This window comes from Ooceraea biroi, chromosome 3 (assembly GCF_003672135.1).
Source record: "Ooceraea biroi isolate clonal line C1 chromosome 3, Obir_v5.4, whole genome shotgun sequence".
NCBI classification, from domain to species: Eukaryota; Metazoa; Arthropoda; class Insecta; order Hymenoptera; family Formicidae; genus Ooceraea; species Ooceraea biroi.
In genome coordinates, this window is record NC_039508.1 from 4741230 (window position 1) to 4872719 (window position 131490).

The 131490-nt window shown below is 47.4% G+C and overlaps 4 protein-coding genes across 8 annotated transcripts; 3 read left to right on the plus strand and 1 right to left on the minus strand.

Moving 5' to 3' along the window:
* Positions 1-62013: 62013 nt before the first annotated feature.
* LOC105274676 (hemicentin-2) lies at positions 62014-87144 on the plus strand. Its single transcript, XM_011331029.3, has 7 exons — positions 62014-63260; positions 82074-83532; positions 84038-85266; positions 85754-85922; positions 86054-86232; positions 86388-86663; positions 86961-87144. The coding sequence occupies exons 1-7, from the start codon at positions 63185-63187 to the stop codon at positions 87113-87115; spliced, it is 3543 nt and encodes a 1180-aa protein (XP_011329331.1). The 5' UTR covers positions 62014-63184; the 3' UTR covers positions 87116-87144.
* Positions 87145-92278: 5134 nt separating this feature from the next.
* Positions 92279-103210, plus strand: LOC105274599 (formin-2). Of its 2 annotated transcripts, none has more exons than XM_020030676.2 (11): positions 92279-92847; positions 95024-95661; positions 95961-96384; positions 96683-96883; positions 98323-98381; positions 98460-99777; positions 99916-100037; positions 100143-100427; positions 100543-101080; positions 101400-101653; positions 101730-103210. In XM_020030676.2, the coding sequence occupies exons 2-11, from the start codon at positions 95257-95259 to the stop codon at positions 101889-101891; spliced, it is 3768 nt and encodes a 1255-aa protein (XP_019886235.2). In that variant the 5' UTR covers positions 92279-92847; positions 95024-95256; the 3' UTR covers positions 101892-103210. The 2 variants fall into 2 exon arrangements, with proteins under 2 accessions (XP_019886235.2, XP_011329209.2); XM_011330907.3 differs by lacking the exon at positions 92279-92847 and having other exon boundaries at positions 94099-95661; positions 101400-101531; positions 101583-101653.
* A 229-nt stretch (positions 103211-103439) lies between these two features.
* On the plus strand, positions 103440-109087 carry LOC105288189 (polyphosphoinositide phosphatase). Of its 4 annotated transcripts, XM_011354292.3 has the most exons (14): positions 103750-103833; positions 103918-104143; positions 104490-104654; positions 105407-105785; positions 105912-106158; positions 106231-106426; positions 106508-106706; positions 106818-107396; positions 107477-107589; positions 107667-107907; positions 107975-108190; positions 108281-108463; positions 108544-108712; positions 108782-109087. In XM_011354292.3, exons 1-14 carry the CDS (start codon positions 103750-103752, stop codon positions 108875-108877), a joined length of 3093 nt encoding a protein of 1030 aa, XP_011352594.1. In that variant the 3' UTR covers positions 108878-109087. The 4 variants fall into 4 exon arrangements, with proteins under 4 accessions (XP_011328957.1, XP_011328875.1, XP_011352594.1 ...); XM_011330573.3 differs by lacking the exon at positions 104490-104654 and having other exon boundaries at positions 103450-103833; XM_026968707.1 differs by lacking the exon at positions 103750-103833 and having other exon boundaries at positions 104033-104143; positions 104518-104654.
* A 2-nt stretch (positions 109088-109089) lies between these two features.
* LOC105274524 (ubiquitin-60S ribosomal protein L40) lies at positions 109090-110215 on the minus strand. The gene is made up of 3 exons (XM_011330786.2): positions 110107-110215; positions 109494-109693; positions 109090-109369 (listed from the first exon to the last, which is right to left on the minus strand). The coding sequence occupies exons 2-3, from the start codon at positions 109681-109683 to the stop codon at positions 109173-109175; spliced, it is 387 nt and encodes a 128-aa protein (XP_011329088.1). The 5' UTR covers positions 109684-109693; positions 110107-110215; the 3' UTR covers positions 109090-109172.
* Between the last annotated feature and the right edge of the window lie 21275 nt (positions 110216-131490).

Consider the following 131490-nt stretch of genomic DNA (forward strand, 5'->3'; position numbering starts at 1 on the left):
AATGCAGATTTGCAAGCATTATTGCACGAAAATCCAACAGAATCCACTTCAGAACTTGCCAGAGCATTAAATGTTGATCGTACAACAGTTACCAAACATTTACATGAAATGGGAAAAATTCAGAAAGAAGGGAAATGGGTTCGACATCAATTATCGGAAAGTGCCATTTGAACATTTGCATTTCGTTGATCGCCAGGCAAAAAAAGAAGAGTCTTTTGTCTCGGATTGTTACTGGGAATGAAAAGTGGATCTATTTTGATAATCCGAAACGCAGAAAATCATGGGTGGATCCAGGTGAACCATCAACATCCACTCCGAGACGCAATATTCACGGTTGAAAAGTAATGCTCTGTATTTGGTGGGATAGTGTACTATGAGCTGTTAAATCCGCATGAGACTGTCACGGCTGATCGTTATCGACACCAATTGTACAAGTTGAAGCAAGCATTGGACGAAAAACGAGCACCAATTGCGAGTAAACGACGGAAAGTGATTCTTCTTCGTGACAACGCTCGACCTCACGTTGCGTTATCAGTGAAACAAACACTATTAGAGCTTGAATGGCAAGTCTTACCGCACCCCGCGTATTCTCCGGACATTGCTCCATGCGATTATTATTTGTTCCGTTCGATGCAACACGCTTTTGAGGATACACACTTTCATAATTTTGAAGAAGTGCGAAAATTCGTCGACGAATGGATCAACTTAAAAGAAGAGTGATTTTATCGTGGTGGAATCCATCTCTTGCCAGAAAGATGGGAAAAAGTTATAGAAAACGAAGGAAAATATTTTGATTAAGGTATTCATTCATTATCATATTTAAATACATGCGTTTTTGAGCAAAAAAACCCTCAAAACTAAATCACACCCCTAATAATAAAACTATTTATACGCAGTTCTGTATGCAGCTGTGCACAAAATGCAAATTAAACAATAAACAGTAAACGCTGTACTTGCTTAGTATCTTGAAAATTATTTTAGAACCATTACGTGATTTCTGTGTTTCTTTATCTATCTTGTGATGCCGACACATCATGTTGAAGGATAGAATCGTAAGGTTGAACGAGTCGAAATAATGCGTGACGTAAGATTGGCGAACAGAAAACACGAAAATGATGTGCTCTTTTTTCTGCCGCGTGTATTCGTGCTGTAGGAAAGGTGCAAAGTTACTGTAGGGAGAGTCAGAATGCCGCAAACGGAAAGTTGCGCCTATCGCGAGACTCGCGAGCATGAAAGAAGCACATGAAAAATATGAGCAATCCCTCGAAAAATCGTTTACGACGTAGTCGATTTAAAATATTGCTCGCGTACTAGGTAATCGGGGTTAATGAAAAAACAAAGCGATTATCAAACACGCGAACCACTCGTTCGGATATTCTCGTTACATTCATAAAAGCCCTGCAAAAACATGCAGAAAGCACACATAGTACACACGTACGACATGCACACGACGTGCCACTTAAGTTGCAAATACCCGAGTAGAAGCTCATCGCTCGCTAAGCTCGAAAAATCGCGTTGTCAAAGGAGGAATCGTTAAACTGGCGAGACTCGTCGCGTCGAGTAGCAATTTGACAGCAATAAATCCGTATCGATTATCCCCCCAAGCAGTCGGCGGATTTCCGTCTCGTCGGCAATCGGTCTCATTACAGTCGCGTTGTGTTGCACAAACGTAACGCGCGCGAATAAATGCGCACACGCGCGCTCGCGAGAGGACTCGCGTTATATTTCGCCGGAACGGAGAAGATCGATCGTTAAAATGTGAGGCGGCTCGAGCACCCGACTAACACCCCTCTGTAATATTAATCGGGCGGTAACGTGACGTGAGTGTGGCCGCTTAGGTGCGCCGGATCCGAATGCAGCTTCCAAACAGGTGGAGAGCGGGAGCCGCATCGTTAAAATTCAATTCCGCCGTGAGCATTAGGCCGAGCGAGTTAAACGCGCGTTCACGTTCCGCGCGAGCCCTGAAGAACGTTGTTCCCGCGCGTGACTGCCAGGAAGGTCAGCGACTTTTGCTATGTATGAGAAGCTAGAGCGCGTACCCAGCATTTTCTACCCCCTTCTTCCTCCTATGCAATACGCATACGTGTATGTCGGCGATATACCTTGCGATGTACCTACGTTTCATGCGCATTGGTCTGTCCGTCTGCCTGCTTGCATGCGTGTCCGGCCGCGTGCACGCGTCTCTTTCTTCGTGCATCCGGTAAAGCGGAATGAGATCGGCGACGGGGCCGCTGTTTTGCCCGAAAATATCCATTTTGATGTTGAGAGATTTGATAATAACGGATAACGATAATTAATATCGCGGGACCGAGCGTATTTCGAAAATTCCGCCGAATGCAGCGGATCCCTGCTTGTCAAATAAGCGGATCTTGCCTTACCGAACAGATCCACTTCGAGAGAACGGAGCTGTCATTCTCGAAAATGAGAGAGATCTCGAAACAGTGTTCTCCCGCGTTAGATTTCCTTGAAAAAGGCCTTTCTCAGCCAAACTCGCGGATGAATTTGAATAAACGCGAAGGCATCGCGGGGGCGAATTCTGGGGTATACGAGATTCTGACGTACCGGCACGATCATCATTAGCGGACGATTATATTTTATGACGGATTATTCACATTCCTTTGAGCAAAGCGGGCGCATAAGCAGCGCGCGGTTTACAATTAATGGGTTTTCAGCGGCAAGATTGAAACCAGCGCGGAATTTCAAGGATTAACGCTCGGTTAAGCTTATGCACCGAGGTACGACTCGATACGAACAACGTAACCGCCGGTGATAGAGTAAACGTTCGGTGACGAATACCAATGAACCATATACGTCTCTATTTACGTCCGCGTGCTATGTACGCCCACATTGGGCGTGGAAGCCATTGCGTATACCGGTGCATACCGACGTACGTAGATACATACGTACTACGATACGGTACGTATATATCGGTCCGACGTGACGCTCAGGGACAACGAAGCGAGTCCGACCTCCCTCCGAACTGAAATGCCGGAGAACTTAAATATTTATTGGAATTTAAAAGTTCCGCTCCTCGGAGTATTTAAGAGTTTGCCGAAGCAATAACGAGGGCGGGTCTTGGGGTGAGCGCGCGAGACATATTCGCGCGCTCCGCTTCGTGAAACGGCGTCCTGTACCTGATCTCCCTCTTGGCTCTTCCTATTCTCCACGCGCGAAAACGATAGCGGCGAACGCCTATGGGGTGCCGGGAAAATAGACGATAGGGCCCTCGCGAGGCCCTTCATTCTCTCTGTCGACGTGTTGCTCTCTGAACGAGAGAGCGCCTCGGAGTTCTCGCCTGCCTCCTCTGGGTGCTCGGGAACAAAGAACGAGACCAAGTGCCGATTAAATAATGATGGAAGCATGTACGATGGTGAGCTTGATTGAAGACCTCGTAGAAAAGTCTGTTTATTGCTGCTTCGCTTATAAATTATACAGATAATCGGAACTCATTTTCACCGTAGAGAAAAGTTCCAACTTCCCCGCGATTTCCTAACACGCAGCCGTTCGTGAATGTCTTCGTAATTAATTCTCAAGTTGAGACTCTCTGCTAAAGTCCACCGGAACTCGGGCGGAGAGAGCACGGTTTTGTTATCTCCCCGCAGTCTTAAAACTCGCGAAAATACCCGAGTCTTTTTTAAATTCCCATAACTTATAAACGCGACGGTGCTTTCTAAGTAGCGGCAATAAAAGACGGGCGCGATGCAGCCGAGTAAACACCACCGAGCACACTATCTCCCTGCGACTTTTCATCCCTCTCGGCCGTTCACGTTGACGTCCGCGTATCATTATCCGAATAATCCGAGGCCACCACCGGAGACTCGTCGAAACTCTCTCCTTGCGAGATAAAAGTGCGCGTCTCGACTGGATGAATTTTAACGACGATCCGCGAAGCGACGCTAATCGCCGACGGCCAAGAAAGCCGCCCGATACCGGATGCGCCGGTATGGTCGCCCAGCGCGCTTCCGCCCCTCTGGGCGAGAAAGTGTGAACGATAGCGTCACGGATGAGCGGAAGCAGCCACCTCCTTGGAGCAAGCTCGTCACCCCGAACCTCCGTCGGGCTAATAATATCCTCGTCATCGAGGAGAACCTCGCCACGGACGCGACCAGCATCACCGATCGGATCGATAATTCGACTTATCGTTCCGGAGCGAGGCCGAGCATCTCGCCTCCGAGCAGCCGCGCGACGAAAGTCTCGTCTGACGGGCCTTCTGATTCTGCAAAAATCCCGATTTTATGGTATCATGGAAACCGCAGGCAGTCGTGCTGCTTCCGCTTCTGATGGATAACTACGGGAGCGGGAGCTCACGAGAGTAACGTTTTACACGCGGGTACTACCCGCTTCTCGCCGCTCGTCGTATTTCTTCAAAGCGGAAAGATCGCGGCGATCTCCTCTGCTGTAAAGGTAAACCAGTTTACACTCACGTATTCAAAGGTACGGATTTGTTTAATCGAATAATTCTCCCCCTGTCTCGCCACGGTCCTGCGTTGTGCGACACATTGATTTCCGAGGCGGCGTTGCCATTTGACGGCACCTGTGGTCTCATTTGCTCGGATACCGTCGACAGCTTTTCAAGTTGCGTTCGATACGTTTCATTATTTCTTTCGCCGGTTTAGGGGATGACTGTGTGCATGCACGAGATGAGTATTCCATCCGTGCGCGCGTTATTTAAACGATAACCCGCGGAACGTCCTTCGATATGCATCGTTCGTCTTCGGGAATACATTACGTTACTATGTTGGACGTTTTAATACCATTCGGACATTTTAATTATTCAACGACCGACAGGAAACGCGGGGTTATTTTCGAAGGAGCGTTTCATTGAGCGGTAAACCAAACGGAAGAACGCGATTTTACGTTGGCCGATCACAGAGACCGTTTCATCCTACCAATAGTCGCATAAAGGCATCCAGAAAGGAAGAAGAGAGCGCCGCGCTGAAAGAGACAGAGGAAGGGAGGGAGCATAGAGCAGAGAGCGAATGGTGTAGAAAAGGCTCGGCTTTGTAATGCAGAAAGTGCGCTCTCTCTCGCGTTCTGCATCATCTCTCTTACTTTCTTTCTTCCTCTCTGTCTCTCTTGCGATCGGGCGCGGCGCGGGGGTTTGTCGACTTCCGGCGAGCGGCAAGAGAAACGAATTGTCACGCGGGCGCGCGCTGTCGCTTTACCAAGATGAAACGCGAAGGTCGTAACCTTAACGAGACGGAAACCGTGCCGTGACGGGGACGGGCGGTAAATTTAATTAACCCTGGAGCTTCCCCGCTGGGGGCTGCCGTTGCCACATCGCATTCAACGTATGAATTGTAAAACCGCGCCACGCGAATAACTCGGAAGGATATTAAAAGTGTACGTCGGAAGCGCAAATGAAACGGCGCGCGCGAGCGTTATTGCGCCTCGCGAGGAACGACGCGCAAAACGGGGGGTGGTGCCGGGGGAAGCCGGCAGGAAGAGAAGCCCGCGGGTTCTTTGACGCTACCCGGCCGTGACTCGTCGATTTAACTCGTGCCAATTAACGTGTCTGCGAGTACGTGAAATTCGCATCGTAACTCGTTCGTGTCGCGATTGCCGGAGAAATGAAGACGTCGCGCTAGATCGCGTATTGGCTGGGCGTTATGGAGCGCATTCGCGACTTTTACGTTAATTACCCGGCGGTTTTGCATCGTGACACATCGCTCTGTCCGGACGTAATAAAGCGTCGCTGCTTCCCGCGTACAGGGTGCACCAAGAATCCCACGCCTTTCGCACAGCACCGCTAATGACGGTGGAAACCAAGCCGCGAAGGATACCACGGTGTTTCGATGTCGACGCGCTGGTAGACCTCAGTTTATAAATTATGGAAAATAACAAAATGTTCAGACAAGATAAGAAATGTATTACCTATAATTATTTTTATATTATATTATATATATATATATATATATTATAATAAATTATAAGAAATATATTGTAAGATCTGGAAAGATAGTCGAGACTGACAGGTCGTATAGAGGATCGGAATGAAAACAAGTTGATCACAACAGCAGGAGTATTGGCCGTACAGCCTAAGACCTAGGCGTGTGAACCAGGGATCCCGGAGAGTTCGAGTTCAAATCTAAGGCAGTCTCCTAGTTATTTTTCGCCTCTTACAATATAATGCAATAAAATAGTCGTCGATTAATTTCTCTTGATTTATGGCGGTATTTTACTTTGACAGAATTGCAGTATAAATTTTGCATGAAGCAGTTGTAGCAGTCAGTAGTTGAAGATTACGAGAATCGTACGGATCTGTGAAGGTGCCGCCCATTTTCATGGGAATGGCTGGAAAGAACGTGAGTTTTGATGCATCCTGTATACATCGCGGGGGATAACGCGACGCGCTATTTCGTCGGGGCGATTCTCCCCGATCCCTTTGCATTTCGTACAACCGTAATCAACGACAATAACCATCGATCTTCCAAAGCTGCTGCGCCTCCTCCGGCTCGCGGAAAGACGGCGAGCAAAAACGTTCTGTAATCTTGATCGGGCTGTTGGGTCGTAGAAAGCGGCGATAAATACTATCAACCGCGGTGGCTGACACGATGAGCTACGACGGGCGGTGAATCTCAGGTTTTACTGTGGCGGCGAACATACCCAGTCCCATTTATTGTCGAAGTTAATAGACGGCTAGAGAGAGATGGCTGCGTAATTACGTAAAAATAAAATAGTTAATCGCCGTACGTGGATTTCGACTCATCCGTATTTTATTCGTACACTCGAGCAAAAATCCGCGGTACTTGCTGAATAAACGGCAATATAAAAATTACGTACATAATGGCCGGTTAATATCCGGAACGTTTTATAACGTCGTGCGAATCACGCGTTTCATGTACCTACGCGAAATGCATAAATGCGCCCGGCGCCTCATAAAATTAATGCTTGAATAATTGCAATTGGAATGGTTGGTAATTTCATCATTCGTTAATTGCATGCGCGACGGACGATTTTTCCGGTTATTGAAATGGAACGACGAACTTGCTACAATGCAAAGTTTTGACAACGCTGCCGCCGCAGGCGGAGGAAGACGAGTATTAAATTAATGTCGAATACGAAAGAGCAGTGCGCGGTTTCCGGAGAAGGTGGTGATGGAGAAGAGGGATGGAGACGGGAGGCGGCGGCGGGAAAAAAGAAAAACCGCTGCGGGCAGCGGAATAATACGCGCGGATGGCAGTCGGAATGCAAATGGCCGATGCAGTCCATTCGTGAAACGACGCTGACATTATGGTGTCGTCATGTTGACGTCAAGGCGACATTCAAATCGCAGGGATCCAGACGTCAAATAGCTTTTTTGCCGGCGAAAAAATAGCGTATGCAAATCGCGCCGCTCGCCGGAAACGTTCGGCCGGATTTTCTTTCGTGAAATTCGCGCTGCGCGCGCCAGAATCCGCTGGAAATCTCTGTTACGCGTGTTTCAGGCTCGGGTTACTTTGCTTACTTTACCGCTGGCTGGCTGTCTGGCTGGATGGCTAGCTGGCTGGCTGGCCGGCTCGCCGGTGCGCGAAATATCATCGGGATCGCAGATATAGATATTCCCTATCAGAATTCGTAATTAAATTTTTCAAAGCTCTCGCCGCCGTGATTTCTCCCCATTTCTTCCCTACCGCCTCCTCGTACGCGCGCGTTCAAGCACAAGCGGGAAGCTCGGACCGACGTAGCGATATGAAACATGGATTAATCGCTTTATTATAAATTCCCTTCGATGTCATGAAGATCGCGCGGCAGCGCGAAAGCCGGATGCACGAACAATCGAACGGTATTAATACCGCATTCTTTATATCCGACTCTTTCTCCCTGTGTCTCTCTTGGGTAACGAGATGGTTTTCACGGCGCCATTCTCCCGCTGCACTGTTGACAATTACGATGACAGTCGCGATTACATTGTTGAGTAAATTAATTGTCGTCCAGACGCGTTAAATCTTTTTCTCTCGCACATAGACTGACTTTCTCGTCGCGCTTCCATTTATTTAGCGAGCTTTTATAGCTGCAGCTTATCGCATAGTGCGCCGTCCGTTCGCCGCTGGCTATTTATTTGCGCATTTAACAACTCTGATCGAAATAAAAAGGCGTTAATGCAGTTCGTTCGTCGTTAAACTCGATTTATTTCACGTCTTTTTGCGTCCTTTCTTTCTTCTCCTCTTCCTTCCTTCTCTTTTTCTCTTTCTTTCTCTCTCGTTCTTTGTTATTGGTTCTGTTTGAACGTATTCACTTCGTTTGATTACCGCAATCCAATCATACAACAATGTTCTCTTTCTCCGTGCGTCGCATCATTGTACGTGTTTAACGAGCTCTTGTCGAGCGTGCTAAATACCAATGAAAAATGATCGGCGCGTTGTCAGGAAATGACGTCGAGGCTCCATGAGTCGCCATGATAATCACGGTGAGATAGCGGCGCGCGCGAGCTCACGATTATTAATATTCATTAAAAGTGCAACGGCGAAACTTTTGTCTCGCGTCTGCGGAAACGGGAGCCCCGTTTAAGGAGAGATACCTGTCGGAGTGACGTCGCCGTATCGAGTTCGGATAAAACTCGTGATAAAGCGTAATCACCGTTATCGTAACGAGCTGGTATAAGTCGATCACATCGCTCGTCATTATGCGTTACGTTGATGTTTGTCGTCTTTTTTCCTCCGTGATATTACTCTCGCTCCGAGCTTTCCCCGCCATGGGAAAGCCGTCGGATATGGTTAACGAGTTCGCAGCTGCAGTCCGCGACTGAAAACTTTTGCATTGTACGATGGCAAGTCCGTCCTGCTCGTGCGTCTTTGGTGTGTGCACTCTTCTCCCTTTTTCTTCCTTTCATCTTCCTTCCGTAGTCTTCCGCTCGTTCTCGAAGTCCGTTGTAATTGCCGAAGGCTTTCGTGTACTTTTCTTATCCGTCACGTTCGTCAGCAGTGACACCGTGTTGGTTACAAAAATGCACAAACCATTGCAAAAATAAGTAAATTTATTCGTAACAAGATGATTGTATCTTTGGCGAATAACGTGCACCTTTCATTCGCTGGTGAATCTAGATGCATGGGTCGACCAGCAAATGGTCTTTCAGCAAACGATACTTTCACGCGAGGGTCCTGACGATTTTTCACGCTCGTCAAGTCGCACGTATACAAAATTAGCCATTGTTAGCCCACCATCTTCTCCTCTTAGATTCCGTCTGTGCCCCGAAACGCGCGATGACGTAAGACACTCGGGATAATTAGGCGGGACTCAGACGACAGTAAATACCGTTGAAAGTTCTAACGTCGTCGGTTAAAATCACAAGTAGATCCAGCGCGATACCTCTCTTAATCTCACCGAGTCTCCATTAATTTCGAGTAGCAGTAGATGCACGTTGCGAGAGGTAGCGGGAAGGAAAGAGAGAGAGAGAGAGAGAGAGATGCACGACTGGGCGTCGGCGTTAAGCGTTCTTCGGGACGCGTAACGGCGTCAACTTGTACGCCTTTCTAGGATGATAGAAACGCGGATTCTCTCGGAGCGTGGAGTTTCTATTATCCACCCCATCCGTCATGAAGGCTTTATCGTCTCATGCGGGCGTGTCGCCTTGCGTGCCCGACTAGTAAATCTCGCGAGGGGGATGACGGCTTTGTAAAATCTTGGGAGTTGTTGACTGTCAATCCCAAACTCCGGCCTGGATAAGCGAGACAATGTCTACCAGCACTGTCGTGACACCGGGATTGCCGACAATTGGTGTCGATTTTTGCCTTGAAAAAATGATGAAGGAAATAACCGGCAACCGTCGCTGAAGTGACGAGAAACGGTGACCCAATGACTCGTTATTAGCACGTTGCTGTAATGCAGATAAACGTCGCTCCTGCGCGCATGAACTGCAACGTAGGATTTGTTACTTACATTGGCGCATAGCAACGTAATCAATCACGATTCCACATACGTTAACCGTGTTTTGTTGTCGGTATTCATTGATCAAAGCGAACGGTGCATATGGACTGTATGCGCGTATTCGAAAGGCAGACTAACTATGGTGATTGCAGGCAACTCGAGCTAATTAACGCGAGTGCGTACGTATGCGGGATTATCCAACTAGAATTGCAAGCGCGTTCTACGTAAACAAGCACGTTTTTTAAGGATGTAATTATAGTGAGGTAACATTTTCATAGTCCAATGCGGTACGGTGACATTTTGCGAAGTCGAACAAGCTCGCGATCGACCTATTAAAAAATGAAAACGCCGATACCTGTCGATACCTGCGAACCACGTGCACGATGGATCTCACTTTTTCATCGCGACCGATGGAATTCTAAAAATATCTCATTATTACGCGACCTTGAATGACGCGTCGCAACGTTATGTAACGTGATGCAGTGGCTGTAAAGATGCCACGATGCTCGTTCACGCGACGCGGCGTGCCCTTTAAAACGCAAAGTACCCGCCCCAGATGGAGGGAAAGGTGCGTCGATAATGCTTTCAGTATCAGCGAGCACACGAAATACCGGAAATGTCAGAATGACTCGTCGCGAAGGAAGCTTTTCGTACGAACTTTGCTCACGAGAAGGAGATGTTAGCGTCGCGAAATCGATTTCACGAGCGCCAGGCATACCTCGGAAACTCTGAATTTTAACTTTGCCATTGTACCTGGTCGTATATGTATACGACGCGACCGGTAATCGAGTACGTAGTACGAGAACGTAATGTCCAAACGAGAAGAGACTTCGAAGCAGTGAGAGTAGTTGCGCGCTAACTGCAGCCTTCTGCGGCAAGTTCTAAACAACCGATAATGCTGATCTATTAATCATATGATATGCAGTCAACGTGCATCGATCGCGCCGTAATCCACGAATGTCCGTTCCAGTGACGTAAATGACCGGTGAAGTTTCGCCACGTTGTCGCGGCCAAAAAGTCTGATAAAAGTGGTGACGGGATTATCATTTGGAAAATGCTCGGATGCTACTTTTCCGCCTCTCGTTCGGATTGAAATAGATAATGCATGGAATAGAAATAATACCGCGAGAGACTGGCATAATAAATATCTTTGTTGCATTATAAATAACTTTTAATGGAAAGTTTCATTTAAATTTGGTTCGTCTACTCGTCTAGTTTATTTATGCAAAACCATTATTCATAGAAGTTTTATAAATAACTCCTTTTGTCGAGAGCGATGGATTGGAACTGCTTTGTGTGGGTTTTATATAAAGACGTACAATTGGAATCTTTATCTTAAGACATCGCCGGCAGAAATAGCTCACTTGACCTTTTTGTTAAACAGGACGGATTTCTTTTTTAAGTACATTGTACGCTAAGATTCTTGAGGTATCAACTAATTGTATCAGTAATATTTCAGAGAACAACATTTACCTGATTTATCTTTGATTACAGTTAAAAGCTACGTATTAGTAAATTACAAGCAAATCAATATCAATGTTATTGATATCGATACCGGATTCCCATCTCGCATCTCGGAATTAAAAGATAACGGGATTAATGGAAACGTGAAAGGAGACGCGATTTTTTCTGATTTAAAAAATTGGAATATCTGCCTGTGGCATTATAATCGTGAGCTATATAATTTTACAATAGAAATTGTATAATAAAAAAGATCATGTGCGCGATTCCGATCAGATTTCGCGTGACAAAATTTGTAAAACGAATATTTGTAAAAATAAATGTGTTTGTAGGAGAAATATTAAAAGCTTTAGTCAGTCGATTAAAGAGCTGTTATAACAGATATAAAAGTATTTCTAGATGAATACCTTTGTCTCTGATTCAATTTAACACAGTCTCATACAATTTGATAGAAGCGAATTATAACTGTCTTGAATTATGAATTATAAATGTTAAGACAGAAATATTAATCGTCACGAAAGCGCCTTTCTCGTCTCACGCAATTATATTGTACATCCCGAGAACATCTTCGAGATAAGATCGTTACGAGGCTAGAAAGGCAGAAAGAGCAATGGAGCGATGACGAAAGGACGAAGCAGTCTCCAAAAGCAGCTATAGTACATAACTCTACAAATCTCGCGATTCCATTGTTTCCGATAACACGAGAAACTAAGCACTCTCGCGTGCATGACCGTCCAGGCTCTCCCGCGATTGTTTCTCTCGTAACAATTGGATTGTTACCCCGACACATTATCCACGCATAGTGGATCGTGTACTACGGGCCGTTTCATGGGCCATTTTACCATTTTTACGTCCGACAGATCAACGTGAGAACGAAAATTCTCCCGACACGTTACGAGAACTTATAAATTGAATCATCTCATTGTCGCATCGAGAATTCAAGGATTCTGGCGGGATCCAGTGCACGCGGGTTGCGAGCCAATGATAAAATTTCACGTTTCGGTGGATTTTCGCGAAGGGATCCGCTTATCTAAAATCCGAAGTAATAATTAAATAAGTCCATAATTCTGTTGTGCGGCGGCGCGACACCGAAACAGCCGGCGCGCGGGATGTGCGAGGCGCGCTGTATACTGGATAGAACGTTCTTCGCGCAATAACGAACGAACTAACTGCATTATTCCTGTAACGTGATTTAATATCTAGGCGCAACTGTGCGTTGCCAGGAACGCAACGGCAATCCCATTACAATGCGGCTGGCAAGTTCCAGTTTCGTGTGTCAACGGCGAGACAATGGGACCGAGGATTTCGCGGGATCTTTATGCGGCACCAGCGGCGGCAAAATTCCCGTTGCATCTTCTCCGAAGAGAAGCGCGCTCCGGCAACTCCGGCAACTTCTTCGAGCACTGGACATTAAAAGCGCGCGGCCAACGTACGGGCCGCTAGGCTAAATTTATCCGCGAAATACTGAACATTCCCCGCCACGGGAAAACGTTGGTCCCGGGCACATACATGTGCCGTTCGTTTGCAGCGCTCGTTTATAGGGCTGGTCGGCATGTTATTATCGTGGCCGAGAATTACGAGCGTCGTCCGGTCGTGTGCCATTGTCGAGGTTCACCAGGCCCAGGCCTCGGCTTCGACCTGCGGCGGTTTCGTGTGGTTCTGCTTCGGAGATCCGGATCAAAAACTAATTCGCTGAGAATGCCAGAATTAGATTTGTCGGAAACGCGTGCGTGAATAAACAAGCGTGCGGTTACACAAAGTTACTATTGGCTGATATAATCGGAAAGATGACGAAAATTGGAAAATGCGGGATAATAAATGTTTTTATGTGGAAGTTTTATTTTTAGGGGAATTGACGCGGATAATTGCAAACTGGACATCTCTTATATATAATCTTGTATATGTCATTTTTTAAGCTTGAATAATTCAGAATAGGATTCAGGCTATGATTATCTAACATGTAGCGAGAATCGGTAGTTGTTAATATAAATAAAGAAAGTCAACGGTAAATTTTTTAGAGAAACAAGTAAAGTTTTTTTAAAAAATGGATTATTTATTCAGTATATCATCACTCTATTTTTTTCAAATAAAATATTGTATATTTTACTCACATTCAGTTGCTGTAAACAAATTCACCGATCTATCGCGTAGCTATCAGACGTCATTAAAACAGAAAACACGTTACTATATTTTTCGTGATATTTTTCTTCGTACGAGTTTTGATTTATTTTTTACATAGAATCACACTGTTTCGGGTTACTCTGTATAATAAGTCACATTGTATATCTTTATGCGATTATATTTTCTTTCCACGGCTGTCGATTGTATATTAATCCTCGTTTAAAACAGTTTATACTGTAGAAAAGAAAGTTTCGAATCATTATTCGCTATATATAAATAGAGGAAAACCTTCCTTTCGAGGAATCGAAATAGGTGCCTCGTAAAACCATCTCTCTGTCTGACCATCCCCCCGTGTATGGGAAAGCAATGCGTGTCGCGTTCCCAACTTTTCAGGATTCTCAAAAATGTCCTTTTTTAGGGCCCTTTTTTATTATATTAAACCGAATACCGAGGTTCCTCGCATTCCTCATATTGATCCCGGGTCGTCCTTGGCGGCGGCGCCTTTGAATCGAAGGTACCCGGTTTGCCGGTGATGGCTGCGAAGTCCCCGTAGATTGTTCGGGAAAGTTTATTCGGCCTCGGGATCTCCCTCTCGAAAAGCGTGGTGGCGCATCCTCCGGAGGACCAAACTTGACGCGCTTATCGCCGCTTTTCCGCCGCTTTTCTGACGAGGGCGGCCGATGGAATCATTCCGTCAGCGGGAGTTTTTCTTTCCGAGGAACGGAGTAGATGAGCTTCCGCGAGCGGGTCCACCTTCGTGGCGTGTCTCGGATCCGTTAAACGGACCGGAGAGATTGCCGGTGCGGATATACGCGTGGCTGCAAATATTTGCGGAGCGCTTTTGTGAAGTCGCTGCGCGCGAGGCAGTTTCTGCCTCTTCCCCTGTACGGGAGATCCGTTTGCCTTCGAGTAATCACCGTACCTCACCGGTCTCAACGATCGACCGAACGATCGATCGATCGGGACAGGAAGCTGTGCGGTTCGGTCAAGCGTCCACCGGCGAGTTTCCGCGCAGAAATGAGGAAAAGGCATCGCGTTAGCTGTATCATTAACATCGATCGTTAGTTAAACAACAGTTTCACGTCGCAATCGCGAATACCGTGACGATCCTCGGGTTTTGCGCAACGTAACGTTTTTACGTAGCATACGAAACATTTCACGCAAATTACGTAAGAGATGGACTTTGCTCTTTGGGAGGAAGGAATATTCTTTCAATCTACTCTTCATCGAAATTTGTCGGCACGATAGACGCGTGCACGTTCGGCACGTTCCGTACAATGAATGATGTACGGAGTATCAATTTTTTTTTCTCTGGATACTGCATGTTGCATGGGATCGAAGTTGCATCTCTCGAGGTCCACCGCGCTCTCGCTGGCTCCGGAGAGAGTGAGAAGAAAAAACGAACAGATACGCAACGAAGCGGCAAGGGGAATCATACGACACTCGGGAGAACCGTTTCTCCTGGCGGATACGAGGTATACGCATTAAAGGCATTTTGATATTATGCAAATGCGATTAAGCGCACGGAAGGTAACACGGCGGGCGAGCAGCTTTGTCGTTCCCTATGGTCTCCTACCGGGATACTTTCAGAAAAACGGTGCTGCTGCGCGCCGCGCACCATTATCGGCCGTATTCCATGATGAATGCCATGAGGATCCGACGCAGCAGCAGCGTGTAAAATCGTTTTGGAAGCCTGTGGAAACTCGCACGTAAAATCGTTGCTCCGATCCGCAAATAGCTTCTGCCGATAATCTGTCCGCTGGCTCGTAATAGACGAATTCGCCATTTAATTCTGAGCTTTCCGTCCCCTTGTTAGTCCTTTCACTCTGTTGCTTAAGAAAAGAAGATTTATATATCTTCGACTGGAATAAGGTTATTATTTGACGAGAAATTTTCTGACCGATGAATTCGATATACCAGTTCCAAATAGACGATTTTATTCGAGTTAAAAGAGTACTGGGTATACCCATTGATTGAAGATATTCTCGAGTGAATTATATTTAAAAATGCGATGATGTATGATATCAGATATCCGTTTCCGTTCTCGAGCTTTTGTCTATCGGAAATAGAACACCGCTATTTGAGAGCTCGTCTGTTCATCAACGAAAGGGTGTAACGATAATTGTAACTGGCAGCCTTTCAGTCAGCTGTATTGGCTAACAATTACTGACATGTAACGAGTTCTCAACAACCAACAAGTACCAGTCGACCCTTCGCTCGTAGACCTCCAGCAAGTTAGGAATCCAGTTTACAGCGGAATTCTTTGTTGTCCAACTTTGTTAGGAGTCAATGTAAATAGTGTCGAGTGAAACGTTGCTACGTGCGCCGGATGATCCATTAGTCGTACATCGTATAGAAGGTCCCGCCCGAAGGTCCATCTTCATATTACACCGTCCCCGTAATAACGGACTGCTGCCGGATGAAAATAGATTCTCAAAGCCACTCGGTCTTATTCGTCGCAACTTTCTGACACCGTCGGACTTTCCGCAACGTCGAAGCGCGCTCATCCCCGTCGCGTAATGTCGCGTTTGCCATTTTTTCCCGTAATCAGGGGATCGTCATGCAGCGCGCACAGCCACAGAAACGTAGCATCGAAAATGCGGTCCTCTGGCCTTTACATCTTCCACGGGCGCATTAATGAAGCCGCAACGAGCCGATGTTTGGAATAACGTGTCAGAATGCCGCGCAGCGGCTCGGTAAAGCGATAAAGCAGCTCGGGTGCGCAACGCGAATCCGCCAACGGGGAAAATATTATGCATATGTGCCGGAAGTGGTTCCTGTAAGCGACGTAATGCGTTCCTATCGATCAATGGTACGTTATGGGACGCGTAGGATATTAGAATACTTCGCATAACGTTGGGGTTTATACGGCACGCCCTGTACGCGTCTACACATGAAACGCCGGCATTCCATCGATGCCGAAATGTACCTATTACGATGACCACGAGGCCGCAGCCCGTGGCCGCAGCCGCGGGTCAGTCGAGTCACGGGTCGAACGTGACCTAACCAGAAGCTGACCTCGGGTCAAAACAGGCCTGAACGTCCGAACTGAAATAAACCCGATGCTTGGTGTGTGCGTTATCGAATTTACGGAAATCTAAACGCGATCGTTTGTAGCATAAAAATCGTGCGGGACAAAATTCAGCCGGAAGCGCCTTGCTGGAAGTTACGTCCTACACGAGTGCCTTTTAAGGGAGAGGCATCGACTTGCGTGTATGGATTTACCTTGCGACTTATGAATCTTTCACTTGATGCGAAAGAGAAGGGAAATTTACACACTAATTGCCGAAATAGTGATCACGCACCTGTGTGTATTTCCCATCGATGAGATGGAGCTTTTCGGCGATGCGGCGATGCGGCGATGCAATATCTGTTTTCTGCACGGATGATGACGTAGTTTGCGAGGATAAACGTAACAGTAATTGAACGCGAGCCGGCTAAACATGAGAACTTTATCATTAAATACAAATACAAATGTAGCACAGAATGCGAGAGGTATTAAATATAGAATTTAAAGCCTCGTTCGAATTTGTACCTCGATGCGTTCCGAGTGTGTTCCCGCTACCCAGTGAGTTTCGAGTATTCGTAAAAAGATGCGTAAAACGTGCGTTGGCTTAACGGGAAAGCTTGGATTGCGGTCGCACAGGCACCGGCGACCATTTACACGGAAATCAGTTACACGCTTCGTTGTAAACGCGCCGGCCGTTCGTCTTAAAATACCCCGCAATGCATTGGTGGACCGTTAGACCGTAACTTCACACGTGCGACGGGATCCGCGCGGACGGAAGCGGAAAATCGGACGCTGCGGTTGCGGGCACCGAATGTCGTTTTCTCGTTCGTTGCCTTCGCCATACGCCGCATCGCTCGTACAAGCGCGTATTTCCCGATAACGGCTGTGCGAATCGTCAACAAATTAATTAGCTACATGCACAAACAGCAGCTCGCGCAAACCAAATCGCGTGCTAAACGAGTGTTTCGCGAAATAACGCCGCAGAGCGGTGCAGAACGTCAGTTCCGCGTCATCGTTACGCGTTAAATAACGCGTTAGCGCGTTATTTTTTCTCTCTATTTTTTTTCGTTTCCTTTTATAATGCCAATCGTACCCGCGGATGCGCCTGATTGCCGCGCGAGTGCTTTTTCTATTTACATCATATGCATCGCCGACGCTCGTGGTAGTAGGTAAACGGATTGTAAAAGATATTCAGCCTGGTCCCGTGTGTGTTCCTCGCGATAGCACGCGTTTAACTTGGAGCGAGTTCCACGCTTCGAGCAAAGGTAAGTCGAGAGAACGCGCGGCGCGGCGCGGCGGCTGCAGGCAGCGAGGTTGCATAAAGTCGAGGCAATAAAAATAGTTGTAAAAGTCAGGCGTTACGGGCGCGTATCTCGGCTCAATTTATGCTAATAGAGTTGGCCCGGTCTGGTTGAAGATGCATTACGTTTATCGCGCCGTACATGCTCCGTAGAAACCGCGCGAAGTCGCCTAGATGAGACGCGCGCAGATGACCGCGCTCTTCTCTCTCTTTCTTTTTCATTCTTACCATCTTTCGTCAGCTGGATCGATTTACGTTGCATTTAAAAAATTCACTTTCGTATTGCTTTACTTCAGTTTCGCTACACAAATATGATTCAGCTACATTTTTTCTAACTCTTATTATGAAAATGTTACTTCACTTGTGATTATTTGCGATTGCAGATATTTGTTCTTGCATGAACTTTAGAAAAGATACGTTGTCTATATTGAGAATTTGCGTTAATTTGCAAATTCGTCGCTGCGTTAAATATTTTGTAATTTCGAAATGTACATTTAGGAACGTGAATATTACGAACGTGCATTATATCTCTCAAAAAATGCATGCTCGCGAACGTGAGCATCAACCGTAACTAGAGCTAACATGGTATTCATTAATGAACAAATACACCCGTATATTTCCTTATATTTTATTTATCTGGTCATTTTGCGCGATTTTCATATTTCAAACTCGTTAATCTCTACTCATCCTCCATGGGGATGATTATATCAAATTCATTGTACATTAGCACTCCTCATAATTATCCTAATTGCCGCTTAGTTAGTTCGTTGTCATTTTGTTATCATTGTGTATTTATTTCTGTCTCTATTAATCATTGCTTAATCAATGTACAATACTCAGTGTATCATGTCGTCCAATCAGACGTAATGTCCGGCAGCAGTGACTCCCAACAATTTTCCAATTTGCGTAATCACTTTCAACGCACAGGTTTCGTCACGAAGCACCGCGCACGCAAAAGCTTTTACGCTTTAGAGACAAACCGCATTACGCGTTAAAGTTAAAAAGCTTATCAGCTTAAATAGCCACCATGAAAATACCTTGAATATGAAACACCAAGGACTTGCGAGCCGCTGTCGGACGCTTTTGTCCTGCAGCATGTGTATTAACCGATATCTATGTCCGTATCAGTCTACTCTTCCACGTTACAGCAAACTGGAGCAAACTAGCTCGCTAGTTGCCGCGAACACTAACTGTTTCGAAGAAAACATCGCCGCATGTATAACAGAGCGTTCCATACCGAGAATTATCACCCAGGTAGACCAGTGTTAACGTAAAGAAACTAAAGTTTAGAAGCGATTGTCTCTCCTCGCGATTAGGCGACTCTGACCAGATAACACCGCGCGCGTATTGATGAAGAGACAAAGAAGATTTCAGACAGGGAAAGATTCACTTCGCGACTCGGAGTCTTGTTCGTCCGCGAAAAGTCGGAAAAACCCACCAGCATGCTGGTAACCCTGTGCAATCGTGTGCTAAGTACATTTTAGCCGGTTCGAAGCAACTCGAAAGTTAACTGCTAAGAAGTAGTCACGGGCTTCGCAACGAGCTATTATTTATTGATCCATTTCGGGAAGCGGCAAACGTTTCTTGTTTATCTCGGTCGAGTCAACAAGTTCATGAATCTATCAGCTGCTGCGTCGTTGCAGAAGTAACGGTGAATATTTATGCTGCACCTGGACCACGCGATATCACAACCGGTATCCCGTGATATCCTCTGCGTTCGAGTCTCCCGCTCTCTCTTCCACGTAGATGAAATTGAATGTCTGCGGATTAAGGCACGGCTCGATACGCCGAATTAAGGAGGGGCCCGAGAGGAGAGCCCGAGCAAACGTTTTTCGTCGCGATCTGTTTCCGCGCCGTGAGCGATTTTCGCAAGGAGGAGGATCCACGTCCGCGTGCGCTCACTCGCTCGGTGCGGTTCAGTGACCGTCGTTCAATCTCCAGGCAAATTGAATTTTTTCGGAGATCAAAGAACGCGGTTATATAACCGGCACGATGGCGGGATGGGAGGGAAATATCCGTCCTTTAGGCTTATGGGACGGACGGTCCTCCTTTATGGGACGCGACTCTCTCGATGGATGCACCGGAAGGAAGGACGTGAACGTTGCCGAAAACGTTTCACGTTGACGATCTTATCCGGATAGTACGGTCATCGCGGCGAACCCGCCGCCGGGTACGCGCGGGGTTGGCGCGGGTCTCTCGTAAACGTGGCACTCGACATTCCTGGTAAAATTGCGGTTAAAAGTTCTCGCGCAAATCGGCACGGCGAGCGTGGGCGCGTCATTTGTTACGGGAATTGTAAAACAATCGATATCACCTCAATCGCCGGCGCGGCAATCGGGTTGCGAGCGGGCTCGCAGCGTCGATTCGTGTCGCCAAGCCGATTTCGACGCAAAACAGGCTCCCATGTTTATTAAACACGGTACCCCCGGGTGCAACTCGAAATTTTTTGCAATTTTATTCCGCTCGAAACCGTCCGGAACACAGTCGCGCAGTTTTCATGTTGCTTTTAATAGTTATCGTTACACTTTGCGGTCATAGCAAGCAAATAACGCGGTCCCGCGCGCACCTCCCGCGTAATTTTATTCAAATATCGACGACTCGATTTACTGCTCGCTTGTATTTTTCACTTGAATTGACTTCTCACTTTCATAAAAATTCCGTGGGGGAGAAAAGTGAACAATAACGTCACGATTAAAATGTTCCGTTCACGCGGAAGCGCAAAGAGGAGTGCAGATTGATACCCGAACGATTTCCTATTTCTACCACACGAATGCGCGGTCCGATTTCCGTTACGCTATTTCTCATTACATGTTTCAACGAACTCTAGCCATATATATATATATACACGGGTATTCGCGTTCGCTATTCTGTAGCTTGAACCGAATAACGTTTGGTACCCGGTATCCCATTGAGAAGCGCACGGTGGTGCACCTTCTGATGTTGATACTGTTGCCACTATTGTGCGCATACCTGCTTGAATCCCGAAGATGCGGGAAAAGAGCACGGCCAGATATACGATCGGGTAAATTTACCGGAGCACGACGACGACGACGACGACGTGGAAAATCGCTGTAGCTCACAACAACGACGAGAAATCGAATCGCGTGACTGACAGAGTTACCGCGAAACTCGCGGAAAATTAACTCTTTAAAACCCTGGCGACTTTAATCTGCCATTTTTAGTCCCTGCCACCTTTAATCTGATCACTGTTCGAACAACGACTGCGACATCACTCGTCTCGTCATCTTGAAAGTTGACAATGGACTCGTTGAAGCTGTGATATTATCGAATGTGGTTTCTTGCCAAATAAAGTAAAGTATTCTCGCCTGGCAAAAAATTATTTAAAATTAATTCCGGAAACAAGCTGACGCAATCATGAAGGTGTTTCCGACGCGAGTTTGAATCTGGAAACGCCAAAAAAAGAGAAGAATGTGTGCTAATCGAGTAGCTGTGACGCGAGTCACCGGAATCGCCAAAATTGGATGTTATCAAAGTAGTTTAGCGACTTCGTCAGAGGAAGGTAGATAAAACCGACGATATTTCTCGAGGAGAGAACGAGATAGAGAGGGAAGAAGGAGAATTTCGAGTTTGACAGTGTGTCGGACTTGGCGTATCGTCCGCACGGATAAATCCATGGACTAACAGAACGCGCCAGAAACTTGTTCGCGATAAAAAGTTATCGGGCCGCCACGCCACGGTGCACAAGTAAGTTGTTGCCGAATTCGGCGGTTTCGTAGAATTTCCTATGCCGCGGCGCGGGCGGCTGCTTCCAAATCCCAAACCGAAGCCTCCCAGGGACGAGCGGAAGCTCGTCCAAGCACCAAGTGCAATTTATAAAAGTGCATCGGCGCGCGAGTCCATCGTCCAAATGAAAAGCAAGTGCTACGTGGGCGCGCGAGGCGCGCTGCGCCCTTATGCGCCGGCTTCCTTCCTCACCGTCTTCGTCTTTTACGCTGCTTGCCCGCGTACGAGTCGAGCTAATTAAGGAATACCTTTCACGTCGAAGCTAATATACTCTGAAGAGATCGAAGACGGCGAACTAAATGCGGCCGGGAGATGGAACGTCCGTGCAATTTGTTAAGTAACAACAGACGCGCTTAACGCGCCGTCCGCTTGTTTCATCTCTCTCTTTCTCTTTCTCTCGATTAGTTTGCTTGTGGAGAGAAATTTTCATTTGCTAAATATTCATTATGGAAATACGTGGCATGATGATATTAATGTCGTGCTTTGATGTCGAGATGTGGACAATACGCGCGGGTACAACTGTATCGGAGTGATTAGTTCAGCAACGCATGAACGTATTATTTATGTGAAATTACTTGAATATAATTTACATTGTAAAGTCAGAAACTAGGTCTTTGATATTGCGCGGATATATTTTTATAAATTTACGAAATATTTATTCGTTATGATATTTTTGCTGCAATAATTTAATTTGTACCAGTGAACTCTAACTATTGTAAATTTATTGCATTCATTTAAGAGAATGTATTGTGAAGAAAATGTAGACTGGTCAGTTGTATTATTTCGAATGTATTTTATTAAAACAAATTTAATTTAAATGGAAATATAAAAGTAGTAAATTGCATTGTAATTTAATTGATGTACTGCTATTAATATATCAATGTATTAATAATGATGTATTAATGATTAAAGAGAGTATACTCGATTAGATCATATGAAATCTGATATAGCCAAAGAAAACATTGGAAACAATTAATTACGAGTATATACGATTACATCGAAGACGTAAAACCAGGCTTTTGTGCAATTTACAAAAAAATAAATGCATAATTTTCTTCAGCCACACAAAGGCATAAAAGCCTTTTCTAAGTTTACGTTATGAGCGGTACTTTTAGAAACGGGAAAGGACAGGAACCTTGGAAACGTCTAAGCAAAAACACGAAAAAATGTCAAAATGAAAAGACATGTATTAAATCACAATTCATGTACACTTCATGCACAAACGAGAACGGACGCTCCAAGAAAGAGAAGCGGAAGGCTTGACAGAAAGGCTTGACCAATTTACTCTGCAAGAAGGCAATGAATGGCGCATCAGGACTCAGGATTGTCACAGCTCCGCTGCCGCGCCGGATAGTCATCATCTTTCCGCGATTTATAGGGTCGCTGAGGCAATTTCCAATTCGTCATTGTCGCGCAGGGTGCCAGGACGATGGCTCCAATCTTGACTCATCGCCTCTTAATGATCGGGTGCGATGCTATTGTTCCTCCGGTGACTCTCGATGCGGAGGATGCGATAACAAGTGCCGACCGCGGGAGGTGGATATAAAACGGGCAAGAGGCCCGAATAGAAAAAGGGAAAAAGAGAAAGAAAAAAGAGAAAAAAAGATACGGCAACGAGGCGACTTTGTAATCGCGCACTTCCTCCTACGATGCCATTAACCCAACCGCGCCGTTCTCACGGGCTGTTAATACCGCGACTCGGTATACGCGGAGCCGCGCTATTTAACATTGCGCGGAAGGAAGCTATTGCGGGGACGCGACGTACAAACGTTGACCTCTGCCCTCCGGAACGCTCTCTTGTTTGAGAGGGTAAGATGCTTTTCTCTGGTGGCTACGCGAAATTATATTGAACCAGCGAAAAGACTCGCGTTTCTTGCAGGAAGCTTCGTTTCTCCATGTACTGCGATATTTATTTATTTAAATATCGTAACATCAATAATTCTGAGCGACACTTGAGAAATACTCGCTCGTCTATAAAATGGAAGAAATTAAATTTGATTCTTTTCCGTTAGTTCTCACGTAATTAAGCATGATCAGCTTGCCGATGGAGAAAAAAAGCATAGATAGCGATGCGTCAAATTTCCTGTTCCTTGATCGAGAGATAATCGCGTGCGTGTGAAAACCTGTTTGCTGAAATATTATCGCAATAACTCGTGATATTAATCACCATCGTTCGAACCAGTGTACGCGAGTAGTAATTTCGCGAAAACTGGTCGCGAGAGAGTTTCATCCTTCCTCCGCGTCTACCTGCCGGACAGGTTTCGCGCGGCCAGCGAAATCGAGTTTTCCGATGATCCGAAGGAAATTTTCGTGGAGTCCCGCGAACTTAGCGGGTAGATCAATCAATTCGCGCTAATTCATCGAATCTTTAACGCATCCAACGAATCCAACGAACGCATCGCCGAGTTATGTTCGCGCTCAAACACCTCCGCACTTTCCGAACAGATTCCGCTTTACGGAGCGCGGAGCGCACGGAACAATTGATTCCGTGTAAAAAATAAGCATTTTTCCCGGGAAGGAAAAAATCTTGCCGCGTAGGAAGAAAAGTTCTCTATTTGCGCACAATAGTCGCAGTGCGAACATCTAAAGAGCTCACGGGGAGAGCAAGGAATCTCTCTCTCTCGCAAGTCTCGCGTTTCTCAGGCGATACAAGCGGCTGGATATATACATATGTATATATGTATAAGTGCTGATATTCGATCGTCCCACGTATAATAATACATCTCTGAGATCTGCGACGATGTCTCGAGATAAGCTACTTCATGCACGTTTCTCGAGCGAGACAATGAAAATATTATCTTGCTGATGATTTTTCGAGAGATCCCTCGCGGAAGAGGCACTCGGTGTATTCTTTTAATGAAACAAGTACGATCACTCGGGCGTATCCGTCTTCGCTTTCATCCTTTCTTCATCAATCACTTACCGCGCATCCCCGTGATCTTGGTTCCGTCTAATCACGCCCCGCAAACGACACCGAACCCAAATTACCAGCATCGCCCTGTGCGAGACGCGCGTCCGCAGATAACTACGTCGCTTAACGAGGCTAGTCGAGCAGATCTAGTTTCTAGTCCGGATGCGGCTCGTGTTCCATTGACCGCTACGTTATTGGCTCTCTAAAGGCACTGCGATTCCGTAATTTCCATTAAGCCCAGCACCGGCACACTTATTTTGCGAACTGGACAAGAACGGATTTAGCTGCGCTGGTTTTCTCGTCGCCTTTTCGCATGCATTCGATCGCTCCCGATAAAGCGGAAAGCGGAGAACAACGGACTTGAGGAGATATATATTTCGCGTTTAATCGCGTGACGGAGAAAGGCTCGCGAGCGGAAACTCTCGGCGAGTTCACCTCGTAGCGTTCGCGTGTGGAAAGGACACGTTCGCTTTTTATTTTCATCACGCAGTTTGTGTCGGACGGATCGAGAACGCATTACATTTCGATGGAGAGAAAACTCGATTCGATCTTTTTGTTCAATTTCGAAAACTATCGGTATGCGAGGCACTCCCTCGTACCACTTTTCCGCGGATCAGCTCGCGGGACCATGACGTACGCACGTGTCTCCACGAGAAAGAACGCGAAGGCACGTTTTTATTGTTAGTTTATAACGTCAATGTCCAAGTTACGGCTCCACTGGACGGAAATCTTTATGCGGACAGAGGGCCACGAGCCACAATGGTCGGTAAACGTGACGGTATCACTGCATGTCACGGCAACGAGACGTCTCCCCTCGCTTTCCGATTCTTTCTTCCTTCCTTCCTTTCTTTCTTTCTTCTGCTTTCGTCATATTTATGCTGCGATATCCGGTAGTTCGATCGGGCCATCGTCGACGTCAAAATCGTCCAAAGAGAAACAAACTATATCTGTGCTTAATGCACTGCGGTGGTATCGTACACCCGAGCACGCCACTATCGCAAGCAAGTCATCCGGGAAAGAATTCTGACGTGTATGTCGATGTTCCTTTCGACGTTGTTCTCCATCTGCGTCTATCTGGCCGAACTGAAGCAAACAACAGATGTACAATGTCGTAGAATCGAGTTATTTACATTACTGTACATGCAACGTTCGACTCAGCATTGCAAATGATTCTAGATTTATAAGATATTTTTTAATTTTGAGATATACATATATCTGATATACATATATCAGATGTGAATTAAATTTAATGATAAAATCAATATCTCAAATGTCTCTCTCTTTTGAAATCTTTGTCATCAGTATGTGAAAAATATTTTATATTATTGTTCTTCTGCCTTTCTGGATGTATCGGCGCGTTAAAGTGTATTGGGCATCAGATCACTTTTCCGATGTAATTTGTCTAATCTACAAGCACGAGTGTAATCAGGTCTAATCAGAATAGTGCTGGGATGATACTCGCATATAATGAAGTAATTCGATATTATGCGCGGTCATTAATCGCCTGTTGTTCATTTAAACTGACTAAAACGGAAATGGATATTTCCGAATGCGCAAATGGGCGAAACGTAATTGACTATTATTGTTTAGATATCTCCTACAACGTTTCGCTTTAAATGTCACAGCACAGTAATATATATATATATATATATATATATATTGCTTTTAACGATTTCCGACGAGTGTACAGGGTGTCCCACGTGCAATTACTCCTCCCAACTACAAAATCATTAACACTCTCGCGAGCATTCGCGGATCCTCCTCAGCCAATCATTTTCGAAAACCATCTCGATATCGAAACGTACAACTGTTTCTTCCTCAAGCAGCGATCTTTAAGCTCACGTGAACAGAAACGCCTGAACCATCCTGTATGTTGCCCCATAGCATCGCGCGCATATCATAGGAAAAAATAAACGCGTGTCACGGTGCTGAAAAAGTAACAGAAGTCGACGATGAGCAAACATATTGTTCCTGCAGCTCGTTGGCCCTTTTTCCAAACACGCGCGCGCAACCTAAAGATAGCTCGCGACCAGCTCGAGACCTATCTAAGTTCATCGAGCGGAGGTGGCCCTTATCCTCGTCCGCTCATGTCGCCGTAACTTTTCTGCTAACGATACGGCCAACCAATCGCGCTCCTAAAACATACACTCGTAAGGGCGCGACTACTTTTCGTTTTACGTCGAACGCGGCGGAAGAGAAGATGTCTCGGTCCCCATGTGCGACGTTTTGATCACAATGTACCCAGCGCAATCACCAATCAGGATCTCTTAGAGCTGATATATTAGAATTAGACCTATGCTCTGTGCGTGTGTGCTCCCTGTCATCGTATTCTTAGAATATACATTAAGTAAGGGACTGCTTGGCCTTTTATCGAGCAATCGAAGCATTTTGGAACAAGCGAGGGTAAATAGATGTCCATCGTTGTCGCATGCTTTTCTTGGACACAATTGGTTATGTGCCTTCTGACGTGCGTGCTCCAAGTCGCAACGCGCGATGCGACAGATACTGCATGATGATTTATAGAGTGAATGTCTCGTCTAACTGTCTTCCCGCGTTTTTCCTGAACTTTTTTCAACGAGCAGCAGAGGAAAAACGTTTTGTTCGCGACACGGACAGGCCTGATGCGCGGTATCGCGCTGCAATAGTATCGGATAGGTTGAGCTCGGGGTGTCAAATATCACGTGGAACGACGTAACTTTCAATTAACACGACCACCCACGATGGACACCTACGCATGGAAACACGACGAAGACACGACAGACGGGCTGACAGACGTAAAGGGAGCGCGGAAAGGAGAATACCGCATGCGCTGAGTACGCAGGGAACGCTCGCGAGTAGACGGCACGGTTGTGTTACATTTTATTACATATGTATATCTACTCATTGCCGACGAATTGTACGGCGAGCATCGTGTATACGCGCGGTTAGCGGTTTCTATAAACCCATTAACAAGCCGCGTGCCTATCAGAAACACTCCTCCGTCGGGGAATTAACCACTTACTATCATACTGCAGAATCCACTGGATCAACTCCAACATTCTCCAGCGCATTTGCCATTATTACGCGCGCTGCAGGATTTTCTGGACACTTTTTTTGGTGGAAGATCAGTCAATGATTAATCAATTGGCGCGCAAGCATTGCCGTGATAATTGCGATAATTTACGATATTTTCAGTTAGCTGGTTCGTTAATGTACGGGAACGGGATGAATCTCGTCGCTGCGTGTCACTTGATGCGAGACACCATCGTGTCCCTCGATACTGCTGTCGCTTAAAATAGCCATCTGCGGGTAGCGCTTATCGAGGCAACCGATCTCGGAAAAGGTTTTCGGAATTTAGGGTGTCGAAAGACATCAAACACTAGCAACTAGCTCATAAATCCTCAGCAGATAACTCGATGAGTACATAAACGTCTTCGTTGATACTTCATTATTTGTGCTTCATCATTTCCTCATTATTTTTAATTAAACTGACGTGTTCTGATACTCTGCTCCGTGATACTCTGATTTATTCCCGTTTCGAGATGTGTGCGCGAGCGAAAAGACAGTTCCGAGAATGTTATATATAGGGCCCTGAGATAACTCGATCGTGATGCGATTTATCTGATTAATTGTGAGCGTTATCCACGGAGAGGTTGGAGCTGCAAGAAGGGCTGGAAATAATGCCGGCGACCTGCGCCCGCGCACTAACGTCTGCAATACTCGAAGGAAATCACCGCCTGAGACTTTAATTCCTCGATTATCCTGCATTGCCCCGTTAGAGGATATTGCTGGCGCTATGCACGTTCTCCGGGATAGCTTTTAACCCGCTTGTACAGCTTTTCCTTGGCGCAAGTCGCGAGCTTCGATGTGATCGTGCATACTCGACGTGCGTGAATTCGCGTGCGCACGCTTGTTACTCAGGAAATGCGCGTGAATTAAGTTTCACCCCTTCGGTTTTTCTCTCTAAGCAGTCGAGAATTTTAGACATTTGTCATGTTCCTATGAAACGACGATTCCATTCTCGATCTTTAATCTTTTAATTAGAGATACACGTTTCGGAGGGACCTAGACGTTTGCAAAACGGCTTGCGGGTCTTGTATCCGCTACCAGCACGTTCGCCGAACGATTCGCCAGCCGCATTCGTGAAAGACTATCTAAAGTGTTATATATGACCGCGAGAGCCGGAGGAGCCAGTGGATGACGTAGCACGTACGTTGGAAACACCTCGCTAGTCGCCCTACATTTCTCGCAGGAATTTTTCGTATTTCCTCTGGAATCATCGTTCGGCGTTAGCCGCGGGATACGCCGACTACGAAAAAATGTGTTCGATTCTCGCGGAATTACGAGATCGAGCGTCCGATCGCGCATGCCGGGCATCCGTTTCCGTCGGTTTCGCTCGCGGCCGTTTGTCACGCGGAGCGACGCGTCGTTGCGATTAAACGAACGGGCTCGTTAACTGCTTAATCCTACCTTTCCAAATTAACAGCGCTCCTCGGTATCGATGCCTTCGCAAAACTCGTTCCGTGACTAGGATCGGTCCTACTCGCCAGCGTTACGTATTGCACGGGTATAGTCAAGCGATTACCCGTGGCACTGTCGCGTTTCCGGTGCCACGCTCTCGCGGCCTGTTCTTTTTTTTCTCTCTCATTCCCTGTTCCGGTAATGGAAACGTTTGGGCGCAACGGTTCGGTTCTATCTTTGCCGATTCGGATTGAATTGCCTTTCTGGTTATCGTTGGTATTACCGTCGCGGCCGTTACCCCCGTCCTCCGCCTTTATATCTCACCGCATCTCACCGCTTTCGCTCCATGTATACGTCGTTGCTCGTTGCGAAGCGTCTCGTTACTAGGTTTTCCGAAAATATTCCAATGCACGTAAGCCTCGTACTCGAGAGGCCATACGACGCACACAGAAGACCTACAAGATGCTGAAATTGAACGTCGCGATGCCACGTATGCAAAGAAGTCGAGCGATACATAGACGCAGCTGTCTCTGTCGCAGTGCGCGCCCGGCAATTTCTTTATTTCCCAGTAACACATTTTCGTTATGACATGGATTTATACCGTGCATGCTTTGGAATGGCGCGATTGAAAGTGACAAAGTGTTGTCTTTTCTGGTCCTCTGTTGGTGAAAAATCAATTCCCTCCGTTTTATTGATTTGAGCAGTGTAATATAACAATTAAATATAGATTCGCGCTGACATTGATATTATTCATAATATGCATTTTTCTCTGCTGAACAGAAACCAGAGTCAAGCACTCCGCGCCCCGAGCTCGGAGACGTTTATGAAATACGCGGAAGAAACGCGTTTCGATGCGTGCGTACGTGGATGCGTGCGTGCATTTTTCTTTTTTTCTCGTTTCGTAACGAGAGAGTTGCAGATAGCACCGGATACGCTTTTAGGAGCGACTCGCACTCAATTCTGCCGACACGCGGATACCCGTGCGCGCATTGTCAGCTTCTCGTTAATCCTCCCGCATCGTCAATCTTGTTCCGCCGATGCAGCTTCCCGCGCGGCGCCTCTCGGAAACACGACACGAGCATTCCGCGTGCTGGTAGCGTGCTGGGAGCTCCGCGCTTGGGAAAAACCGGGAAAGTACCGTGGAAATAGCGGCGGACTCGCGAGAGAGCAACAGTGCGAGGTTGTATACATCGGCGTGGCGGCGACATCGTACTTGACCGAGATACCGATACCAGCCACGCCATACTCTTGAACCTCGCATGGGCGTTTCAGCCTCGAAACGCGCGCCGATCCGCTCGGCGAAACGACGAAAGTCTGAGTACCTCTATTGCGCGCTGCAAGCTGAGAGATCAGCGGATTCGTATTTTTTCGTGAAACTTTTGCAGGAATGGTCTCAAGTTGATCATTTATTATTATTACGTTTATTATTACGTTTGTCTCGTGTGACAATAAACTTAGCCTTCGTAAATTAAAAAATGTCGCTGTATAGTATCGGTCAAAATATATCATAAAACCAACTGCAGCGTTACATTTTCCTTCAATGCAACGGCATTGCCTCTCTGCGCTATAGTTTCAATGCATAATGGTAACCAATTATTTATGAACGTAATGATGTACATGTAAACAATATTTACGCAGGATGAAATACAGCCAATAGCATTTAACATTATCCGAATTACATTTTGGGTTACTCTGTGCGAGCTATAAAATTTCATTTATTATATCACAACAAATGCAATATTGATTATTACATGGCTATACTCCAACGCGGTACTGCTACTTTTAGCTTACGTTAATCACCTATCATTTAATATTTAACGTTCAAACTCAAAGAGACCGTGGAGAAAAAAAACTTTCCTGAAATTTTCAACTTAAAGAAGGCCGAGGGATCCAAACATAGAAATGAGGGAACGGTCGACGACAGAGGAAATCGGGTCGGAAAATTCTAAAGAGACCGATATGAACCCAGAAACCTTGCACGTCCATTACCATACGGCGCATCGTCACTCGGCGGAAGGAGAGGGTAGAATAGCGATATTTCCTCGAAATCGAAAATACATGTATTCATGCAGTCCGACGGGTATTTGTGGAGTCTCTCTCTGTCTCTCTCTGTCTCTGTTTCTGTCTCTCTTTCTTCTCTCTCTTCTCCGCGCGAGAAGCGGTTTTGTGCAACGACTATAATGTCCCCGCAACGAGGCGTCCTCGAATAATCGGGGACTGGTTTTCATTTCGAGGCGATGCACGTTGCGGCGCGCTTAATTGGCGCGAGGGCGTTTCGTTCGTTCGCTTGCTCGCTCGCTCGCTCGCTCGCAGCGGGAAACCGACGCGCGCTAATAAGTGAAGCGCGCGCGGACGGGAAAGCTCGCTTAACGCGTCAATTTACGTTTTAATTTCCCCCGACTCTTATCCCCCCTTATCACCCACAGCCGACTCTTCCTCTCTCTCTCTCTCGTCCTTTCTTTCCTCCCTACGAGCTCGCCCCTCGTCACCCCTGCTCCCTTCTGTCGCGTGCGATATACGGTTATCTATTCCGCATCCGTAATGACGTAATGACGGCTGCATCTAGTTGTCAATAACACGGTAACCGATAACTTAATTATTCCGCTATACGTGGACGCGCGCTGGGAGCAACGCGCCGCTCAAACTTGATCAGCATCAACCCCTCGAATGGAATCTCGAATAACTTAGGTCTGTGTGCAGAATCGTGAAGTACGGATTTGCTCGTACATTATCCATCAACGGTGTCAAGCGTCTACGCATAAACGATGACGTTGTCTACGTGTGTTTACGTAGTGGATGTCTATGTGTGGATGTCCACCACGTAAATTGTCCTTTGCCCATATTCTATTTAGGCTAGGTGATGTAGGCGCGAAAATAATTCATATCAAGCCGACAACAACAGGCTGACAACGGCAGCAGCGTTTTTGGCATTCAAAGTTATCGTTGCAGCTGTCTTACTCGGGGCTAATTTCCATGTTGAATTGTTTATCATTTTTATCCGCGATCGGCGCATCCGTAATCCAAAAAAATCTGCAGCGGATCACCAAGCCAGATTTATTTGATTTGCAATGAACGGTATGAGCAGTATCGTTTACCTTTATTGCAACAAATTCATTCTCGTTACAAAGCATTGTTTACCAAAGCTGTTTTTGTTACCAGGAAAAAGTTGTATCGTGGTTGCAAGCCATCCGTGTCGCGCTGTGATTCGTTTCCGTCGATATCAATTAAAGTTGATTAAATTTTAATTGAGTCCCTTTCTGTCTCTATATCTCTATCTCCGTGTTTTTCTCTCTCTCTTTCATTTTTTTCTCCTCTTTCCGTTTCCTCTCCGTCAACTTTTCTTTCCCTTTGCTAAACAGGAACCTACAAAGAGACGGCAGATCGTTTAAACTCTAGTTAACTTTTAATCGTGACGGAAATGGCTTCATCTCTCGGCAGATAAGACATTAATACTGCGGAATCGATCGAAACTATTGAGACCTCGCCGATGCAACGGACAATCCAAATCAGAATGCGCTCGTCCGAGCGCAAGGTATTGACCTTAAGGGCGATGTCGTGAAGCCTGGAGACGTAATCGTCTCGCGAGCTGGGCATCTCGCGTACTCGTCGCTCCGAATTGCTGCAGTTGCTCATAACACTCGCGAGTATTTAAGTTCCGCGAGAGAGAGAGAGAACATGGGGAAGTACCATGTGCACTCGGTTCGTACGGTATCGGCATCCTAGTCGACCTGGGTATCGGCCCTTTTCACTCACTCGATCTCGAGAGCATTCAAGGGTCGGCGACAGCTTAACGCTCGGGTTACAAGCTTCGCGAGGCGGACGTCGGGGCGGATCCAATGGGAGCAAAACGAACGAGGCGGACAAAGCGCCCGTTCATCAGGCCCTCCGGCAATGGCTACGTTGTCCGATGGTAAATAATCTGGTGGTAATAAATCTGGCAACAAAACGCGCGCGGGGAAAATAACTTTCGTCCCCCCCTTCAGAGAGAGAGAGAGAGGGGCTCGGGTTGTCCTCCTTCCTCGCATCTCTTGTTTCAACCGATTCTGAAAGCAGGCCACAAATATCCAGTCGACCACATGGGGATCGAATATTGTGCACCTAAAAATGTGTGTGCCCACCCGTTAGCCCTTCGCGGAAACGATGTAGGCACATCGTTAATGTAAAACACGTGCTTCGCGTTGTGGCACGTAACCCGCGCGTTATGTACCGTCTACGTTTGTAAAGTGGCCAGGCCAACGCTATAGAAATGAATACGGTCTGCTTATCCACGCTGCTGGCTATGGATCTTCTTCGAAATAGCGTGTCGAAGAAACTTGCAGCGAGAAACAGTCAAGCCTACTGCGCTTCCGCGAAAACAGAGCTGCAGACGAATAATCGTCTGCAATAAATCCAGCTTTCGTTATGTTACGCACTGATGTTGATCGGTCACTGATTACCTTGACGTTGCAACGATGTAATGATATTTTTGATGAAAAGAAAAAAAAGGATGTGTAATAATAGCGGAAACTTTTCGACATCGAGACAACGAGACATCATCGTGGCTCTCCGGATGTGTTTGATAACGTCGCATCTCGCTTTGCTGCAGCCACGGTCGCTTAACGATCTCTCGAGGTGTCGGCCGTCGCGTCTCGTTCTCCCTCTAACTGAAGCAAGTACTAAAAGTGAGGGAACAACGGCTGGACAAAAATCGTCCCGTCGAGTTTATCTTCGCGATAAAAGTTTACCTTTCGTTAGACGGAAGTGCCTCGGTTTCAGAAGGCACTTACGTGCCGTGTATATCCCGTGCGCTTCTTCTTGCGCTCCTCCCGCCTGTGATTCGCGGGAAAGTACGGTTGACGATACGGCTGCTCTCGGGAAAGCGAACAAAACCCGACCGGGTGCACCGACCGGGGGTGGCTGGCTGGTTCGAGGTGTCTCGGACAAAGTCAAATATCGAAGGGATACCAGCTCGAGTTCCCGAGTGCTCTCCGTCTCTCTCTCTCTCTCTCCCCCCCCGTTCTCTCTGTAGTATCTCCTCCATAGTACCTCATTCTCCAGCTTCTAATTACAACGTGGCCTCCTCGACGACGACGTGGACGCGGCCAGCACGGTGGATGCGGGCGCGCGATTTATCGCGGTCGGCATATTGCCGGGATATTTTCCCACCGACGGCGAATCTGGCCGAAAGTAGACGGCGGGAAACTCCTTCGCGTGAAATACGGCTGCGGGGCCGAGAAGAGCCGGCGAGGAGCGTCCAGGGAGCGGCGGATAGCGGCGCGCATCGCGCGCTCCGTGCAAGTAGTCGCGGAGAAGTCTTCTCTTCGTTCTCTACGGAGGAGGCGAAATGCGAGTTCGCCCGGGCCCTCGGGAAAAATGAATGAAAAATATTGTCTCGGACACAATGGCCCTGTGAATCCGGGGTGGGATATCCCCGGCGTCGTAGCTGGTGCTCTTCACGGCAGAGGGTGAGATCGGCCACGACGGAGGAGGATGCAGGGTGAGCTGGAGCGATGCTCGTGGGGGACCACGGAGGGGACCGCGGGAGTAAGATATAGGCTAGGATTACGAGATTGCCGCGAGGGGATTACGACGATGGCTCCTGGGACGTCCAATCTCAAGGATAAACACTTTCTGACGTTCTTACGCTCAGTCGGCCCTCCCTCTCTTTAGCACCGCTCACTTCCCCTTACGGCCTTTCGCGTTCTTTGTCCTCTACCTCGCATCCGCCATCACGGGGGCCATCACCCCCGCTTCCCACCTTCTGCTTATAAAGAGCCCTCGCGGGTAGCCGACTACTTGCGAAACTCATTTCTCCGTTGCGCCCTCGTTCCCGGTTCTCCCCCGCCGCCCCCGAATGATTCCTCGTGTTTTTGACGTGAACAGGCGCATCTATCGAGAGAGGTTTGGAAAAGACGTAATGAAGACCTTTCGCGCTTTCGGCCCGAGTGGCGGGACGTGCTTCTCGATGGAGCGTTTGTCAAACATTCGTTTCAAAGTGCATTGCGGAGGGGCGAAGAGACGAGAGAAGGAAGAAGGGGACATATAAAGTATCGGCTAGTGAATTTAAATCGGTCATTTTCAGGACAATGCGGAGTCGAGGGTCAAATCTCGCACATGATGCGAAATTGTGCCTTTTTTTACATATACAAATATGTTTTACATAATTGAGGTAAAATATTCCGATACATGTTGTCAATCGTGCATATTCGTACGTGCATTGCACGTGGATGCACTCATTTGTCGTGCGTAAACAGGTAATTTGATAGGTGATCCCTTGTTAACGAGAATCGATTTATTAATAATTTAGTTGCCGGCATCTCGGCGAAACATTCTGGGAGCTAATTAGTCCATTTTGCGGAAATGTAATATTCCTCTACGTACGCGTTCGCTCGGCGAAGTAGATTACCGCATAAATCGATGCGCACCAGCCGATTAATATTACCGCACTTAACGATCCGTACCGTCCGCTCGATATTTCATCGAACTTCGATCAGCCATGGCGCTTGTTAATAAAACAACATAATCTTCCGCGGGCGTAAAAGTGTCGTCGCAGCAGTCAACTTTTGCGAACAGTGAACAGACCGTTTGACAAATTGCAATCGATTTTTTTTTCTTTCAATGCAAAGCTAACGCAATATTGATGAGACGTTCACCCCCGTTAATTTGACGCGCTAATTCCGCGAGCGGTCGCCCGAAGACTTTCGGCGGGGGTGGAGGAAAAAAATGGCGGAAGCGCGCCTTGACGGCCTTAAAGGGGGCCCAAAGCGACCAACGCGACCGAAAACTTTTCTCCGCCGCGGAGAACCATTTCCCACTACTTTTACTTCGTCCCTTTTACCACCTCCGGTGCAGCGCATCTTCACCCTTGGCCACCTCCACCTTCGCCGTTCCATCCACCCTAGGCGGCCTCTCGCTTTCTTTCTCTCTTTCGCCCCTCATTCTATTCTTGACGGAACTACAGAAGTTTAGGAGGGATGCGTCGCGCCTCCAAGTTGGCTCGTTCTCGACTTAACCGAGCTGCCGATATACTTGGGCATAATAATTCCTGCGCATATCGCGCGAGCTTTTCCTACGGTCTTAGAGCGGTGAATTCATTAGGAAGTTTCCAAGACGGGCGTGCATCCGGTGGGGAGCGCGCGCGCAAGAATTTAAATTCAATGTTTAAAATTGGTACTTCTTATAAAACCCGCTTCTCCCTTTCTTTCTCTTGTGCGGGCTTGTACGTGACGAGGGGCAGGGGTTAAAAGGGTGGCGCCGCAGAGCCGACGACGAGGAGGACGAGGGGAGAGCGAAGAGAAAGAGTGAGAGATTGCAATTTATTATTCTGCAACGAACTCCGTCAGAGTAAGGATGCACGTAGCACGTGTATAAATATGCCCGCAACGTGTGGGGTAAATGATTCCTGCGCGCGTAAAAAGTGGTTTACTCGTGGAATTAGCATGGAATAAACGCGGATAGCGCTGCAATTATGCGCTATAGATCGATAAATTACAATACAGAAATGTATGGCGCGGAAAGAGCTGTTTGCGTGAAAAGTTCCCGGCGCTGGAAACTTTGCTGAAATATGTACTCCGCATCGGTTTATATACCTCGTTGAAATTCATAATGTTGCAAAACTCGGCTTGCGTCGCTTTCAGCATAAGCGACTCGCGTGATATACAAGACAACTCCAATAATGTGGGTAGATTAGAGGAAGAAAGGGGACAGAGAAATGGCGAAAATATATTTTGATGTTGATTGAGAATGGCAAAGTTTAAAAAATTAAAAAAGAGTACAATTGGTTGCTGCAATTGCGAGGGATGTTTGAAAAGTGATTGCGTTACTTAATCTAGCGGATCTTTTTCTCTCAGATTTTACGCTGACGTAAATTGCTGACGTTGACCAACGTATATAAAATATTCCTATCCAGATCGTGATTTGTATCCAGAGAGCGCGAGGCAAGAACTGAGAATAGTGGAAAACCTGTAAAATATTGGCACCGGATTGGAATAGATAACCGAGTCAAATCATGCACGTGAAATGTAGCACGCTTAAATATTTGCAAAAATTCAGCATATTTTATAAATTGAAATTTCTTTTTTAAATCGAGCTCTTGGATCGCGTTTCATATCGATTTATTGATAGAGCAGTAAATGTATATGTAACACGTAATGTTTCTCTTCTTCTTCTTATGATTGAACGATAAATCGAAAGCAAGAGCTGAAATCACGTTGCACATAAACGCAGATTTTATTACAAACTCGCCTGCTACCATTACCCTTTCTCTCTCTCCCTCGTAAGGTCATTATAGGAACGGTAATCAAAGTTGCTTGAAATAGCAGTTCTGAAACGTTCGCGCCGGAAAATAAGAGAGCGCTTATGAATTTTCAGTCGATATAACGGTTTATTGACTTTATTATAAATATGGCGACGCGCCGGGCAAACACGGGGGCGAGGGAAGATGCGATGAAAGAAAAAAAAAGGGGAAAAGAGGAGAAGACGAAGCAAAAGGGATGCGAGAGGTGCTGCGAGCCCGGAACATCGCGGGGAAAACGAAGATGAACGAAGGAAAGCGACGCGCGGCTGGAAAAAGTTGAGGAGATCGGCCGCCTAGGCTTGCTCGGCTCTCGCCGTTCGGCGGAAGGCGCTATCCGCTCGTGCACGTCCGCTCCTCTTGCAAAAGCCGAGCAAACGCCGAGACTACGTAACGACGTAAACGCAATGCCTATAAATAAGGCGCTCGCGGCTAATAACCGGCAGCAGGCACAGCAGGCACCGCGGGCCACAGCCAATCCGTTTAACTTTGCCGCCTGGTGATCGCGCCGCGGCTACAAGGCGGGTGGTTCGCACCCCCTTGGTCCGCGGGTGGTGTTGCTTTACCGTGGAGAAAGTCAGCGAACAACAAATTATTAGTTACGGGAATTAAATCTACCGATAGCCGAGTTATGCACAACAGGAAAATGCGTAAATCTCCTTCCCCCTCCCCCTCCCCTCCCCCTCCTCACGTCGTGCGTTTATTCATTTCTCTCGTCTTCATTTATTCAGCATCATCCACGGTTCTGTTTGATTAAACCTTTTTGCGTGTAAAATTTCGAAAAGACTTAGTGCTCATGTAAATTTGCAAGAGAGGCAAGATCTTGTTAATTTCGTGCCGCGAATTTAGTTTGTTAGAAGGATGAGAAGCGTGTGTCAACGGTTTCTAATTCAGGATTTACGACGTCTCAACATGTTAAAATGCAGGCAGTCTAAATCAGCTTAGGCAATCCAGTTGTAACAACGAAAGCCGGAGATTTTCTGGGAGTAGTACAAATATCCGCGCGAAAATGTGACTTCCGTGAAACTGTGAAAAATTCGATCCCCGTCACTTGAAACACCACGCGAGAAAGGCGCGATACGCATTGGGATACCGTGTGGATCCCAACGTTGATATCAACGCAAGAGTGTGAAATACCGCAGCGCGAAAAATATCGGAGGAAAGCTGTATTTACGGTTGCCGTCTATCGAGTATATTTACCCTACGATACTACTCCAATGGGGGAAACGACTGCAGAATACAGCCCATAAAGCTGAATAAACATGGGTAAACAAACGTGGTGCGGTGCTGTATCTCGTACAGGTGGCGGAGATGACGATTGTCGCACAGCGCCGGGCAGATAGCGGAGTCTTGTCGGTTATACACGGTACGATCTTTTTCGACTGTATCATCAGACTGTAACAGAGAGCCAGAATAAAGCCAGAAAAAAGAGAGATGACTCGAAGAGCGTTTGCGCAAACCGAGCGGCACTCGCGTCTCTCCGTTGCGAGCCTCTCCAACTTTGACCGTAAGATTTCCGCCTTTTACGCGAACTTCGCAGCACTCGGCAGCCGATATATATCGTTGCACTCGACATTAAATTCTCGACAAGCCCTTCACGGAATATGTGTGTGTGCGCGGGATACACACGCGGCCGCTGTCAAAGAGCGCTCACGGCGGCGCGATTAATTGGAGCGGTCGTATCTCGGTGACAGTGAACAGAGCCTTCGGGCTTCATCCACTCAAATTAAATAAGGAGCTCCTTTATGCGCGGCTCTCTGCAAATGGCTCACTTAAGCCCTGATCATCCTTTTGTTATACCGCCAGTGTAGTTTTCCGTCGTTAACGAACCCGATGTCAAATAACGACGGATGTCGTTGGCGCTAGAGGATCTCGCGTTGTGAGGACGGCTTTACGCTTTGGCATGCCATGTTCTGATGCTGTACGCCTGTATACGCGACGAGAGAAATATGGTGGAGGATGCAAGCAAGCAGCAGCAGCATCAGGAGGAGGAGGAGGAGGAAGAGAAAGAGAGATAGATGAGAGGGACACGTATACTAGCGAGAGAGAGAGAGAGAGAGAGAGAGATCGACAGACGAGATCAGCAGGGGGAAAGAAAAGGAGCGAGAAACAGAGAGGCCAGGAGACGGAAAATCAGAAAGAACGGGAGAGAGAGAGAGAGAGAGAGAGCTGAACGTTAGGTAGGTAGGTAGGTTGCGAGTGAAAAGACAGGAGGAAAGACGGGGCCGGAGGTGCGCCACGGAAGGGAAAGGAAGGTAAATGCGTTGGTAGGAGCGGGTAACCGGCTCGACTGGAACCCAACGGCGTGGCGAGAGCGATTTTCTTCTACGGAGCAACGCGATCTCCCTGATCCCTCGCTCTTTCATTTCATGCGAGCATTTGGGCACCCCATTCAAGACGCTTCCCCGAAGAGATCATCAGGGTGCGTTCGGCTTATTCGCAACTCCCAAGGTTCATCCTTACAGCGTGAAATTCCAGCGTGGTTTAATTACCCTAGCTCTCGCCCTGCCGCTTCGAAGTGTCTGAAATATCGGTGTGTATCGAGTACGCGAGTATACCCGATAATCGGTGGATGATCCTGCGGTTGGTGAGGCTGCGGTACCAGCAGCGCGAGTAGCGTTCGAGCAACGCTCAAAAGCGAACATTCGCCGGATCCTTTTTCCGAATCAGAAAAGGGAACGGCCGGATGGATGCACGTCGGGCTTGCTCGCGTGCTATTCGTAAACCGGAATATGAAAATAGAGCTATAATGCTCGTGCATACGACTGTCGAGCGTACTGCCGCTTCGCGAGCACACGTGTCGTCAGAACGTACGTTCCAGTACGACGGAGAATGTAATAACATTGTGTCGTTATTACGCGGAAGAGTGGTGGATTATTATAGAGATGGTTTCATGACTCTCGGCACTGAACGTCGGTGTAATTGCAAATGTAATGAAACATGAGACTGCTCGCGGTATCAGAGAATCGGATGTAAAAAGGGCGGGGGTGCATTCGCCTGTGAATGTATGTGCGCGTGCACGCGGCTACGAGTGTACAAAAAAGGACACCTCCCCGTACCGAATAAATGGAGGCTTTGTGAAGGTGGTTCGCTGAGCAAATGAACGTGTCAGTCGCACGAATGCGCGCAGCGTCCGAAGCGCGGCACACTACTTTGTACGATGAACTTCGTAACGGTGGAAAGGGCGAACGATATTGAATGAAAATGTTCGCGGGTCTCGCAAAAGGTCTCGCGTATTGTAATTGGTCGAAGGCATTCGGCCACGTGCCGTTCCCGCTACTGCAATCAGGTATCAAGATATGTATTGGGCGCGAGAGAAAGGTTCAAAAGAAAGAGATACAGGGGGAGAGAGAACGAGAGAATGTTTATTGCACTCCCGCAATAAATCCTTTCCTCAGAAACCAGATGAAGGCGCGCTAGTATCGTAACAGTACAGAGAGTTGCTGCTAGTAACGATCAGTGACCTATAATAAGAAGTGATCAACGTTTAAACGAGAAGACGCTGCGAAATGCTCAAAAACTTGAAATTGGATAAAGATAGAGCTATATGTTGACTAAAGGTAACATAGAAGAAACACATCTAACTCAAAAGAATAATTGAACAATTGAAGATCAGAGGACAATGAACGTGTTAAACACCCACGTAAAACGGTGACGAGATTCATGGAATGCGTAGGGCAATGCGTAGAAAGAAAAGAAAAGAAAGCGAGATAAAAAGGGACCGGTGAAAACCTCGGGGATTCTACGCCACTGGAAGAAGTGGGACCGGTGTGACTGGTTCGCAGATGCGAGACCCTCGCGGCCAACGCCGCCATTCTCGACAACATGTGGTCGGAGCCAGTAGCCGATCGCGCCGCGTGAAGCTGGATTCCTCGTTATTATATCGTCCCGAGGAAAAGAAAACCCTGGAAAAAGTGGACGGGTTTCCTGGATGAATCTTGCATGACTCTCCGAGTGCGGGACGAGACTTAAATACGCCTCACACGATCGGAAATTGGCTTTTCCCGGACCTTCTCTCTCTGTCTCGCCTCCGATCATTCATCAGCGTTCGCGTTATACGTGTTTATCGTACGCAATGTATACACCTGGTCTCTAAATAGACCTCGTTCTGCTCAAATACACCACACAAAAGCGATACTCAGACTTAACGAGTCGATAGATTCGGGCGATACGCTGCGTTTCGAGTTTCTTTATTGCGCGCGACGGATATGCATAGATACGCTTTAGACAGAGACTTGGTATTAAGTGCACGTCAATTCGATGCTATATAAGAATTCTCTCCCCTCCTCCCGTCCTTCGCCTCCCTCGCCTCTCTTCTCTCTTACGGCCATTGATATTTAAATGTTCACTCACCCGCTTCAGCCGAACGATATCCGTTTCCGGCATCCAAAATTCAAGCGTTGGAAAAATATCTCCGTATCGCAACATTTGTCACGCTGACGTCAACAAGCAGAGCCATTGCTCACTCATCAATATATTTCTTTGTTTTGTTATTTTTTTCGATATTCCCCGAAAGAGGTAATATTTGGAGGCACGTCACGAGGAATCCAGATTTCACATTCGCGCGCCCGAGTATCCAAGGAGCCCAGGTTGAATATATAATGTCACCCACGCGCGGTTCCGTCACGTAGCATAATCCAATACTTTTAACGGAAAAGTGAAACTTGCACATTTGTCTCCGCGATCTCGGCTTACACGTGTCCCGCATTCCGAGGACCGTTATTTCACCTGATATTATTACATTAAGCTGGATAAAAACCGCATTTCAAGTATTCCGACGTGGAGCAACACGCGGAGTGCTCGCGGTAAATAAACCTCAGTTTTTATAAAAACATTATTGTGTTTTTAACAATTTCCGCGGCAGCGGACTGTCGGCAGAGTCGGCCGAATTGAATCGAAACAAATCGATTAAATGCACCAACCAACTATTCGGCTCTTTTTTTCTCGCTCGCTTACAGCAGCAGAAAATCATACCGAATTCACAAACCAGGTACCACACACATACGCACACACACATCTGTCCACACGATATACGAGCGTTGTCACGTAGGGAATAATGCGTTAACGAATAGACAACCTTGTCAGGTACAGGTACAGTACGATAGAATACAGGTGCATTTTGGCGGGAAGATACGTGACCAAGTCTTCGATCTGGACATTTTCCATGGTCAATTATCCCTGGTCCTTTCTCTCTCCCCCCTCATATAAACAAAAAAGATTGTACTTTCAAGATGTCCAGTCACGTAAAGGGACTGCGGACAGAATTTAGCGAGGGTTAAATGCGTGCTGGGAAATAACGTGATCTCGGAAATAAATACGTAGTCGTGAGGGCACGCACGTTTCGTGCTTTCGAATATCTTGAGAGCAATGGGGAATGTGTGTTTTCTACGGTCGACGAAGCCGAGAAATCCAGTCGGGCGTGTTCGGCAGGTAAAACCATCGGCGACAACGATGCTGGCGAGGCCGGCCTGCTATTCTCGCGTTACACACTCGCGCTGGGATACCGGTATCTCGGAATCTCTGACGACTCCCTGACTCGGCATATATATACACGAAAAGTCCACAAAAGGTGGTAAACGTCGGGTGCCAATGTCGACAAAAGACATACAATTTAGAGTAAAACCTGAACGCAGTCTATTCAAACTTGCGGTGCGCTTCGTAAATCGATGAGACGTGCGTTTCGGCATGCGGAAGAACAAAAGTCGCGGAATTGCCGCACGGTGCGATCCATGCCGGTCCACCACGGGGCGCACAAGTTACGTACGCAAATTTAGCGTAAAGTCGTGATTTTGACAGGCCATCACGCGAATCATCGCGACGGCCACGCGCCGCGCGTTTCGCGTCCGCGTCGCGCAATAAGCTGAGGCCGCGCACGTATGCGTACACACACCGGGAAGCCTGCCGGAAATCTGTGCAACAGGTGGCATCGACGGGAGTTGGCTGCAGTACAGTTTCGTGCAGTTTGCTCGTAGGAGCATTCAGCAGGACGACGGTAAAGACAATCGCGATCCGCGCCGAACGCGATCGGATTAAATCGAGTACTCGTCGCGCGGATTTTCCGCGCGTGCCTCGAGCGACGACGCGAGTTAGTAGCGGCTTGCTCGCAGCGGAGCGGAGCGGATCGATCGCCGCTATCGTCTCGATGGAATTTCGATGACGAGATAAGGCATATCTAATGATCGGGCGTACGTTTCACCTTGATGCACGTCTAATTGCATTCGTGCAATCGGAGAACTGCGCTCGTACGGGGCTCCTGGGACCTTGGAAGGGAGGAGAGAGGCCGGGGCCGCATAAGCTGCGGGAAAACTGAGTTGGAGATTACTCAACGCGGAATCATACGCGAATGTGAATCATTCTCGCGGGACGGGGCGAGAGGTGAGACGGAAACGCTTTTACGTAAGGCATTCTCCTGCGATTACTTCGCGAGCGAGCGAGCGTTCGTCGCGAGGACGCATCGGGATGTCGTAAAATTCCGTGAAGCCATCTTGCCGCGTTGAAATTGATAGAACTACCGTATCTCCTTTCCTTATGCTCGCACGAATCGAGCCGCTCCATTGCACTCGCGGATAACTGCATTTATCCGCGCGTCCAGCGGCTTTCAGCCTGAATCAGCGCGTGATCGGTGCTCGCACGCGCCGCGCTTGGTAGCGGCCACCTTTCACTTCCGCCCCGACAACGGGAGAGTGATGTTTCTTTATTTTGGACGATTAATCTTGCGATATAGTTGGTGGAGAGTGGAGTGAGAGAAACGGGTGTTTGCTCAACGCGCGAACCGGATCACGATCGCGAGGAGGTTGAGGACGGCTGATCCGCTCGCTCGTCGCTTGACTGTCTGTCCGTTCGCGCGCTCCGAGTATCTTCTTGCTTCTGCTCGCGATACCCGCGGGCAAAACGCAGACACGAATTTTCAGCGAGCGCATTCACTCCACTTCCGTCTGCTGCGTGCGTCCGTCTTGGTTCCACGAGCTAAAATCGCCGGTTTCTTTCGGGAAAGAATGGAGAAGGGCCAGCATCTGGCGACGTACGCGTACGAGTGTGTCCCACGCTCTCGCCCATTGTTCGCGAGAATACACGTTCGAGAAGAGTATTTCCCTCAGAGAACACTTTTCTGGGAATACTGTTAGCTGAGAGGAGCGACAGTACGGCGACTCCGCTTTAAAAATCATCACGAGTGCTAGAGCTGCGCGAGCCTGACAAAAGTCCTGAATGGAGAATCAAAGTGGATAACCGCAAAGTTTCGATTATCAGAACGAGTGATCTCGTCAGGAGATGCGAATTGAACGATGGAAAAATAGTTGTCAATTAAAATCATACTACTCGTAAATCGGAAACGTGTAGGAAGAGCAATCAATTCGCGGCGACTGACATTCGTGACTTATTATTTGTTCGCAATTCTTCGACTTTCTCGTCTCCGCTTTCAGGAAACTTTAGACGACAAAAATATTCTTACCACGAATCAGCTGAGGAAATATTTAATACCGAAGATTACGGCATTCTCCGGAATTAAGCTCCGGGAGTGTAAAGTGACGGCGGATCCTCCTCGTCCTCTAGTTAATATTAAGCAAATTTAACTTTGACCGAAAGTTTATTTAAGGAAAGTTCCGTTTAGTCCGTGAACCCGGCATGTATTATTACTCGCTCGGCATTGTGGGCTATCTCTCTCTTTCTCTCTTTCTCCTTCTCGCTCCCGGATACACGAGGGGACTCGGGACTCGACCACAAATAATCGAAAATCCGCCCCGCTCGAGGGATGCGCCGTCACTCGCGCCAAAAATGTGCGACCATCAACTTGGTCGTCCAACGTCCGTAAGAGGCGGACGGAGTTGTCACGCGATTTATCAAAGTAAAAGCGATGAGATTAAAGTTCGGACCGGCGCGAGCGACGGCCGAGCGAGGGATGAGCTACGATAATGTAAAAGTGCAGGGTGGAACGACGTCTAGCCGCGTCGAAAGTTAGTCTTCGTCGTCGTCGTCGTCGTCGTCGTCGTGGCTTTGGTCGCGCGCTTTGGCCGGCTGGAGTCGAAGTACCCGTTCTCTCGTCCCGGGTACGACGCGCGAAGGGGGGTACCCAGACTCTCGTTTTACGAGGAGACAGGCGAGCACGCGAGCGAGGCACGAACGAAGTAAGTGGAACACGGGCATAAAGTCGTTATCGGACCTGGCTCGGAGAAGGGAGTGCAAGAAGGAAGGAGTTCAGCTTATCGCTCGCGGGCAGACTCTTTGACTTCTATCCGGCGCAGCGACTCGGCCGATTAGCGTGTCACGTTTCGACGACTCTAGATCCAATTATAGGGAGAGACGCGCCGGGAGAGGAACCAGAGAGAAAGAAAGAAAGAGAGAGAGCGAGGGAGAGAGAGAGCGTCGAGGGTTTCTAATTTCTCCGACCCCGATTCTCCGGGCGATCTATCCACTGCATCGTGTGCCGGCGGGATACAGTGCCTCTCGTTACAAAGGATTAACGTAAATTATTTCCCTCGATCCGCGAGGATTACGCCGTGCTATCGATGTATCGCGCGCCCGCGCGCGCGCGACCAGGGAATACATCAGCTACCCAGATGTATACAGCTTCGCGACGGTTACTGTCTTCCTGCCGCGCACGAAAATCAGTTAGATACGGCACGGGCCAAGTGCAGAATAAAACCGATTGCGACCGAGACTGTTCTCCACCGCGGTATCTGTCATCGAGAGAAGGAGATAGAGAGAGAAAGAGAGAGTTCAGTTTATGATGAAGGTCCGTTATTCCGATGATGTGGCTATGAGAAGATGAAGCACTTACGGGGTGTCAGATTGATGACACCGCGTGCAACTGAGTGCAGCGTCAATCGAACCCGAATACCCGGGGCTCCTCGAGTTCGAACCAAGTCGGCGAATTGAGCGATTGTTCGGTGTCGACGCGGAATGTCGCATATCGTCCGGGTAATCCGAACCGAAGACAATTTTCACGGCCTTGAACGAGAAGCCGGATCGTGCGCGGCTATGACGCGGGGCACGGTTAAATTTAGCCGCCAACGTCTCTTAGGAAACGTTGAACCCGAGACCTTTCCATCCCCACTCGTGGGCGGCCTGCCATGGCCCCCTTGGTCCCCTTTCCTCCCGCTTCTACCTTCCCGTGTCTATCCTCCGTCGTCTCCGTTCTCTTTTGCACCTCTGGTCCCTGCATCCCTGCTTCCTTTCAGGCTCTGCCTCTCTCCCTCTCCTTCTCTCTGTCACTCTTTCTCTCTCCCTCCGGCAAGCGAGGGTGGACCCGCAATGTGCTCCGTCTAGTGTTTCTCCTCGCGTCGCTTTCCTCCTCGTTGTCGTTTCACGGCGCCTTCGTCGCAGCCGTCGTCTCCTCGATAGAAGCATGGATCTGGAAGAGCGTGCAGACTCCGCTCGCGAAGAGATATGAGCAGTTAGACGCACTCCTTCGCGCGAACAAAGTGACGATAACGCGCAGCCACGCGTCGCCCCTCGTTGGTCTTCCCGTTTTTCTTTTTTCTTTTTTTTACTTTCTTTCCCGTACGATGGGCGCCGGCGCTCTCTTGCAATATTAAAGTTTTATAGTTTTGCGACACATAAGAGAGCAACTCTCGGGTACACCCCACTTCCTCCTTATCTGCATACCTATCTCTGTTCGCGCCTCTCTGTCGCTCCATATCATATCGTGTCTCCTCTTCTCCCTCTCTCTTTCTCTCTATCCGTCTATCTCTCTCCCTCGCTCTCCCTTCCGCCTGCTCTCGTTTCCTCGTCGCGTCACGCTCTCAACTTCTCGTACCCGCTTCTCCTCTTACTTGAGGGTGATGCATTTTTTGTCGACTGAGCCTGCATGGCGGAGGGCCGCGGTCGCTGGAAAGAACCGGGAATGAAAGAACTCCTTGTTAGTTTCCGAGCTTTCGTTCCACGGCGACTGCGGGCGCGCACGGAATGCACGGTGTATGCAGTTTGCGGAATATTACGGCCGTTCGTTACGGCCGACGCCCGAGATTCCGCTTGGGATCCAACGATGAAAACGATGAAGATCATAGCGATCGCTAAATCGAGACACGATGCCCAGATTAGTGAAAGTCTCGACTGCTAGAGACCATTACATTGACCTATTTACGTCCACCAGGGAGTCCACGGTTGCACATACAACTCCGCATGATTAGGCGTGCAAATGCGTGAGTTGTAGACGCATATTTCTCAACATGCCAGCATAACTTCGAGGATGAGGTCAGCGCGCATAAAAAGAACTAGTATCTTGATTTATATTCCAGTCTTGATGCGCGTATCGATAATTTATAACAATTGTATTATTATATTACGCACTTTATTTTATTATACGTGAGCATTTTTACGTGTAACACGATTTACTGACGCGATTGAGAGAAATGGTCGGAAGATTACTTGAAGTTCGCGAAAGTGAAAACTATTACTAAGAAATAAGCTGGATCGCGGGGAGTTGTAGAGTAAGTCCGAAGCTCCCGACCGCCGAGGCGAAATCGAAATGTTTCGTTCGAGTTAGCAGCGAGGATGATAAAAGCGGGCACGATAAGATAAAACGTAACTCGCGAAAATATGACGATTACAGGGAATGGCCGGAAAATCATCTCGAGTTCACGAGCGCGAAATCCGCCAGGAAATAAGTCGGATCATTGAATAAGGTCCATAAGTCTAAAGTGTCAAACTGTCGAGGCGATACCGAAATATTTCACTCCCCTTAAAAGAGAGCAACGCCCAATATTCCTTATATACGAAACTGGCAAATCTTTCGCTAGGACACTGATTGAAAGTCCAAGCTACTCACCATGTGTCTTTATGTTTTAATTATTATGTAATTATTATATTTCTTATTACACCTGCATATTTTTACAATACGTTTAAATTTTTTCTCGTACCAGTCACAAAGGTATTCTAGCAATGAATCAAACTAAATGCATATTTATGACAGCATAGCTAGTCATATGTTAATTTTATACCAGGATTTTATAAACAATCTTTAAAAAAACAAAGAACAAACTTCTCCGAAACATCGCTACATTGAGTTGTCTCGCCATTTAAAGACGGACTCAAATTATTTAGTTAATCTGACCTAATAATTCGTGTTTTATGCATAGATATATCTAGCGGAATAATTTCGGCCGAATTTTCGGAACAATAAGCGGAGTAATAATTGAAGGAAAGCCGCGCGGACGTTAATGGATAAGCCAAAGATGTCGAACGTCAGGAGAGAAATCGCATTTCCCGGACGAATTTCGGAATGTGATTTACGACGCCGTGATATAAGAGGAACGTGCGAGTTACCCCCCTTTTAGACTTCGAGAATATAACTTGGCTTTAATGAAGACGTATGGCCGGAGAGTCAAGAATTATCCGTGGGGTACGATGATGCGATATAATACGTCGCATTAACCTACCCATTTTTCGCGTAAATTCGGCGATACGGTGGTTGTTTCGCGGATTGATCAACGCCAGCCGATCGGATATTAATTACAAGCAGAAGTGAAATTCAATTACGCCGCACATTTTTCGTGTTTCTCATATTTTGTGCTGCTCATGCGTATGTCCTTCTCTTCTACCGTCCGAATTTCAATCAATTTTTTTTTGCTTTAAACATGCAGAGTACCTGGGGTCGATTTCAACAAGGAGCGCCTGTAGTAGCGTTTGCGATCCCGCGGAATTAAATAATCCGCGATAATGCCAGCTGATAAATTCTCACTATTAAACGTTGCAACCTCGAAATAACTTTGCATCGCGAAAAGCTGCTATTTATTGGAATATCTAATAAGATAAATCACAGAGACTACCGTTATTCGCTTCTTCCAGTACCGAAAAGATCCAGAAACCACTACCTTGATTTCCTTCGTCTCTGTCATCTATCGTCAAATCGGATTGTCTTCGATTGGCTTGAGGCTACTACCTTGCAGTAAGTATCTGCTTTACGAGATTCGCTCACACGGCGAACTTTAAACGTGATTTGTCAGATGCTGAACTTTGCAAAGGGGAAATGCATTACATGCATACGTCGGGGTTTCCAAACCTGTTACTAATTCGATTTCGACAGACGGACGGAATCACTTCCTTTGCTAGGAAGGAAATAGTCCCGGTAGCAGATGAAGGTGCGAAGGGATCCTTATCGCTACTAGCGATCACCGATAGCGGAGCCAATCCAGCGTAGCCAATGTTACTAACGATGCTACGGCGTAAAGTTTAAAAGGAAATGGTAGTACGCGCAGGTAAATGATCCTCTCGTAGGTAAAAGGGCCGTATCCGTAGTAAATACGGGCACACAAGCGCACAACTTGAGGAAGCGGGGCGAAGTGGCGGGAAAGGGGGCCTTATACCTGCTAAGGCCTTCCTCGCCTGGGGCCAAGACAATGCCAGCCAGAGTCAAAGCCTGGCCGGTTCTTGATGCCTTGCCAGGAACGGCGCTAGGCATTTCCCGGCCACGATCGTCGACGCATAAAATGAGCCCCGACGCATTCCAAAGTGTCTGCTACGAGCCGTCTCCGGCCCGTTTGCCAAAACAGTATTTTGATAAACACAGGAATCTCGTACATCGAAATTCCTGCGAAGGCATCTATTACAGGCACGCCTTGCCACCTAAACGAGGACCAGTTTCGATCGCCATTAATTTTTCCTTTTCCACGTAAGTAAACTTAGGCTGATTCAACATGCAGATCCATGGTACAAAATTTGGCAATCTTGTCCAAGAGCACCATGCATTGTCGTTTGTACATCACTCGTAGGGGCCACCAAAGGCTTCCATCATCAGCTAAACGATTCGCCATCGCGATTCACGACGTTAAACGGTAAAAGGCGCTTTCAAGGTGAACGACAATCTCGCGAGTGCCACTCGAGTAAGGCGCATAAATACGCAACGCCGCGGCGTCGCGCAACGGAGCCGGCCCTGAATTGCTGGGCATAACGTCGGCGAAGCAGCAGCGGGCCTCGGTTGCGGCACGCTGTGCGATGTTGCCGCGCATTCTTGAACAGCGGGTCAGTGAGGAGATCGTGAGGGGAGGCGCGTGAGGAGAGAAGTGGGGTATGCGGGGCCCGAGAGCCTGGCGCGCTGGGTCGCCTCGCTAAGCTCGCGACTCACGAAAGTGCAGAGCGAACGGAATCGAGTGTTCGTGCCTGGCGGGTCCGGGGCCCGCTTGGCGCGCGATGTTGCCACATCTTGATGACGCCACAGGCCCCGCAGGAAACGCTAGGTAGTTCCTCATACGACGGCGCGGTGCGGTGCGGTGCGGTGGAGTGCACAGCCACCGGCGACCATCTGCTGGCCCTCGGGGCTTTTGAATCGCTGATGGTTGGCGTGACTCGGCAGCCGCAGCCGGGGACGAGATCGACGAGTTTCGTGCCACGGCAAGAGGCTGCGCACGGTTGGAGGCCATCTTAGGATGAGCTCTCGGGTCCCTCGTCTCGCCGTATCGTCCGCAAGCGTACAGGGAAACGCACAGCCGTTCCCGTCGATCGATGATGACACGTCCGTCCGGCAATGAACGCTTCTGCCCTTTAACTCGTCCCTGCTTACGTGCATTTAAAACTCCGCTCCGCCGAGCGATTAGACGCTCGCGCGATGTCGTTAACTCCATCGACTCGAGCGACGCTCATAACCCGGGAATCGTTTAAGTTTTGATGGCGGAGGTCGTCTCGGGTGGAAACGCCTCGAGCCGTATCACTATAATACAGCTGGATACTACTAGTATTACTTTAGTATAGACGTTACTTTATTTTCGTTTATAACATTAAGATTGCGATCGCGGGAAATGGCGTCTTTACGTAGCGATTATATTTATAACTACTATAGACGATACGTGGTTTAATCGTCGCATGGAGCTCGAGCGGAGGACACGAATGCATAGGCCTTAATCACCCGTTAAGTATACCGCGTTAAAAACAGTGGGGAAGAAAAATAGGGTCATAGGAAGTACACCTGAGGCGCATAGCGCGCGCCTCCCGCGCGTGCGGTCACCCCAAGATAAAAATGGAAGGTGCACGACGGACGGCGATGATTTTCCGGCAAATAGTCGCTGATAAAAATAAGACGGCATAAACAACACGAAGAAAAACAGCGCTAGCCAGACTAGCCGTGAGTTCCTCTTAGCTCATCGCTGCGAGTTATGAAATTTTCTCGAGTTTCATCGCGTTAACGTCCCCACTCCCTCTCTCTCCCTTTCTTTTACCCTCTCTTTCTCTCGACCTGGACGCCTTGTCACTGTTTGTCGAGGTAATACAATTTCCAGAGCGAGTGGAATAACAGAAGAGACGGCTATATAAAGCGTCGCCCAACAAAAGCGGCGATTCGTCCGGCCGTGGCGATGACCTGTCCACCCCTCGACTCGAAAGCCGACGAGGTTTTGATGACTCGACGTCTCTGATCTCAGGTGTCTCTTTCTCCATACGTGCCACGAAATCGACGTACGGCGATGCGTAAAGGATACGGGTTCAGCTGTGTACCGTTAACATCGCGTCGACCAAGCGATACTCTCGATACAAGTATGCCATGCGCGCCAGCAGAAAGTCATCGTTCATCGTCCCTCCTCTCCCTCTCTCTCTATCGTATCGCGACGATCGGAATTTTACTAGGTAAACGTTGAAGGATCCGTTGCCCCGTCGCCTGAAAAATATCAGAAGAGACCTGTCGTGTGACAGGTTGTAGACAGGTCGCGTGAGAAAATATCCCGAGCGAGCTACTGTATTTAACAATCGCTCTGTATACATACATGCCGCTGTTTATTAATTGAAGAGAGTTCTCCGTTGGACAATACTTGAAGAATTACCGGAAGAAATGCAGAGCGCTTCTCAACAGCCGTTGAACAAACTGAAGCGCGCTTCTACGCGCGCGTTGCAACGGAGCATGAGGGTGGAAAAGAGAGGAAAGAGATCGCGAAGCTTTAATTCGTGACGGATCAACGTTCTCTCACGAGAACGCCTACAAGATGCACCGTTATTAATGTGTAAGCAGCCTTTGGCAGTCCTGCCACGCATGCGTGTAACCAACGTGGAAGTTTGTACATGAAACATTGGGATTTACGGTAAGGTTTAATTAGCGGTCTAGCGTGTTATACGGAAGCCCGAGACGGGGAGAATTTTGTCCGTAGTAAACACATGCACGAGCACATGCATAGCGTACGTAAAGCTGCACGTAAACGCGTTACGCTTGTCATGGAAAAAGGTTTTTCTATAGATATGGGCCTGACGTGTGTGGACTGCAATGTTTCTGGAATCTTAGTTTTATTTCGATTTTATAGCGATTTTATACTGATCGTACGCTTTGTGATTTAATAATGCCACATTCAATGATAGCATTAGTAGCGGATCCATTAACACTTTTAGCTCTGTTGAGTGCACACGAGGAGGATTTGAAAACTCACTTTACAAAAGTGCATTAACATAGTTTTAAAACGATCTTTCCCCTTCCCTTTCCTTCTATATTCGTCGATCTGCACCAGTGTTTTTATAAAGCACACGCATCCATTATGCATTTAGGAAAAGATCAGATGGAACAAATGAAAATAGAAAATGGTGAAAATAGAAAACTGGCCCATTAAATGGACAGCTGCATTAATTAAGCGGCAGCAAAAGAGAGACAATTATGTGTGCGCGTGTGTGTGTCGTCGCGCGAGCGATACATTTAATCTCGCGATCGCGGTGTCGCGATAAATTATTTCATTAGCTCGCTTTCCCATTTTAGCCATTTATTTATTGCATGAGTGTTTTCCCCGAAACTCACTGATTATTTCGAATAATCACTCGTCGATATCGTTGATTTAGACATCGCACATGTGTATTCTTAATTCTCATCCCAAGGCGAGAATCGTTGTTATCTTTGATTGCCCGCGTCGGGAAATTGTGGGGGCAGGAAGGGACGGTACTTGCAGCCGTTGGGAAAATCCCCGCGATATTCGGCCGTTGATTCGTCGGAGAAATGATTGTTAATCGCGGCGAGAGAGCGAGCGAGCGATTGCCAAGGAAGCGGCAAACCGGGCAGCCGCGGATTCAAAGCGGAGCGCGCGCGAACGGAGTTTGCGCGTCCAATATGCGAATCGGAACGCAATTGTTGCCGCGCCGCAACTATGCCAGCGATGCTTTCTCTCTGTCTTTCTCTCTGAGATGGGGTTGCCTCGCGCAGGAACCGATGTAATCGGAGTAACGGGCGGATGCTTCATTAATACGCCGATCGTGAATTGTTACCATTTAATTAAATCGCATTTTCCGCGCGTTTTCCATGACTCCGCGGATCAGGGGGAGGGACTCTGCTTCGGCAGTCCGTAATTAAAACTGCGGTTCTTGTCCCTCGCCGCGTTTGTTTCTCTCTCTCTCTCTTTATTCTGTCTTTTTTCTCTTCCTCTTTCTCTTCCTGTTTCTCTCACTCTTTCTCTATCTCTTCCCGAACGACGATAATGAAGTCGCTGACGTCAACGTCGATCGATCCTCTGGACGGAAACGTCTATCCAGCTGCGAAAAGTTACGAGATCACACTTAGGATGACGTGTCCTAAATAAGCTTGTGGCTCTTGCCTCGCTCCGATGATCTAGGTTTCGCTCTCGTGTCGGCGTGTCTCGTACAATGCGCTTGCAAACTATTCGCGGATTCATAAAACTTGGCGGGTTTTGCAAAGTTAACGAAAATTACGCTGAAAATGATCTTTTTTCCTTTCGGCGCTCCCGCAGATATTTAAGAGTCGAGGGATCTTGATATTGAAGTTTAACAGTTGAGTTAAGTACTCGCGGACGCAAGTTTCACGAATATTGCGAAGAGCGTGGCGCGTGGAAAGGTATTTTCCGCGAAATATTTATACATCTAATAAATTCTCGGCGCGGAGAGGCGCGCGAAATTCGCAGCGCGGCGTATAAATTGATTTCAATAAGTTCCATTATCCCCGCGGCTTGGAGACGACTCTTTTGAATTTTCGGGCCGTTTCCTCCGACGAGAAATTTTTCGAGCTGAACTCAAAAGGCGCGTACGCTGCAGCTCGCCTCGTATGCAAAGAACCTTGTTCAAGACTGAAGGGGAATGCATCCTCTTAGCCGGGGAAACTTTCCTCTTGTGAGAATTTTTGGCGTCCGTCCGCGATGTGCAGGATCGCGCTGGACGATTTCCGCATAACGTGCGCGTTAATCTGTTGTGGGAGGGTGCTCTCACAATATTCATGTGGTAAATACGGTAAGTCTGCGCGCGCGATACCCGCAAATTTACTGCAACCGACTAAATAAATTCTCTTCGGAGAGATCCGGACTGCTCGCGCGCGCCGGTATATAAGCTGCACCTTGGTCTTGGCGAACCTTTTCATAGCAGCTTCAACACTCTTACCAGTAATTCTCGCACGGAGAATCACGTTACGGTATCGGATTGTGCAAAATACTGCCTTTTTTCCTCCTTACGTCTAAATAATCCACTATTTATATTCGCCGTCCGCATTCACCATCAGCTGAACTAAGCTAATAAGGAACTAGACACTTCCGGATTGTCAATGGCGATCACTTGTTTTTCTCTCGCCGTGCTAAATGTGATATCGAGGCGTCTCGAAAATAGTGCCGAACCTGACACACAGACCATTTTATTTCCTGGATTTTATTTCCAGGAGGAGATGATGTATCGGAACTATCGAGCGGTGGCGTAACTGTGAAAAACGGTAAGCGCTCGCTCACTTGCTCGCGTGCGCGCGCGTGCAACCGAGCGGGACCAAGCAGGATCAAGAGGTCAAGAGTCAGCGGAGAGACGAGATGGAGAAGCTCTGAAGGGAAGGGCGGAAGCGGAGGGAAGCGGAATCGCGATGCGTTCGTCGCGGGGTCAAAGGGACTCGCCGGGGTAACGAACCGTCGACGACGACAATAACGAGTCGAATACTGGATCGAGTGTATTTGTGTGCTGGCTGCATGGCACTCGGGGGCGAGCAGGGCGCATTGCGGTTATCGCTTTATCGCCATCGGGAACGCGACCTCGCAGTCCCCGGGAAATAAAGAGCCGATTGTGCGTCTTGAACCAGCCGTCTCCCGAATCCTCTTCCCGGATCGCGGAGATATCTAATGTCTCAAATGGCATCTTTATACTTTATCGTGACCGCGCAAACGGATCAGCGAAACGTGCGATTACTGTGAAATTCGGACATTGTGAAAATTCCATCAAAATCCCTAAAATCTCTGTACCATTCTATTCACGAGACATTAAATCGTCAAATTTACAATTCTATCAGCATTGTTAATTATATAATAACTATTGGAATGCATAATATTGAGTTGTATATATAACATATATTCATCCCGTTGAGTTTTAATAATATAGATTGTAACATATTTTCGTTATTAAAAATACTAAACAAACGGGAAGAATATAAACGTAATTATCTATTTATATGTATGTTCTGTCGTAATAAATCCAAAAAGAAAACCGCGTTATCGGTTCTTACTCTCTTATCTCGGGTTATAAATCGCGTTGCGTCTCGGCTCATGCGTGAGCTTTCTTATTATGCTAAAGTGTGATAAAAGCCACGTGATAGATCGAACGTCCGTCGTTCGCGCTTCGGGAGTAGTAACGGGGAAATCGGCGTCGGTATATTTCTCGCGTGACAGCGAAATACATATTAATCCATCGCGGTTACAAATGGACTGAAAAACCTGCGTTCGCGTTGAGGCCGTTAATGCCGTCGGCGCAATGCATCGTCGTCGTCCTTGTCGCGTGCAATCGTCGTGGTCGTGGCGGAGTGCGTAACGCAATCGCGCAGCTGGCGCACGCGACGCGCGAGCGACTACGGCCAGCATTTGCGTACAACCGGGCACTGTATTTATCGGTATTTAATCGCGCGGGAGGGATCGACGGGCTCAAGTATCGGCAAACAAATGACGTGTAATGGCGCGGTCGCCACTTTTGGCGAGGCTCAAAAATTCGAGCGCGTCAGCCGCTTCCAAAGTGATAATCGAAATCGTTTATTCGGCGGGTATTAACGTAACTTTGAGTGGCGATAACGTGCCTCAATATTTCCCAACGTTTCCCCGATATATCTACGATGTATCGACCGGCGGCACGACACGAGTTCCGGAGCGGAGGCTGGACTCGCGCCAGGACGCAGTCGTTTGCCGACATGCGAATCGCGTGTAATTTGCAGACGTAGCGGATTACGTGTGCATATAATTATCGTCGAACGAAGGTCCCCTAATAAGAAGAAGTGGGCTGCGCGCGGAGGCTCTTCTTTATCCGCGAGCGACGTTATTGCGCACGACGCTGGTACCGTTTGGTCTGTACTCAACTTCCGTGTACCGGTCTTATCATGGAGCGTACACATTGGTCACATTTATTGGTCACCGTGAGATACGAGCGTGTATTACACGCTACGCAAATCTGCGGTTTGCGCGCGCGAGTACCGCAACAATGGCGGGATTGCGAGAGAGAGAGAGAGAGGGGGGGGGAGGGACAGGAGACGGAGCGTTCTTTCCTTTCCTCTTCGCTCGTTCTTTCCTTTCCTCTTCGCTCGTTCTTTCGTCGTTCCCGACCCGCTTTAGCATGACAATCCGAACAAATTGGACGGCTCAATTTGAGCGAATTGCAACGACGAGTTTCGGGCCGCGCTCCTCCGCGCGATCTCCACCAGAATCGCCGTCACAACCCTCGGATTCGCTCTCGCTTCGCTACCTCGAATTAGACTAACTCGCTCGTGTCGTTTCGAAGGTCGAAAATCGGCTGGGCCTGCATTGTTGCGCGAACGCACGAACGAACGGATGGACGAACGGTCGACCAGCACTCAGTCACGCGCCAATGCGCGCATAATCGTCTGCGATTGACTTTCTATGTACGCAGTTAATTACCGCTCGCCGATCGCCAGGATTCGAAACGATACCCGAACTGTTAAACCCGCTTCAAGTTCCCCTTCGCTATCGCGAGCGATGCATTTTCCATTAGACCGATTAGAATTTGGAGCGACCCCTCTTGCGACGATTACAAAAATTCAAGCGATGAACATTCGAAACGATGGTTAGACATTATGTCACTTTACAGACTCGTGAATATCATTAAAAATGGAGCTGGTTTATGCGTCGCTCCAGATTCTGTGCAAATGGTTTCATCAAATCTGTAACAAGATAAAATTTCAGCGATATCGATAGCAATTAGTTATTTTTATTTCGAAAAACTGTCGATTTGCTTGGTAAATATAATTTCTTTCTATTCTTTTTTTTCTGTTATCGAAGGAACTTGAAATTTTGTGCATCGAAATTTTACGATATAAACTTTTTATTTGCGCACTGCCGTTTCTGCAAAATGCGCTAATGGAAAGATCGAGGATTCGCATTTATTATGAAACTTTGCTTTGCCAGGCAATTTCGAAAAAACGTTGCATAATTCGACATCTACATGCACGGTACTGATCAATTTGTTAGCTAATTAATCGGGAATAAACAATGCATTATTTCGCGAATAATCACGGTGAATATTTTATCATTGTTAATCGAATGCGTTATTTCGAAAATCGATTAATTATCTATTCTCTATTCAGGATTGATTAACGACACTTTTAAATTTCCACACGCGTGCACGAGTCGTCGCCGACCATCGAAATCCACTTTGTTTTCATTTGATAAAATTTTTTGTAAATAACAACGTTCCGGATATTTGACAAACATGACAGTTTTCACAGTAATAATAAGACTATGAGTAAATATATAAACGACTCGGATTATCCCCGTACCATGATGCAGTTGATGCGATCGTTGGCAATGTTTCGGAGATGAATTTCGTTGCCAAGAATAATCCTACATTGTCAGGCCGGATCTACGCTATCGAGCAACGAGGTGTCAAGTTCTTTCTCACGTCACGTTGCACTTTTGATAATCTTCAACCACGTAACATCATGTCAAGTGCATTTATCAATAAAACAAGAGATCAGCGCGCAGTCAACGAGAGAAAATCACGAATAAAATCATGAAGACTCGGTTTTTCGCTGCAGACGTCAACGACATGCATTACACCTCGGAATAATCTTTCGAAATCGTTGCTAGCAACAGAAGAATTGCCCTGGAACGCAAGAGTCCTCAAGATCTTCGATAAGAATCTATCCAAATCTCGCGCTATATAGGTTTCCAGCATTTTTCGGCAACGTTTTCTTCGCTGTGCTTGTCAACGAAGCAGCGACAGGCAACAAATATTTGTCGACGATAATGTTACCAACGCACATGCTCGCCGACAACCGGGTGGTGGTAGTTCGCACATATTTGTGGACAACGCACGCCGCGTTGCATGTCGATGCGAGCATGATTGCAGTGCTTTGCGCGATCCTTATGCAGAGGCTGCAGGTTGCTGTTCTGTTCTCGGGCACTCGGCGAGGCCTTCGATTCTGCTCCACGCTGCTCCACGAGACAAAGGTAAAAACGGCCGTGAGGAGAGGAGAGGCGAGGCAAGAGATTCGGCCCGGTGGACCGGTCAGGTAGGGCGCGAAGGACAGGTGAGCGAGGAGGCCTGATGGTGTGCACGGGGGCGTTTCCATTCCTGCAGTGTTTTTCGACGAACGCAAGAAATGTCTGCGGAACGACGGGGCGCAACGGTTGCCAAACCGCCGTCTTTTCATAACTCTCAGATAGCAGATTACACTGGCCATTGTCCCGCCAAGAATCACAACTCGTTTGTAAGCCGAAAGGCTGCAAGTTTGTCGGCACGTCGGGGAGCATCGCCGGGGAACGGCGACGCGACACGTGCGCGCTGCTCTCGGCTACGACCCTAATAATCTCGTGGCGTTACGCAATAAACGCACCCTCATCGCATTCCTCCGAGCGTTCCTCCGTCGACGTGATGCAACGTAAAATGGGATTGTTATATCAGGAGCGCGCGGCTTCGCTCGGGGCCGAAACCCCGTTTCGCGCGCTTCGCTTCGCACAGCTCTGTAATAACATCGCCCGGTTGCCCCGATTTTGGGGTGTGGAACCGGCGGATTTTTATCGCTACCGCGTCATCATTATTCGCTCATTAGGATTGTTTCGAGCGGCAAGCGGCGCAATTGATCGGATCGCCGCGCGATTTACGTGATCGCGAATGCTGCAATTGCTCCGGCATGATCGACATTCTATGATGAGTCGCGCGGTGAATGCAAAACACAGTTTTAATCTCGGCGACGGTTTATCATTTACCAATGGCGAGACGCCACTGCATCAAACGCTAATTTATGCTATCGTGCACGTCCGAATTCCGCGACTACAATCGACAACGAAATAAGCTGGCACACAAGCGTGATGTATTTACGTGCTGCATGTAGCAGTGTGCGTTTGTGTATGTATACTCGCGCAAAGAATCCCCATTCGTGGTTTCCCGTCCGGGACTCCCCTCCTCGCCGTTGGCGATATCTTTCGTCCAAATTGCGAATCTATGCAAATCATACCAGTTGAGTCTTCCATAAAGAGATGCTTTTATTTAAAGGGGGAGAGAGGGAGAGAGAGAGAAAAAAGCGGGAGATTAATGCATAGAATCGGCAAGCGAAAGCCGCCTGTATTTGTAAAAGGGCTCTCGCGGGCGATGTCTATCGCATCGTAATTGCGACAGTACACGCAAAAATGCTAACGATACCACGATGTATCGATACATACCTTAAAAATTGTTCTCGGAAAGTATTAATTATAAAATCAGGAGGAAACGTTCTAAAAAGAACGAATAAAAATTCGGCAATTTTCTCTCAGCCTCTCAGCCTTCCCTTCCCTCACCCAGTATTGAGATCCATGGTCCCGCGAGCATGGATTACAGATCCGAAGCTGCGAATTTGCAAACAACGCGAGTGCGGGCTCGTGTCAAGATGGTTGCGTGTCGGGGGTCGCGTTATTACGGGGTACGCGGGGTTCATTAAAAAAATCCGACGCCCTCGAGTCGGGGTGCAGCCGCGCCGTATGCACTCGCAGCAGGTTTGCACCGTTTCTCCGTGATGGTACAGGCGGTCGGCCGTCGAAATGCTTGGTGGTCCCTCGAGTGGAGCCCGCGGGAGAAAGAACCACCTGCCGTAGAGATCGGTGGGGGCAAACTGCCGTCGTATGCCTCTACCCTCGTCTCGTACTCCCGCTCGCTTCTCTCGCTTCTGCACCCTCGATCCTGCGCTAAGGGCCCAACGTTCGCCGACACCCTTCTGTCCCTTCCACCCCGCCGCATGGTCTCCCCACTACTCGACCACCGCCACCGCCGCCGGCAGGATTGGCTCGCTCTCCACCGATGCCCCGGGCATCGAGACGTATTCGCTCTGTGTAAATCTTGCATGCAGGAGAAAGAAAAAAAGGCAAAGCGAAAAAGTATGAATGAAGAGTTTGTTTGAAATGTGCATTGAATTTTCTCGATCGGAACAGATGGATCTGAATTAGAAAGGAGCGAGGAGGAAATAGCAGGACGTGAGAGCAAGCAAGAAGGAAAATGTCAATATATATATATATATATATATATATATATATATATATAGATAAAGAGAAAGGGATTTTTTGGAAAGGTCGTGAATAATCGCATAGAGGAATTTCATGAAGGTGGAGACTGGGTACGGGCGGAAAATAAATTGATTACCCTTATACTACTCAGTGCTGTATATGTATTAAGCAAAATTAGCTTCATGGGCGTCGCGTTAAGTAATTAAAATAATTAAACTCGTTGAGTTCCAGTGCGGTCATATGGGTGCCGATTAACAGACTTGAATTAGAGAATTATGTAGATTCTGGTAAAATTACTTCCTGACGGAATTAGCTTGCCCGAATGTGGACGTCATCATCGCCCCGGCGTGCGTCACACGTTTTATTCATCGTACCATTCTCCGGCAGACGTTCCTTCCAAACAACATTTTTAATTGAAAGTCCGTTTACTGCTGAAAATTTGTTATATCAAGCGTTTCATCGGATCTGCCAATTGAATTCCTTTTTTCTCCCTTTTTTACATTGCACGCTCGGATTGCTTGCATATCGACGATATGCGATTGTGGTTGTAGATTCAGCAAAATTGAGTTATATCGTAGCACACTATTGTTCTATTGATACTTGTTATACATTTTACGCTGAGCGGGACGTTCGCAGCGAAGAAGCGTAATCTGAAAACTTATTGTCAAAGTGATTTCAAAAGCGTTTAAACATCTGATTGCGACTGTTCCTTCTCTTTTTGGGTTTCATACCCAAAATCATAGAAGTTCCGAATACGTCGCCCTCGGTTGAATCGCGACTCTTGACAAGTGTGTTTTGTCTCGTGGAACGTAATCAGCGGGTAAGAGGACTCTATAAAAATTCACTGGCTTCATTAAATTCCGGCGCAGTTTGAAGAGGGTAAAACGCAATGTGCCCACTCGAGATAACCGGAATGCACTATTACTAGCTGAAGTACTTCCTAGTGTCGTCCAAGTACTTTACTTACACCGCTATACATCTCAAGTGGAACTATACATGCAGCGGGAGGCATATCACGGGATTTGTCCTTACTCGAGACCATTTTACGTCGTGCACAAGGGCGCGGAATATTAACTAATAAGACAGTAATATTTCTGCAACGAGTAACAGAGAGTTCTACGAGAGAACTGCGTGTAACGCAACATTGTTAGCACGCGTTATCCATTGTCGCGGCATGTTAGGAAAATTATCATCCTATGTTCATTAATTCATGACGCTCTCATCACAGTACTCGTTCAATTTTACCATGTAATTAAAGAAATCATGCGGAACTCATGCGAATCTAGAAACGTCCACCGTTTCGTCTGTTCGTTCGTTACGCCTATTTATCCCTTTGTCCCTCCGTCTTGCTGCTTTTTTCCGGAGGCGCGTGTTAATGCATAAGGGCACCGCAATTTTGTCAGGTACCGCCTCGAGAGTTCCCCGTAACGAAATTGAGAGAGCCCAGGTTCTCTCACGGACGAGCCTCGAGTTAGCGCCTCTTGCACCTGCAGGCCTGCATCCGGCTCTGGCCGGTTACCACCACCCGCCTCGCTCGTCGTCGTTGCACTCCGCCGCCGCACACTGCCGTTTGTAGTACACCGCCGGCACACTATGCGTGGCGGCTCGAGTGGGTCGTAGAGGGGTGAACGAGGAATTGCAAGGTGGGGGCAGCAAAGGCGCGATGAGATCGCAGGCTCAGTTGCCGTGCGACTGTCGAGGGATGTGTTGCTGGTGTTGACGGAGTTGCCCCGATCTCGGTTTCGCGCCAAGCTGCAGTGCGAGGCGTTCGCTCCCGTTGCTTCTCCGTGAACCCCTTAGGACCAGGGGGTTGCCAGCCGAGTTTTTACTCCGCGTCTTTTCGTCATTGCGCAAGTTTTGCGAGTTACGCGCGTTTCACGTGCGGCGGGAAAAAAGAAGTGACCAGCTGCTTCGGAGTCGAAGGTTTTCCCGTGGGCAAGGGGGTGAGCAAGAACAAGGGGTGGAGGAGCAGCTTTACCGATTTAAATCTCCAACCGCAGGAAGCCATTAATACCGTCAGGTGCACGCGGTCGACGAACACGTACACGTACACGTCCGTAACCACCGCCGCCCCGTGCGGGAATGGAGCATCCCCGTGCGCGCAGTTGAGCGATGATCGCGCGCGGATCGGCCGCGAGGAACGCGTCGCCGTTTTCATCGCCAGATGCATCGTCGGGCCGCAGTGTCACTCTTGGCGTAAGTTGGTCGTCGGTCGACCTGCTACCGGGAGCGAGTGGCCGCTCGAGGACGACCGACGGTTCCGGACGGTAGCGATCGACGACTGAAGGCAAGAATAAAAGGAAGAGCAATCGACGAATAACGGAGAACTCGACGAGTGTGGTGAAGAATGGTGCAGTGAGCGCGCTCGGATGTGCGTGCGTGTGGTGTCTCGGGCCTGTGAAAGGGCTGCGTGAGAAAGCGAGGAAGTAAAATAAAAAAAGAAGTAGAATCGAAAAGCAAAGGATAGCGAAGTACACGCACCGTGTGTCGTGATCCGTTTGACATGATACATTTTACACTCTGATGGTGGTACGCATCATCCCCCGATAGTATCGCGGTACCATCCATCCCCAATCTACCCGGCGCGAGTATACGTCTCGGAGAATACGGGGATCTCTCTCTTCTTCGCGTGTGTGCGCGCGCGCGCGCGGCAATTAACGGACGAGTCGGAGTGCGAAACACGTGTGAAATTACTATCCCCGTGTAAAGTTACTCGGTGACCACCACCCCTGTAACCATGGATAGAAAGCCGAGGACCAGGATCAGCCGTCGCACGCAGATCGCGATAATGAACCTATTGCTGCTGTGCACTGGTGAGTATTACGTCGGTCCGTCTCACCTAACGAGCGCCGAGCACCGTGATTAAAAACTAACTACCCGGTCGCGGGAGAGTAACACGGGGGGTAGCAGTTAATTAATGAGCGATTCAGGCGCGGCGTGTCGTGGGCAAGTGTGGGTCGATTGGCCGGCACCCGCATAAATATCGGATAAATTGATAATTCGTCGCGACGCGACGTGGCACGGCGTGGACGAGGGGCAGGCGATGTCCAGGAATGAAACCGGATTCGCACGGATTGCGTGGGCCGCAGATTGTATTATAATATACGCTGCGGTATATCGGGAGAATGAGTCGAGGCGTGCGATGCTCCGTTCCGCTGGGATGCTGCGATCCTCGATCTTCCCTCGAGTATGCTTAAGAAATCTGATTTTTCAGCTGTTACTCAATACGTGTGCTGGAGACGAGAGAGAATTGCCGTGAAAGAGGTATAACGAGGATATATCGTGAACGCAGAGTCGATTTCAGGATACAACCGTACAGTGACACCATTCTTTCTGCTTCGATTACAATAGATATGAAGAATCGCCTGTTGGAGCTGTTTCGATTGATTTCATGCTCAATAGGGAGGCAATGAAAACGATTGCAGATCGCACGAGAGACAATAAGTCACGCACAAAAACGAATAAAGGGTAAATGTAGAAGGTTAAAAAGTAGTGCAAAGCTACGTATACACCTGGTATCGCGCTAATCCCTGACCAAGGGGACGAGAGAAAAACGAAGGCGCGCTATAACCAGACCAGCTGCGAATCGATTAGGAAAAGTGTGGCGCGACAGAAATATCGTCGCGAATACGAAATTCATGAAGCGCATTTCACGAGGTCTTTAGTGCTTTCTACCGTTCTATACGGCGACGTGCAGTCCGAGACTGCAAAGATTGGCGCCCAGGAACGACACTCGGGGAAACGCTGTCGGAAACGAGTTTTAGGGGTACTCGAGAACTAAGAGAGGGTACGCGCGCCAACTCCACGGAGCCAATGATCGTGGAAAGACCCGCGGTCGTCGATTCAACTGCGAGCTAGTAGATACTTCGGCCGTGTCGCGAAGCGAGTTGGAGAAATCTTCACGTTCCATGAGCGAGTCGCGGCTACGCGGTCATGCGGTCGATCACCTACGCGCTCAACCGATCTGACAAAGACAGCGACCGACGACTTTATGGGAGACTGCCTCGGAGACACCACCTCGGAGCAGTGACCACGACCGTTCTGTCAAGAGCAATGCGACTGAGAATAATAATCATACAGCTTCGGAGTGAAGCGAATTAAAGTTTTAATTGACGCGAGAGAGAACTATGTCTTTAAGCAGCAGAAAAATTTTATGAGTTCGCCGGAGGATACTGACGTTTTATTCCTCGTTTGTTTCTTTCTCTTTCTCCTCCTCGTGTTCCTCCCGTGTTTCTTTTTTATATTCATCTCTTTCTAAACTCGTTCCACTTTCATGAACGTATAAATAAAATTTCGCGCAATTCCGCCGGGATGTTGTGAATCCATGAGGTGCCGCTTTGAGCCCGACGTCTTCGGCTGTCTCGCGCTTTGACGCGAAATCGCATGTCAATGTTGCATCGATGTACTTAACTCTGCGGAACGAGCATCCTCCACTGGAGACCTCTAAGCTACTTCCTCCCAGGCAGTTTCGCTTTATTCGTATTCAATTATTCAGATTTAACGTAAAAGCCGCGCATTTCGAGTTATTATAACAGTGGATAAAACACGAGGTCGGAGTAACCGTCGGAATGAGGATTTAAAGTAAAATTGATATTAAACATTTAACAATCATCACACAGGGATAAGCAGAATGCCAGTTTTAAGCACGTGAAACACCGTTTGATAGCCGTAACTGCCATAGGTAGCACAGTGCAGAGAGACTGCTGGAGAGAGAAGAGAGAGAGAGAGAGAGAGAGAGGGAGAGAGGGCGGGAGAGTTTGCTCGCGGATATGACGCTCGTGGGTGCCAGAAATGTAGATGCATCGCTGTGCGTCGGTGTAAGACGATGCATCGGTGTTGCAGATCGAGCCTTTGTGGCGCGACCGTGCAGCATGTCGAACCGTGCTACAAGCTAAAACAGTCGCCGGTTTCCGCGTTAATCGTTCGGCTCACGCCTCTCTCTCTCTCTCTGTGCGATTCGTGTTGGCGATGCAACGGGAGACAGATTTACATAGATCACGCGCAATGTTACGCGTCGCACCATCATCTGTGATATTTTTTCTGTCGATAAATCCGCCGCAACGCGGTCGGCAATGGGAATGTGATCACATAAAAACGCGGCTCAACAGCTTGGAGTCGCGTTCATGTCAAAGCGCTTCGCGGAGTTTGGATTAAAGCCGCTTAAAGCTGCAGGTGCTGGGGGAAATAGAGGGTTGCACACAGGAGACTTTAATTGGAGAGGCATAATTAGGTGAGGGCGCGTTGTATCGGCGCGGTTACGGCCGATTACGCACGCGTTTCCGACGAAGATCGAGGATGATGGTTTTCCCTCTCTTTCTCTCTCTCTCTCTTGCTCTTTCGAACCGATCAGTTCTCCCCCAAGGCCTGCCGTTCGGAAAATCGCATCGGCGCCGCGTTAACGATGCCGCGTTTTCTAATCGTCGTTCCCCACGAACGACCGCTTCCCACGAAGATCCGCGATCCCAGCCAAATGTTATCGCACCGTGGAATTATCGGAAAGTAATTAACCACTAATCGGCCGGCAGGCGGAATTGGGAATTGCGATTGTTCCTTCTTAACAACACTGATACATTTAATTGCGGGAGAACGTTGCGTTTCAAGTACGCTCACGTTCTCGTATCTGCGATACGAGAGATATAATCGCGCCGGTCACGCAGGCTGCTTTGCGCCAGCAAAGTGTCCTCGGTATGAAGATGTATACGGAGTATCTTAAAAATAGCGTCGACATAGAAACATTGGATAAATGTTTTTCCTACTGCATGTCATTTCTTTACTTCTTTAGTTTATATCAGCTAAATATAAAAATCTAAAAATTTCCCCAAGAAGCAAAAGTGAAGCTATTTAAGGCACAGTTGGTGGATATTTTTGCGGGTGACGATCGTTTATTTAAAGTAACGCGACACGAGTAATCGGCTGACTTCTTTTTACGACAGTCTAATAAATTCCCTGCTCTTATTGCCCTCGCTCCTCTCGCCTCCCGCCGAGCTTCTAAGCTGTCTGTCCACTCGATAAATTTCGACGACGCTTTCCACAACGCGCGCGCGCTTTAAAGAAATGCAAGCTGTAACGCAGGTGCGAGAGCGCCGTTACCTCGTCTCTTGTTGCATTACGAAAAGAAGATTACGAGCGGCGCGGTGTTAATGGCACACAGGGGGGTGCCGACGTATCTCTTCTCTACGCGCGAAACATAAGCGATTAATGGCTTTTGTAAACGACCCCTTATTTCTTGTCGTCGCAGGAGTAACCCTGAATTATGCGCTGTGAACGCGCGCCGCGCTCGGATCAAAACTTATTTACTTGCTACCGCGCGGCGATTACGTGAGATTCCCTGTTCCCCTGTGTATCCGTCTTCATTTCCGGTTCGCCAGAATATTAAAACGCCCGCTGGAGATTTCGCCGTAACTGAATTTTAATTCGACCGTAATCGGGAAGATCGACGATCGCTGAAAACGGAAAAATCGTGAACGATGTCGCCGATAATTTCCCTTTTCCGGACACAATTATTCAAGCGGCCAGTCCTTCAATTTTTTAGATTTTTTGTGATTCTGTCGACGAAACGCGGAGAAGGGCAAAACGATCTCGCCCGATTGCGCGGAATCGCGAATGATAATGGACGTTCGTGGTTGCCAGTGGGAAACGCTATGAGAAAGGCACGGAGGCTATTCATTACGCGCGTTTTGGTATTATTCATCGTGAATTTTCGGTATTCGGTCCGTTCTCCCGTATTGCTGCACCACCACCGCGTATACCCGTGCAGCTTCCTTGCCCGATTTCGCCGCGGGTCAAATATTTTCGCTGCAGCACGTTTGCACCGATATTGCCGGCCCGGGGCGTTTCTGTTCCTTGAAAAGGAGAAACGGTCGAGGAATTAATTCTTTATATTACCGGACGGAAGAGAGGCGCGGTGGAAGCGCGGAACGGGGGGGTTGGCCGAGCAGGAGAGCGCATTTGTCGAGGGTAAACGCGCACGCACGTAGGGAGCATTATTTCGTCCCCGCTATATACGGCGGGTTGATGTGAAATAAAAAATAGCCGACCCATTTTCAAATCGTTTCACATAACGCGCGCTCCGATAGCTGACCAGCTCGACGGTGAAAGAGAGAAAGAGAGAGAGACAGACAGAGACAGAGAGAAGAAGAGCGAGTGAGAAAGAGAAGGAGAACGCGATAGAGGCAGAACGAGCTGTTCCCCAGAAGCGAGCAGTTTTCCCAACTTTCACCGTATGTTTCGTACGAAACGGAAAGATATTGTAAAAGTCGAATACTGCAGTATCGAATAGGATGTTTCAACATCCGCCCGCGGAAAGGCAGACTTTGTTATACAACGCGTACGCGCACCATGCGCTTGGAGAACCCCGCGTATACGCGATGGAAAAATATCGAGCGAGCGCCGTGCTCGACCACGATGCGGAATGTCCAACGTTAAAAACGAACAGGAAAATCAAGAACGATCGGTTAAAATCCGAAATAAGAATTCCATAATCAAGTATCCAATGTATCTATTCTGGGTATCAAGTTCCTATATATCTCTATAACATAATCCGTAGCAATTAGCAGATATCTGATTCTTTACGGTGTTCTCCAAACCTCGGATACGAAATGTTTTAACGAATCCATACGCGCATACGGAATCCGTGATCGATAGGAGGTAGACGATGACGTCCCATGAGCATTCCGTTCACCAGGCCATGGCTTTATGGCGGTGCACCATCTGGTCGATGGCCTGTCGATTCCGAAAGCCAATGAGTATGTGATTCTGTTTAAAGAAGAGTCGACATAAAGAGAGAGGGTTGGAAGAGGGGTGGGGCCGGATGGCGTTTGATCGCGCGTTTGATGGCAGCGTGTTTCTTTCCTCGTTGAAGGGAGTGCGCGTGCATTTTCGCATGCGTTATGACTGCGCGATTGCCGTCGTCATATTGCGCGGACGTGCGAGAGCCAATATCGCGCGGCCGCACGCGGTGCAGGAATGCCTACGGCGATGATATTCGACGCGATGAAATAAGGTTCGACTGCTGGCCGTGCACGCTGCAAGGTATTGTTATTGCTGGGTCGTGGACATTAACGCGTTTCGCTTTGTTATGTCGTGCCCATGGGCGCTGCGGGCTGCAGGTATGTATAGTGTTGCAAGAAGCAGAGTCGTTTTTCGTACGTTAACGAGACTGATTGAAATTGAAAGTTCAGATTAACGTCAAAACGCCGCGCCGGCGGTGTTTTCCGAGATCGATTATGGGATTAGAATTGGAGAAGGATTTTTTCCAAATTTTGTTTTGAAATATATGAAAAGTTTTAAATAAATAATGCAATGTATTTTGGATAATACGTATTACCGATGCACTTTGCGTTTACTAAGAAAGAATAGCTGAGTGTTAATCTTTGAGATTGACTGGTCTGGTGAAATAATCACGGATGTTCTTTTGGGCCACGAGACCAGTTAATGATCAACGTTGGAAATAGGACAGACGGTTTATTACGAAATCATCGCGAAGGAAAAGCTTTTGTCTTCTCAAGTTGATTAATTTGAAATAGTTTAGGATTTATAGGACACTTTACGTATGAATAAAAGTTACTATATTAATATCTCTTCTTCCTCTTCAGATTGCAAGATTTTTACCCGCCGAGAATAACTCCGTGTCGTAAAGAATAACTCCATCATCGTATATATGTATATAATCGTAGTTTCTTTTAATTTCATACCGTGCTATCATATCATTTCGTATCGCGTAATGTCGCAATGTCTTTATTTGAATATTTCAGCGTATTACTATACTCTGTATTAATTCTTAAATTGCTTTATTCTCATTCCGTAAGCGTAACACGATCAAATCGAATCAGACGTGTCGTTTCATATTTAGAATATTCATATCACAGAAAAAAATGAATAAATAATTGCGCGCGGAAATTGATTCGATGTTCAACGTCGCCTCGTATTACGCGCCGTAACGATGTCGGTATTAAGAGTGGCTCGGTTTAAACGGCTGTTTAATGACGCGAAGGGCAAGACCCTTCGCGTTTATTGCTTTGGGAAGGAAGTTCGGTGGGCGCGCACGAAGGAAGCAGGCGAGGGAACATATTTGTTAATACCGCGGAGGCAACACCTCTGAAGAACCGTGCATTATGCGGGGTAGCGCGAGAATCGGCACTAGTCACGTAAAGTTTCCCGTTGCACCCCCTTTTGAGTTTGCGTTCGTCCGAACAAGCAGCAACAGCAACCTAAAGCCCAGTCTTATAAACTGAGTTTTCTAAATAACTAAAATCCATTAGCGGGGCACGCGTTGCGGCCCCGTTTGCGGAGTGAATATGTGCGAAACATTTACCGCGCGCGCGGAGGATAGAAGGAATCCCGAACCGTGCGTCGCGCGGAGGAACCGCGAGGCGGAGTATTACCGAAGCGAAAAGTTTACCTTACAAGACGACACACAGTAGTCTCGCGCGAGGAAATTTCCTATATATTTTCCGCGCGAGGAAACAGCTCGAGACGCGGTCACATCGCGCGGCGAGATAACAAGCGGGCCGCGCGAGAGATTCCGCAAACTGCAACGAAAATTTCGATATTCTCTCTCTTTTCTCGCGTTTTCGCCCGGGATCTTGTTCGACGTTGCGTCGCCTTCACGGAGAAATGGGGTACCTGCCTGTTTGTGGAAAATGTGATCGAATATTCTCACACGCTTTCTCTCTCTCTCTCTCTCTCTCTCTCTCTCTCTTTCTCTCTCTCTCTCTCTTTTCCGTCCCGCGATTAATTTATGAATTTAATCTTTCGGGGTTCATTAACTTTGACGGGAAAATAATTGATGCAAAATTGCAGCTTCTCATTAACGTAAAATTTCGCGCGCCATTACAACGGCGTTAGCCGTGTCACCTCGGAAACAAAGACGCGTTTTACGTGTCGAGGTCTCTTCGGAATACCGGGTGATTCGAGAAACACGTCTGCAGAACGTGTGGAAATGACGATTTCTGCCGATAGCCGCGATAACATCGGTGAACAACGCATGCCTTTTGGTATTTACTATGCGCTGCTAGCGGTTTGTTCGTTTGTGCTCGTTTCGCGACTCTTTGACCTCGCATTAGAGGCCGATCGGCACGTTCCGCGATTAATACTACAGAGGATGTTGCGACACGCGTTCTGCATGGACTATCGCGTGTTGCACTCGAGTCGGCGGCCGGCATCGCCGGTCGTTTATTCATTTATTCATTATTTTTTAACTAAAGGGAATATATTAATATCTATTTATCAGGATCGCGACGCACGTTGCGGATAAATATATTATGTGAGTGAAATGTATACGCTACGCGAATCATCGGAGAGAATATAAATAAGTTGTCCCACACACACACACACACACACACACCTCGCGGGAGGAAACACAGGGAAAGTTTTCGAAAGAAACCTGAGGTAAAATCCAATTACTTTAACGCCCTTCTCTCTTTATACTCCTGTGATGGAGAAAATTAAAACTTTTATGTCGAACTTTAATTTCTACTGACTCATAATGTTCTGGTGAACGAAGTGAAAATTCCATTAAAAATTCAAGTTTACATATAATGCACATAGATGCACACGCAGCAGAGTAACTCGACCCGGCATTATTCTTCTAACCGGCTTGTGCAGAAAAAATTGTACAATATTTTTCGCAATATGTAATATTTATTCGGTATCAAAAATTTATCTCTAGCATAAAATATTACGTCTCAAATAACGTAACGCAAGATACGCGTGTATGCGTCACGCAGTTCCTCGCTGCTTCCGGAATTATCCTCGGCGTTACGTTTTCTCCCCGACTAATTTACAGATGACCGCATAAATTGCCGAAACGTAAGGGAATCCTGAATAGGAACAGCGACGTTAATCTGGAGCGGATTGCATGATACGCACACACGTGCATTGTGTCACACACGAGTCCGAGCGCGCTCACGCACGTATGAAGCGAGCGACATTAATCCGTCGCGTGTCGCATGCGAGGCGACGTCTTGGATAAAAAAAAAGGTATATATTGCGTGCATTCATTAGCGGGCATATTAATGCGAAAAAATTGCCGTGCCCGCCCGGGCAATCGCTTATCGCTCCCTGCGTACGTAAACGAGCTTAAACCCGCGTAATCGCCGATTGAGATCGCGCGACCGCTCGACTTTCCTCGCTTCGCGATTACGCCCGTTGTTGTCCAGACTTTGCCACGATTTATCGCCGGTGTATCAGTTCCGACGAAACTATCGGCCATTAGTGAGGTTTACAGAATGCACACGGGTTACACGGGAGGGAACGAGAGGGACATCCGAGAGGCACATCCGAGAGGCATTAATTTTAATATTTTAATTATTTTAATAATGCAGCTACCTCGTCTCCTCTCTCGCTCCCTTTTCGAGCTTTTTCCTCGCCGAAATAACGAAGCAGTGAGGCGTGCATTAAATTATAATTGATCGAAAATTGAGACTGCCCGCGACTCGATTAAATCGTGACGCTCTCTCATCGGATTCTCAATGTGGCACGCATTGCTTCACTCGCGACACGATTTCACAAATATCTTGAGGATCGATACCAATATCCAGGCGACAAATTGCTCGCGCGCCTGTGTCAGATAAATTATTTGAAAACTACAATGTATAATCGCTGCTATATTAATTCCATAACGTATTACTGTGCGTTACTATTGGGAATTATCTAATAACCAGACATTACAGAATTAGTGCACATATTTTTGGTTAGTGGTTTACACGCCCTTTCGCTCGCCCCTTCCCCGCCCGAGGTAACCGATAATAATTTAATGCAATTAATACAACGAGCCTATGCAGCGCGGTTACCGTTCTGTGTGACAGATTCGCCAGACGATAATTTCTCTAGATGTGCGTGAGAGAGCGAAGGTCGCCCCGATCGTGTAATTCCTCATTCTGATCTCACGGACGATAACGCTAATTTGTTTTCCCCGGGCTCGTTCGCGTTTTATTGCAGTGGTTTCCCGCCGCTTGTTCAAACACACGCCGATACCGCGTGAGTGCTGTGGATATTTCAGATATTGGAAAGTATCCGAAAGTCCCGTCCGGGGTTGTCGTCGCCGTTTTGCCGTTCATTGTGGTTGCGCTCGTCGTGGATATCGCATCGCCGGGTAGGCTGCCGATCGCCCGCAGGCGGGAATAATATTCCTGGCGGAAAATTCATCGTGGCTCGCTCGATGGTGGCTTCCATCGGTGCGAGAAATGACTGTGAGAATTTCAAGTAACTTTGGTGCACCACCAGTGAAGCCGAATTTTCGGCACGAGCACGTTTCCCGTTTTCCGCGGGAACTCCTGCGTGTGTGTTCTATAAATAAGGTACAGGGTGCACAAGGCAGACATCATCTAGATGTTTGCATTACGCGATTATATCACAAGGGCTTATTGCCGCGCTCGAGGCCGCGCATCGCAAATGCGGTGCAGTACTATTTATTCCCGCACGTTCAATTTCACATGCGATACGTCACAATTGTTTTTGTATATATTTGTACATTTCCCGGCGACAACGCGACGACAAGTTTCAACGATGAAGACAGTAAATTCCTTGAATTTTGAAAGTAGTCTTCTTCCTCGCGCGGTCGCGTGCATCGTGTACCTTGCAAAATCGCAAAGCGATGAGACATCCTTTCCCACTTTAGAAGAAACATGTGTGTAGATCATGTCGATTCCGTTCTCGGCGGTTCAGGGGGAGAGAGAGAAAGAAAAAGAGAGGAAAAGGCAGAAAGAGAGCAAGAGAGACGTGACAGTCGCTCCAACATCTGGCGAGGAGAGCTCGGTGCCTTTGTCTCGTCGTGCGAGTAACGGGAGAACCGACGACGGTGGCGGCGAGTTACGCCAAGGGGGTGTGTTTCTTCTCCTCTTCCCGCTCGGGTACTCATCTTGCCATCGTCGTCTTCTGTTGCTGATCTCTTTTGTCCGCCCCGTACCCCGTAAATCTGCCCAGGAAAAGCGGTACCGACCATACATCACGGCACGCCTCCAACCCTCGCGCGCCTCCTTATTAACGCGATGCAATGTTAGCGCGATGCCACCAATGCGAGCGGGGTGAGGAGGAGAGCCGTGGCGAGGGTGCGTCTTCATATTTCCGCGGTCTTTTCCCTCTCGGTGCGGCTTTAATTGGTCCGCGCGCTCTCTCCGCACGTAGCAATGGCGCAATGCGACCGACACGGCAACGCGAACTTCATTTCTCGAATGCGCGGCTTCCGGGCAACTCTCCCGCACCCCCGTGCTTAAAGACAGCGCACCCGCGGTTTGCCCTCTTCGCCTATTTCTCGCGTGATTTAGCGCGACCCCGAGCGCTGCCGGGGATTGTGCGGGGAGGCGTGCGTTGGAGCCGTTTTCCCAGATGCAACGTGGGAAGTATACGCGGATCTGGGAAAGGGTTTGGATGCCGGTTTAAGGGTAGTTTCAAGCCGGCGACGGCGCTTAATTCCCCTATCGGTGGCGCGCGATCGGGACGCGGGGAATTAACTCGGGCTGTAATCTGCATATCTCGCGGATTCTGTCGAGCGTCGCAAAAAGACACGCCGGACTACTATCCGTCAACGTTTATTTAATTACGAGGCTCGTGGATGGAATTAATTATCATCGCGTAACGCGTACTATAAATACTATGCGAGTCACGCTAGAAAATCGTACATCAACTTTTCGCTGCCGCTTTAATCGCGCCAACAGCAACGTTTTTTCTTGGGACTTTTTCCGTTTTTTTCTTTTTTCTATATTTTTCTTTTTCCCGCGATTTTCTATGGTCAGTCGCCTGGTAACACCCAACGCAGGAAACGTTTCAACAGTTGCCACGGTTTTAACCGTGCGACAGTAAATCACAGTAGGATTGCGTTCGAAACACGACACCACGTGGCATTCCTTCGACAACGTGTTGAATTTCACTTCCTGCGCGATACTGGCGAATTTTCGAACGTGAAGCGGTTCCCGTCAGCAAGTAAAACGCATTCTGCATCGATCGAATTAAATGGACGAAGCTTGATTAATTTCCACGCGTAGCTGTGAGTGCGATTAAGTAGCGGCGAAATGTACCTTCGAGCGTAATATATTGTAGAAAGATAGAAAATATAAGTTATCAAATATTACGAGGTCGAGATATCGAGGAAGACCGATATTAGGTAAACACGAACGAGAGTAACGTGCAATTTTGTTCTTGTAACGGCTGAAGCCGCAGACCCAAGCAACCTAGAAAAATATCAAGTGCAACGCGAGCTTTCTCCGCGTATTGTGCTTTAAGTTAAATACGAAAGATATTAGAGAGACTCCTCTTGTTCGTTTTCGTACTGGCTCGCGAATAACGTTCATAAGATCGCCGTAAGTCACGTAAACGTCCGTTATCCAAGGTTCTATCTGCGCGTTCCTCCGTATAGATCGTTGCCTTTATCGCCGCTACTACAAAATAATGATTTCCACAAGTTTTTCGTGGCCCGGCCAAAGTAACACGTCGCAAAAATTGCCTTTACGTCGAAATTGCTCCGGCCAGAGGTTACCACGACGGTCGATCGATGCTCACGAGCGCTTTTACTTACGCCAATTGGCTAATCCCGAGCCCTCTTAATATTGCACAAAGTGTCGCCCGGGATGTGGAACCGTTACTTTAAAATGGCGCAACATATCTTGGAAATTCACGCTCCGCCAACGCTACAGAATGTGAGATGTTCGCGTTACTTCACGGACTAATAACATGAGTCACCGAAACTTCTAGCGTGGCCCTACTTGAAAATCATATATGACCGTATGGCAGTCTCGCAGCTGTTTGCGAAATTTACAATTTAGCTGAGAATTATTTGAATGTTCTCGATTTTATTTCAACTGGAGTTTTCAGGAATAAAACAGAAATTCTGCGCATGCAAAATCAAATGGTTTGAATAAGAGAGAAATTCGAACGTTCCTGCCGCGTTCTTTTATTAATCATGTTCGAATAACATTGTTTTATTTCATTTTGCTTGTCACATTATTTCATTATGCCTTCCTCTCCCGCTGTCTCTCTCTCTCTCTCTTTTTCATTGTTCATCTTTCCCCGGAGCGAAACTAATTTTCCTTACAGAGAAGCGATGCGGCTTCCGAAAAAACCTATTACGTACACGTCACGTGTGTCGCCACATCTTGCATTATGCAGTATTAACAGTTTCGTAATTGCCGCACCGCGGCTGAAGGTGTACGTGCGTGTGTGTGCATGTGTCACGTGTGTATGTGCACGATCGAACACCTACGAGAGATCGGTACGATTGTTACCTGCATGACTAAGCCGTATTTACGCAAGTCCATATTGTGTGCAGCCTCGTTATGCCGCGCGCCATGTAGAGAGGCCTGTCTCAGACGGAGTGTTTGCCTTTTTAACAGTAGATTCTCCGAGATAAAGTTTCAAAGTAGCCACTTGAATAAGGGAAGTCATCCCCTTTACTTTGAATTTCCCGTTCGAATTTGTCGCGCCCGTTTCGGTAGAACGTATAATCATTGCACGCACGAGGTCATCATACATTGTATCATTGAATTATATTACATATTCGTCCCGTTCTTTTAGTGTTTTTAATAATATTCGTTAAACTATTAAATAAACGAGTAAATAGGACGAGTATATGTTATATCCAAACGTATCCAAACATGAAATGTTTCTCTCTCTCTCGTTTTTTTCCTTCAATGAGAAACTGCGCGCGGCCTTGCTCATCTCGTCACTTGTCGCACGAATTACTCGTTATGCGTAACGCCTTGTCTTAATTACCAGGCCGGTTCTCGTCGAGTGATATACGCGGCCGGCTTTGTTCATTTGTGCCGGCGCACGCAGCCATAAATATCGATTACCGGGATATGGCTCTGCGTCTATCGGGCCATTAATTTGTCGAAAGTTTGTTATTCGCCGCCGCCGAGCGTCACGCGTCGCGCGCAAATTGTTTGCAATACTCCTCGAATTCTGTGTCGCGCAGAATCTGCGTCGCGGTTACGCGAAATGACGCATCACAGCAACTACTACTGCTGCAGCTGCTATTGCTTCTGCTGCTACAACAACTGGACTAATAAAATGACGCATTACGTAATTGCACTGCCATCGCGCGTCGAATTAATCGAGTCAAAACGTATACTTTTTATCCGAGGTAAAATGGCGAAGGGAAATACATGACCACTACGCTATCGCGTAAAACATGTACCAGTTGCCATCAAGTGGCAACGGGTAGAGTCAGTTCACGGGCGATGGTACTCGATAATTCGCAATGCATAAAATAAAAGGGCATCAGCTTCTCCGCGATCGTGATGCACGTGTTCATAATACATGAATAATGTTAACGTTGATGTAGTATTTACATCATAAACAGTGATCATAGGAGCACGATCAGCTGTGTATTCATAGACCTACGATTCGTCATACTTTCGGAGTGAGCCGTTATGAACGGATCGAGGCTGTAACGTGCGACCGTTCCCCGTTGCTGAGCATTTATTATGGGAGAAAGTTTTTAGCGACGGTAACGCAGCCGCGCAAGAGGGGGGGACCTTAATTTAGATCCGCCATCGCGCAATTGACAAAAAAGCGGAAAGCCACGGGGTAAAACTACAAAGGGATGATAACGAGAAAGGCGATTCCGGGTGAGACGGAGTGAGGAAAGAATAGAGTTGGCGAAGGAGGAGGAGGATGAGCCAAGCGGGGGGTGGAAGCATGACAATAAGATATATTATAGGGGTTGGCGTCGGAGTTCCAGCTATTCCTGCTTCTCGCGGCACGCATAATCGCGACATAAGCAGAAACCCCGCGAAATATACTGGCGGTAACGTATTACCCGGATCTGCAAAACCCCCTTTACGTGTTGGTCGTAAACGCCGATAGGTTTAGTAACGTGAAACGAATTGAAAATTGAAGTGATCCGATATATGCGGGCGCGGGAGGGAATTCGTGAAATTCAGCTCAATCGGAATCGAGCGTTTTTAATAGACAGCGGATATTGTTGTCCGGCTAATGTCGACTCGACTTTGATTCGGTGGCTTTCAACGCGCGATCCAATTACCAAGGTATTTGATACCGCTGCCATAAGTGACGGACATTCATTAAAATGCCGGCCGAGGAGGGGATAAAAGTGGGAAAGAGGAGGTAAGGGAAAAGGACGATTAAAAAATCGATGACACAGTGATTGTGAAAAGTGACGTGGTAGGAATCTATCCGACCTTCCTGGCGTCCTTTGTACACGTTTTTGCTCTACTGTATCGCTGTACAATAAAGATTAATGCGCCATTTTTAACGATTAAACGACCGTGTCTCCTGTGTCGCGAAGGCATCGCGCACGCAATGCGTGACACACGCGAAAAGCCGAGGCGCGTGCTTTCGACGAAACACGATTAGAAATGGATTTGTGCAGAAGGAAGGGCTCTGCGGAGGAAATGTGGAACAGAGAGCGGACTGAGCCAGGACTGAGGAAAGTTGATTTTACCAGGCAACATAATTCACTCGTTCGCGACGTAACGGCTTAAAGCTGCTCTGAGGAGCGCTTCACGACAAATTGCAGCAACACTCGCGATCGACGAAGACGCTCGACAGCGGAATACGCGTCATGGAGGCATAATTTCCCCGAGAGCTTGGCGCAACATTGATATGTAGAGGGAGGGGGAAAGAGACAGAGAGAGAGAGCGAGAAAAATAAAAATTCAGTTTTGCCATCTGGACCGTCAGGCGAAAAAGTCCGACTTTTTCACAAACACGATCCATTAGATATTTATATCGGTGCGAAATGTTTTTACCCCCCTCTTGATATAGATTTGAAATCGTTGGAATGTTTCAAAGAACCACGCTAAATCCAATAAATGATTGAATTCCTGCAGAAACTTTATCTCTGTTCGGTTTTCTTCATCTTTCTCCCTTAGTTTTCACAACTCTGTGAAATCCGCGGAAAAATTGCCGATATCGTTAACCGGGCTCAGCGTTGATTTAATGGCAAGGATTGCCCCGCTGATAATCCCATTTCGAGCTAATAATCAGAACTCTGACATTCTATTTTGGAAACAGATTTATGTCAATTCATGCTGCGCAACTGACAAAATGCTGTGCCAATAATGTTTGATGATGCCGATATTTCTGACGATGATATTTACGTCGCGTAAAACGTGAATTTCCGCTTTTAACGTTACCCAATCCAACAATCCGTCCGCACAATGAGGATCAATTTTTATTTTCAGATTTTTCACGCCGAGATGTGATATTTGAAAATATTTTTTTCCCATCTCGCGTGTAGCTCCGGAGGTATTTATCCTCTGAGAATTTCGCGCGGTCGTGTCTCCCTCCGACCGCGCCTAAAAATCGCAAAACTGCTGGGGACGTATTCACGCGTGAGAATGTAATATCGTAATGACGTTCGCGCGGAAGCCACGAATCCGGATTTGTACCAGGCGAACGTCAGCGTGCACGAAAAGAGGAAGAAAAGTGGAAACGGAGCGAGGGAAGATTGCCGGAGGAGAATAATAGGACAATGCGGTGCGCGATGAACGGATATACGAGCGAATTTGCTGGTCGGCGATCACGGGCGAATAGACATAGCTGAGCGGATAGATGATCGAACGAATGAACGAACGAATGAACGAACGAATGAACGAACGAACGAGCGGACAATCAAACGGCTCGTAGACGAATAAATCGAGAAGCGGCAAGGTAAACGCCGAGGCGCGCATAAACGAGCGTGCACGAGAGGAAGGTAACAGGATGCTCCGGCGTTTCCAAACAAAATGGCGTATGGAAGCGAAAGAGGACGATTCTCCATAGCGTTGACGAGTCGAGTCGACCGGTGGTTTTACCGTTACGCGACCCAATGACGAGAGATACGTTCGCCACGGGAAACGTGGCTTCCACCGCTCGATGGTGCCTCGATGGTGCCGTGACCAATAAGTACGGTGTGTGCGGTATACGAATGTGTGAATGATCACGAGCGAACGTGAGTTCCACTTCGGAGCACTCGTAAGGTCGAGTGCGATTAATTCATCGCCATGCGACGAACTCGTTAAAGGGCCCGCGCGCGATTAAAACTCCGGGGATCCGAAGATCGAGAATTTGAATATTCGACGATTTGTTGGGAATACGTTTGAACGTGTCGTTCGCCAGCTCGACCGATTACACCTCGAGGAGTTTCCACATCTCGGCTTACTCACTTTCCGTTACTTTCTAATTCCGAGAAAGGAATATTACACGAAGAGTTTCTCCGTCTCCGTCGCGTTTTTAATATTATTAGCATCGTGGAGGAGATTGGCATACAGAGGCATACCGAACTGCTTATTCGCGAGCTGAACATTCCGGCTTGAATGGCTGTGTGCGATGATAACGGGATAGGATAAGGTCGACAGACAGACCCATACAGACGAACTTAACTGGCTCCTAGGGTTCTCATTTGAATATACGAAACCGCGACAAGACGTGTACGTGCTGCAACGTACGTCATGAGCTTCATTGTCGGATATCACGAGTCTCTATGGTAGTACGGGCAGCGTCTCTCGCGAACACGGCTTCGTTTTTCGCCATCGTATTACGATGGCGAATATCATTCAGAAAGAGGCGCACACTCAATTTCGGCCCGGCCGCGGCGTCCAGAGAACCGACGTCAGAGGAGTCAACCATAAATATCGCGACATTTGTGGTCACGACAGTGCGGAACTATTAGTTTTCAACGTCACCGCGCTGTGATATTCGATTTTCGCGGTGATTTGTGTCGACATCCGATGTTGCGCTATGATAGTGAAACGCCATGATGCTGCGTCATGGGAAAATCGATCTTTTGTAATGATAGAACCCTTCGGGTGACGTACGATAATTATACTTGTGAGATCTCGGCTGACCCATCTGCGCGGAATCTCGGTGTTTCGCACATGAGAGCACATTTTTTTAAGGAAAGATTCGAATTGTTTTTATATGATCATGCGATACGCAGTTATTGAAATTTGTTCGAAAAGTCATTTTTCTTCATAATTTATTGTACAATGCAGAGTATATGAATAAATATTTACGTTAATAAATGTTGAACGGGAAATTATTATAACGAGAAATATTGTATTATTTCTGTGTTTATTATATTCGATATTATCAGAGCTACTGCTATATTCCTATAATAATATATTTCCACCAATTTATTGTGTGTGATCGTTCGATCATTTGATAAATTTTTTTCATTAAGATAGAATTTTCCATCTTTTAATTTTTCCATGAAAAATTACCTAAAATTCATGCCATTCATATTCGCTATACAAACGCACGGTATAATGGAGAGGTAGGTGAGAATGACGTGTTGTTTTCACCGTTCGTTGCAAAATGCACAAACAGCGTTGAAGATTTTTTTTGTTTCGCGTGTACGCTTGTGTAAATATATTACCGTCAAATGTTAACCTGTGAGTACTTACGTACACAAAACAAGTGCGTTATTTCAAAAGTATGGAAGCAGTAATGGAATTCGTATTTTCAAATTCGCGTTCATGAATACATAACTCTTCCTCTATTGGTTATCGTTTTTGAATTATAGCATATCCGAGCTTCCATTGTGAACTTTGCGCTTGTAACGCACATTTGGTTATTCACGTATAACAGAATCGTGCGTAATACACTTCTTTATGAAACATATTCGAATCGACAAAATTTCCGAAACATGCAGAAACCAGCTCGTTCCATTTACCTTGTTTTGTTATCGAAGTAAAAGCGTGTTGAGCGTTTTCCTCTCACAAATATTTGCAAGTATTATAGTTAAATGCAATAATTATTCATTATACGCGGAGCGAGTAAATTCATATCAAATTATTTATTTGAGTTTACGCGATTTCCTCGACCCGCCAGCTTCTCTCCTCCGAATTAATCTTCATGGTTTTGTCGTGCTTTTGTGTTTTAATTGAACATGACGCAGGACGGGGAGAGCAAAAGTAAACCGTTCTACGCGGAACGCAGTGACGTCCTGAATATTCTCTAACGGTATCGCAACGTCGTCATAAAGATGGGAATTCACGGGGATAGCAGCTCGCTCGCTGTAGCTGTGCAGCGACGAAACGTTTTCGCGTGTTCATTATTTCGTAAATGCGAAACGCGGCGCGAACGTCCGACATCTTTCGCGTCGCTAAATGCCGGCGTCTCATCCCCCACTTACGCCTTAATCATCCTCGGAACGCATGGTTCGTTGACAATCGGCATTGTCGACGCTGCGAAACGGAACGCGGCGCGGCCTGGCATTAATTGTACAGAAGGCGGACTTGCCGAGTCGGTGAACCTTAAACTAGGTTGACTCTCGACAGGTAATTTGTATCGCATTTATCGTCGACGCACTGTGTGCGCCGCCGCCGGTTTATTCCAGCTTAATGGAAAACGCGTGTTACCAGCAAAATTCCAAAGTGCCGCGCGAAGAGGTCGATCGATTTCTTCCTATCGAGCGTCCTCCTCGCGGTCGATTTTCTCGGGTCGGGTCACTGGGTTATCAGGTTATCACCGTCACCCCGATCGATCGCTCCTTAATATTGTCACCACCTGTGGCTATAATGCGGGAAACGCGCGTGAAAAATGTCGGGACGCGGCTCGGAAATTTTGCGGTAGCTTCTCGTGCCAGAAGGCTCGTCGATGATTCTTGACCGGCGGTTCTTAGCAGATATCTCACGCGCAAAGATCTCTCCGCAATAATATATAATGGTCTCGCTTCTCTGCTTTCAGTGCCCATCCGAGCGCGCGTCGAGGAGACGCAGATGGACACGCACGAGGGTTCGACGGTACAGTTGCAGTGCCGGTTCCCACCACCGGGCAAGAACGCCACGTGCTTTTGGCTCACCCACACGAACAATAATCTCGACAACGCGGCGATCGAGAATCGCTCGCTCTCGCCGAATTACAAGGTGTTCATGAACCTGGAGGAGGGCCGATATGACCTGCAGATCCGAAACGTGTCGTACGAGCGCGACAATGGCAAGTACGAGTGCAGGGTGAAGGCCGGCGGCTCCGGCATCGACCTCCACAGGAAGTACATCAGCCTGACGGTGCTGAGAGCGCCGGGACCACCGACGATATCGCCGACTTCCGCGCCCGCCACGGAGGGCCAGAAGCTCGAGCTGCAGTGCAACACGTACGGAGGCAGCCCGGAACCGGAAGTCAGATGGTATCGCGGTAACAGCACCACACCGTTGCATACCGGCAGAACGCTAATAGTGGAACCGACCCGGGAGGACGACCGGGCGATCTTCCGGTGCGTCGTGAGGAACCGGGCGATGCGCGAAGGTGAGACCCTGGACGCGTCGGTGACTCTGGACGTCAACTACTTCCCGCGCGTCTCCGTCGGCCCGGAGAACCCATTAAAGGTCGAGGTGAACGGCACTGCCAGTCTCGAGTGCCACGTGGACTCGAAGCCGTCGGTCGGCATGGTCCGCTGGTGGCGGGACGGTAGCTTCATCGCCACCAGCTTCCAGCACATGATACCGAAAGTCACGCTGCAGGACGCCGGCAAGTACACCTGCCAAGCGGACAACGGACTCGGCAAGCGAGGTGAAGCCTCCCTGCTTCTGGACGTGCTCTATCCGCCCACGGTGTTGATCGAGGGCGACGTCGTGCGGCTGGCCGACGTGGAGGATGGTGTGACCGTTCACTGCAACGTGTCCGCCAACCCGATGCCATCGGTGATCGAGTGGCTGCGAGAGGGTCGCCCGGAGTTCAGGCAGTCCGGTTCGATCCTGCGCTTGACTCGGGTCACGGCAGACCACGCCGGCAATTATACGTGTCGCGCGGTGAACACGATCCACCCCAGCGGTGGAGAACGCAGGAACCACTCGGCGTTCGCCAGCGTGACCATCCGAGTGCGCCACAAGCCCGGCCCGGCCAGAGTCACCCCGGATTCGCCGGTGGCCGTTGAGGGCTCTCGGGTGATACTCACGTGCATGGCCACCCCGGCTGGTTACCCTGAACCGCAGTACAAGTGGTGGAAGGAGGGTGAGGGCGGCGCGATCATGATGCCCGCGCCTTCCGGCCCGAAATATGAGATCGACTCGGTGCACCTCGGTAGCGAGGGCACCTACAAGTGCCACGCGATCAACGAGATCGGCATTGGCGAGGCAGCATCGGTGAATCTCACTGTTCACCAGCCCCCGAAGATACTCACCAAACTGCAGCCCCATGTCACGAGAAAGTAAGCAACAAATATTTTACGCGTGTATATGAAATTGTTGATTTCGATTATTGGTTGAAAGGAGAGCCATTTTTATTTGAAAAGAGAGCGCTTGTTATTGTTTGCGAAACTTTTATGGATTTGTAAATATTTGATATAACAGTTTTTTACTGGATAAATTGTTCTCTAGAATTAATATGCATTTCTATCTGCCGTGTTTTAGCGTTCTGTTTTATTCTATATACTGAAATATAGATACTATGTATATAACAGCAACAATTTATCCGCGAGCGCAATTTACTTTTTGTTAGGGTCACGTCTTATCTTGTTAATTTATTTGCTCCTTTAATTCTCAAGTCATTCCGGACGTCGTTGACGAAACTAGAAGTCTACAGACTTTACGTTTACCTTCTTCTGCACATTTCTTACATCAGCTATGCGCGGCTCATCGAGCTAAAATAGCTTCCCAGGCGGAACAAGATACATCTCCTGTCCTAATAATGTAACGTCTTCTTGCTTATCGCAGAGTCGGCGAATCGTCGTTCCAAGTATCCTGCGTAGCGCAGGGCAAGCCGCGGCCTAGCGTGCGCTGGCTGAAGGACGATCAAGAATTAACTGCCGACGAGAGACTCTACAAAGTAATTACGACGGCGTCGGAGGGCCACGGTAGTGTAATAACCGTAAATTCCACTCTGAGCTTTTTGGGTCACGCTCGTCCACAGACCGACGAAATCGTGGCGGGCGATCGCGGCAAGTACACCTGCGTCTTCGTGAACGAGGTGAAGAAAGTCGAGTCTACGATGATGCTCAAGGTGGAACACGAGCCTATAGTGCTCCACCAGCACGGTAAGGTGGCGTACAACCTCCGAGAGACCGCTGAAGTAGCTTGCAAAGTTCAGGCGTGGCCAAAACCGGAGTTCCAGTGGAGCTTCGGTACCAATGCTGCGACTCTTCAGGGCTCCTCGAGCGACGGTCACTACGAGATTACCACCACCAGCGACAACTACGATGCGTACACATCCGTCCTGCGAATGACTAATATCCGAGAATCCGATTATGGCGATTATACCTGCCGCGCCGCCAACGCACAGGGTAGCGTCACGTCCACCATCAGGTTGCAACCCAAGGGAGCACCAGAGAGACCAACCAATATCACTGCCATGGAAGTCGGGCCTACGTACGTCGCCCTGTTGTGGCAGTTGGGCTTCGACGGCGGCCTGCCGATCACCAAATACTTCGTTTCGTACAGAAGAGTGGCTGGTGGTGACGAGATAGTCGCGCCAGACTGCGCACCTCCTCGTGGACCGGCCGGGCAGTGGCTCGAGCTCGATTGTCGACGATCGAATCCGTGCAACGTGACCAATCTTGAGCAGCATCAGACGTACACGTTCAAGGTGAAAGTTTACAACACCAAGAACCACTCTGACTATTCGGACGAGGTAACCGCCACCACGGCAGTGGCGAAGATACCCACGCCGTTGAGGGTGAGCTATGATCCGGAAAGCGGCACTCTCGCCATCAACGTGGGTGCCACGTGTTTAGCGTTGGTGGCGTCCATCGAGAAGTTTGACGGCGGCTCGGATAGTTCTTGGCGAATCGTCGACGAGTGGCCCCTCGAAGTTCTCGGAAGCGCGCCTACTCAAAGGGAGGGAATATTGGACGATCCTGAGACGCCTGACTCGGAACCACGTCTCAGAGTTCGACTGTGCCTCAAAGCCGATCGGCAGAAGTGCGGCGAGTACGCGGAAGCCGAAAGTGAGTTCGACATTACTTGCGGTATTGACTGGTCAATCGAAATAATTTTGCCTACATTGTGCTTATGTAGGGATCAGAATCTCACGGTGCTGTCTTTCAAACGAGAACATGAACTCTTGATGCTTCACTAATTGAAGTTCTCAAGTCAGTCAAAGGCTTCCTTTCGTAGTTTATTAATAATGTATATTTTCTTAATGCTTGAGACGCGCTAGATCTTCTTTGGTCGCAGATTAATAATTTAATAGACATATTTGCCAATAAAATCTGTTCTTTTTCCTTTGCAGCTTATTAAAAACGTTATTGATTTAAAAACTTGCCCTTTTTAAAATAGTTACCTCAATTTGATTAATTTTTGCTCGCTAATTAAAAATAATTTCATGCAATTTTGGAACTGATACTGTAACTGAGAACGAGATTATTTCATTCTGATTGTATTTTGTTAATAATTTTCTTGAACTCGAGCGATCTTTTTTCTTCTCTCTCACAGTTGGACCATCATACATCGCGCAAGCCGGTGCTCTCGCAACGCCGACTTTAATCGCGCTGATAGTGAGCGGAGCTGTTTTTCTCCTCTTCGCGGCCTTGCTGCTGCTGTTCTGCCGATGCCGGCGAAAACACGCGACGAAGGCGAAAGATTACGAGATGGACTCGAACGCGTAAGTTTTCACCTCACGAAGCTGCTGTAGCACACTGCAGGAATAAACGCAAGATAAACGACGAGTTGCTTCGCGTGGCTCGAATAAGAGAAGGCGTCTCGTTAAAATTCTTTTCCTTTTTCACTGTGTAGCGTCCGACCAAGTCTCGTGGCGGGTAATGGACAACAAACGCAACCGCCGCCACCGTACTACGCCGAGAATAAAGCGTTGGAGCACAGCTTGGATCATGCCCTGGCTCTGGAAGACTCAAAGACCCCCGCCTACTCGCAATCCGGATACGGTTACCATCAACCTAATCACAATATCAATGGTAAGTCTCGCAGAAATCACAACGTTTCTCTATTCAGCTCTCATTCAGCATACTTGAGCGTTACGTCTAGAAAGGTTCCACATTTTTCTTCCAGACGAGTATATATATATATTAATGTAAAACGAGACATTATACTCTTTTTCCATTGTCCACAGGCGTGAACATGGGCTACATGGACAACAGCTATTCGAACTCGAACAACGGCGGTTCCGTGAACTCGCAAGATTCCATATGGCAGATGAAGTCGGCGGCAGCGAACGGCGTTAATCAGCCGTACGACCTAGCCGGATATGGCACTACGGAGTCAGATTACCCGACGCACCCCCATTATCTGCCGCAGCGAGAGGATTACAGGGAGAGCCATAATCTGAGCCGGCAGCAATTCTGCACCGAGCCCTTCGCTACCGTCGTCAAGTCCCAGAAACACGTCGGTCAGTATTAGCCTTACGATCGTTTCACGTGACTCCCTCGGTCGGTCCGTCCGTTCGCGGAGCCAGCGTCTAATGACAGTCCCTATATTACCCGTGTGCGTGCCGCGTTGCAGCGTTATAGATTATATCGTACGTTACATCGATCTTCCGCGGCAATACCGCTCCTCCGCGATGCCTTCTCCACCCTCAAGGCTCGTTTCGCCCCCATCGCGCCGTTATCGCCGACTTCCGCATGACTCTCGCGTTACCGCGACCGACCCGCCTCCCGTATTAATCGGCCGCTTTTATCTTCGACAGATTCGCCGTACGACGTGTCGGGGCTGCCGTACCAGGAAAATTACGACGAGGACGCGAAGCCGCCGCAACAGGTCAGCCTCTCGTACGACGAGAGCCTAGAGTCCGGTTACTCCACGCCAAACAGGCGTCGGATCATCCGGGAGATAATCGTTTGAGACCTGCCTACCGGCTCAAGAGCCGGCAACACGCGTACCACCTGGCTATAGCAGGAGGCCCCCTCTCATACGGTGACCCAGCATCACCCGCATCTCTATCACCGCCATCGCCATCGTCACCGTATGGAGATCGTCCTTGAGAATCCTTCCCCGCCATCGTCGACGAGGACACCCACCGGCGTCGTCGCCGGCGCATCGTCGTCGGTCGCGATCTCGCAACTGGGTCTTCCGATCGGTCATCCGTCGCACCACTTTCCGCACCGCACGGTTTACGATGCAGGTTTACGACGTAGCCCACCGTTGTTACCCGCGGAGGATTATTACGCGAGGACTCGTCACGGGCTACCGTACGGTGAGTTGGACGGTGCCTCGGCACCGGTGACGGTCCGGCGCGTCGACAAGTCCGGACTCCTGGAGATCGCCGAGACCGATCCTGTGACCTGTCCGCGTCCCTGCGTGCTCACGGGCGCGGAGGACGTCGCCGCGCGCGCCGTGTCCCTGCGAGTCGATCGTTCGGGACTGCTAGAGGCGGTTCCCGAGGTTGTCGATCAGCCGGAAGAACACTGTAACAACGGCGGTGCCTCGAACGGCGAACGCGCTACCAGCGTAACGGCACAGACGGCAACGAGGACGTCCGACGAAGATACGGCTGCGCCGCCACGAGGGGCAACGTTGAAGGTGGACGTTAACGTGAATCCCCGCGTTTTCGAGGGCGGCTGCTTGCTGGAACGGCCGTCGTCCTTGGAGGGGCAGGCTTGCCCGGACGAAGTCGACGCGCGGGTCCGTTCCGCAGACGTCATGGTGCTAACCGGAAGTCCACGTACGCGATACGACGTTTCCAAAGCAGCGGAGAGGCTATCGCACTTGCCGTTCTCGCCCGGCCTTTCCCTGCGTCGTCTCAGAAGCGATCCGCCGAGAGTATCGCCACTGTCAGGTCGACGCGCGGACGCGGACTCGGCGCTACCGCGGAATCAAAAGTCCCCGGAGTTCGCCGCAAAGTACACCTCCGCCAACGTTATTCCTAGGAAACTTGCCAAGCCGCCGCACAGTCCGAAGTATTCGGGATGCTCCAAGGGCAAGCTCGATCCGGCGTCGACCGATTCAGGCGAGTCGGTGATCGACAAGATCAAAACGCCTCGTGAATCGCTGCTACTCGCGAAGGGAAGCGCGGAACAGGAGAACGATCTGCCGGGAGAGGAACGTGCCGAGGCGGAAGGATGCGAACACACGACCGTTGAGAGCCTCGAAGAGGATAAAGTGTCGTTCAAAGGGTCCAACAAGCTTCTCGACAACGATAATGTCCAGACGCTCAGAGTGATCATTCTGTCGGAACAGTTGTGAAAGTGCAATGATTCGCGCGCGATGATACATCAGTATGTGCGCGTGCCGGTGAACGATACGGTCTCCCGAGGAATTACCAAGCGTCGACAAGGAGGGCGATGTATCCTGCGCGTGACATCGCCCTTCCTCGTATTTCTCGACTTAGTTTATCCACCTCTGCCGATATTTCGCTCATTAGGCGATCAAGAAGGAAGAACTTTTTAAGAAATTTATCATTTGAAATATTATATTTTATTTTATTTTGCGTATCTTTTCCTCTCAAAAACTTTCGTCACAAGAATCTCGTAATGCCCAGATCTGTCTAATGTTAAGCCGTTCAAAACTGATTGAATGTTATTATTGGCGCTTTGAATTCGGTTATTACGTGGATACTTAACGATGCTGTCGATCTTATAATAAGATAATTAACTGCCATCCCGGATTCAACGCGTCGATCACTGTTGCGTGATTCGTCAACCTTGATGCGGCCCACGACAAAAATTCCCCAATGCATTTATTGTACAATTTATCTTGTTGAATTTTATCGCGTCGCTCGTTACTTTTTATTGCGTTTATCTCTATCTCCCGCATAATTGCGAGTCTTCTCCCCATCGGGCGTATTCACAGGGGACGCGCGTACTCCTCGTGGGACTGTGTCCACGAGCACTTGCCAGGAACACGGCGTTTATTAGGACACTTTAATTTCCGGCCACTTCACGCAGGAAAGAACACCGTGCGTACAAACGAGAAGATACTTCAGGAACGATGGGGAAAGGTCGGTGAAGTCTCGCGAGTCGGTGACGCGCAGAAGCTGTCTGATCACGTTTGATCACGGTGGCCACTCAATACGGCGCTCGATGCATTTTATACTTTTATACACGACTGTGTGGACGACGCCGTCTCTTCGAATGACAAAAGCGATCGCGGATTCCTGTAACCGCGTAATCGGAGATATTATATATATAAATATTGTATAATGATCGTGGGGTGAGATTGTAACGCCATCGGTCTTGTAAGTACCATAGTCGTAGCGTTTCTAAGTAAGAGATGTATTCTTGCGCGCGGAGAACGAGTTTGATCGAGAGGACGACTGTTGTAAGGGCTGAAATCAGCGGGACGAATGATTTCCACGTAGTCCACCTTGTGACGGAGCTCTCGAGCGACGCGAGTGCTCGAAAAGCGGATTTTCAAGAGACATCCAAGTCTCTTGGGTGTCTCTTGAAGACCTCTGGACTGTCGCGTCGCTCGAGTAAGATGACGTCGAGCGTTTGTCACACAACTGTAAATATCCGAGTAGGTTCCCTAAAGTACTTAACGACGCGACAAGCTCGTGGATGGATGCGCCGGTTCTGTAATAATCGTATTCCCCGCTCGATTAAGTCACGAGGGACGCGACGAGCGCAGGAGGGAGCCTGCATTTCCGTAAACGAAAGCACTGCGACAACGAACTTCGCTGTTTCAACCCGCGATATTCCGGACTAACGTTAGATACGCCCTAAATGTGTATAATAGACACTTCTTATGTTCGTACGGATTCTACGCGTCACTCGGTTTTCGTAGTTTTATTCTCGCGGTGTGCGGAGATTATTATTACGTGGAGCGCCGTTTGTTGAATTTTACTATCCTCCTCCCTTTTTTGTCCCCCAGTTTTTTATTTTTGTATCAGCGATCGGCTGCCGGCCAGACACCGTTCTCTCGCGACAAGACGTAAAAATACGACACATAAACGCGGGAGTATAATGCGCTTTATCGGCTCTTTCACGTTGAGACAAAATGCACATATGTATGTCTATTTCTTTTTTTATCTTTCTGTCGCGGTTCTCCGGGAAAGTTGCCGACGTTATAAATCACAAAATGGCCGGTTTTACGCTGCGAGACGGAATGCGAAGTATTGCGTATTGCTTGATTTCATCAGTCGGCGTTTCCGCGTTCCCTCCGTTTCCTGCAAATTACTGCAAATCGTCCCGTCGTATTTTTACGTCTTCGCGCGAGCTGTAAAAAAGGCGGTGAGCCCCTGGCCGCGCGTTCGTTCGCGCATCGTTTGTGATCTCATTTGCTCGTAATGCAATCTCGGAGACATCGTGGTCGGACGATCGCATCTCGGCCGTTGCGATTGCGCTAACGCCGCGGCTCTGTATGGCCATTAGTCTCGTGTGTCACGACGTGTAGGCGCAATTAGGAACAAATATTTTAAACATAATTCCACCGAACACACACAATGTCGTGCTGCACGTACTACGCGATCGTAACGAGTCTTGTTGGACGTACAATCTCGTTCGCTGATTACTGCGCTAATGAAATACGATTGTATAATATTTATCGCAAGCGTGACGTCGCGGTCGAACTGCCCGCGCTCGGCGGTACGTTAATTCGCTTTTTATTTCTTCGCCTCCGATAGTCGATCTCTCCGACATAGATATCTTTTACGAGCGAGTTTCGTAGAGATATTTTGTTTTTTCCTTATTATTTTTTTATTTTTGCATTGAGTTCTGTTGATTATAGACTTAATCTTTATTCACCAATGTATCATTGAATCCTCTTCACTTCGGTTTATCTAACTTGGTCTCGTTACTGCGAAATGGTTCACCGATGATCGATGTGTAAAAAAAAGCCGAAAATCTCCTACTTCCATGTCTTTCATAGAGCGAAAGTTAAGAGCGTCAACGTTGGACGTTACTGCGTCTTGAAGCGACGATATTCAACATAAGCAGGGTTTGCTCGTTTCGGCAGAATTATTCAGAGGACACGAGTGTGTATCCTTGCGTAGCCACGGTTGCGGCCTCGATTCAAATGTCACGTAAATTTTAACGAGGAGAACAGAACACTGCCGGATACGGGAAAAGGAACGAAGAAAGCGTAGTCGACATATTTTTGCACAACGAAATCGTAGAGCGTACATGTACGTTAAAACACGCGTATGTAGGATTAACGGATCCAAGAACGCCAACAAGACCGTGTTCGATCGATTTTCGCTACCTTATGCGCGAAGAGAACGAGAATTACATTGAAGTTTTGTACATATAATGTATACATAGTCAACAGAGAAAGAGAGAAACAGAGCGTGTGCGAAAGTGAAAAAGAGAGAGCGTGAAAATTATGCGTGTGCGAGGAAATGTCGAGATGTGCGTGTAATGGGAAAGCAGAAGAAATGTTACGTTGTAAGGAAATAATTATGTAACGACGACGAGCAGCTAAGTTGTAGAGGTTTCTCGAGTAACGTCGCTCGCCGAAGTAGATGTAAATACGAGAATACACGTTTTTCTCAACTATTAATTAGGATCGCAGGACCCCCGAGCGGGAGAGACGATCGATTTATCCCGTCGAGGAAAGGGGGTCGTCCGCCACCCCATGAGTATATGTACGTAAACGGATGTCCGGGAGCGAACGAAGGAACCTCGAGCGGAAGCGAATGCCTACGAGTGCCGGATGCCGGCTAGGATGATACCGGATCCTCAGGAGGGTCTTTTAGCCGATTTGGAGGCTCACCTCATCCGAGATCCAAGATCGGCTGACTTTCTTGATGATCTGGTGCGCCCCGCGTTGCCGTGCGCGTTTCTGCGCGGCTGCTCGCAATATTAAATCGGTAGCGCGTGTGTTAAATCGCTCGCACGTGCGCGCCCGCGCGTGCACCCACGAGAAATTCGTATATTAATTATTATCCAACATAGTTACGATATTATGATGAATTATTATTTGTACAAATTTTATGTTGCAATATAAAATAAACGATGAAGCGACGATCTGGCATCTTTGCATTTTTCCCCCTCGTTTTCTTCCTTTTCCTCGCATCGTTCCATCTTCCTCGCGTGGAATCAAAATCTACGCTCGTCGAGAAAGTTTCGGCGAAAAAGAAAACTTGCTCTTGCTCGCGTCGATCCGAGGTATACGTTCAATCTCGATTCTCCATCATAATTTTTATGCTTTGTATGTTTTTATACTTTAGGGGTGTTTCGATATTTTCGCGAGTTTCGAACGCGAGTCGCCGCGGAACAATCGGGATTTATGAGTACCCGGGATCCCAGATTCCCGCGTGCGATTTATATCACGGCGGTAACAAACTATCGACGAGACTAGCCGTACCTACCTCGACCTCGACATCGAGACATCGACCTCCGAGGGCTCGAGGGCGCGAGCTTGCGCCGTCGACGCCGGCGGGGCTTCCTCCCACTGCCTCGGTGCTCGATAAAATGCACGGTGGCTTTCTGCCTTGTGCACGATATCCGCATGTTCTCCTCGGAAACCACCGAGGCGGTATTTTACAGTGACGGCGGTCGGTGAAAAATGCGCGGGCTGTTGCTACATCACCAGGTACAATCGATAAGGGGTGAGATGCAGGTTTTCAGTGGCACGCGCGAGTCGCACGGTGCAACGTGCGGTGTGCTGATGGTGCTGTCAAAACGTGTGAAAATCAGGTAAGAGGATAAAGCTCTCGATGCGTGACGCGTGTTCCTCCGCATCGCGCGGCAAATTACGCGGTACGCATTTCGCATAATGAAATAAACAATAGCGGCGCCGACGCGCGTAACGATCCTCCCGCGCCGAGCAACATCTCCGATTCTCTGCCGGTGATGTTAATCCGTTAAGATCGTTATGTAACGTTACGGGACTGTTGTTACATCGTAACGCGTTGAGGTTCTCCTTTCTCGGTTAAACCGCGAGCACCTGGTTCATTATGCATAATGATGGTAGACAAAGCTTGATTGTTGAGTAACGTGCTACTCAATTCTTGCATTATGTCAATGCCCTGCGTGATCAGATGTGAGACAAGATTGCCATCTTAAGAATTTAATTCAATATTCAGATATAATGAAAAGTCTTATTTTACTTCGATACACTACGTGAACGAAATAATAATCGCTCTACTAGATTCTAGAAAGCGAAAACGAGATTGATAATAGAGCCAGATTAAAAATGATAGAATGTCTAGAAAATTGATTGCGCGTGCAATTTGTAAATGACTAACTGTCGCGATGTGTTTGATTAATGATTTATTAAAGGTGCTCCGCTGTTTTGAATCGCTTTTGAAGTTTATTCGAACGAATATTTCTGTATTGTTCCATATACACCTGTAGTATCCTCTCGTCCTTGAAATATCCGCCGAAATTGATTTCCCGAGGCACAATAAGAAGCAACAACCTGTGCTATAACTTTGAGTGGTACCGCGTTCCCCAGTCGCGTGACCGATGTCACCACATGGCGCGACAAAGTGCTATTTCCAAGTTTGAGTTTCAAAGTTCGGTACTTGAGGGACATCATATATCGTACCACGTCTTCCGTGAGAAACTCGTACGGGTGTCGAATGTGTTGCTAACCGGATACGCGTTTCGAACGAGGAACGGAACACGCGATATTCAAGATTTCAAGATATACTATCAAGATCACGGACAGCCGAAGAAAAGACGCACAATGAACGCGATAACACGCCTGTCAATCGTGACAAACACTGTATGGAGTAAAACACTAGTGTTGTGCTAATTGCAATCTGAGTGCTAAATCGCATCCAGTCTCGGAACACATGTTTTCTACGAGAATCTTCTTTTTTTAAAGCAAAGCGTTGACGATTTGTCACGATACATTAGACCGGCGAACGAGGATCAGCGGAATTTTGTTTCTTTTTTTGCACTTGGAAAGTTGTGGTCTACAAATATTCCGGATTCAAGTACGCACCTCATCTATGCATCGTGTTTATTATGTATCGAGATATAACCACAAGCAACAACTGTACATTCTCGATTTGGTAAAAGTCCGATATTTTCGAATGCTGTAACGCCCATTTCCACATATGTACGCGTCTGATCTCGTAGGAGAGAGAACGTATTATATAATTTTGCTAATGGATTTTCACATTTCCTGCTCTCGATTATTTACGCCAAACGTCACGTTGCAACGGCATGCAATCGAATCTCGTTGCTTCTCGCTGCGAAAGCGAGATTGCGAGAATCGCGTTACAATTCGGATCGGTGAATGAAAATTTTCACTCTCATTTTTTCGTTTCTCGGTGGAAAAGTACGACGCGATCAACCCCGGGAGTTCGGGATAATAATAACTGCCAGTGACACTAACGTATACATATATATACGTGCCCCAGTAATAACAAATCGATGCCCTGTATATGGACACGTTCAGTCAGAGCGTTGAAGCGATAGCACGCTATATCGCTTGGTTACCGTGCAGATAGCAGGTTATTAATATTGCTGCTATCAATATCCAATTACGCAACGATAATCCAAGAGGCCTCTGGCCGTCAAGGTAATTCATGGTCGACCGGATTCGGCTGATACCCATTCACGTGCTTTCTCGTCTACGTTTATGTCCGCGTCATGTATACGTTTCGCATACGTATCGATCCTAGATCTGCATTCCGCACATTAACACTAGATCCGCGAATTGATCCCAGATTTGATTGATACCGACATCGAACGGAATGCACGACGAAGAACTAGACTGCCAAATTTTCAATCTCGTACAGCCAAAATCAAGCCTGAATCAAGCACACATAATTAACCAACTCCAAGTCAATCGCTTCCCTTTAAGCTAATCCTGATGAAGCTTGAGTTAAGTTTATGAGGAACAATATTGTATTCGCAGCGTAGACGGAAACGATCACGTGAAATCAGAACTGGCACCAGGTTAACGTTGACGCGAGTGCTCCCGGATGCACCAAGTTGCGAAGATGTAAAATCGCTGATCCGAGTCGAGTACGCCAAGCAACCGAGCTCGCAATCGGTGATCGGTCTCCCTTCGTGGCTGCTCTCGCAGCACGTCTGCACGACGACTTGGCCGAGATCGCGAGTGTCGCAGCACTCGATTATCGACCACGGATGCACGCCCGCCATGGTCAAGGCGCAGCCGCGGCCCAGGCGCGGCCGCCGCGATCAAAGCTGTCGGACTTCCTTCACGTTTGGGTCAACAACATCCGACTGTTCTACACCTGGAGCAACGTAGACAGCCTGGGCCAGCAATCATCTGCCACGATGGGCAATCTGCAGAGCGACGGCAAGAAGAAGCAGCGGAAGAAGGAAACCCCAGCATCACCGGCAACCACATCCACGAACGAGCTCGATACGCTCGAGGATCAGAGGAAGGATCAGAAACAGGACCAACCTGTCACCAAGGTTCACGATGGGCGCGACGACGTTCGCGAGCCGATCAAGATCAGCTTCGAGAAGATGCCGGGATACGCCAAGAGGCAGGCACCGCAACCACCAAAGATCCTGCTGGCTAAGGTACTGCGTTATCACGTTTTTCTTACTCAATTCTCGATCAGCTTCTTTCGGAAACATTCTGGAATACGTATTTCACGATTTAATCCCGTATATCGAAAGTTAATTTAATAAAATCAAAATAATCCATTCCGCACATTGTGTGATTGTTCAATACATTTCACGAGAACTATAAAGTAGAGAAGAAGAGGTTGTCAATCGAATTGTAGGGGAAATATTACGCGTCACGTCTATCTCCGGCGTCACGGAAATACATATCGCGTGAATCTCACAGTCGAGGTATAAAACTGCTTCGTAATTAGGACACGCAGAAGAGTGTAGAGCCTGAATGTCGCAAGGAGCCGGCAACAACAGTGAAGCCATGTGTAACCACGACGGAGACTTTCCGTCCGAGCACCGCGACGCCGACGACGACACCAGCGCAGACCCCTACGACGCCACAGACCCTGCCGCCGTTGTTGGTGACCGACTCATGGCGTTTGGCCAACAAGGGTCTGGTCGTCACGGAAATGCCGACACCGCCCAGCCAGGAGTCCTCCAGCGACAGTGTCTTCACGGATCCCGGCGAACTCACCACGAGCCCGGTCGTGACGACCGTGAAAGCGGAAGTGATGGCACAGTCGACACCGAAACCGGAGACGATCGGCAACAAGCAGGAGAAACCGTCTCCCTTCACGGTCTCGAGACACAAAAAGATCCATCTCTCGGTGATGAGTCCCCGAATAAGTGAGGAATATTTCAAGTTTCTACTACTATGAATACATTATCGCTTTTTCTACGCAATTTTGTAAATAATTAAACTCATCGTTAGCGAATTGAAAAGATCACGATGAGCAATGTAAAATTTGTACAGTATTCCGTGCATACGTAGTGCGAACCGGTTAATACAGACTTACGTCTGTATTAAAGATACAATTTGTATCTTTAATACGGACAGTATTGCGTAGAAAGAGCGCAGTGTGCGTAGTTGAGCTTAACACATTATTAACATTGAACGTTGTAGATAAACCTATCTCACTTTTAGGCGCAACGTTGAACGAGAAGAGACAGAAGCCGGAGACGAACAATCTACGGAGACGACACAGTGTCTACGAGTCTCCAGTGAACGAAGGTACGGTGTTGAGAAGAGTGGCTAGTCTGACCCTGGATCGGAATAGTGCCAAGAAAAGACGAAACTCCAAGAGCATCGTTCCGCAGAAAACGGATCGTCACAGACAATTCGAAGGTGAGAGAGCCAGAGCCGATTGCGACGAAGGCCGTCGATGCAATCTCGCATTCAGTTTCATCGATTATTTCAAGAAAACTGCTCGAGATAGGCTCCTCGAGCAAGGACGATCCATGAAATTTATATCGGTGTAGCTTTGCTCCTCGTAAAATTGGGACGGAGAGGGTTCGCGCGCGAGATGGGACATCTACGGCTGCGTGTAGGTCAGCGCACGACCTAGAATCTATCGTGATTGCTCAAGTTTAACGCGCACCTTATCTCGTGACGGAAGAAAAGGTGTGCGATAACGTTACGCAGGATAAACACGGCCGGTTACTTTTATTCACGGTGACGTAATTCTCCACGAGACACTCGCACCGTCACTCCATCGCGAAAAATATCGCGGATCGCACCGCGAGATCGGATAGATAGCTATCGCCCGGCCAATAAAGATAATCGATCAGTGCTCTTTCATCGGCGGCATCTCGACTGAACGTTTTTAAACGGTCACCAAATAATCCGCGCCGTTCGCGGCCGAAGTTAAAAGCGAATGAAACGAGTGGAACGCTCTCGTTTACTGATAAGTTTTATCGATGGGGCGTTCGCGGGATTTGTGGCCCAGATTGTCAGCGCGCGCTCTCTCTCTCTTTCTTCTACTTTGCCCGTAAGCAAGATGCGACAGTTTCTTGCAGAGCACCGCGGCAAAATACGGCTGCGGGACAACCGCGAGAACGTTCCGCGAGTGTCTGACGGTGGATGGACGCGAAATCGAAGAGCGATCGGGCGAAGAAGACGAGTATGCGTTCGTACGTTGTGTGTGCTGCGTGCGTTCACGTCGTTACGTGTGAGACCAGATATCGAATTGACACGGCAGAATTGTAATCGATGAGGAGGAGGGCGAACGACACAAAACGACCATTCATCGATGGCCTTCTACGAGGAGTAGGTTCGCTTTTTATCGCTCGTAACGTATCGTGGTATTATGATTTGCAGAAACGTCCGCAGTTGATTATATGTTTCATATATTATTTACTTAATTTTGTGTATAAAATTTGCAAATTGAATTATGATAATTGAATAGTGGTGCAACGATGGAGAGGTAAGATAGTTCTAGAGAAATCGCTGATTTTATGCAATTAAACAAGATAAGAATTATGCGACGATAAAGAGAACCTTGCTGTCACAACACTCGTCATTAATTAAGATGAATTGTAAGTTCATGAAGATATAAGTGCTACTAATATGGGACTTGGCAAGAAATAGAACGACTCGTCTTGAAGTCAAGATAAAACGGTCGCAAAGAAACTTGCGATTAATATACTTTTGTCGAGATTCGTGTGGTATCCAGTATTTTATTTCAACACGTGACATCAAAGAAGATGTCTAGATAAAATTATTTGTTCAGTTTCATCGTGTTTCGATAATTGTCTAACAAGGTCGCGTGTCAATGGATTTTTCAGAACAAGAACTGCCTATCTCTCCGCTGCTGAAAGGTGTGAAGAGAAACGTCATATCCGTGGTAAGATCCTGATCCATCAATCTCCTGGTGTCCGTCGTGATTATTTAGAACGCATTGTTTTATCTTACTTCTAATCAGGTAGATCGGACAGACACCTGCGCGCTAGCAGATGGGCTTCTTCCAGCTGAAACTGAATCGGGCCAAACCTCCGTCGAGTACTCCATGCCCGAGGATATACATCATCGATACGAGGAAGAGGTGCAGAAGCTGAGAGATGAAATCAAACGGCTGCACGAGATATCTACGAATCGGCACATAAGCACCAAGGATCAGTCTACTCAAATTTCACCGAGAAGCTTATCGCCAGTTGACGGAAATGCCAGTGAAACGGACAGCGTGAATGTTAGTGATGCTAAAAGCTCGTCGATCAAAAGTGACGTCGCGGATCTCGAAGACGCTAAGATGACCCTCATGATTCCTTCCATCCATAAAACGTCATCCGAGAAGGCCGCGAGTCGATCGCGTCTGTCGCATCAGACAGATGAGTCCAACAAAGACTTGGCGCCATGTCCGACACCTCCGTTGCCACCGGAATCGGTCTCGAAGAGCAGATCTACGTCCATCTCAATGTCCACGACCTCGTTGCAATCTTTTATCCCACCGCCTCCGCCGCCACCTTCTCCGTTCGCGCAATTTGAAGTGTCGCGACCTGCCGAGAAGACGGTCTCGGCGTTGTCGACAGATTTGACGGATGTCTCTAGGATACCGTCACCGCCACTTCCGCCCGTGCTGACACAAACTTCCACCAGTACATTTCCATCCCCACCTCCTCCTCCACCGCCGCCACCACCCACCCCGATACCGAGCACAACAACGAGCACGATACCTTTGCCACCGCCACCTCCTATGCAAAGTATCATCAGCGGGATATTGCCGCCGCCTCCTCTGGAAAGTGCGATACCGCCACCACCACCGCCGCCGCCACCGCTGCCGCCTCCGTTTCCGTCCACGCCGTCCGTGTACAGCGTTGAAAGTGGTATACCAACACCGCCACTACCACCACCGATGCCCGCTCAAAGCATCACGGGTAAATCTTTAAAACGTATCATGAGCGCGATACCACCACCACCTCCGCCGCCTACACCGATGCTGAAGATGTGTGGGGTACCACCTCCTCCCCCGCTACCATCGCTTGCGACAGGTGCTGCAATGCCGCCACCACCTCCACCGCTACCTGGAGGATCGCAAGGTTCCATGGATGGTCCACCGCCTCCACCACCGCTACCAGGTATGCCGATGCAAGGTGGCATACCTCCTCCACCGCCTCCTCCCGTTGGGGGATCAGGTGCGGGTCCGCCACCACCGCCTATGGCACCTCCGCCACCTCCAGGTGCAATGGGACCCAGTCCTCTACCCGCTCCACCGGCCGGAGGGTGGAATCCGCCGAGCAGAGCCAGTAAGTATCACAACTTCAAGAGTGCAGTGTGCTCTCGATTACCTTTATCAGCCCGAATAATCGAGGGTACACCGTACAAACCTCTCGATGCGAGATTCTGATATTTGCACCGCGTAACACAGTTTCTTGCTTTCGTAGTTATGAGGAAGCAAGCTTTAAATCCCGACGTGCCGATGAAGCCGCTTTACTGGACCAGGATCTTAGTGCCGGTTACTGCGACCAGTCAGGTCTCCGCAGACACGACAGAGTCGCCAACTCAGGTAAAACTAACGCGCGAAGATTACAATAAAGAAATGTAATAATGATGTAACAGCGATTCCTTTCAAGGATGATTAGCATATTATTTATTACACTATTCTGTTTAGGTGCCTTTGTGGTTAGAGCTCATGGAGGAAGAGAACATAAATATGAAAGAGTTCGCCGATCTATTTTCACGGCAGGTGAGACAGAAAAATCCGGCCAAAAAAAGAGACGAGGCGCCCAAAAGCTCCAAGGTCCAACCGGCGAAGATATTGGACTCGAAACGCTCCAAGATGGTAGGAATACTCGAGAAGAGTCTGCACATTGACTTCAGCGAGATCGAAAACGCGGCCTACAATTTGGACACAAGCGTGATCAGTCTGGAGGCGTTGCAACAAATCTACGAAATCGTGAGTAAACAGTAGGCTCATTTTCTCTCTTCTTCCTCGGAGGAGAACGCACAGATCTATCGATTCCTCCATTAGAAATTCGTCCACTTACTTGACGTTCCTTTTTCTTTGGCAGAAACCGACGGAAAACGAGATCATGCAGATCGCAGTTCACGAATCAGAGAATCCGGACATTCCTCTTGATCAACCAGAATTATTTCTCAAGAGATTAGCCGGCATAAAGCACTTCTCCGAACGGATAGACTGTCTGATGCTGCAGTCGGAGTTCCAGGACGCAATCTCGTCGGTTTCGTATAAGCTGAACAACGTACGAACCACCTGCGATTTCTTGATCAAGTCCGAGTCTATGAAGAAAGTACTGGCCATTATACTGACCCTGGGCAATTACATGAACGGTGGCAACATGATGCGCGGTCAGGCCGATGGTTTCGGTCTGGAGATCCTCAATAAGTTGAAAGATGTCAAGTCCAACACGCCCGGTGTTACTTTGTTGCACTACGTCGTCAACGCGAAGTTGGCTCAGGAAAAGGAGCACAATTTTGAGGAGCCGTTACCGCTACCCGTGCCTGAACCGGCTGATGTGGAGGCCGCGTCTACGATCAAATTTGATGAGATCGCCAAGGAACTTGATAGATTAGACAAGGAGCTGCAGGGTGAGTGAGGTTTTATCCTGCTGATATTGTTGATATCGAGAATTTGAATAATAATTTCGCGAAACGCCGAGGTGTTACCTTATGCGCTCAAAAAATTCGATAGAGATCGATAAAGACTGATATGATTGTATCATGCGTTCGGCTTACAAATATCAGATTTCTTATCTGATATGCACGAGACATTCGCGACCTTTTCTTCTTTCACTTTTTATAAAAATGATATACATTATACGTAACTGATAAGCAAGTTTACCACTTATATAGTTTATATAAATGGGAAGAGATTATTAATTTCTGTAGATGAAATTAATTGTTTCAGCATGCGCACAAAAGTGTAATACGATCGTGGAAGCGGATCCGGATACGTCTAAAATATTCAAGAAGAAAGTGAACTCGTTTGTGACGAGGGCGAGCATCGAATTGGCGAACGAGAAGGAAGAGTTATTAGAAGGTAAAAACAAGTTCAAGGCAGTGATGCGATTTTATCAATTTATCCCTAAAGGTGCCACTCTGGATACCGCGGAGCCTTACGATTTCTTCAACCTATGGCTTGCTTTCTGCCAGGATTTTAAGGTATTTATCTACACAATGAGTTTATACCGCGTCCAGATGCGAGTGAACAAATGACGATACGGATCGCATTTTGCAGGACATCTGGAAAAAGGAGCAACAACGGATACGAAAGGAACGAATGGAGGAAGTTCGTAAGAAACTCGAGAACAAGTCCGATGTCGTGAGAGTGAAATTAAATCCACACGGACTGAAAGCGCGATTACAAAAATTAACGAGTAAAAAACAGGTTCAGAGATAGTCCTGTCAAAAGATGCACAAATTGGTGGCTATAGCGAGCGTGGACTCGCTGACAATTTACATTTGCGACCGTATTCGCAAAATTATGAATTTCATCGATGGTCTCTTTGCGTTTAATGCTATGGCGCTCAAAGGGAGTTTAATTGTATATTAATTGTATATTAATTCATATCGTTCCGAAAATGATAATGACACCGCATGAATTTTGTATATTTTTTTAAAACGAGAACGACTTCTTTGCGCAAACAATTAGTTTGCAGCTATAGCTTCGAGAAATCTATATGTCTGCTCTTCTTACGAACATTTCTTGCAGATACGTGATACGAAGTCACGTAACACGGAAAGTCCGAAACAAACGTTGAATTGCTCAAAAGTAACGATATGATTTTGTCGTTTAAGTTACGATCATTCGTTACACGGAAATATCTGAAATTCGCACAAGGAAATACGTTTGGGTTTGTTTCCAGCGTGACATTGTGCAGATCGTCAATCGCGAATTGTCCTTGGACAATAGATAAGATTTAATCCATGATACAATGACTGAAACGTAAATGGTGCACTAAAATGTAATGTACACTTGGACACCTTTGGAAGTTATTAACATCGAATATGTTACAATAGTATTGATAGTCTGCAGGCAGTTCTACTCATCACGTATGAAGTATGAACATGTACCGATCTTCACATTGTTCTCAGAGATATTAAGTGCATGTTATCAAAGATTGGAAACTTGTTCAATATAGAAGAAGGCCAGATCAAGTATATCCGTTTTGGATCGCTTACACACTTTGAGTCACATTTAAATACAAGAAAGCTCTGAAAAGAAATTATAAAGAAATAAAGAAAGAATAAAAAAATTAAGAAAATTGTAGCAAGTTTGAGAAAAGGCGACTAAAAAGGATATACTTAGAAAAATTACAAACGTCCATGGTGACGAGGAAGTTTGTGCCTCTTTACACCATACATTTATTAGATGATTTTCCGTTTTTCTAAATCGAACATTTCGAAAGGAGAGCACTAATCGTGATAATTATCAAGAAGTAATTATTTATTTATTTATTTATTTATTATTTAATTTATATACTAGTATCATGGATTCATAATAATGTAAATAGAACGTTAATTGTACTAGATATTGAAGTTTAATAAAGATTCTTTATATTTAATTTCTATTACATATATAAAACCGTTTTTATTATAGACCTTACAATTATACTATTTTAAAACAGGAACTTTTTAATTTGCGTTATTGAATATTATGGAAGACTATTGAATACTACGCTACTGTATTAATTAAAAATAAAATTGTTACTGACCTAATGTTGTCTGAATGTATTATCTCATTTTTCAATCAAAAGACAATGGAGACTCGTAGCGGAGTTTTACTAAAAAATGGGAATTTAACCGTGAAAATACAAGACGCCTATAGAATGGCAATTCGTCTTGCATTTGTACTTTTTAGTTCCTAAAATATCCGCTATGAACCTCTACTGTCTTCGGTCAAAACTTGAGGTAGATAGTTTTATTTTCGAGTAGTACTACTTACAGAATAAATAAAGTTCTCGTTAATGCAAATTGATTTGAACAAAGTTTTCATTTGTACGTTTGTAGAATGACAGATCAATAAATTTGTATTTGTGACTTGTATTATTCAAATAATAAATTAGACAGATTTTCACTTCTAGTGATGCGACTCAACAATAGATCAACATCTTATTTATTTTCGAGCGGTAGAGGGGGAAACTCATCTTTTCCATATGGCGGCGGACAGCTGATGGAACATGCACTTGACGCACTTGACAGTTAACTCATGAAAGTTACTTGTGTCTCTCGTGATAAAATAGTAAGAAATAGTCAGCATGGAGGAGCAAGGCAAATCGACCGTAGTATTTCATCCGATCATTTCCTCCATACAAAAGATTGCCCTGTACGAGACGAAATCTGTAAGTTAAATTATACTCACTCTTGTTTATGTTTTTCATTTTCTTGATACATCTATTATAGATATTTATATGTTCTCTGTACAGCGGTTTTATCTAATGGGCTCGAACAATACACTGACGCGTTTCCGAGTGCTGAAGATTGACAGAATGGAGCCGAGAGAACTGATTGTGGTGGACGACAAGAGAGAGTACACTCAGGACGAGATTAAAGGTCTGGTCAGCATGATAGACATGGGTAATCGAACGCGAGTTGGACAACGCAGCAATGCGGGTGGTGTCGCACGCGTTGTGTCTGCCTTTGGAATTGTTGGTAAGATCAAGCGCATCCTCATCTAACCATCTGTTCATAGATAGATAATTATCAATTGCATGTTCAAGCTTCCGTACTAGATACATATATCAAATGATTATCTTTAATGTACATGCATGTCGTTATTCCATGTTAATGATAACAGTGTTGAAGCTTAGGCTCCTCCGTCTCTCTCTCATGCTACCTTATTCATGGTACGACTTGTAACAACTATCTTACACTCATTACTACTAATATCGTTCAATATTACATCGTACGCACTAAAAGCATCTTATCGGAATTATTATCAATTGTGTTATACACGAGACTTAGCTTAACATTACTTAACATTTGCTTGCTAATAAAGGCAAGAATAATAATGAGCCTGCACCCAGTTCGGGAATATCAGAGGAGCCTGAGCAACAAGAGTCACAAAAGCCACTGCACAAACCGACACAAACTAAATTCACCTGGAAGAACATGTGGCAGAGAGATACTTTCCCCAGGCTAATACCAGCTTTTGCCCTCCTTGGTAAGGAACTATGAGCTAATTGTCGGCAAAATCACCGAAGGTAGATATATCGTGATCGGAATAACTTTGTTACATAACGGGAAAATTAGTGATCGAAAGAATCCACAAGTCACTTATCTGTAGAAATCGTTAAGCACGGTGGGATTTACGTTTTCAAGATTATTTTTCAGAAAAATATTATTTACGTTAGATGTAACGCGACACAAAGTTATCCGATTTGTAAGTGAATCGATTAGTAAGCACTAGATAATTAACAGAATTAATATTCACGATCGGATGTCATGATACGTCATGGTATGTACATAATCTTCTTAGTGCATGGTGTGATACACTTATGTGTATTTGTGACACTTGATACGCAATGTAATTAGGCTGAATGCATGGGTATTACACACCAGATAGTGCGGGCGCTATATGTTAGAAAAATGAGTAACGCTTACGAGAGTACAATATACAAGTAAGCTAATCGACTTTTATAAATACGATGCAAAAATACGAATATTCAATAAGTTAAAATGACCGGATGAGTTAAAACATTGCGACGATCTTCTGCTATAAACATTAATCGGTTTATTTTTCACTACTTCCATTCACCATACTTGTGCCGATAATTTTTTCGAAATTCATAATATTCTCTATTGAAACAATTTTTAAACTCATCCAAGAATTAATAGAAATAATAAATTAAGATGGAACGTACATTTTAGACGGAAAAGTACATTTTATTTAGAATAAAATATCTGTAACACCAGGTTTCGTGCGTTTTTTGGAAGGATATTATATAATTCTGGTTACGAAACGTCGCCGGGTTGCAGTTATCGGTCATCACACGATATATAAAATAGAAGATACCTCGATGATATACATACCAAACGATATCATACGAATTTTTCATCCCGACGAGCAGAGATACGTAAAGATGTTTCAAAGTATCGATCTCAGCAGTAACTTTTACTTCAGTTACTCGTATGACATGTCGCGCACTTTCCAAAGTAATATGGCACCACCGAGGCACATCAAATCCGATATACCTATCGATACGTCCGCTAGTCCGAAGGAATCCGAGGACTCGGAAGATTCTGAGGATTTTTTCAACATGTGGGCACTCAGGAAAGACTGGAGAGCCGAATGGTACGTTCCCAAGTTTCGGTGCTCACGTTTGTTGAGTTTATTTCTCAGTAGAATATAATATATAAAAAGATACATGTACGTGCTGTAGATGAGTGCTGAGTGTAATCAAACCGTGTATGTTTGTAGCGAAGGCGACAAGTATGTAGATTACGGTGTACGCAGCAATCCGCATCGCCGTTTCGTGTGGAACTCCCACCTTTTAAAACCTGTAGAAAGAGATCTGCACCCTGACTGGATACTGTACATAATACATGGATTTATTGGTCAATCGAACGTGAGCATTTTCGGCAGATCCATGTACGTTACCGTTATTGCTAGAAGAAGTAACAAGTACGCGGGGACACGATTTCTAAAACGTGGTGCAAATTTTGACGTAAGCGCACCTGCGTATAACGTACGCGTGTCTGAAATATTCCGCAATTAATGAATGCTTACATATACGTAGGGAGATGTCGCGAATGAAGTAGAAACGGAACAAATTGTTCATGACTCTGGCGTGAGCTCTTTGGGTAAAGGACGTTTCAGCTCTTTCGTGCAAATGCGTGGTTCAGTGCCCGCTCATTGGAGCCAGGACGTTAGCAAAATGGTCCCAAAGCCGACTATAACTTGCGATTTGTCCGATCCTTACGTAGAAACTGCAGGTATACGAAGATTGCAGTAGTTAATTTAGTCCTCGTGTGAGAGATTACTAAGTCCAGTAAGTGTGAGTAAAATCATTTTAGGAGCTCATTTTAATCAACTGTTAAGAAGATACGGTTCGCCGATAATAATATTAAATCTGGTGAAGAAACGAGAAAAGAAAAAGCACGAAAGTACATTAAGCGAGGAATTAAGCATGGCTGTGAAATATTTAAATCAATTTCTACCACCAGAGCATCACATTCAATATATAAGTTTCGATATGGCACGAATGAGCAAACGGCAAGTTTCTTCATCAACATAAAATTCGACAAAATACTATAATAATCCGACAATCTTTTCAGACATCATAAAGTAACATATGACGCTATTGTACATCTTTTTTTTTTATAGGAAAGAAGTGAACGTTATGGGTCGTCTAGCGAACATCGCTTATAACGCTGTGCTGAAGACTGGCATCTACCAGTCGCACAATTCCTACTACAGTCAGAGATATCTGTTCTCACCACAAAGTAATAATGCCAAGAAACTTCACAAGACGAATTCGGCCTCGACTCTGTCGTCTAATTTGAATGACAGAAGCTCCGTTAACTCTTCGACTAAGACAGATTGCAATGGATTAACATCCGGCTTCACATGTGATTTCGATTCAAACGCGGACGCCGGTAGAACGAACGAGAGTCAAATCGAGAGCAAAGTGAGGGAGTGTTTCACTAGGAGAGGAACCGTGCAAACTGGAATCATCAGGACGAACTGCGTCGACTGTTTGGATCGAACCAACACGGCACAGTTCGCGATAGGCAAGTGTGCCTTGGGATTCCAACTGTGCGCGTTGGGCGTACTGGAGTCGCCCAAACTCGAATTCGATTCCGACTGTGTGAGAATGCTGGAGGAACTGTACGAGGATCACGGGGATACGCTGGCTTTGCAGTACGGCGGCTCGCAGCTGGTGCATAGGATTAAAACGTACAGGTGAGCGAGCATTCCAATCGCATTGGAATATTTTAATCCAAACGAAACGGTGTCAATCATACGAGATTATTGTGATTTAGAAAAACTGCTCCGTGGACGAGCCAGGGTAACGACATCATGCAAACTTTGAGCAGATATTACAGCAATACATTCAGCGATCAAGAAAAGCAGCATACGATTAACTTGTTTTTGGGTAAATAAATGCGCACATAATTCTTGCAGAAAAAATTCTCAGTTATTATTCACATAAGTATTATTCACATATCTCAGGATTGTTCATTCCTGAGGAAGGCAAGCTACCGATATGGGAACTTTTGACCGACTATTATCTCCATCATCCACCCGCCAGCCACTATTCGCGCAAGAAGAAGCTTCTGACACAGTGGTGGGACACAAATGTGTCGAAGTGTCTTCCTTACGCGCTCGACGAGGTAACAAAGTCTTGTTCAGAAATGATACAGGTGCAAAGCTCGATGGAGGAAATGATCGACGTTTACTACGACTATCATAGGTAGCTGATAGTCAATATCTTGTTACACTCTATAGTTTTGCGGAAAATTTTACGCAAATGTTTGCAGGCCGTACGAGTTGTCCTTGCTGTCGGAGCTGTACGCGTACAAGATAAGTCACTCGGTTAGAGATTTCATGCCGCACTTCACCACGTGCTACAGCCCGTTCGCCGTTCGCGTGCGACCGGGCAGACGGCGGGAAGGTGCAGGCAGCAAAAACTTAAATATGAAAAATCCATCGATGACTGGCCAGAGCAGCACGAGCAGTACGACATCAAGTGCGAGGTGCGTACGAAACGGGTTATCAGATTATCTCGATTTCGTACCTCGGAGCTCTACGTACGTCTTTATAATGAATCAAATTAAATGTCGCAGCTCAAGCGAGGACTCGAGCTCGGATGAGGACGAGAGCCATCAACAAATGGACGATTCCCAGCTAATCACGTCTAAAGATAGCTCGGAGTTGATGTCGTTTGAATCATTATTCCCATCTATGAAGCAAGTGTACGGTACTCAACCGGAATATCCGAAACGGAACGACATTATTGTGTATAAAAGGTAACAATATCAATAGTTTCATAAAAAATAAAATTTCCTTTACTTTGGAAAATTATATGAAATAAACATTTCTTTTTTAGATTTGTTTTGATAGGACGTAATGCAACGTATCCTATGGATCACTCCAAATTGCGCTCAAAACTCATCCAACAAGCGTCTTTTCCCGAATCTGCAGCTTCTATTATTACATTACCCACTGTTAAGGACGCAAGCATAAGCATATACGAACAATACGTGAAGAGAGCCACGGTACGTATAGATACTCTATTATATATGATGCAAATCACTCGTGAAATTTTCTAATAAGTGTTTTTTTAGGCGGGTGGTTCAGTACCAAATCCTAATGATATGAATTTATACGAAACTTACGCCAGTCAACATAAATTGCTCATGGAACGTGTATGTTCCGGTTAGCATCAAAGTAATTCCACGTTTTATAAACTGAATTTCTATACACTCGGATATCGGAAACAAGAGATGATATTGATATATTAATTTAATAAATTATTACTAATATAACGTTAACTTGCGGTTTTTCCTGCCGTTTATGTTTTACACGTGAAGGATTATGGATGTAAATATCTATTTTATTAATTTATAAGAAATAAAGGATGAAGTAGCAAATCTTTAGTTACAGTTTGCATTTATTTAGATGTAAGAAATATACATGCCATTTTCGCAACACGAAAAAGGAAGTTGGGTGTTTAATCTACTTCAGCTTCTTCTTGGGTCGGATGTTGTTTGTGTGGCCACACTTCTTCTTACGGCAGTTGGTTGCACGTGGGTGAAGACGAGCGTAACACTTGCGGCAGATCATTTTGTCGCAGTTGTACTTTTGTGCAAGTATACGAAGGGTAGGCTCAATCACACCACCTCGCAGACGGAGTACAAGATGGAGAGTAGATTCTGTCAACAGAAATCACACGTTTCAACAATCTGCTCTTTATTTCTCCAACTCAAAATTGCTTTGCATCGCATTCGACAGCCGAATCAACTGATATAAACGTATCATTTATAAAGTCATCTTTACCTTTCTGGATATTGTAATCCGAAAGTGTGCGTCCATCTTCCAGTTGTTTGCCGGCAAAAATAAGCCGCTGCTGATCTGGGGGGATGCCCTCCTTGTCCTGGATCTTGGCTTTCACATTTTCAATGGTATCGGAAGCCTCTACCTCGAGGGTAATGGTCTTACCCGTGAGGGTTTTCACAAAGATCTGCATGGTCGCTTATCTGGATTGAAACAAAATGGAAAAACTCGATAATGTTAGATCAGTAAAATCAACGAAACGAGGTTACGTTTCCGTCTGTCGCGTTTCCTCGAGAATACCGCGAGACATAACCTAATACGGAATGCAACTCACGTTTTATGAAAATATTATACAAAATAATATTATTCGATTGTGAGCAAGAAACACTAAAATTTGGAACAACCGACGAATCTCAACATTGATGACGCATGGTCGCCTGCGTGCGTAGCAACCTGCACTTGTTTCTCGCACTTTTGTTTGCAGACCAGACAATTCGGAATCTCGCGAGGAACGAATAATGAGAAATGCGACGTTGGACGCTCGTAACAAAGTCTGCGACAATTGATAAAATCCATATCAAGTACGCGAAAATTCACAAAATCGCAAAGTACTTACTATTCCGACAACGTGCTGCGACTGGATCCGACGTAAAGAGGTTCAGTTATGGCCGCGCTGCCATTTCCGTCAACGAAGGCGCCACAGTCGAGAGTCGAGAGTAGGTCGGAGACAAAGGTTGGCAACAGGAACAGGAAATAACCAATCGCGTTGCTCAATTTGGTCATCCGTACTCAAATCGTGTATTGGTTGTTGCCTGTTCCTTTGCATTGTGTAATAGGCTTAAGGTCGGAGACACAGGTTGGCAACGGGCAACAGGAAATAACCAATCGCGTTGCTCGATTTGGTCATCCGTACTCAAGTCGTGTAACGCGATTGGTTATTCCCTGTTCCTGTTCGAACGCGCGAGTATCAATGGATCTTTGAATTGCGTCAGTTGGACAACGTGTCGCGGCGAACCGCGGATTCGCATTCGAATTACTCCGTGTTTCTCGCGATGCTCGCGATCATTATTGTTCGGAAATCAATCTCGCGCCGCGCGCGTAAGATCGTCGCGAGTGTCTCGTGAAAGGCCTCACGCACGTCGTGACGCGTAAAACGTCGCGTGCAATCGTTGTTCTACGCCAAAATCGCGATTCCGATCCGCTCCGTTTTCGCGTGTGTGCATCGATTGAAGTTTCACGGCGGATTTCGCGTTATATGTTATTCGACCGGACGTATCGAAAACGCAGTGACAATGGAATGACGATTGTCGTAAGGTATGTGTGCGTTACATTTATGTTATTTTATCATTAGTTGTGTCACGAATGTATTCTTGCAAAGTCGGCGAAGCAAAGACCGCCATTTTCTGATTCGGCAACATGCACGATCGGCGACGATCGTTTCACGTTCGGAATATTTAACGGTGCGATATTACGACTGCGAGATCTCGGCGATTATACGATAACCGCGCGAAAATATGCACTCTCGAAAGCTGGCGACGTGAAACACGTACATTCTGCTTATCTTCAGTGTATCTTCAATTTTTCGCAATTTTTCTCGGCTCCATCTCGGGTGAGGCGAGAAAAGCGACGATGAGAGCAGAGCGTAAAAATAATAAGCGGTGCAATCTTTGTTTTATCTGAAGCCGGAGAGACTCGAACTTTTTTCAAGCTTTTAGTCAGTGTACCTTTACAGACGTGAACTTACATCGCGTGATGGAAAGATATGCGACAGTCATTAACGAGGAATAACGACATTTCTCGATTAATCATTATTGAATTACGCAAAACAATGCACCGCGCACAAGGCACCTAATCCGCATAAGCTCTGAATCCGCGCTGAGTACGAGCTGACGTCGCTCGCGCGCGTTCGAACGTAGTCCCAAATAACACTAATTTAGCAGAAGCAAGAGGGCTGGCTATCTACTCTTCATACGTAGCAAGCGAACGGGATACATCGACGAAAACGCTCCAAGCCAAATACGAGGATGGCGCCTTCGGAAACTTTTCTATCGTATAACGTCGTCGTCGGCGTCGCGCGGGTGCGCGCGTGTCTCCCCTAAATGTTTCGGCCAAGTACTTTAAGTTTACACGACGGGACAAGTTTGCGAACTTCAACTTATTTGCTTCCGTGCCGGATTACCGGTTAAACGGTCCCGGTCGCCGGGAGGGCTAATACAAGCCGGCGCGGCTTGCAATGCAAAAGGTGCGTGATCGCTGATACGAGACCGCCGTAATTTCGTCCACCGTATCGCGTTAAGGTCGAAACTTTGCCTTACCTTAAGCGACGTAACCCCCGTAAACGGGATGAAGGAAAAAACGTTGTAAAAGTCCGATGTGCCGCGGAAGCGCGATCGCGTTTTCCGCCGGGCCGCCACGGCCCGGTAACGGTTATCGCCAGTTAATGCCGGGTTATCACGACTAGTCGCACGTGTGACACCATGATTTGCGACGGCAGCTTGCCACAATGGGCTACAACACTCGCGCGAGATAATAAAGGAAATATGAAAATTGCCCACGCGATAAGAGGATCACACGGTTATCTTAAGTGGTTTAAGTTATTTACATCGGCTAAGCCGCTTAGGCGACTCGAAGTTTAACGTATTTTCGTTGGAGAACCTTATAAAATGTATTATTCGGAATATGCGTAAAGAGCGTGCGTCGAGACTAAGTAGCGATAAGTATGGTCGCTCATGCGGGTATACTTCATAGCTCTGCAGCTTTCCAGCGAGAACGTAATGCCGCAGAATACGGCTCCGCTGTCTCTTTTTCTCTCTCTTTCGAGTTTCAAGCTTCCTTCTCTTTAGTGCGGGATTCATAAAGTTAAATCCATAATTATATCAAGGACCTCCGCACGAGAGCTGAAATGTAAATCGCGATCTTTCATCGTCCGAGTAAATTTGAGCGCGTAAAATAACGGAAACGAGCTACTTGCCGCTCCTAATTGAATTTGAGCGCCAGCTTGCGCCGGACTCCCTTAGAGTTTTGCCATGCTATATATTCTCGGACAGAGAGCTTGATTGAATAACCGATCAACGGGCACGACTGGCGCAGTTATACATGTATGTTATGTTAGAAACTTGTTTAGCGTTAGCCCTCGGGACTGAAATTCTGCGGTGGCGTTGGTTGTTACAGTCGGTTGCGCCAGACATGCAAACTCACGCCAGCCGATATGCATCCGTACTGTCGCGGCGACGATTTAACTCAGTTGTTAGTTTATAACCGCATGAGAATGTCCTCGGACGAGCGGAAAGTAAGAGCCTCGAACTGTTTAAATCCGCGACTTTCCTCGGAGATCGCGTCAAAGGTTTTAAGCGTTTCCAAGAGCGCGAACTCGTTATTCATATCGTTCGCAAGAAATTTATGTGACGATTACGCGCACGCGAGGAGAGAAAGAAAGAGAGAGAGAGAGAGAGAGAAGCGATATAAAGATTACCTCATTTATAAGCTTATAAATACAAATGGCCGATAAACTGCACGATGATCAATAAAGCTTATCGTAACCGCGCAGTCTCATTCTCGGGAAAAGTTGAACTGAAATTTCACGAGATCCCGCGCACGAAGATCGTAAATGAATGTTATCAGTTACCCAATGGGAAGATTAATAATGTTAGATTTCGAGCAACGTAATACATTACATTGTCCGAGACGAGAAGTCACTGATATATCTCACATGCTCCTCCGCTCGCTGCAGCGTTATAAATAACAACTGCCGATATAATCGGGAGTCGGGCGATATTCCACAAAATTAGAAAAGATCCGATATAGGGAGAAAAAAATAAACCATCCACCCTTAATACAACTCATCGATCGTCGTTTATCCCGCCTCCGCGTCTCCCTCACCTTTTCATCCCGCACATTGACGGTTTCCCGTTGCAGTGTACCTGATACACTATAGAATGCAATCGGTGACGTGAGCCAGGCCGAATTATCGTCATCACGGTAAGCCGACCAGGTATCGCTCGCCGAAGTCAGCCGTGATCGAGATTCGTTTAATAGCTTCCGGACGTGGAGACGCCGTCAGCACGAACCGGATCGATGAATTTCGTAATACCCGGGCATCGATCGCTAGTGACGGCTATTTACTTTATACTTCACTCCCTTCGGTTCTCAGCTGAGGTACAAGGGCCCAGAAAACGAGGAGCGAGAGGACGGCGGTACCACGACGTCCTTAATTCTTACCCCGCCGACCCTCGGAGATCTTATATTTATCTTGACGCGACTACGCTAACGGGAAGCCAATCTGCGACCTCCCGCGCTCTCCCACGGCATAATGAAGGCTAATTAGGAAATTTTCCGATGGCGCCGCCGCCGACACCCCGCCCGCCCCGCGAAATTAATCGACTCCCGCCGCGCTCTCGAGCCCGGATAAGCGAATCTCCGATAACACGTATTGCCGACTAGCAATAAAGTTCGATGGGCCTGGGCAGGGCGACGCGTTCGTTACTTTTTCCTCGAGGCTCTTAAATCTCATTTAACCGGGCGCTTTCTCTTTATTCCTTGCTTGAGTCCTCTATCGTGGATCCATCTCGGATGCTGCCGACACGGATTTCCGCACGACGGAACGACGGAATCGAGACGCGGGAGGGATGAGCTGATATCCAATTATGCGCGAATTAAATTTTCCATTACATCAGCGAATTATCGATCAGTGGCAATGGCGAAGATCTCGTTCGAGAGCTTGTCACGATCGGCAACACTCTCGCGCGCGCGTGCGGCCATTTTAAGAGTCTCATCTGACTGACGCGACACGCGCGTAAGTAAATTGATAACCGCGAGACGGCCGGCACGTCGCTAATGTAAATTATAATTTGAATGGAAGTAAGTACTGTATAGCATAACACAGGGCGCGGGGCGCGAGGGATTAAATTAATAATTCCGTCCATATTGTGCGCGCGGCATGACTCGTGTGGTTACCCTCCTTCCCCAGCGGCCCAGAGGCCGCTCTGTTTAATGTTTTATTTATTTCTGCATCAAATTGCTCGCGCATAATGCGCGCCTGCTTGCGCCGCGCATAAGGCCGCGTTGCGCAAACGAGTTTTTCATCAGTGAGATATAAAGTACTTAACGACGGGAAACGGCTCCGAGAGCCGGTATCTCCCCAGGGGGTGGGCGCGTCACTATCCTCCTTTCAATGCAAAAATTAACGTACCTTGGCTAATACCTATTTTTGCAACGTAACCTTTTCTCGTCGCGGAACATTTCCCGCCGTAGGCGAAAAAAGGGCATTTACCGCTTCGTTTCGTCGTTAAGCCAGCTGTGCGCGGCACGCAAGACTTGCGATGAAAATTGCATTATGTTCGCCGAGTGACCCCATTTGGAGTGCGGTGGTGGAGCGCGGACGTAACGCCGGCCAGAGAGACATAGTTAATTCTACATCAATTAATATTGACTTCCTTTCACGTTTTGAAAGGATCGTTTCGTCACCGCGCCGACTTCCACATATGAGAGATAACATTTACAATCGCATTTCACTCGTCATCTCTCTGCTCGCGGAACTCTCTGTGCGCTTTCGTGCACTTCCGCTGCATTAAACGCCTGGCCGTGCTAACGAGGACGGCGTTACCGAACTCTCGAACGTAATGCGATTTGCCGCGTAATTTATTCCTCCGTTAGGAATATTCGCGGCGATATCGTGGAAATCGATTGCCAGTCATGCAAACTGTTTCAACTGACAATCTCTGCGATCGTCGTTCGCGAAATCAAGAGAGTCAAAACGAAACTTAACTTAGCAAGGGTGAGGAGGTGGGATTGCCTCACGATCGGTTTAACGTGTCGACACGCGACGTATCTCGGGGGCGGAGGGTGACCCAATTCGGAGGGTGCTCGAACGTAGGCGCCAAGCGAACCATCCCTAACAGACGTACCTGAAGTACGACGGAACGGGGTGGGTGCGGACACGCATACCTGTCAGCGCGTTTCTCTCCGTCTCCACATTCGCGCGGCAACGTGCGGTGTACGCATAGCTCGCAGTGCTGAACGCGCCCAACGGCTCGTCGTTCTTGTCACCGTCGTCGGCCATCGCATGCGTGTGCATACTGCGACTGCTCGGCTAGACGTCCGAGTAAATTAGACCATTTGGCCCGCCTGCATTATTGAGGGAAATCTGCGGAACGAAGCGACTGCGAGCTTGTAATGCGCGGCGCACTCGCAACTTCGTGACTTCTCTTAGCTTCCGCGAAGTTCGACCGAAGGTCAAGAGGGTTAGTCAGGACGGGTACGACCAAAACCGTACGAGCGAAACCTAGAGATAAAAGATGGTCCTGAGGGGACAGTAAAATGTGCAGGTTCTCCAAACTCCGTCAAAACGGCAAATGTACGCGACGTGTACAAGTTTGAAATATCTTTCCGATACGTGCGTAACAGTCGCTTCTATTTGGACTTTGATGTCACCTGAAGCTTGAGTTTTATTGCAGTAATGTTGTCTCGCTTTGATCGTCGTCTGATGAAATTTCAAAGAAACACCAAAGGCGGCAGCGCTTGGCAACGGCCGCTCGCGTGCACGCGCGTTTTGGAACGGAGCGCGCGTCTCATTACCAGCATGGAACAATTCACGTGCGCGCACCAGCGAAAGATAAAATCCGCAATTTTCCGCGTCGGCACAATAAGTCGCAATTTCAGCGCTTTCCAAGTTTGTTCGCTGCCGCACGAAATCGTTGCCGCGCCCGTCGACAGGGCGAACGGTGAGACGAGGAGAGAGGGTGAAGTCTCATTCATCGCGCCATTACAATACTATCATGATAGACGTGGAAACGGCGCCGCGAATGCGACCGCCGCCCGCGCTGCCGCGTTCGCATTGTGCGGGGCGAAATGACGTGCTGGTAGCGGCGGTTTTGCGCCGGAAGCCGACGGCGCGGCCGCTTGTTTCCGGTCTGGTTTCGCGAGTCAAAGGAAGACTTGGCCTCGCTTCCATCCGCGTCGAACAGCGCGCGCGCTCTCTCCATCCGGCGCCTCGAAACGTTAATTACAGAACACCGCGACCGTCCTTTCGTCAACGCTAATGAGGCGGAGAACTCGAGCCAACAGAGAATACTGTACATCGGAGCAACATTGGGTGGTCCGATCATCGATCGTGTCTTCCCTCGGAATTGCAAGCTGATCGGATGAACAAGGGGCGCCGAGAACTGACGTCGATCGCGTAAGGTTTCATCCTTTTGGCAAAAAGGATTACTACGATTACTGTCCTTGACAGCTTCGCTGAAGATGTTCACTCGAGACGCGCGTTCGCTCGCAGGCGAAACGTAGAAGAATCAACTTCGCGATATGAAATAAAAGTGCGAGCAGACAGTCGCGCCGCGAGTTTTGCGAGATTCGTTTCAGGCCGCTTAACTGCACCCGAGCGTGGCTCGATTACACGGCCCGGAGGAAAACGGTAGACGCGAGTCACCTAATTTTATATACAGAGAGCATCGGGAAGGAAGAGGCTTCTCGGGATTTATAGTCCCGACTCTCGGAAAACAAACACCGAATACGGCAACAGCAAGCTGCCGCAACCCCGTCGCGGGTGCTCGCTCGCGCGAATATACTCGCGAATGGAGGGAGCGAGTTACCGTTCCGCGCGCCTTTAAACTCTCGCGCTAAATGAAGTCGAGGGACGTTTAATTTACATATATTTAACTCCTCCTGTCTCCCTTTCGCCTTTTATTCCTTCCCTCTCTTTCTCTCCCTTTTTTTCTCCGTCTAGCGTATCCCTCGATCCACCCTCGCGTTCTCCTCCTCGTGCGGTCTAATCCATGGTATCTCGCGGTCATCCCCACCACCAGCGACGACGACAACCTCCCAATCCCTGGTCCAGCAACCCGGGCTACGCGTTCGTTCTCTTCTCTCGCTCTGTTTCTCCCCCTTTCTCTCTCTTGTTCCTCGAACCTTTGCTGCACTCTTTTCCTCTCTCTTTTCCTCCCCCGCAATCATTTCTCCCACCGTCCCTTCGTCCCCCCGACGCGTTCTCCCTTCGTCTTTCTGCCGTTCGCCCGTTCGCCCCTCTCGTTTCGGCCGCCGCTCCCTCACAGTCCCTCCACTCGCCGACTCTCTCCAACCCGAAAACTCGCTGACCCAATTTCCACAAAACTGCATTGCGTGTCCTACCTGCACACGGTTGCATCTACCTACCGGTGCGCATTTGAAACTGCACGCCGCCCTTCCTCCCTTTCTTTCCTCCTTCCCTCGCAGCCGATCTACTCCTCGATATATTGCCCCCGCGTGTGCCACCCTCAACCCCATTCGCCTTGCGGACACGGGAAAAAAATCTGCCGTTTCGACCGGGGAGCTTCGTGCCTCCGCTTGAACAGCGACAACCGGCGGAAATAGGCGCAAAAAGAAGAGAGCCAAGGGGGTGGATTTAGCAGCGCTCGCGCGACATGACGCTGCAAACGACAGCGTACGACAGAGACGAAGGGCAAGTTAACGGAGAACAAAAACTCTTGCGGGCGTTAAGTGTGCATCGCGCGAAGAAATTTCGTGTACCAATTTTTTTACTCACCCCATTTTTTGCCGGTCGTTTTGCTCTTACCGAAGAGTAGCTACAAGGGAGTACTGGTTCGCAAGAAACATGTTGGCAACCCGGCTCGAATCGCACGCGCGCGCGCGCGCGCGTCGTATGTACTGACATAACGAGTATACGTATATGGGCTGCAACGCGTATCCCAAACTCCTCGTATGTGACCAATTCACCTCCGCAATTGTCCGACACCCAACATGCCGGTCTCCGATTGTGTGACGCGTCCCCATAAATACCTATCCGCCGACCACGAACTTCGTATTGTCGCATTAGGTACGCAGAACAGCAATTAATATCGGAAAAACATCGGGAAATGAGACTCGCGTGACTCGTCGGCAAACAGTGCATTTTAAACTGGCGCGATCTCGCGATAGTGGACAGCGAAAGATGGACGATTCGTTCCCTCGTAGCTGGTCAACACGCCTGCATATACAAAACCCGAAATTTCCTAGGTACCTGGTTAAAGCTGGATCGATATTATTATGTAACATTATAGAGCCGGTAAGACGATCTCACATGTATGTACTATCGTAACGACTATGTGTGTGTGTATACATGGTATTCTAAAACAAAACCGGTCCTCGTTGTTCGAGAAACTCGAGTCAGCGCCCTCGAATGCAGCCGTCGTTATTATTAATGGTGCCACGTTAGCAAGTTTTAATAATGTTGCAAGCGTGGGGTAAACGCGCGTCATTCCTTATGTTGTTAGTGCATCGAGTGTAATTTTCATTAGTCTCCTGAAGGCGCGAGGCAAAGCTAACGAGAGTGAACATGAAGAGATACGATACGATGTACATCACGATTACAGCACGGTTGTAACGCCATCAGCATAATTTTTTCGAATAGAATCGAAATTAATTAAATAGGATACGTATTGAATTATAGAGAATATAATATAATTAGATTACGATATAATTAGAATAATTCGCATGGGAACAATAATAAAGAGGAAAACGCACGGAACACCGTGCGGATTACGCGAGATTCGGATCGGAAATCGAAATAAAAGTGGCAGACCGTCCATCAATGAACCGTAATTACTGACGCGGATCGCTGCAGGCGTGATTAAATCCCGTACTCGATTCATTGTGACGCAACTCTAATTGCGCTTTCCCGATTTTCTGTTGTCAATCTGTGACGCGACTGTGGTAACTGCAAGACGGATAGAGGGAAACGTAAGGAAAGGGAGGTCGACGTGAGCAACTAAGATTGCAGCGAGGAACATGACGGTTCAGCGGGGTCCGATAATTCCGTGGCACGCTGCGGGTTCGCTTGTTGTTACCAGGTAAACGCGCGATTTTGATTCGGGGTCGAAGTGTCATGAAAGGTTAACCATAGTTAAACGAGTTCGCGTTAAGTTAGGCTTGAGTTTCGGCCGGCTATGTCGCGGGCACCGGCAGTTTAATGATCTTGCTAACTCGGACGGGCTTTTCCATTATTAATTCGATCCGCGGGTAAACTCCACCTGTCTCATATCCCGACGTAACGCCGCCGACGAAGAGATATCGTCCTGATAAGATCCTGATATGATGCACGAGCGACGCGACGCGCTGACACCAAACGTGTAAATGTGATTAGCGAATGTGTGATTAGCGTTAGCTGACTAGACACCTGACCTGGTGTTCACAGTTCAACACGGGCACCGTGACATCAGCCTTTCCACATGTTTCCACACGTGCAAACTACTTTGAGCTACCATCGATACTTTTTTACGGAACCGGAGAAAATTGATAAAATCGGCGCATCGTGACTCGCTCGCGCAAGAGCGCGTGATCAATTATTCGCCCCTTGACATCCGTGCAATCAATTGACCGAGTTTCCAGTTTATGCGATTTGCTAAACGCCGACTGCGAGAATTTCAACGTTGGTCCCGTTACGAAAGATACAAACTTTCGTTGGTAATTGTCGGGAAGTGAAGAGAAGCGAACTCGTGCGATGCGAGCGAGTTTCACCGCTCGGCTTCAGATTTTTCCGAGACGACGGTATTAGCGAGCTCGACCCATCCGAGGTCGTCTATTTTTACGAGAAATAAAAATATTTTATTAAAGCGAACGGAAAAGTACCAGTGCCGCGGTCCATGGCGCCCTCGGTGTTATGAAACTTTCATATCCCGACCATACGCTCGCTGGTAATGCAGAGTTAAAGGCAATGTGCTCGGGAGCCCGGGGAGGTCGGAAGGTACGGTTTATCTGTCCTTAGAGAGTGATGCGGTTCCTCTTAGATTACAAGTACTTTACGTATTGTACCGTATACCCCGACGATTGTAAAGTTTCGGAAAACCTGGCGTGAAATACACATTTACTTTTATGTGTATATATAAAGACACATGCACTGTAGAACGCGTGAAACGTGTGCTGTTTGGGATTTCACCTCAATATCTTAATTAATGAAGAATCGTTAATTGACAAGAAGATGCATCGCTCTCGTCTGAACTCTTTCGATGAACTTTCCACCATCGTATCTATAATTTTGCTTTCTTCTTTCTCCTGAAAATGAGCCAGCTCTCCTCTCTAGATCCGTAAAATAATTGACTCTCCGCTACGTGCGCGTGCGTTTGCGGATTTTTGTGGAATGCCTCACACTCTGCTTCATCCGGCAGCGGGCTAAAGCCACCGCTGACCAAATACGATGGATAAGGGAGGGACGATGGGAGAAGCGAACAACAACACTACGACGACTCTCGAGAATAACAGCGGCAGCGTTGTTCGCGGTTGAATCCTCTTTCCTTCCAGGAAGAAAGGGTAAATATTACCGTCCCACCCATACAATAGTTCCGTAAATAAAGGACCTGCATCACGTGCATCATAGGTATAATGCGATTCGATCGCATCACACCGCCTGGTTTGCGGATTTGCTGACGCGCGATTTTCCGCGTGTTCGTCGATAATCTCGGCGCGAAAAGTCGGCTGCGAATTTTAGGATCGCGCGGACCGCATGGCATGTGAAAATCGGAAGCTGAGCCATCTCCGGCTCAGATAGGGATTTATCGCGGGAGAGATCAACGCGGGCGTTAATTGCAACCGGGCCTTTTCCCGGTTATAGACTGTTGAGGTCATTTTCCTAATACTCGTTTTAGGAAAAGAGAGGTTTGCTATTAATCAACTCACTTGATTATATGCAACACACAGAACAACTTTATTATACTTCTACACGCGGTAAGCGAACAGAACAGAGTAACGTGGCGCGTGTGCGCAAAGTGCTCCGAAAATCTGGCACGCGCATGTCTCCAGCTCATGCATCCGGGTGTCTTAGGGCACATATGCGAGAATATTTCTTTAACATAGACGATATCTGCTTATCTGCACGAGACGCCGCAAGCCGCGGGTCATCCATTGTGCCCGAGTTTATCGCCGGGGTCAAACCGAAATGAACGTGCCGGCGACACGTGTCGGGTTAACCATTAATTCGGGCTTACTCATACACAATTCAAATGCAACCCGAAGCCATGGCGATCCGGATTCGCCGTCCTCTAATTTAAGCCACATCACAAGAGCGGCGCACGTTGATTAGCCTAGGCAAATGATTGGTGATACGTACACCTGGCCGGCAATCTCGTCGGCAAGCATGGCTTATTTACACAATGAGCACGGCGCTCCGTGTTTGCATTCGGTAGTAAGAAGCTGCGGATCCCATTACCCAGCCGCAACTACATAACGCGCTGCATAAATATACCGTGTGTCCTGAGCGCGCGCTGCTTCTATGGCGTTCTAGTTACCAAATACTCCGCTAATGCTGCTGTAGCCTGCCGTCGTACAGTTTACGGATTATAAAGTTACAACGTTCATCAGAATTCTCTTCTCGGCGCCTTATTATTCTATGAGATGATCGATGGTCAGAGTAATCTAACGCACGGAGATGCTCGATCTTGCGAAATGGTGTCTTCTCGAGCAATCGCGAAAATAAACTTTCATCGCGAAATCACATTTTCAAATCTACTCACCGAGTTTTCGAGAAACACGGGATGCCACTCTCCATTGATCTCTTCTTCCGGTGCGTACGTTGCACGTGAATTGTTCCTATCCTGATATATCCATCGGATTACAATCTGCTGGTTCCGCGCTGGCAATCGCACGGTCGGTCCATCGAAATGAAGAGAAAGCCAGTTATCGTCTACTTCATAGACACCTTAGGGACCGATAATTTGATTCCGGCTTAGCTCTGCCGAATATCAGCCCGGCACTCCAATTAATAGATCGGCCAGGTTACTCGCGTACCGCTGAAATTGATAAAGGAGAAAATCAATTGAGAATGATGAGGATGATACGCGCGTAAAAGCGGAGCGCAGAGTAATGCGCGTCAACAAGTGTTGAAAATGGTGCACAGTAGATTGATCATCAGTCATTAACGGTTTCATGGTCTCTCATTGTACGGCGAAATTTATAGGGTATTTTTCGCATTTTCGCCTCCCCCATTCGCGCTTTTTCTTCTTATCTATCCCCTCGCGCGAAACGCGGAGCACACACCTGTGTGAAGTTAGCACTCCATTTTTGAAATTTTGAAATTCTAAAAGTTGTTCCAGGTTGTTCTAGACTTGTTCCAAATTGTTCCAGACTTACCGAATCACCGGTTCAGGGTAGATTCCTGAAGTCATTCTGAGACGATAGTTCCTCTTGCAAAATGTCGAGGGTGGCGTAGTTTCGGCGCTACGAAGGGGTTGTAGTTATCCTATCCTTGTGCAGAATTTTCTCGCGTTCAGTGACGGTAGGTCGAAGGGGCCCCGCGCATCGCGCACACTTCAATTTGATCTTAATTTTTCGCGGCTGTTCACTGCGTGTTTCTATTCACTGCACAATGTCCTGCAAGCACTGTATCCTGTTCCTGTAAGCACTGTTCACTCTTCAGGGTCAAATCCGAAGACCTTGTTGGCCAAATCACTCGCTCCGCGTTCGATCCATTTATCCGCGTATGTCTCGTTAAACGCACTTCCACATACGTGTACACCGAGATTTTCACGCGTTACCGTTCGACTTTCTGCGACATCGGCAGTACGATCGACGAGAAAAGGCGGACCGATCGCTTACCATGTTGCACGAAATCGCGATACACGAGGAACTGTCAAAACATACGTGAAGTGCAGCGCGCCTCCGCGATGACAGAAAATTAATATGAGCGATGCGAAGCGCGCTGCACTAATATCGATAAGATGTGATTCATAAAGACGATACAATTTACAATTTTATTAAATGCTTCGCGAGATCCTGATTTATCTGTGGCGAGCATAATTATTTAATAAAATTGTAAATTGTATCGTCTTTATGAATCACATCTTATCGATATTAGTGCAGCGCGCTTCGCATCGCTCATATTAATTTTCTGTCATCGCGCTGGCAATCGCCGATGTCGCAGAAAGTCGAACGGTAACGCGTGAAAATCTCGGTGTACACGTATGTGGAAGTGCGTTTAACGAGACATACGCGGATAAATGGATCGAACGCGGAGCGAGTGATTTGGCCAACAAGGTCTTCGGATTTGACCCTGAAGAGTGAACAGTGCTTACAGGAACAGGATACAGTGCTTGCAGGACATTGTGCAGTGAATAGAAACACGCAGTGAACAGCCGCGAAAAATTAAGATCAAATTGAAGTGTGCGCGATGCGCGGGGCCCCTTCGACCTACCGTCACTGAACGCGAGAAAATTCTGCACAAGGATAGGATAACTACAACCCCTTCGTAGCGCCGAAACTACGCCACCCTCGACATTTTGCAAGAGGAACTATCGTCTCAGAATGACTTCAGGAATCTACCCTGAACCGGTGATTCGGTAAGTCTGGAACACCCTGTATAATAAAAATTTTCGCCGGTATACATCCCACTCTATCCATTTTTATTTCGCCTCGGCTATTAATCCGGCCGCGTGAACTCCATATTTCCCCGACGAAGTGGTATTAGGAAAAAATTCCTATTATACTCCATCTTCAAAAATCGATTTCCTTAAGGGTCGAGCGTAGGTCGAACGTGTTAACGGTCGCTCCTGCTTTTAATCGAATCATTAATCGTTATTTCCGCGACCGAATATGCCGGCGGTGCTCGCGCTGCATTGAACGTTATTCCTTTATGGCGAGGTGTTACTTAACTTACTTGAGATTGCCGGCGACAATTATTATCGGCCGAGAACAATTTTTTAAGTCTGCCGGTTGGCAATATTATTTTATAACAAATATCTTGTTTGAATCGCCAGAAACTTCAAATTTAATTGACAATATTTTAAATTGCGCTAAACTGGCAAAGTGTCGGATGGTCGGACAATATTTTTGTGCATTAAATGCAATTAGATTTTTTCACAACGAAATATTATTAATTAATAATACTTATTAATAGGCCTACTTATTAATAGGTTTATATGGAATATGAAAATGGCTGCGTTTTTAAGTCTGACGAAATTGTTGACGCGTAGTTGAAATAGATTCCTAATAATTATTGCATCTAATGCACAAAAATATTGTCCGACCATCCGACACTTTGCCAGTTTAGTGCAATTTAAAATATTGTCAATTAAATATTATTTTAATTATTATATCAACAATTGTGTTTGAAGCATTTGACAGACTTACAATTAGAATTGTATTAGAGTAACGTTTGCAGATCCAGGATTAAAGACATTGAGAAAATGATTTCTACGTTTACCACATGCAGTGATAATTATACGTTTTAGAGATTATATATAATGATACATGAACATTTAACACACAATTACACATAAATAATAAATGCAGAGTGGATTTTATGAAACATTTATAAAATCAAAGATGAAACATGTAACACAGAATTACACATAAACAATGAATGCAGAGTGGATTTTACGAAACATTTATCAAATTAAAGATGAAATATGTAACACACAATTACACATAAACAATGAATGCAGAGTGGATTTTACGAAACATTTGTAAAATCAAAGATGAAATTATGAAAATTAATACATTCTGCTGTGATTCAGATCCCTGCTCTGCGTGCTCTGCCCGAGTTTAATCTGCGAAATGCGATAAGTATAAAAAGAAATAGTCGTCTCGGTACGCGCTCGTCGACGACCTTCTTACCGACGCGCGGCGTCGGCCGTTTGCCAGTGTTCGAAATCCAATTTCTTGCCAGCGGAAGCTTGCCCGGGAAACAATGCGTCCTCGTTCTGCCGTTCCGATCTTGAAGTCCCTTCTTAATCTTTTAGTTCTCAGCCGTAAAGTGTCCGGCTGTAACAAGTTACGGTCCTGGAAGTGGAGCGGCTGTGTAGCGCGAGCGGTGTAACAAGAACAGAAAACGCCGTCGCCCTCGTCCCACGATACTCTCGTATCGGTTGCAACTTCGTGATACGATACGATACTTTGTTGGTTCTTACCAGTTCGCGAGGCGGAGCATAGAGTCGTCGTAAGGTTGGCTTCGACACGATAAAAACGTAAAAACGACGTGCTACATCGTGTGTCTTCGAAACGTCTTCGCGCGCATCTTATCCATCAAGAATCAACCGAGCATTCTGGATATCTAAAATGCCGAATATTCGAGACAACACACAGTTACCTAGACTGAACCGTCGATCATCCCATTGTCAACCGAACGAGGATCAACAGAGGATCCAACCTCCGCTTGGAACGTCGCTATGCAAACTCGAATCTGACGATGTCAATGTCGGTGGAATAACCGACGATCGAAGCAGGAGCCCAAATACGTCGCATTCTGCGACTCGGTAAACTCGAGCGAGCTGGTCCAGATCTTCGCGTTGGTCTCAGCTTCCGGCGTCGTGTCGCGTTACGGAACGTGAAATCCGATTCCCCGCGGCCGCGACAACGGTGTTTCTCGTCGGCGCTCGTCTCGCGGCTCACGTACAAGAGATTCCTCGGTGGCGAGAGCGAGAGGCACTCTCGGTCTCGGGGGACCCCGGCCGCGCGCGAAGGAGAGATGAGGCAGGTTGTACGGAAGGTTGTAGGTATAGTAAGAAGCCCAGCCAGCTCAGGATGCGGTTTCTCTTCTCGCCTTGCTCGCTTCTCGCTGGTCCACCGCTCGGCCGATGCTGGACGACGCTCGGACGTATGCGGCTCGCCGGTATCCGAGTACCTACTCGAGCTCTCGGCTCTCCCGGTCCTTTGGCCTTGGACGGAAAGCATTGACCTCGGCGTTCCACTCCGAGGGCACAACCGGTCACGTGGACCACGGTCTACTACAAAATACATACTCGCTTACCCTCTCTCCCGCTTCGTCCTGAGACTGGTACTCTCTCCATCTTCGTTCTTTCTCTTGCTCGGAGTCTCTTTTTCTTTTTTATGGTCTCTCTCTCTCTCTCCTTCTGTTTCTCCTTCTTGCTCCGAGCTCCGTTGTGATTACTCTCGAACGTGTGTACACGCGTGGAGTGTACGCGGCGCGCACTCGCGCGCTGAGTAGAGTCTCACGTGAAACTTGAAAACGTCGTTGCGCTCCTTTTATCATGTTCCTCTTCGTTTTCCCATCTTCATGCGGACGCCTTGGTTCTCTCGTATTATGCGTCGTCAGGGATATCGGTCGATAATAAAAGTGCATCGGTTTCTAATAGGGTAAACTGCGACGAGACGACGCCAGCACTGGCGGTCGCTATTTTGAGAAACGGCCAATCGTGACGAGAAAACGCTGACAGCTGAAGCATATCGAATTTAAAGGGAACGAAATGCGCAGAGTTCGCCGACGCGATATTTTTTTACATACGAACTATTATTACACTGCAGCTGCACGGTACTGCTAAAATTAAGATGCGCCCTATTTTTGCTCCAATTATCGTTCGTTTCGCTTCTTCTTCGACGACTTGTCTCCGTCAATGGAATAATCGAAAAACGTACCACTGCATCTCCTCTCTTCCTTTTATTTTTTGCTGAAACGTGCACAATCTGACTGGAAGGGAGAGAGAAAAGAGAGAGAGAGAGAGAGAGAAATATCGATATTATTCATAATGCAAACAGTAACAGTGCAGTATAAAGTACCCTCGAGGCGTACAATCTCATGATAACTTCAAAGGTCTGCGTTAGTTGAAATCCAACTACCTACCGCGTACGAAAAATTGCAAGGTTTAATTATTAAAAACAATGGATATTATTTCACGGTACGCGCAGCTAAAATTGTACAGTTTTCATGCACGCGTTGCGCGCCTAATTGGCTCAACTAATACGAAGAGTCGCGGTATGCGTGTGTTAGCCTATTGTCCACATTACATCGCGCGTTATACCGCCAACCGGATGAGACATTGTCGCGGCCAGCGGCCGAAAAATTATTTTATTTTTCTGGATTGCAAAACGAAAGGTAATTAATTGTGAATATTAAAGGGAAATAAAAAATGAAAAAATTACACACATACAAACAAATATATATATCCAGGCCGAAATATGGAAACCCATAATTGACAATTTTCGGCGCAACAGTTTAATAAATTCGTTGACCCGTAAACCGAACAGGTACGTGGTACGTGGTACGGGTACGCAGCCGGATACGTGGAACGGCGTACCCGTGCGCCATCAGTGGCGCCGCGAAAAAGCAATATTGATCTTATGCTAATTTTGCTACTGAGTTATGAAGGGTTCGTGCCGAATAGGATAATTTATTCTCCTGTTAATGCCAACTCGTACACACTCCCGCGGCCAGGCGTGCGCAGAGAGAGAGAGAGAGAGAGAGAGAGAGAGAGAGAGAGACAGAGACAGAGACAGAGACAGAGACAGAGACAGAGACAGAGAGCCCCCAGAAAATCAGATTCCCTCCAGCCGTAAACTGGCTGGGAATTTCGTCGCCGGATCCACGTACGTCACGGTGACGTAAGCCCACCCCCGCCGACGACATTACGCTATAAAGGAACGTAGACTTTTCGTCCTGACGTGCCCCTGAAGGACATTCGCTCATTTCCTAGGGTGCAGCCATACCGGAACTCTTTTCAGCTCATACATTTATAATGGCAACTCCATTTTCGTTCTCGGCCTTCGCGGACGAGCCATTTGTTACGCCGTCACGACGTACCAGCAGACAATGCACCCTCTCGTACCCCCCTCTCATCCATTGGATATTTACATTACCGGCCCGTTGTCAAAACTTGGCGGAAACGCGTACGATTTGACTTATGGTAATTATATTTTCGAGCTAAAAGCATGGCGCGTGTATGATCAGTTGTCGTTATCAAAGAAAATCACACAATTAACTCTTTGAAGCAAGCTTCGCTCGGAATTATTTCATCAAACGTTCTAATTATCCTTCGTCCATTGTCCACCTTTGTTCTTTGTTGCAGTTTCTGCATAATACAGCAACTCTGATTCACGTGAGTTTTCTGATCCTGGCTCTCTCCAGTCAGAAGGGCTGGATATCTACAGCCGATGATCAATCGATAAAGTGCTCGGAGGCTTTCGTCAGTCCGTATAATTGTTATTAAAACTCGCTCGATCATCGGAGCCGATAGCGGTAAAACGTCGCGAGCAATTTCGTTGATTAGTTTCTGACGCTCCTCGCAGCCCAGCATTGTCCATCGCAGAGACAAAAAGAAACATTAATGGACGCCCGCCATCGATGCGGCCGTCACAATGGGCGCCTTAGCAACCCCCATCGATCATTCGCCTGTCTTCGCTGTCCACCGTATTGCCGCGACTGCAGATATAGAGACAGAGACGGAGAGATAGGTAGGGACAGTCCCTCCTCGCGCAAGGCTCTGAGACACAATTCGAAGTTCCGCTCGGTCGGACGTGTATACATGGTCATGGAGCAGCACTCGAGCGGCTGCTGATTCGTATTTATGGACCCCTAATTCCGCCCGAGCCGACGTCTCGCGCCTTCGCGAATCCGAGCGTGAAGCGCGGACCCGCATTATCGAGCTGTCCGTGAACGGAAAAAAATGGACGCGATTTCGTTTCCTCACCTCGCGGAGGAGGTGAGTAACATGAAATATATAAAATAGGACGTCCCATGCTCCATTCAGGAATCACCCTCCGGCTGGTTGACACGCACGCCGCAACTATACAACGTTGATGCGCGGCGGTACATAGGTATTACAGCGGATAAACCACGATACGCACGAGTTCCGTCGCTCGCGGTTCTCAGGAATGCGGCGAATTCTATAAAATTATCGGATAGTTGGCGGAACGCTTTGTTCGCGCATTAATAGCGCGGTGGAACGGTTTCATCGTGAGCATTCGATGCGTGTTTTGACAGGAGCAGAGCATGCAGCGCGGCGGGGCGGATATGGATGTCTTCGAAACAACAGCAATTTATTCGCCGTTGAGCCCAGAGATTGCTGGCGATTTTCGCATTTATGTAGATTGAACACGATTATCCAATGATTATCGAACACCTCTGTTGTTCTCCAGCAGAAACTGCGTTATTTTAATTCCACGTATTAACATGTCACATTATGAAAATCCCGTTCAAGAGGGCCCTTGATTGCTCTCATAATATTATCCCGGAAATACGCGGCAGCACGCGCCAGCGTATTCCCTGTTCCGAAAGCGGAAAGACGACAGCGCAAAGGGCTCGTCGCGTATTTCTGCTGCGCGCTTCCTCCTATTCTGCTCGGCAGGAAGGGCCGCCGTTCAAGGCAGCAGCCGTTTGCAAGGCCACGATTAGGGCCTCGCTGCGTGTTGCGGACGGGGGATTTGAGGTTGCAGGGATTTGTAGTACAAATACGACATGTGGACCGACTCATCGAGCAAGCCGCCACGATCGTACGAGCGACCGTACGAGCGACCGTACGAGCAACCATACGAAGGTATAACGCTCCGGCACATATGATACGACATCCGTGGACAACGAACACGCACGTAATGCGGCTATGGAGTCCTCGTTACAACTGCACAACTACCAAACTGCATTACCGCAGCTGCGGGAAATCTCGGAGTAACTTCGGTGCAACCTCCGGGACCGACCGGGGCTATTTCCCGCGGGGATGTCTTCCAGGCTTCTGCTCGTTTCTCCGAGCAGGACACCACCTGCGCCGTCCTGCTTTGCTCCTCAAGAATCTTCGTTCGGCCGCGATCACCATCCACTTGTCCGGAATCTAGTTTTCTTGTCGCCGGATCATCGCGATCGAATCACTATCGAAACGGAAGCAACTATTGATCATCCTCGCGCGAACGTCGACGCAAGATGTTGGACGATGTATAGATTGTTGTTTTAACGTTCGCGCGTTTTCCGCGTACGTAGGTACGAGGAGGTACATGGGAGAGCTCCAAGGAAAACTTTCGGTGGTGGTTAAGGAAGATTAATGGCTCGATCGGGCGTTCCTACGGAGCGCGCGATACGCGTGCTTGCAGATGATTGAACATTTCGAAGACCGATCGGATTAATCGACTGTCGGGCCGCGTAAGACTTAACATTTTGCTGGAATCCAGCCGGCCATGTCCGTCGCGGCTGTTCTCTTCGCGCCGTCGTGTTGCGCTCGGACGATGCAAACGAGCTCTGATGTCAGTCCCCCTTCTGTGATTTCACTCGAGATCCCTCGCGACGATACTTTCGGCTGAGCTGTCTGACTCTTGCTCGCTCTCTCTTCTCTCTGTCTCGCTTGCGGATTTTTACAGAGATTCACCTGTGCTACAACATCACTTCCTATTATGGAGCTGTTTTGAGATTGTTACGGTAGATGCTGGAGTTCGAGTGCTGCTTATTTGCTTATTCCTGCAAAGCAAACGATGCTTCTCCACGGCACTAAGAGTACACGTCCATTCTCAATATTCCTTTAAGCAACGGGAGCCGTGCAGGACGTGGGTACATCGTGTTGCACAACGCACTAGTTGGAGAAGGGCGGGCTTATCATTTCTATTCTTGTCGCTTGTTACGGCGAAATAAAACGCGGCTGGTGCGCAAGCCGCTTCGGCCCCCCCTGCGGGAGATCCGTGGGCGATAAATTATGTAAATTCCGACTGGATATTTACGTACTTTCTGGCGCGCTTTTAATGCGCCTTTCCCAAAGTTTCAGACAGTGTAAAACGTTAAACGTTCCTCTTAAATCTGCTATGAAAAAAAAGAAAATAAAATGGAAAGGAAGAAAGAGAGGGGCGGATGGAAGCGCCGGAAGATAGAGAGGAGCCGGTACCTAAAATTTCCATTAACGCCCGACTGCGCGACGACTGTAAATTATAACTGCAATGTGTAAGAGGAAAGGCGGTAACAAATGGTAAAATTATCCGGAAAATTAAGTTTTATAAAAGAGTCGGCTGTTGCGCGCGCCCGCTCGAGCGCGGGCTCGCGAATCGTGCCTGGATCGTAAACATGATCCGGAACCATTAAAACCCGCCGTGCATCCCCCGTGAATTCAGCTAGTGTGAAATATTCTCCACGTCATTTGGGTCCATTACCTATTTACACGCTCTCCGCTCTGTCTATCGTGCATCGGACCCGCTGCTCCTATCCCGGGTTGCCGAAGACGAAACTACACGGCGCTCTCGGGATCGGTTGCGTTCGGCAACTAGTTCGCTACATTTGCCATGCAAATCCACTTCGAATCATTAAGATAAATGGAAATAGGAATGTGAGCACGCTGATTAAAGT

Excerpts from the sequence above, each read along its gene's own strand:
- LOC105288189 (XM_011354292.3), top strand. The coding sequence starts at position 103,750 with ATGGAGGAGCAAGGCAAATCGACCGTAGTATTTCATCCGATCATTTCC. Across the intron at positions 106,427-106,507 it reads TCCTTACGTAGAAACTGCAG|GAGCTCATTTTAATCAACTG; the intron begins GTATACGAAGAT and ends AAATCATTTTAG. Across the intron at positions 106,707-106,817 it reads ATGGCACGAATGAGCAAACG|GAAAGAAGTGAACGTTATGG; the intron begins GCAAGTTTCTTC and ends TTTTTTTTATAG.
- LOC105274676 (XM_011331029.3), top strand. The coding sequence starts at position 63,185 with ATGGATAGAAAGCCGAGGACCAGGATCAGCCGTCGCACGCAGATCGCG. Across the intron at positions 83,533-84,037 it reads CAGCCCCATGTCACGAGAAA|AGTCGGCGAATCGTCGTTCC; the intron begins GTAAGCAACAAA and ends TGCTTATCGCAG. Across the intron at positions 86,664-86,960 it reads CAAGTCCCAGAAACACGTCG|ATTCGCCGTACGACGTGTCG; the intron begins GTCAGTATTAGC and ends TATCTTCGACAG.
- LOC105274524 (XM_011330786.2), bottom strand. The coding sequence starts at position 109,683 with ATGCAGATCTTTGTGAAAACCCTCACGGGTAAGACCATTACCCTCGAG. Across the intron at positions 109,370-109,493 it reads GGATTACAATATCCAGAAAG|AATCTACTCTCCATCTTGTA; the intron begins GTAAAGATGACT and ends TTCTGTTGACAG.
- LOC105274599 (XM_020030676.2), top strand. The coding sequence starts at position 95,257 with ATGCACGCCCGCCATGGTCAAGGCGCAGCCGCGGCCCAGGCGCGGCCG. Across the intron at positions 95,662-95,960 it reads CAAAGATCCTGCTGGCTAAG|GACACGCAGAAGAGTGTAGA; the intron begins GTACTGCGTTAT and ends CTTCGTAATTAG. Across the intron at positions 98,382-98,459 it reads AGAGAAACGTCATATCCGTG|GTAGATCGGACAGACACCTG; the intron begins GTAAGATCCTGA and ends ACTTCTAATCAG.